Below are 143,277 nucleotides of genomic sequence, written 5' to 3'. Positions count from 1 at the left end.
TACAAAAGTGGTGAAAGGAAACTCGTGTACGCTGTTGGTAGAAACGTAGATTGATAGACTCATTGTAAAAAAATTGCTTAGAGAATTATAGAGAAATTTAAAATAGGATTACTATGTAACCCTTTTGTCCTTTTACACACAAGAGGTAAAATGATCACTTCATCAAGATCATTGCTGCTGGTCTCACTCATTCATAATAACTAGAATATGTCTAGAATATTCTTAGGAGAGGCCAACAATAGTGCAATATATAGGTATATGCCTATGACCATATAAAATGATGCTGATTGATGCTTATTGAAATGAACTCCAGGAAATGGAAACAAGAAGGTTTTTTATTGTACTATTTGCAGTTATTTCTTTTTTTCTTTTGTTTTTTTCCGTTTGGTTTATTCCCTGATGTCACTGCTTTTCATTTCTGTGCCCTTTGTCTTGAATACAAGTTTCTCTGATTGGGGGAAGGGAACGGGAATCACAGAGCCAGTGGGACAAAGGGTGCACCAATGCAACAGTGATGCTCACTAGACACTCTGCTGGAAATGAACTGGTACTTTGGTCAAGACAGAAATGTATGCTAAAGAATGACTCTGTTATGAGTATAGAAGATTGTAGAGATATTCCACAAAGTCAGTACTGTTCTTTTTCACATTGCTATGACCCTCCACATAAATGAGACATATTCTGTCATGCTCACTGAATACATGAGAAAACTTAGTAAGCAGAAAATAAATAAATGTCACGAGCTCCTGTTTCACATGTGAATTATTGCCCATCGTCAGCTCTTCCCAGTTTTGCCAAGAAGTGGTATATTTTGTAAATGGCATAAGTTTTTCCTCTCTCTTCTTTCTTAATGTAGAGGCCAAGTGTGTCCTATTTCTTTCTTTTTGTGTGTGTGTGTGTGTGTCCTATTTCTTTTTTTTTGGTTCAGTTGTGGGGCCCGAACTCTGGGCCTGGGTGCTGTTCCTCAGCTCTTCAGCTCAAGGCTAGCGCTCTACCACTTGAGCCACAGCACTGCTTCTGGCTTTTTTCTTTTTGCTTATGTGGTACTGAGGAATCGAACCCAGGGCCTCATGCATGCAAGGCAAGTGCTCTACCACTGAGCCACTTTCTCAGCCCTGTGTCCTATTTCTTACGTAGGTGTTTTTTTAAGTGTGTTCCTTGGCAGCTCTTTGAACTGTTTAATAACCATGCTAAATATGGCTTATCTAAATAAATATTGCCTACCACAGGATAGTAGTTGGATGTGATCCTTGTGAGTCTTACTTTTAACTAACTCTTTCTGTGTGTACTGAATGTCTCCAAAAAAGTGGCTTGGGGGTACATACAGATTGATTATTGTAAAACAAATGAAAAGACCCATTATCTGACACACTTGCTCGATTATTCTGTTCGTGCAAGAAGATCTGCTGAAATCTCATTCAGCATGGATCTTATGTGCAGTGCAATTCAAATCCAGTGCATCTCTGGATATGTTCATCTAGTTACCCTGTCCTCCCCCATTGTACATGTCAATATGTTATATATCATATATGGGTATACATGCATATAGCTAAATATCCAGATAAATAAAATAATCACTCTTATAGTGCAGAATTTACTTTTATGCCTTTCCATTTTCTTCCGTATATTGCCATACACAATAAGATTACCTAATATACACTAGCTTAAAAATCTATTTTTCAGCATAAACTATATGTGAACCTATTTCTGCACCAATTAACACAAACCTATGTAATCAAGCCTCAGGTCTTTTTTTAAATTTTTGGTGCTGAGGTCTAGTCTCAGGCCTTTGTACTTTGCTAGGCAAGCACTCTTCCCCTAAACTAAATCCAAAAGCCCTGCAGAATATTTATTATATTATATATTATATATACTGTAATACATAATATATAATTTAATTTATTACCTCTTATTTCAGATTACATCAATATCCTTTGATATTTTACTTTAATTCTTCAAGGACCATTTTGCTTGTGTTATTAAAAATATGCCTACAGGGCTGGGAAGGTGGCTCAGTGGTAGAGCGCTTGCCTTGCATGCAGGAGGCCCTGGGTTTGATTCCTCAGCACCACATAACATAGAAAAAGCCAGAAGTGGTGCTGTGGCTCTAGTGGTAGAGCACTAGCCTTGAGCTGAAGAGCTGAGGGACAGTACCCAGGCTCAGAGTTCAGGCCCCACAACCAGCATAAAAAGAAAAGAATTACATATACATATATATATGTATATATATATATATATATATTTATATGCCTACAATAACAAATTCAAGGATCACTTCTGTGTCAAAGCCATCTGACTCCTAAAAAAATGTCCTTTTATCATGTATGTAAATTACTTTCTATAAAAGTTACCTCCTACTGGGCTGGCAAGAGGGCTCAGTAGTAGTAGAGTGCATACATGACGCCCTGGGTTCGATTCCTCAGCACCATAAGTAGAAAAAGCCCCAAGTGGCCCTGTGGCTCAAGTGGTAGAGCGCTAACCTTGAGTTGAAGAGCTGAGGGACAATGTCCAGGCCCAGAGTTCATGACAGACAAAACAAAAACAAAAAAACTTATCTCCTACTTATCTCATAAGGACAGAATGCGCACTACAGAAATCACACAGTACCTGTGTAGTAACTTTATGGAGCACCAGTGCCCCTAAGAGGAACAGTGAGACTCTGAAGATGCGCTCCTCCTAACTGGAAAGGGGCTCTAGTCAGGGGGCTGAGAAGGCGCAGCAGTGTACACCAGGGTGCTCCTCAGAACCCACATACAGTTGGAAACACAGCACCTCAGTTCATGCCTGGATGTCCACAATCAAGGATCAATGAAATCCAACACACATTTTGATGATCACAGACTAAACCTAATGTAAAGACACTGTATCTTCCTTCCTGAAGTGTTTATGTGAAAGACTATGGTAAAACAAGAACTTTGACCTTACTAAATTTATAAGACCTTCACAAATGTTTCATCATCAATGAAAGCTCCATGTATTTGGGGGGAAATGTGATTACTTTATTCGAACATTTGAATTTGGACCAGTGATGTTCATAAGTACTTCAAGAAGGTAAACATGAGTGCAAATCACTCTTCCTTTCTTTGCTTATGGCAGCCATAGAGTATGCATGCAAGAGAAACCAGAATTCACTCTTGAGACAGACTCTCCTTCAGGCTGGACTAGACACATATTTCTCTACCTGAAACTTTCATGAGTCTGAGGTAGATAGGTCTAGCCAAAATATTGACTTTAGGATCTTACTTGTTTTACATGCAAAAATTTTGAAGAAGCACAGTTGTTGAACTTGTGCAATGTGGCCCAGGAAAGAGTGAATTTGTTGAGTTAGAGAAATGCAATTCTGGACTCTGCCTTCTAAACAGCTGAGCTATGATTCTGCAGTCAGATGTATCAGTGACTTGGTATGACACAAAGTGTCTATGCCTTAGTCCACAAACAATGTGTTGGAGTGCCAGCAAAAGTCAGCCCAAGGGAAGAATGTGCTATTCCAGGTCCATCTGACATCAGCATAATAACTAAACACATCAACCTCACATTGCTGCAACAATCCAGAAATATGAGGTCTTAACAACAAATGTAAATTAACAGGGGCTCAGACCTAAAGTTTGGAGGGTACTTTATGGGGAGTGTTATTGCAAAATGGTATAGAATCTTACTTTTACATAGAGATTAAATTTGAATTAAATAGGTAAGTAATTTCTGCTGTTTTGCATGTTGATCTCAAATCCTGCCATCTTGGTCAGCTTACTTGCATTTTAAATATTGGTGTGTAGAATCCTGAGGATTATATACCTTAGACAATTTATGAATAGACTGCTGTATTTCTTTCCAATCACAATATATATATACATATATATATATATTCCTAATACTTCTTTTTATTGATTTTTATATTGGCTAGAACCAGTGTCATGAGGTATAAAGAGAATGAAGGAAGACAGTTCACCTGGCAGTCTATCCTGAAGGAAATGATCAATCTTTTACTATATTAACTGTGCATTTTGCCCACATGCTTTGTTAAGGGTTGACTGTAAGACTCCCTTTTGTGTCCTAGCTTTCTGACAGTTTTGTAATCATGAAGAATATTACATTTTTCCTGCTGCTTTTTCTGTCCTGATCAAGAAATGATCAAATGTTTTTTTTCCTTCATTACTTTGTTGATAGAGTGACTCATACTGTTTGAATTTTGAACGTTGATGCTTCCGTGAATTCTCCAGATAAATACCTGGTAGTTATGATGTGTTATTCTTTTTACATATTACTATATCTGACTTGATACTTTTAAAAATTATTTTTGCATTTGTGTTTGTTAATATGAAGATGGATTCTAGATAGATATAAGTTCGATGATTGAGATATTGTCTCTCTCTATCTCTGTCTCTGTCTCTGTCTGTCTCTGTCTCTGTCTCTCTCTGTCTCTGTCTCTGTCTCTCTCTGTCTCTGTCTCTGTCTCTCTCTGTCTCTCTGTCTCTCTCTCTCTCTCTGTTCTCCCCTTTGGCCCCTCTCCTTTTCTTGTGATATGGGGACTAAAGGTATGTATCACCATGCCAGCTTGTAGTTTTCTCATTAAAGTTATTCCTAGTTTAGTTTTCAGGGTAATCCTGGCTGTATAAAATGGACTTGTCAGTGTTTACTCCTCTGTTCTTTCCTGAAAGTGTTTGTATAGACTTGGATTGTTTCTTTCTTACATGTGCTGAAGAAATTTGCCAATGAAGCCATTTGGATATGGAATTTTCTTTGGTAGAATATTTTCTTTTGTAGTTGTAGGGCAATTTAAGTTGTCTATTTTTCTTCAGATGACCTTTGGTAATTTGTGCATTTCCCAGAATACATTGTGAAATCTATGACTATGGTGTTGATAGGAGTATATCCTTATTGTATCTCTAATATTAATCTGTTGCATATACTGTAATGCCTTCTATTTCATTCTTGATATTGGTATGGGGCATCTTTGTCTTCTCTGTTTCTTCATCAGGGTTGATTACAACCATTATCAACAACCATTATTGAACTCTTTCAAAGAAACAAATGTTGAGTGTATAGTTTCCTTTCCTGTTTCTCTCTATTCAAAATTCCTGGATTTCTTTTAGTCTCCTTGCTAAACTTTACTCATCTTTTCCTAGTTTTAAACAAAGAAACTAAAATTTCTTTCTTTCTTTTCTTTTCTGGACAGTAGCAGGGCTTGAACTGGGGGCCTGAGCCCTTTCCCTGAACTCTTTTGCTCAAGAATATTGCTCTACCGCTTTGAGCCACAGTGCCACTCCGGCTTTTTCTGAATAGCATACTGGAGATCAGCATCTCATGGACTTTATTTCCGGGACTGGGTTTGAACTGCCATCCTCAGGCCTCAGCCTCCTGAGTAGATAGGATTATGGGTGGGAGAAATTGATACCTGGTTAAAATCGCTTATTTAAAATATTTTTCTCTCTCACTTATTTTTGTGCTTGTCTTGGGTCTTAAATTCAGGAACTAGGTGCTATCCCTGCATTTGGTTTTTTGGATTTTGTTTTTTTGGTGTTGTTTAAGGCTTCCACTCACTCTACCCCTTGAGACACAGCTCCTCTTCTGGCATTTTGGTGGTTAATGGGAGAGAAGAGTCTCACAGACTTTGCTACCCAGGCTGGTTTCAAACCATGATCCTCAGATCTCAGCTTCCTGAGTAACTAGGATTACACGCAGGAGCCACCAGTACCCAGCAACCTTTTTTTTCATATATGTAATTAATGCTATCTATTTCTCAATTATCAAATTCATCTCACACACTAAAATATTATAATTTTTTTCACTAAACTGACATATTCTAACATTCTTTGTGACTTTGAAGCATGGCTTATTTAGCTGTGGTTGGAAATATTTGCAAACATTCTAATTAGTTTGGTGAATATTGTATGACTATTTGAATATAAAACATATTCTGCTACTGGTGAGGAGATTATGTTTTAAATATCAATTTGAGTTGGTTCCTATGTTGTTTAAATCTTCCATGTGCTACGTTTTCAACTATGCTATAGGAGTGTTGAAGCTTTTAATAATTCTTGTGGGCTTATCTAATTTCTTCCTTTCAGTTAATTCACCACTAGACTCATGTATTTTGAGCCCCTGTTGTCTTTTGAGAAAATTAACATCTTTAGCTAATAACTATCTAATTATCTATATGTAACTATTTATATGATACAAAGATATTATATTTGACAATATTCTACTTTCCTTACAATATGTTATTATGAAATAAAGTTTCCAAAGATACTACTACTACACTATTCTAAAAGAAATTACCCCAAATTACACATAATCATTGAAGAATCAACAAACATTCCTTACTACTAGGACCAAGGAAGAGTCACGTGGCCAACCTCTTAACCAGACATGTGACTATTTAGGAAAACAAATTAAACATTCGTGTATTCATTTTTGCTAACTTTGCAACTCTGGAAAACTTCCCGTGTTCTACCACATAATTCTTGGAAGAGTACAGGGAGTGGCTTTCAGTCATGATGCAGCAAAGATCCTACTAGATTCAAGGAATCGCTTTGCCATCAAAACAATTTTGCTCAAGCACTACAAACAAGCCCCCATTTCTTCTTCAGTTACACGGGTGCAGCACATCTGCCTTCCACTGGGCTGATGTCAACTAAGCCAGAGTCTACAAAATGAGGGCCCGGCACAGAAGAGCCCTCAGCAGATCTTCTTGCTCATTCACTGCTGTTTTGTGGCCAGCAGATAGATCATCAATCCTTTGTCCTTGAGAATGACCTTACCTTCAAGGACTCAGGGAGGCTCTTCCTTAGGGATTTCTCTAGCATCTGCAGCGCCTGTGGGCCTTGCAAAGGGAACATCTTGGCAAGTATCTCAGCCTAAAGAGAGGGTCAGGAAACATAACAGAGTGAGAAGAGCTGGAGGACATGACAGGCAGATAGGCATTAATGGCTAGAGCTCTATTCCTGTTGTTCCATTCAGTTTCCATTCTCTAATTTCAAGAAATAATAGGCCTAGTGGAATCGAGATGCTACTCTCTGAAATTAGCTTTACTATCATTTAATTTTTTAACATTATAGACATATTTGTTTCTATTCTTATCATACCCAACATTCCAACAAGTCCCCCTAATCTAGTCTCTAAAGAATGCGTGACCTGGGCTGGGAAGGTGGCTCAGTGGTAGAGTGCTTGCCTTGCATGCATGAGGCCCTGGATTCAATTCCTCAGCACCACATAAGCAGAAAAGCTGGAAGTAGCACTGTGGCTCAAGTGGTAGAGCGCTAGCCTTGAGCTGAAGAGCTGAGGGACAGCTCCCAGGCCAGGAGTTCAGCCCCATGACTGAAAAAAAAAATGAATGACTATCCCTTCCGATTAAGTTTCTATGCATGTAAAGCCTGACTCTGATATGTAGACACTGTACAATATTGAGCAAGTTACTGGATTTCTTTATCTATATCAGCATCTTCAAAGAGTATAACTGAAGCTAGATACCAGTAACTCATGCCTGTAATCTTAGCTACTCAGAAGGCTGAGATCTGAAGATCATAGTTTGAAGCCAGCCTGGGAAGGAAAGTCCATGAGACTCTCATCTCCAATTAACCACCAGAAAGCCAGAAGTGGAGCTGTGGCTCAATTGGTAAAGTGCAAGCCTTGAGCAAAATAAAGGCAAAGGACAGAGCACAGAACCTTAGTTCAAGTCACAAGGACTAGCACAAAATAAAAATCATTATTTTTGTTTTTATTTCCAAGTCATTTGTGAATTCTACCTATTCACTTTAATCCCAGTTCTCAATTGTTCTCAAACTTTGTTCCATCCCTAAACATAGAAATGCATTACTAAATCATTTAAACATTTCTACCCACGGTGTCAAATCGGAATTATTACAAGAATAAAATCATAAAGTGCTGAGTAAAATGGCAAATAAAGGGCTGTGCTGGCAAATGATGATGTCAAGTGTTCTGTCTAAGCCTGGTGAGATTTCACAAAAGAGGGCTTTTGCCACTCAGCTTTGAGCTACTAGGATCTTAAAGGACATAGCGCAGGAACCATTGGACAGGTCAGGATGATAGAAAATTGACTCTTCTCTGTTCTTTGATTACCCATGTGTCTTTTTGTTAGGAATGATAAAGAAAGGTCAGCTGGTTAGATTCACGGGTAGTTAGGCTTAAACCTGGATCTTTCAAAGTCCTGTTTGTCAGGGCAAAGTCTCAGTTGTCCAAAGTCATTTATCTTCTACTTTCCTGACAGTCTGTTGACATGATTTATGGTTTGAGGTGTGTGTGTGTGTGTGTGTGTGTGTGTGTGTATGTGTGTGTGTGTGTGTGTGTGTGAGAGAGAGAGAGAGAGAGAGAGAGAGAGAGAGAGAGAGAGAGAGAGAGAGAGAGAGAGAGAGAGAGAGAATGAACATAATTAATCTGTGATAGAAAACATACCAATTGGCTCCATCTCTGCTCACTTTAACTTCCAACTCTGTTCACGGAGTTCAGGGCTCTCTTCCCTTTTGTTTCATCTTTGAGAACACTCATCCATAGAATGTGCAAACACAATCTATACTTGAACAAATAGTGCTGGTCTTACTTTATTTCTGCTGCTTCCAAAGAGCTTGTGCTAGTTTTAGGGGCATGCTGCTTTCATATATGAGGAAATGCTTGGACTTAAGAATTGTCTGCATGTGTCCTGCGTGCCTTGAGTGTTGGTCAATCCTGGGGTTCTTACTTCTCTCAAGCTTTAAAGTTCCAAGCGTGATTGATTCACATGTCAAATTGTGTAAACTTGTGACAGTTAAGTGTGAGATGAAGCCTCTCCCCCTCGTTCTCCTCTGATCCAAGGACAAAGCGCTATAACTTTCCCAAGTTAGCAAAGTAATCCTCACTGAGCAGGAAGTTGGTTCTGAATGTATACAGGGGGTTGTAGGTTGTAGGTAGAATTCACATAGTTTTTGTGAACAATATTTTATGCAGTACTGGATATTTTAATCCAGGGCATTGCACATGCTAAGCAAGTACTCTTCCATTGAGCTACATCTCCAACCCCTTGTCAATAACATTTCAACTGCAAAGGTTGGGCCTAGTCATTTTACTTGTTGTTGGTCTCCACACAAGACCACAGAACACATCCTAAACATAATACCTGCTTTCCTACCTCTGACTTCTCTTCATTTTTTTTACTCTCTATTTCCATACTACCTTTCAAACCTTGGTTTTAATCCTTTGTCAACATCTTACTAAAATGCCATTTTTTAATCTGACTGACTCCTCCCATGGGAACTCCACCCATGCAGAATTAATTGTGAGCTTTTCTGTAATCTCTAGACTTCTATTAGAAACCTGGGACCAAGGGATGAGCATTCCTCTTATAAGCTTACAAATGCCTCTGGTTAGGGCCTTAAATTTTCCTTTCTTTCCCAGTGCTTATCACATTTTCTGGCCCATCGTAAGAACTCCACAAATGCCTTTTTAATGATTACATACATGCAGGATGTAATCATTATATCAAGGATTTGGACTAACGTAAGCAGTTATTTAGTCATGTCATCTGCACAGTACAAAGAGTCATAGATTCATGTGTTCCACAAGGAAACTATGATCTGAATGCCTGTGTCTTCCCTCAGTTCCTGTGCTAAAATCCTAACTCCTGAGAAGGTGATACAATGAGGGAAGTTGAAGAAGTGATATGTGAGGACATAATTTGGAGAGTACAAGAAGACACCACCTATCTATTTCTCACTATCGCCAGACACCTACCCTGCTAGCCCTTTGACCTTTGATTTCCCAGCCCCCAGAACTGTCAGAGATGCATTTCTGTTGTTTACAAACCAGCCCTTTTGTGATGCTGAGTTGTGGCAGCCCCTAAAAAGTATCACTCCAAGTCCATCTATTAAAGGACATGAGAATATTTACTAGAATAAAAGTACCTGACCAGGACAGAGACACCTGTTTCAAACCTCCAAAAGTCTCATGCCAATTGAAGTGTCACATTTCTGAAGTCCCCTAAAAGCATTTCCAAAACAATATTACATTAAAAATAAGAAGGAAAGTAGAGCTCGGGGTAGAATAACAAAGGTATAACAGCGTACATTCAGCACAATCTTATGCTCATGTCCGCACACACTGAAACATAAACATTTTTTGGTCAACTAGTGCTGTTGACCAAAGAACTGTGACAAGCTAAGGAGCCAACACATTTTGGTGGGTTGCCAGCGTCCGACATGAGCAAAATCCTAGAGGAAAAAAAAAACCAACAACAACACTTTAAATCCTAAGAAAGAGCTATTCTAGTGCTTGAAATTTATCCAGAGTCGGAAAATAAAGAAAAAATATCTCTAGAAACAATTACACAAAAATACTTGTTGTGCCCATTTATTGATTTCACATATGTAGAGATTTAAGAAGTACTAGAAAGAAAAACTAAAAATGATAGTCATTATGGATGAGTTTTTTTTAGATTCATACTTCTTTTTGGACATGTCATTTCCTTTGGTCTTTTGACAGAATTTATTTAGTTCTATTGAAACTTTAAAGAGAGCACTTGATTTTCCTAGGTATCAGGAAGTGAAGGAAAAGGTGACTGCTGTAGGATGCTGGCAGAGGATTACTTAAGACAGAACACCTGACATCAAGGGCTGGGAAGGTGGCTCAGGGCCTTGCATGCCTGAGGCCCTGGGTTCCATTCCTCAGCACCACATAAGCAAAAAGAAAAAAAGCCGGAAGTGGTGCTGTGGCTCAAGTGGTAGAGTGCTAGCCTTGAGCTGAAGAGCTGAGGGACAGTGCCCAGGACCAGAGTTCAGGCCCCATGACCTGACCAAAAAAAAAAAAAAAGAACATCTGACATCAAATGAATGTCATTGGAACTAGAATTCCCTGCCTGGGTGTTCTTACATTTTCTGTCACTCAGCTACCAACAGCAAGCTCCCAAATCTCATCATATTTAATTAGTAATTCGAAATAAAACTTTATTTCTCCAGTTCAACAACAAATTTCTCATGGGAACTCATAGCTGCTCTGTGTAGAGTAGCTGCCTGATGCAAGTTTTTCAAAAAGGAAGAACTTCCTCTTCCCCTGGCAAAATTCTTAGCACCAACAAGTTCAGAAATTCTTACCTACATTGAAAAGGAATTATTTTGATTCTTCCTAAGTCCAGAGGATGACAAAGAGATGACAGGTCCAGAGCATCTAGTCTTTATTCTCACCTGAGGAGCCGTCTCCTAATTCAGACTCTGCAGACATCTCTAAAGACAAAAGGCAGAAGAATGTTCCAGAAGATGAGCTACACCCTAGCAGTAGGCCGGTATATAAAGGTACTCTTTGATCTGTGGTGTTCTGGAAACCTGTTACATTCAAGTCTTCAATTATGCATTAAACTGTGCCAAATTCCAACAAGGTCCCCTATGCAATTACAACTTTAACCAGTTCACAGGGCAACGTGGACAACATGCTGAGACTCAATGCTACGCTGCTTTCTGTTATCAAAGACCCCACCGTTGCTCAGCTCTGAAGTGTGAAAGCAGATGACCAAGAGTTAGCTGGGAGGGCGGTGGATCTCTATAACCAACACCCCTTTTCCTCCCTGTCCTCCCTCAAGTAGCTGCAGCAGAAGCAAGAGCTGGTAATGTTTCCTATCTGATGTTCAGCACGGGATTTCTTTCTCCCACCATTTGTAAACTACTGATTTAGAAAGACTAAGATCCTATCATTTTCTTTGACTGAATTTACTGATGTCTAAGCTGAAGGAATAGGAAGCAAATCACACACCTAGACACACCATAAGTAAACTACTGGGAAAAAATATATATAAAGAGAAACGCTTAAAGCAATGTGAGGAAGCATGGTGCATTGCACAGGGGAATCACAGTACAAACTATGGCTGACACCCAGAAGATACATCATATGGTCTAGAAAACAAAAGAAACAGCATCTTGAAATGCTAAAGGGTAAATAAGCCTCAACATTAAAGCGCATACAATTTTTTTAAATTTTTGTCCTGTACTGTTGCTTAAACTCGGAGCTTTATGTTCTCACGTGGACTTTTGGCTCAAGACTGGTGCTTTACCACTTGAACCACACCTCTACTTTTGGCTTCTGGCTGGTTAATTGGAGATAAGAGTCTCTCTGTGCAGGCTGGCTTTGAACTGAGATCCTCACATCTCAGCCTCCTGACCACAAACAAAATTCCTTTTGTCTTCCATTAGTAAATCTTATCCTTCAGCACAATCTCATGAAGTGAACATTAATATTTACAGACACTAGTCTGAGAAACACTAACTCAGGAGCCTGGAGGAGGTGATATTCTCATTAAACCACTGTCTCACCTGAATTCAAGTTAGTTGGATTCTACTAGTTTTTCTAACAGTTTGATCATAGGCATTTCTCTGAACCCAGCTTCATTACCTAGAGAGTGAAGCATTTTTATTCCCTTTTCCACAAGATCATAGACAGTCTGAATAATATTGCATTGTTATCAAAGACCAAGTAGCCAAGTGCTGGTGGTTCACACCTGTAATCCTAGCTATGCAGGAGGCTGAGATTTGAGGATCACAATTCAAAGCCAGACTATGCAGGAAAGCCACTGAGACTCTTATCTCTAGTTAACCACCAGAAAGCCAGACTTGGAGCTATGGCTCAAGTGGTAGGGCACTAGCCTGGAGCAAAGGATAGGGCTAAGGCCCTGAGTTCAAGTTCCAGGACAGTCTCACACACACACGCACATTTACACACACATGAGGTCTTAGTATGCATTGCACAATTGTACACATTGCCATCTTTATTGGCTTAGGTCATACAAAGGAGTGAAGTGATTGACCTGAAATGCTAAACCTAGGCTTATTTTGCCCCAAACACTTTGAGATTTCAAAGTCAACAATTATGCCTCCACAATAAACAGATACTTTATGTATGTTTATAATTGAGATTTTATATATAATATATACAATATATAAACTATATAATTTAAATATATTTATAGACAATTATAATATATAGTAATATATTAAATACATATTAGAGCCCACATATGTGAGCTCATACAACATTTGTGTGCTTGTATATGTGTGTCTGGTTTATTTCACTTAGCACAACAGCTGTAGGGCTACAATATCTAATAATATGTATTACATATATAATATAACATATAATAGATATCATTATAATATATAATTATATATAGCTATGTATATACCTATGAGTAGCTATAATATCTACTATATTATGTATATTATATAAAATAATATATATTAAAATATGTAATTACACATAACTATAATATAATTTTATACATTACATATAATTATTATTTTATAATTAAAGTGAGTAACCACACCTGGGCCAAATACAGTCTTTTTTTTTCTTTGCCAGTCCTGGGGTTTGAACTCAGGGCCCGGGCACTGTCCCTGAGCTTCATTTTGTTTAAGGCTGGCACTCTACCACTCGAGCCACAGGGCCACTTCTGGCTTTTTCTGTTTATTTGGTACTGAGGAATCAAATCCCAGGCTTCATGCATGCTAGGCCAGCACTCTACCACTAAGTCACATTCCCAGCTCCCCAAAACTTCACTCTTGATAATCACTATTCAGAGAATGGAGCATAGCAGCTAAGAACCTCTCTTGAGTCACACAAAATGGAGTGTCATCTATCAATGGAGTGTCATGAATGACACAACACAGTCTGTCTCACCCATGCTGCTAGTCTCTCAGGGACTAAGGTCCTGCAGGCCTAGCTTCAGTTGACCAAACTTTTACTTTCCCCTGTGAATGCATGAAGAAACTAGTTGGAAAAAAAATAAGGTAACTAACTGCTCCAAAGTCTGAAGCTAATGAGAAAATGACATTTAGCTATGAGGGATTCCAATTGGTTAACCAGCAACCTGACAGGGTAATGTAAGGATTGATACACCTTCTGCTCTGTCAGGTGACACAGCACATGACAGGGGCTGGCAGAGCACACGCCCTCTCATCACGAGCACCGTGATGACACAGGGGCAGCCCTCAGGCCCAGCCCGGGCAAGGCATGCTCTTGGCCACTGGAGAAAAGGCTGGCATGGGTTTGTTCAGTGCAGGGAGGCCTCTGCATCTCACGCTTCACTCTTGGTCTGGCGGATCTGTGAACTCTTCAGGGGTGAATGCTGTTGCTATTCATGATATATCCGGAAACCCAATTCTGGACCACAAGGTAAATAACCTCCATACTCAAATGTAGGTTTCTTAGAATGGTCTCCTTACATCCCAGAGAGAGCAACAACTTTTGCAAGACTCTTCTTTAGTTGAGAGCACCATTTGAGTACATTTGTGTCAGAGTCAACTCCAAAGTGTCAGTGGCCTCCCTGTGAATGGAGTCCCACTAGAATGTCTGAGTGAACCAATTCAACAGTGATACCCACTATACACTATGTTGGAAATGAACTTTACAACTTTGAAGGTAGAGGGGTCTGTGGGGGGGGGGGGGGGGGAAAGCAGGAGAAAATGGGGAAAAAAAAGATATCTCTAGACATATTGAAACAACCAAAGTGTCTGTTAACAAATAGATGAAGAAACTATGGCTTGGTATGTGCATGCATTGGAATATTATTCAACTCTATAAAAGAAACAAGATCCTGCCTGACAGGTGTTATGCTAAGTGAAACCACACCACACACACACACACACACACACACACACACACACACACACACACACTTGTATGAGCACACATATGTGGGGTCTAAAATAATTTTGAAACAGTAGACAGCAGGGTTGGGAGGGATGTGTAATCAGGCTGTCAGAGCATCTGACATGGTAGGATGAACAGCGGCATGCAAAAGCACTACTCAGAGAACCAGGCAGACACACAGTCACCTACAGAGAATGGAGTTTTTAATGACAGCAAGGGGCTTACGATACAGAGTAGCAGCCTACCTGGAGAAAGAGGTATCTATTATGGTCAAGAGGCAAAAGGGGAGGATTCTGCTGGAAGCAGGGGGGTGCTCAGCTGGATGCAGAGGTAGCCCATAGCTAGGGCAAGCAGGTCAGGAGCTGTGGTCAGGCCTGGACAAACAGCATTCTACTTATGTAGCTGGAGGCTAGAGATACCTGTGGTTTGGGGAAAGAGGAGGGGGTAGCAATTATGGCCCAATTGTAAGGAAAGGGCAAAGGATTTTAGGTGGAAGCAGTCAAACAAAAATGGGGGAGGACAGGGTAACTAGATGAACATATCCAGAGATGCACTGGATTTGAATTGCACTGCACGTAAGATCCATGCTGAAGGAGATTTCAGCAGATCTTCTTGCACAAACAGAATAATCGAGCAAGTGTGTCAGATAATGGGTCTTTTCATTTGTTTTACAATAATCCATCTGTATGTGCCCCCAAGCCACTTTTTTGGAGACATTCAATACACACAGTAAGAGTTAGTTAAAAGTAAGACTCACAAGGATCACATCCAACTACTATCCTGTGGTAGGCAATATTTATTTAGATAAGCCATATTTAGCATGGTTATTAAACAGTTCAAAGAGCTGCCAAGGAACACACTTAAAAAAACACCTACTTAAGAAATAGGACACAGGGCTGGGAAGGTGGCTCAGTGGTAGAGCACTTGCCTTGCATGCATGAGGCCCTGGGTTCAATTCCTCAGCATCATATAAGCAAAAAGAAAAAAGCCAGAAGCAGTGCTGTGGCTCAAGTGGTAGAGCGCTAGCCTTGAGCTGAAGAGCACCCAGGCCCAGAGTTCAGGCCCCACAACTGGACCAAAAAAAAAAAAAAGAAAAAAGAAAAAGAAATAGGACACACAAAAAAAGAAAAAAAGAAAAAAAAGAAATAGGACACACTTGGCCTCTACATTAAGAAAGAAGAGAGAGGAAAAACTTATGCCATTTACAAAATATACCACGTCTTGGCAAAACTGGGAAGAGCAGACGATGGGCAATAATTCACATGTGAAACAGGAGCTCGTGAAGAAGTGTTCAGGTAGACGCTACAGAATCCAAAGGGACACTGAAAGCCAGGCGTTGGTGGCTCACACCAGCAGCCTAGCGTCTCAGGAGGCTGAGATCTTACGGATGATAGTTTGAAGCTAGCTCAGACAGAAGTCCAGCAGACTCTTATCTCCAAAAACCACTAAAAAGCCAGAAAGGGGAGCTGTGGCTCACAGGGTAGAGTGCCAGTCTTGAGCACAAAAATCCTCATGGACAGCCCCAGGACTGGCACCAAAAAAAACTTTTTTCAATAAATGTAGGAAACTGAACAAGGAAGTGCTAAGTACATAGAGTTCTGGCAATGCCAGGTCTGCTGGATGTGCGGTAATGTGAATCAGGGCCCATGGCTGTCCCGTTAGCCATCTGTTCTACTTCCTTAAAACTCAGCCATGAGTGAGATACTACTCACTACACTTTGGGCTCTCTCTGGGTCCACTTCTCTGCGACACCGGCCACCTCACAGCCCACCTCACTCAGCCTTGAGTGTTCAGAGCCACAGTTCCACTGGTTCCAATCATAGAGGTTCACAGTTCCACTGATTCCAATCACATGGCACGGGGAGATGCTGCAGAGTTTCACACATTTTCTGCACAATTTTGTTGGAACTGGATGTATTGTTATATGCAGGGAAGCCAAGTGTTTCCAGAGCCCACCCCTGTATATAAAGGACATAGGAGCTGAGGCCTTGGGCCCGGTACTTGGGCACAGTGCCACCCATTCGGATCTCTCCAGTCTGGTCCATCAGGGCCCAGGACACAGGAGTGCCCTCAGGTCCAACAACGCAGGTAGAAGGGAAGGTCTGGATACAGCGCTTGATGAATCTCTGGCTCCTCTCATTGCCACCAAAAGCCCAGAATTGATCCACCAAGGCCGCATGGCTAACATCCAGTAATGCAAGTTTAAACAGCTCTTGGTTACTATTGAGAAAAATTGGGGGAAACAGTCCAAAATATTAGGTACACTGTGAAGCATTCCATTTATCCCGCACCCCCCCCCCCGCAAATTCTATTGAGAGGTAAGTAAGTAGGAACAGAAGTCATGGTACAGTACTCTCTACATTCAGGTGAGATTCATAAGTATGTGCTATTGGATGATGTCTCTCTGCTTCCATTTCTTCTCGCATAGGTTGGAATGTATGAATGGTACTTTGGTCAGACAGAAATGAATGTCAAAGAATGACTCTGTTATGAGTACAGAAGATTGTAGAGATATTCCACAAAGTCAGTACTGTTCTTTTTCACATTGCTGTGACCCTCCACATAAATGAGACATGTTCTGTCATGCTCACTGAATACATGAGAAAACTTAGTAAACAGAAAATAAATAAATGTCCCAAAGCGCTCACTAGCAAGCAGTAAATCCAGATTGTAGAATCACGGACTGGGAAGTACTGGTATACAGGATCATTGGATACTTGTGAAGACATGGGAAAGTTGTTATGGTATCAATGGTATGAAGAGCTGATGAGATGTGAAGATCCTTGAAGCATATAAATGGCTGTCAGGAAGGATTCTAAAAAGAGCTCAGGATATAGAACTAGAGAACCTAGACTGAAACCCCAGTTCTATCCTTCAATGACTGCATGGTGTACAAACCACTCCATCTGCAGAATATGTTTTCTCTAAGGAAACAGAAGAAACGTCTCCTACCCTGATTATCCCAAGGTGAATTAAATGGATTGTGAATTCAAAAGAGTCTCAGCAGGAGATGCTCTTGGGCTCCAAGGCACTTCACACTGGGAATATAAAGCTGTTCAGTACACATTAACACAGAGAAGGCCAGGGGACTGAGCCTCTACAGATCAAATTCCAGTAATGTTTCCAGCTCTATTCAGTGTGACACTAAAAATGGATGAAGAGAAATACGCAATTTGCTTAACTGATCTTTTTTGGAAAGTGTTTCTTCTGTGCAATGTGTGTTTCTAAAGAGCCTACTACATGCCAGGCATGCTTCTGGTTATTGGGGACCCCTCAGGAGATAATGGAAAGAGGATCCCTACTATTAAGTACTTCAAAGTTAGCAAGAAGACTCAAAAAAAAAAACCCAAACAGGTAGATGCATACTAAAATAAGCCACTTTGGGTGCAATGAAGAAAATTAAAATTAGGTTTTATAACAAAGAATTCAATTGTGGCTGGTTTTAGCACTCTGCAAAGAACTGTCAAAGGATAGGAAATTGGAGAGTATGAGTGGCAAAACAAAAGGGCAAACAGGTGGAGACCAGAAGAAAGGACATTTTAGGCAAGCATAGAGCAATCTAGTCACAGAAAGGCGCGTGTGCATGTGTGACAACTAGGGAGCAGGAAGGTCAAGCTGTGAGTAGGAGAGAGCAAGAGGCAGAAACAAGCGATCCCAGCTACTCAGGAGGCTGAGATCAGAGGATCACAGTCCAAAGCCAGCCTGAGCAGGAAAGTCCATAAGACTCATTTCCAAGTAGCCACCAGAAATGTGGAAGGAAAACTGTGGTTCAAATGCTACAATGCCAGCCTTGAGCAAGCGAAAAGAAACCCAAGCACGAGTGTGAGGCCTTGATTTCAAGCCCCAATTCATGCTTGTGTGCTTGTGCACGCGTGCATGTGCGTGCACACACACAATCAAGACGAAGCTGCAGAGGTGATGGGTTCTCACCTCATGGGGACCATAAAAGAGTACGGATTTCATCCAAGGTGAGATGAAAAAAACCATGGATGGCTTTTAAGGAGATGAATTACATAATCCACACTACATACTGCAAGGATCAGCCTGGAAAACGATGTGATCCACGTTACATACTAAAAGATGAACACTGGGTAGGGAGGCGAGCATGAGCTCAAGGAGAGAGTCAGAACCACTTCCCGTGGCTTTAGTAGAGAGTTATCTTTAAACTCACATGGCCTTGGGTCTGCCTGAGTTACCACATGAAGTCTTAGTGGTCACCAGGAATGGCAGCAGCCGCTGTGCCGTCTTAGGCATCATGTAGAGTAGGCGTTGTGTTTTCTTCACCTTGGACAAATTAGCAGCTGCAAGACTTTGTATCACTTCCTCCAGGCTGGACTGTGAACCTGGATTAGAGTGGGGAAAGAAGCACATTAGAAAAATATAAGTGGCCAAGTGCACTAGCTCATGCCTATAATCCTAGTTACTCAAGAGGTTGAATATGAGACTTGAGGTTCAAAGCCAAGCCAACCAAGAAAGTCCATGAGGCTCTTACCTCCTATGAACTACCCCCCAAAAGTGGGAAGTGGAATGGTGGCTCAAAAACTTGACTAAAAACTCAGTGGCCCAATGCAAGTATGAATAAATGAACATCAGATCATCCTACCTCTAGTGTTGTCACCAATGGTACAGCTGTGGACAAAGACATGTTCCTCTTATGTAAAATAGAATACTGAAAACCCACCATATACCTGTGAAGCCCAAGGAGAAATGGCATTTAAGTAATGGTTGGCCTTGTGTGTGCACATGATTATATACCCCCACTTCATACTTGCACTAACCCTGTGCTTTATGTGTGTTTTTTCAAATTATCTATCCTTATTGGAAAAACACTGAGCACTAGATAACTTTGAGTGACTTGCCCAAAACTCACAAAGCAAGAAGCTGAGGAAGAATGTCCCCCTCAGGACATGCTGACTGACTACAGTGGGCATGCTCAGAACTATAGCCAGTGTTCAAGGTGACCTACAAGGTGTTTGGGGGCACAGTAAGATGTCATTCTAATTCCAGGAATGGAAGCCCAGAGGACAAACTTTGGTTCCACACCCAGCTATCTCAAGACATTGTGAACTTGTGATCAGACTACACCATGGCTCCTCAGCCAACAAGAAATTACCTTTCCCCACAGTTCCTTTGCAATCTAGTCCACTGAAAAGATGGAAAGAAACCAAAACCACAGTGTAATAAATCAAAGGATAGTAAATATTGATGTACCCACACAAAACAAGATTTAAACCAAATAATAGACCCATGTTAAGGAATGAAATGAAGATCTTCCAGCCCAGGATCAGATGAATTCACAGATGAATCCACAGATAGAATTCACCAGATGAATTAATTGTATAAGGCCTTCAAAGGAGCTCCAATACCCCTCAAACTCCTCAATGAAATTGGAAGCGAAAGTTCACTACCAAACTCATTCTATGAAGCCAGCATAACCAAGAGGAAATGATCATTAGATTAAGATTCTGAAGTTTGCTAGTTTGGTAGAAGGAAGGCCATCATGGAAAATGACCATACAGGTGTAAACAAACCACAGGCAGACTCTACACACCTCCCTCCCCTTACTTTGAATCTGCAAATGTTGTTTCCAGTTGATGACATCTGATGTACCAAGGAACTCATGACAACTCTTGGGCTCCTTGGAGTAGATTTGGTAGGTGTTGGTGAAATTATCAAGGTCATCTCTCATCTCCTGTTGGATGGGTGACATGGAAAACATCAAATTGCTTATACCAAGGATATTCAGTATTTCCTTGCATCTTATCATTCTGCTGTGGTACCAACTTAAATATGCATATTTTTCACATCTTATCTCCACTCTTGAATTGTGTTCATCATGAAGTCAAGTTGACTTGGCTTTGTTATACTCAAATTTTCCTGAACAACCTGCTTGATTCCCTCACCACCAACTCAACAATAATACTATGAAAAATTAGCAGGTTTTTGTTTGTGCTACTGGGACTTGAACTTGGGGGATTGGGTGTTGTCCTTTAGCTTTTTTGCTCAAGGCTGGAGCCCTACTACTTGACTTATACCTCCATTTCTGACTTTTTGGTGTTTAATTGGTTATAAGACTCTCACAAACTTTTCCTGCCCAGATGGCTTTGATCTTGTTATCTGTCTGTCTGTCTATCTATAGATTTCTCTCTATCTACAGATACAAGTTGTTTTATCATCCCAAAAACAAATTGATTTTGGATGAAGCCAGGAAAATATCATATATATATATATATGATACATGTGTATATTGCATATTTATATATATTGCAAATATACATTTTATAATATGTACATTTAAAATATATACTATATACACATATATGGCATGCATGTAATATACATCCATTTGTATATACGTACATGTTTACAGATATAGATAACTATAGATATATAGTTACATAGATAGATAGATAGACAGATAGATACACAGATAGATACTGTTGTTTTCTAGGATTTACCCACCACCATTTTTACCTCTAATGGTTTATATTTCCATATGCATCATAATAATAGTGATTGTCTATTCCCTTGTGCTTTAAAAATGCTGTACATTTACATTTCATTTGCCAATATTTTATACCAAATAATGTTTAGGACTAACCTTTATGTATTTTGAATGTACTTTATATTTTTAATGTGTATGAAACATATTTTTATTTGGGCTGCATTCACTTTGAATGTTATTCAGAAGTCTAATAATAAAGACACACACTCAAGTGTACCTATTGTAATTTTTTCTCTATTTCTCTAACACTCTTCATATTTGCCTATATGCAATTGCAGGCCTTATTTCCTCTCCTTGGAATGTGTCTCTTGCTCTTTGCAGCCTCTCAGACCTACTGAACATCAAAATCAATTTGAGTGACATGTCTACTTGGACAGCTCTCCCATCATCTATCCCATACCCTCTGAGATTCTAATTTTAGTCATCTCTCAGCTAGTGTCCCTTTCTGTATCTTCAAGAATAATCATCAATGTCAATTGCCTTCTTCTTCTTTTTTTGGTGGTTCTGAGATTTGAACTCAGATCCTCATGCTTGCCAAGGAAGCACTCTATCATTTGAGCCATGCACCCAGCCAAGAACAACTTCATAAAACAAAAGCCAATATTTTGCATGCTCTGGCACATGTGCACATCACGTTGGAACCCATCCGCTCACTTTGTTTTCCTGCAGGACAGGTGCATGTCAGCATAGCTGGGCTTCAGCTCTGTTTCCCTGAAGTCTGGCATATGTCCAGGTTCATGGTACACAAACAGCAAATACAAACACAGGGTCAAATTCATTCCACACCTCACCACTGACCTGCTCCTGAGGACGAACAACCACGGTATTATAATCAGGCCACTTGTCCACCAGGGCCTTTAACTTGAATGGGTTTCCCTGGTTCATGAGGAAGATGGTACTATACACCTGTAATGTTGCAACACAGTGGGAGATCAACACACAACACAGGAACAGGAAAGTGCCTGGTTCTTTCTTATTTATTTTTTTTCTTTACCAGAAAGAGGCTTGCTTCTGTGAGAATCAGGATGAGTTACTGATGGGGTATTAGCTCCATTTTCAGGTTGTTTTCTAGTCCTCAGCACAAATAGAGTTATTGATGAAGTCATGAGAATACCATATATATATATGTATATCCATACATATATAATGTATGTGTATATGTATACATGGCATATGTACATACATATTATAAATATACATTTATATAATATACATATATAACATGCATAATATATAATATACACATATATAGTAACATATATACATGTCCATGTATGTGTATATCATATCTGTGTATACATGTATATAGCTAAATATCCAGGTAACTAAAATAATCACTCACTCTTATAGTACAGAATTAACTTTCATGCCTTCTCATTTGCTTCTGTGTATTGACATATACAATAAAGTCACCTAGTAAACACTAGCTTAAAATCTATTTTTCGTTTTTCAACATAACGACTTGTACATCTCATTGTTGCAATGGGTCCACCTGTATCCCTAGTTAAATGATTTGGTTTTTTTTCCCTTCCCCTCCACAAATTATACCAACATCAAATACAGTGAAAGCAGGGGTGATACTGTGGGGGAGGGACATACAAAGCAACATAGAAATCATCTTATAAATATGTTAGAAACAATTGCATGAAAAGAAAACAAAAACAAAAAAAATTGAATACTTAACAACTTTGGTGGGGGGTGGGGGAGGACCGGGTGGGTGGAGGGGAGGAGTATGGGAAGGGATGGGAAGGGGAAACAAAGAGGAGGCAACAATGCTTTATAAGAAATGTTCTCGTTATCTTGCCCATGTAATTGTAACTCTTCTGTACGGTATTCTCACAATAAAAAAAAATCTATTTTTCAAAATAAACTGTATGTAGGCCTATTTCCACATCAACAAATACAAACCTATGTAATCAGGCTTCAGGATTGATATGTGTGTGTGTGTGTGTGTGTGTGTGTGTGTGTGTGTGTGTGTGTGTGTGTGTGTGTGTGTGGCCCTTGTCTTTGCTAGGCAAACAGTCTTCCACTGAACTAAATTCTCAACCCTGAATAATATTTATCATATTCTTTAAAACCTATAATTAATTTCCTTACTTCTCTCTTCAGATTATTTCAATATCCTTAGATACTTTAATTCTTCAAGGAACATTTTTCCTTCCTTTAAAAAAAAAACATGTCTACAATGACAAATTCTAGGATCATTTCTGTGTCAAAGCCACCTGACTCCTAAAATAATTTCCTGTTATCATATATCTAAATTGCTGTCTGTAAAAGTCATTTCCCACCTATCTGATAAGGACAGAAAACACACTACCAAAATCACACAGTAGGCAACCTGTGTAACTTTATCCAGCAGCATCTCTTCAAACTCCAGTGACCCAAGAGAAACAGGAAAAAATGAGCCCCTCCTAGCTGGAAAGGGTCTCTTGGTTATGGGGTGGAATATTCTTTTCTGTTTCTCTCTCTTCAAAATTCCTGGATTTCTTTTATTCTCCTTGCTAAACTTTACTCATCTTCCCCTAGTTTTAAATAAAGAAACTAAAATTTCTTTTCCTTCTTTTTGCCCTCTCGGTGGTGGGGCTTGAACTCAGGGCCTGGCCCTTTCCCTCAGCTCTTTTTTTAATAAGTTTTTTTTTTATTATAAATATACTGTACAGAGGGGTTACAGTTACATGAGCAAGGTAATGAGTACATTTCTTATCAAGCATTGTTGCCTCCTCCTTTGTTTTTCCCCTACCATCCCTTCCCTCCCACATCCATAACTACCCCCCCCACACACACACACACATAGCTGTCCCTCAGCTCTTTTGTTCAAGGCTAGTGCTCTACCACTACGAGCCACAGCACCACCTCTGGCTTTTTCTGAATAGTTTATTGGATCAAAGTCTCACGGACTTTCCTTCCTAGACTGGCTTTGAACTGTGATCCTCAGGTCTCAGTCTCCTGAATAGATAGGATTACAGACATAAGACACTGATATCTGGCTAAAATCGCTTATTAAAATTTTTTTCTCTCTCACTTTTCTTGTGCCTGTCCTGGGGCTTGAACTCAAGACCTACCTGCTATCCCGGTGCTTTTTTTTCCCTTAAGGCTAGCCCTCTAACCTCTTGAGCCACAGCTCCTCTTCTGCTTTTTGGTGGTTAATTGGAGAGAAGAGTCTCACAAACTTTGCTGCCTAGGCTGGCTTCAAACCATGATCCTCAGATCTCAGCCTCCTGAGTAACTAGCATTATAAACAGGAGCTATGAGCACAAAGCAAACTTTTATTCATATAAGCAGTTAATGATATATTCCCCATTTATCCATTTTACTTCACAAATCTAGATATGTTAAATATTCTTTTTCATTAAACTGATCTATTCTAACTTTATGACTTTGAAGCATGGTTTATTTCACTGTAGTTGGTAATGTTTACAAAAATTCAAATTAGTCTATCTTGGTCAAAATGTACAAACATTTGAATATAATATGTATTCTATTATTGGTGAGATGATTATATTTTAAATGTCAATTTGTTTGACATGGCTCCTATATTGTTTAAGTCTTCTGTATGTTACATGTTTTCAACTATTCTATAAGAGTGTTGAAGCTTTTAATAATACTTGTGGGCTTATCTAATTTCTTCCTTTCACTTAATTCATCTCTAGTCTCATGTATTTTAAGCCTTTGTTGTTATGAGGATAAAGTACAGCAGTCTTTAAGTCTTTGGGGTAAATTAATATCTTTATCTAATAAATACTCATCTGTCTACTTAATATGATACAAAGGCATTATATTTGGCAATATTCTACTTTCCTTAGAATATGAAATAAAACTTCCAAAGATAATACTACTAGACTAGAAATTACTTACCCCAAATTACACATAATCATTGAAGAATCAACAAACATTCCTTACTACTAGGACCAAGGAAGAGTCACGCGGCCAACCTCTTAACCAGACATGTGACTATTTAGGAAAACAAACATTCATGTATTCATTTTAGTTAACTTTGCAACTCTGGAAAACTTCCTGTGTTCTACCACATAATTCTAGGAAGAATATAAGGAGTGGCTTTCAGTCATGATGCAGCAAAGATCCTACTAGATTCAAGGATAGCTTTGCCAGTCACCATCAATACAGTTTTGCTCAAGCAATACAAACAAGCCCCCATTTCTTCTTCAGTTACACGGGTGCAGCACATCTGCCTTCCACTGGGCTGATGTCAACTAAACCAGAATCAACAAAATGAGGGCCCGGCACAGAAGAGCCCTCAGCAGATCTTCTTGCTCATTCACTGCTGTTTGGTGGCCAGCAGATAGATCATCAATCCTTTGTCCCTGAGAATGACCTTACCTTCAAGGACTCAGGGAGGCTCTTCCTTAGGGATTTCTCTAGCATCTGCAGCGCCTGTGGGCCTTGCAAAGGGAACATCTTGGCAAGTATCTCAGCCTAAAGAGAGGGTCAGGAAACATAACAGAGTGAGAAGAGCTGGAGGACATAACAGGCAGATAGGCATTAATGGCTAGAGCTCTATTCCTGTTGTTTCACTCAGTTTCCATTCTCTAATTTCAAGAAATGATAGGGCTAGTGGAATGGAGATGCCACTCTCTGAAATTAGCTTTACTATTATTTAATTTTTTAACATTATAGACATATTTGTTTCTATTCTTATCATACCCAACATTCCAACAAGTCCCCCTAATCTAGTCTCTAAAGAATGCGTGACTATCCTTTCTGATTAAGTTTCTACATGTGTGAAGCCTGACTCTGATATGAAGAAGCTGTATAATATTGAGCAAGTTACTTAACTCCACATTGGCTGTATTTCTTCACCTATATCAGCATTTTCAAAGAGTATAACTGAAGCTAGACGCCAGTAGCTCATGCCTGTAATCTTAGCTACTCAGGAGGCTGAGATCTGAAGATCATAGTTTGAAGCCAGCCTGAGAAGGAAAGTCCATGAGACTATCATCTCCAATTAGCCACCAGGAAGCCAGAAGTGGAGCTATGGCTCACTTGGTAATGTGCAAGCCTTGAGCAAAATAAAAGGCAAATGACAGAGCACAGAACCTTAGTTCAAGTCCCAAGGACTAGCGCAAAATAAAATCATTATTCTTGTTTTTATTTCCAAGTCATGTGTGAATTGTACCTATTCACTTTAATCCCAGTTCGCAATTGTTCACAAACTTTGTTTCATCCCTAAACATAGGAGTGCATTACTAAATCATATAAACATCTCTATATTTCTACCCACTGTGTCAAATTGGAATTATTACAAGAATAAAATCATAAAGTGCTGAGTAAAATGGCAAATAAACGGCTGTGTTTGGAAAATGACCACATCGAGTGTTCTGCCTAAACTTGGTGAGATTTCACAGAAGAGGGCTATTGCCCCTAAGCGTTGAGCTACTGGGATCTTAAAGGAGAGAGCACAGGAACCATTGGACAGGATAGGATGATGGAAAATCAACTCTTCTCTAAGCTCTTTGAGTGCCCTGTGTGTCTTTTTGTTAGGAATGATGAAGAAAGGTCAGCTGGTTAGACTCACAAGGTGGTTAGGCTTAAACTTAGAGCTTGCAAAACCCTGTTTGTCAGGGCAAAGTCTCAGTGGTCCAAAGTCATTTGTTTTTCCACTACCTTCTACTTTCCTGCCAGTTTATTGACATGATTTCTGGTTTGGCCTGTGTGTGTGTGTGTGTGTGTGTGTGTGTGTGTGTGTGTGTGTGTGTGTGTGTGTGTGTGTGTGTGTGTGTGTGTGTGTGTGTGTGTGTGTGTGTGTGTGTGTGTGTGTGTGTGTGTGTGTGTGTGTGTGTGTTACGAAACTAACACCATTTGGCTCCATCTCTGCTCACTTTAACTCCCCAAATCTCTGTTCACTGAGCTCAGGGCTTTCTTCCCTTTTGCTTCATTTTTAAAAACACTCATCCTTGGAATGAGCAAAGCAAATCTATATTTGCACAAATAGTGCTGGTATTATTTATTTCTGTTGCCTCCAATTAATTACCAAAGAGCCTGTGCTACTTTTGGGGGTGTGTTGCTTTCACATATGGGGAAATGCTTGGACTTAGGAATTGTCTGCATGTGTTTTCCTTAACTTGAGTGTTCTCATTGGTCAGTAATGGGATTCTTACTACTCCTTGAACTCTCTCATGCTTGAAAGTTCCCAGCATGATTGCTTCACACATCAAGTTGTGTGAACTTCGGACTAATAAGTGTTCAAAGAAGCCCCTCTCCTGGTTCTCTTCTATCTAAGGAGACAGATATGCAACTTTCACAAATTAGCAAACCATCCTCACTGAGAAGGAAGTTGCTTCTTTACTCTATGCAGTGGGCTGTAGGCTAAAGCCTGATAAAATTCACATCGTTTTTGTGAGCAATGTTTTATGCAGTACTGGAGATCTTTACCCAGGACATTGCACATGCTAAACAAGTATTCTATATCTCCAATCCCTTGTCAGAAACATTTCAACTGCAAAGATTGGTCTAGGCATCTCCCTTGTTTGTCTCCACACAAGACCACAGAACACATCTTAAACACAATACCTGTTTTCCCACCTCTGACTTCTCTTCATTTTATTTAATCTCTACTTCCATACTACCTTCCAACCCTTGGTTTTAATCTTTTACAATGTCCTAATTAAATACCACGTGTTGTCTGGTTGACTCGTCCCATGAGAACTCCACTCACATAGAACTAATTGTGCTCTTTTCTGTAGTCTCTAGACTTTTATTAGAAACCTTGGACCAAAGGATGATCATTCCTCTTGTAAGCTTACAAATTCCTCTGGTTAGGACATACACCAAGGATTTGGACTAAATAAGCAGTTATTTAGTCATGTCATCTGCACAGTACAAAGAGTCATAGATTCATGTGTTCCAGGCATTCATGTGGTCTAAATGCCTGTGACTTCCCTCAGTTCCTGTGCTAAAATGCTAACTCCTGAGAAGGTGATACATCAAGGGAGGTTGAAGGAACGGTATGTGAGGACATACCTTGGCGAGTACAAGAAGACACCATCTATCTATTTCTGAGTTAAAAAAAAACTCACTATTGCCAGGGGCCGGTGGCTCACACCTGTAATCCAAGCTACTGAGGAGGCTAAGATCTGAGGATCACCGTTCAAAGCCAACCTGGGCAGAAAAGTCCGTGAGACTTTTATCTCCAATAAACCACTAGAAAACCAGAAGTGGTGCTGGGGCTCAAGTGGTAGAATGCTCACCTTGAGCTGAAGGATGCAGGGATAGCACTCAAGCCCAGAGTTCAAGCCCCACGACCGACAAAAACAACAACAAAAAAACAAAAACAAAAAATTTAAAAAAACCTCACTATTGCCAGACATATATCCTGCTAGCCCTTTGACCTTTGATTTCTCAGCCCCCAGAACTATCATAGATGTATTTCTGTTGTTTACAAACCAGTCCTTTTGTGATGCTGGGTTGTGGCAGCCCCTAAAGAGTAATATCACTCCAAGTCCATCTATTAAAGGACATGAGAATATTTAATAGACTAGAAGCACCTGCCCTGTTTCAACCTCCAAAAGTCTCATGTCAGTTGAAATGTAACATTTCTAAAGAGTATTTTGACATGTCAAAATGCCTTTCCAAAACAACCTACGTTAAAAATAAGAAGCAAGTTAGAGTTTGAGGTCAGAATAATGAAGGTGTAACATTGTCCAGTCCATTCAGCACAAACTTCTGCTTATGTCCACACATCTTGAAATAGAAACAGTTTTTGTCAACTAGTGCTTTTGTTGGTGGTAGTGGTGGTGGTGATGGTGGTTGTGAGTCCTGAACTCTGGGCCTGGGCTCTGTCCCTCAGCTCTTCAGCTCAAGGCTAGCGCTCTACCACTTGAGCCACAGCACCACTTCCAGCTTTTTTTGCTTATGTGGTGCTGAGGAATCAAACCCAGGGCCTCATGCATGCAAGGCAAGCACTCTACCACTGAGCCACCTTCCCAGCCCTCAATTAGTGCTTTTGACTAAAAACTGAGACAAGCTAAGGGATCCAGCATTTTGGCAGGTTGCCAGTGTTCAAAATGAGCAAAGTCTTAGGAAAAAACAGCAGCAAGCATACTTTAAATCCTTTGAAAGAGCTATTCTAGTTCCTGGAATGTATTCAGAGTGGGAAAATAAAGAAAAATATCTCTAGGAACAATTACACAAGGTATAAGTTATTTTGTGCACATTTATAGATATTACTACATAGAAATAAAACAGAATCAGAAAGAAATACTTAAAACGATAGTGTCATTATGGATGAGTATTTTGAAATTCATACTCAGTGGGTTTTTTTTCCATATCCTCAGTACGTGGGTCGTTTGATAGAATTTACTCAGTTCTATTGAAACTTTAAGGAGAGCACTTGAGTCCGTGTGAACTTCCTTCACTTACAACAGTACAGACCCCCAGTGATGGTGGGCGGCTGTATAGTATGTCAGCTAATGTTGGTCAGGAGACATTGGTTTTGAAATGTTTGATTAGCTCAGCTCCCAAACAGTGCTATTTCTGTTTAGCAGTACCAAGGCATGTTGTAAAATCAACAAAGAATAAAGGATAGCTTTGTATTTTTGTCACTGACTAAATTGCACGGGAAATATTTATGAAATAGATCCTTAAAACCGTTTTATAAAGCATACAAAAAATGATTGTGGAGGGTCTTTTTTTCATGATGATAGTAAATCAAATTTCATTGCACATTAATATTTTGTATATCATTTCACAAAAAAAGTTGGTTGCAAATGCTGAAATAAGAATACAGGCTTACCTATTGTAACAATGAGATATACAAGACACTGTTGAAAATGAACTTTACAACTTTGGTGGGGGGAGGGAGGAGTTGGGGAGGTGGGAAGGGATGGTAGGGGAAAAACAAAGGAGGAGATAACAATGCTCCATAGGAAATGGACTCATTACCTTACTCATGTAACTATAACCCCTCTGTACACTATTTTTACAATAAAAATAAATTTTAAAAGTTTGTTGTACATTTTGCAACCTGTCTGTTCACGTAGGAGGAAGATTTTATGTAAAAAAAATTAAATTTTTCTGTAGGAAAATAGGTGCAATAATCAAGGTTTTGATGTTCTGAATTTCTGTCTTAGGGGGTTTATCTTACTATGTTTAAACTTAACATTTCCTGTACTAACATTTGGAGGCGACATACCTTAACTAAAATAAAATTACATATGTGTAAAACAAAACAAAGAGAACACTTGATTGTCCTAGATATCAGGAAGCAAAGGTTAAAAACTGACTGCCGTACGATGCTGGCAGAGGATTCCATAAGACAGAACATCTGACATCAAATAAATGTCACTGGAACTAGAATTCTCTGCCTGGGTGCTCTTACATTTTCTGTCACTCAGCTTCCATGGACAGCAAGCTCCCAAATCCCATCATACTTAGTAATTCAAAATAAAACTTGCTTTCTCCACTACAACAACCAATTTCTCATGGGAACTCATAACTGCTCTGTGTAGAGTAGCTGCCTGATGTAATGCAAAGTTTTCAAAAAGGAAGAACTTCCTTTGCCCTTGGCATAACTCCTAGCACGAACAAATTCAGAAATTCCTAACTACAGCTAAAGGAATCATTTTGATTCTTCCTCAATCCATAAGGAGACAAAGAGATGACAGGTCCCAGAGGCTCTTGTCTTTAGTCTCACCTGAGAAGCCGTCTCCTAATTCAGTCTCTACAGAGGTCTCTAAAGACAAGAAGCAGAAGAATGTTCCAGAAAATGAGCTATCCCCTTGCAGTAGGCTGGTTCTGAAAGGTGAACTTACCTATGTAACTTTGATCTGTGTTGCTCTGGAAACCTGTTGTGTTCAAGTCCTCATCCATGCATCAAACTGTGCCAGTTTCCCACAGAGCCCAGTATTCAAGGAAACCTGTAATGTTGAGCAGTTGGCAGGGACCTGTCAGAGCATTCTGAGGCTCATTGCGTAAGTCCTGGTCTGCTTTCTGATGCCATAGACCCCACCCTTGCTCAACACCTCTGAAGTGTGAAAGCAGATGACCAAGAGTTAGCTGGGAGGGGGGTGGATCTCCATAACCAACACCCCTTTTCCTCCCTCTCCTCCCTCAAGTGGCTGCAGCAGAAGCAAGAGCTGGTGATTTTTCCTATCTGATGTTCAGCACGGGATTTCTTTCTCCCACCATTTGTAAACTACTGATTTAGAAAGACTAAGATCCTATCATTTTCTTCGATTGAATTTTGTGATGTCTAAGCTGAAGGAATAGGAAGCAAATCACACACCTAGACACACCATAAGTAAACTATTGAGAAAAAAAAAGCAAATATAAAGAGAAACGCTTAAAGCAATGTGAGGAAGCACGGCGCATTGCACGGGGGAATCACAGTACAAACAATGGCTGACACCCAGAAGATACATCATATGGTCCAGAAAACAAAGGAAACAGCATCTTGAAATGCTAAAGGGTAAATAGCCACAGATTCAAGAGCATATCAAACCAAATATCTTCTTTTTTATTTTTGTGCCATACTTGTGCTTAAACTCGGGGCCTTATGTTCTCGCGTGGACTTTTGGCTCAAGACTGGTGCTCTACCACTTGAACCATACCTCTACTTTTGGCTTCTGGCTGGTTAACTGGAGATAAGAGTCTCTCTGTACAGGCTAGCTTTGAACTGAGATCCTCACATCTCAGCCTCTTGACCACAAACAAAATTCCTTTTGTCTTCCATTAGTAAATGTTATCCTTCAGCACAATCTCATGAAGTGAACATTAATATTTACAGACACTAGTCTGAGAAACACTAACTCAGCAGCCTGGAGGAGGTGATATGCTCATTAAACCACTGTCTCACCTGAATTCAAGTTAGTTGGATTCTACTAGTCTTACTACCAGTGTGATCATAGGCATTTCTCTGAACCCAGCTTCATTACCTAGAGAGTGAAGCATTTTTATTCCCTTTTCCACAAGATCATAGAAAGTCTGAATAATAATGCATTGTTATCAAAGACCAAGTAGCCAGGTGCTGGTGCCTCACACCTATAATCCTAGCTATGCAGGAGGCTGAGATTTGAGGATCACAATTCAAAGCCAGACTGTGCAGAAAAACCACTGAGACTCTTTTTTTTTTTTTTGGGGGGGGGTCTGGTCGTGGGGCCTGAACTCTGGGCTGGTCACTGTCCCTCAGCTCTTCAGCTCAAGGCTAGTGCTCTACCACTTGAGCCATAGCACCACTTCCAGCTTTTTTCTTTTTGCTTGTGTGATGCTGAGGAATCAAACCCAGGGCCTCATGCATGCAAGGCAAGCACTCTACCACTGAGCCACTTTCCCAGCCCCAAGACTCTTATCTCTAGTTAACCATCAGAAAGCCAAACCTGGAGCTGTGGTTCAAGTGGTAGGGCACTAGCCTGGAGCAAAGGATAGGGCTAAGGCCCTGAGCTCAAGTTCCAGGACCCCTCTCTCTCTCTCTCTCTCTCTCTCTCTCTCTCACACACACACACACACACACACACACACACACACAAAGACACACAAAGATTTAGTATGCAATACATAAATGTACACATTGCTATCTTTACTGGCTTAGGTCATACAAAAAGTAAGGAGAGTGAGCTGAAATGCTAAACCTAGGTTTATTTTGCCCCAAACCCTCTGAGAGTTCAGAATCAACAATTGTACCTCCACAGTAATTGATATTACATAAATATACATATTTCTATGTATATAGATATATGTATATATACATATATGAGATCTTATCATTGAGATTTTATATGTATCATGTATAGATATATAACTGAGATTATACATATCATTGAGATTATATCTAACTCATATATAATATGGATAATTAGGATTTTCTATATGTATATATAATGTGTGTGTGTCTACAAGTTGGCCCAAATCTTTATTTATAATAACTGTATTCACAGAATACAGTTAAGAACCGCTCTTGATTCACAGACAACGTCTATTCACAGATTGCGCTGTGTGCTCTCCCAATGGAGTGTCATGTATGAACAGAACACAGTCTATGTCACCTATGCTGCTAGTTTCCCAGGGACCAAGGTCCTGCAGCCCTAGCTTCAGTTGATCAAATGTTTATTTTCCCCCATAAATGCATGAAGAAACTGTGGTTGGAAAAAAATAAGGTAATTAACTGCTTCAAGTTCTGAAGTTAATAAGAAAATGATGTTTAGCTATGAGGGATTCGATTGGTTAACCAGCAACCTGACGCTGTCAGGTGATGCAGCACATGACAGGGGCTGGGGGAGCACACGCCCTCTCATCACGAGCACCGTGATTACACAGGGGCAGCCCTCAGGCCCAGCCCGGGCAAGGCATGCTCTTGGCCACTGGAGAAAAGGCTGGCATGGGTTTGTTCAGTGCAGGGAGGCCTCTGCATCTCACGCTTCACTCTTGGTCTGGCAGATCTGTGAACTCTTCAGGGGTGAATGCTGTTGCTATTCATGATATATCCGGAAACCCAATTCTGGACCACGAGGTAAATAACCTCCATACTCAAATGTAGGTTTCTTAGAATGGCCTCCTTACAGCCCAGAGAGAGCAACAACTTTTGCAAGACTCTTCTTTTAGTTGAGAGCATCATTTGAGTACGTTTGTGTCAGAGTCAACTCCAAAGTGTCAGTGGCTCTCCGGTGAATGGTTGGATAGAGTCAGACTAGAGTGTTTGAGTGTACCACTTACGTGTGTGTGTGTGTGTGTGTGTGTGTGTGTGTGTGTGTATACCAGTTCCAAGGCTTGAACTCAGGACCTGGGCACTGTCCAGCTTTTGTGCTCCAGGTTAGTGCTCTACCACTTTGAACCACAGTGCCATTTCTGGCTTTTTGATAGTTAGTTGGAGGTGACCCTCTCACAGACTCTTCTGCTCTACCTGGCTTTAAATTGCGATCCTCAGAGCTCAGTCTCCTGAACAACTAGGATTACAAGTGTACACACACACTCAGCATACTTACTTTTTGTTCTCTAAAGCAAATCCAGGCTCCTAGTCCAGGACACTCCCTCAAGCCAACAATTACCCAAAGCAAGAAGATGGAAAATAGAAAGATAAACACTGAGTCATGGCAGAGGCTGTGTGTACTTGAATTTTACCTTTTCTATCTGCGAGGGTGGGCTGTGAACATTACCATTCCCTAACTGAAAGTCAGAAAGAAAAGAAAACATCTAGAATATTTAGCAGCCGAGACATCAAAAAGAGTAACTCTGGCTTTATCACCATGATGCCTTTTCCAAGACTGTTAGGAATAGATAGAAAACATCAGTAATCCTAGACCTGAGACTAAAAGAATGTCCAAACTGCCAACCTAATTAGCAAATAAAGTGATTCTCCAACAGTGTCAAATTCATTTGAGACTAGACATTATAGTGGATGTATGCAGACCATAATAAATTACATGTATATTCAAGGAGAGGGAGACCAGGAAGAGAGTTTTGAAAGGTAAAATGAAGAAGTACAGAAGTTCTTTTGAAACAATTGCCCTTGGCTAGAAGGCTCAATAACAAAGTTGATGTGAGGCCAAAACTAGCCAGGCAGTTGAAGAAAAGTACTTTCTGTGTGAGATGACATCTGGGTGAGATTGTGGCTCTAAAAGAAACATTTGTGAGAGTTCACGTTATCAGGCGTACATGCAAAGAATCCTGTTCCTTCCACGCCTCCCAGATCTACTTATTTGCTTTTGTTCTTAGGGCCTGGCACAAATGAGTCCAATTTGATTCTGACAACTTTCTCAGAAGTAAGAAAGGGGATTTCAGGACGTGTAGGACAAGGTTTTCACCCTCGCTCCTTCCCTTTTGCCTTGTGACCCGGCATTTTCTGTGCCCAGCTTTGCCTTCCTGCCCCTCTTAAAACTTGCATTTCAGAGCAGGGAGACAGAAACTAAGCAATAAAAAAAAAAACCACAGAATCATACTTCCTACACAGTGATGAGTTACAATACACAAAAGTAAAAGAGAATAAAAGGATTTTTTTTAAAGAGAGAGGGAGAATGGAGATACTTTTCTAAGAAGGGGTCAGAGAGGCCGCTCTGTAAACCTGACTTTTGAAAACTGAAGAATGAAGGGAGAGAGCCTAATTCATACTAGAGGGTAGAAAGTTCTAGAATGAGGAAGTATTTCAGGAACTACTTCAGAACAAAGAAAATATTCCATCGTCCATTTGCACTCACTTTTACCTAAATAAATAAATAGAAATTGAGTGTGCCTAACAACCTGTTAACATACTAATTATAGCACACATAAATATAGCCAGATGCTCAGTGTCTTAACACATACGGATGAAGCTAGGATTACATTTCCTGTCATCCTAGCTACTTGGGAGGCTGAGATCTGAGGATCAAGGTTCAAAGTCAGCCTAGGCAGTACAAACCCAAGAGACTCTCCCGTCCCACTCACCAGCAAAAAGCCGGAAGTCAGGCTGTGGCTCAAGTGGGTGATGCCAGAGGGCACTTCCTGTGGCGACTACAGGAAGGCTTTCTCTCACCCTGTTCCTCTCTTCGCGTCTTCTTTCACCCAGCAGTTTCCTAGGGTCCATGCCATGCAATATTTACCTGTTGGTGAAATGAGAAGTACAGGGCAGGTATTGCCCCCAGCTATCCACAAAACTCGCAGGACTCAAGAGTTGCTGGAGAGGCAAATTAGCAGAGACACAGGTGAGTGGGGTCTGAGCTAGCCCAAATGAAGACTAGTTGACAAGACAATTGCACGGGTTTTGCAGTCTGGAGCTAACAGGTGTGCCCTGGGGACGCGCCAGCAAATCTACCCAGCCTCGATGCCTTCATGCAGCGCCAAGCACGCAGAGTCCTGAAAAGGACTTTGCTGCCCTTGCTTAAAGACTGGGTTGCTCCGGGCTTTCCTGGCTGTCAATCTTTACCTGCCTGGCTTTTGCTCCCCAAGCGCGCTACCTTTTTCTAAGGAAGCCCGTGCCTCCGGCGCCATCTGCAGGCAACGCGCGGGACTACACCCATCGCCCCAGGGCGCATCTGCAGCGAGCGTTCCCGGGCAGGAGCCGCGAGCAGGCGGGTCCGCGGAGTCTCACTCTCCCCCGCCTCGCTTCACCGCGTAGCCGCGGAAAGGCAGCAGGTGCAGCGCCTGGAGCCCCAAGGATTTCCCCGCAGCTCGAGTGCAGAATCAGAGCCTGCGGAAAAGCCCGGAAAGCCCCGGATGTCTCCTGCTCCCGGGCCGGGGACCGGGGGACACACCCGCGGGTGGAGACACAAGGGGAAAGTGATTGCTCAAGGTTCATCCAGACAGGGAAGCCGGCTGTGGACAGATACTGCGAGCACTGGGGCCAGGTCGCCAGGTAAATAGGGTGTGGAGTTTGCACTCCCCGCCTTGGGGTCGGGCCTTTGATCTGAGGTGGAGCCCATTTCATCCTAGCTGGTGGCTCTTCTCCTTAACTGGCCCCGCCCCCGCTGCCAAAATTGTCCAATGAGGACCGGAAGCCTGCAGTACGTCTTCGTCCATTGGCCAGACGAGGTGTCCATTCCCAGGAGTTCTTGAGTGAGGGCTTGCATTCTTGTTTTTCTAACTTATTATCTTGAAGTACTTGTGCAAAGGGGTTTCAGTTCCGCGTGTCCGTTTGGTAGCGCAATGCATCTTGATCGACGTCGCCCCTTCTATCATTCTTCCCCATCTCTCCCAACCCCATCCATCCCCTTAAGTTATGGGGCTCCATTCTTCACATGTGTACGTTCACATGTGTACTACTGTCATCTGCCACCCCCTTGTCCTCACCCACCCCTGACCACACAAGTGCCAGCTCCCTGGGATTCATTTTGTTTGTAAGCTAGTTGTTCATTGGAATTCGCCCTCGGCCGCACGCGGCGCAGGTACCATGTTTCACTTAATACATTTCTGCGCGTGCGCGTTGTAACCCTCTGTATACACGTGCAGGCTTGCGTTTGCAGGCAGGAAACACTCCCAGAGGGAGAGCCGTGCGCTCTGCAGGTAGCAGTCACCCACGCCATTGGGGCAACCTTGCAGTTCAGGTCTTTCCGGTTTGGTGATGCACCTGTTGTTTTAAGAGGGCCAGACGATTGGCCAGAGTACCAGGCCTAAATTCCACAACCTGTAGTCAAGGAAATTGGTGACCAGCCAGCTGAGTCGCTGCACATTGTGCCTCGAGCGCTTCAAAGATCCAAGAGCTTTGCACAAAATTGTCCAGGAGACAGTTGCTCCTACCACTGCAAGGACCATTTAAGGGCCGGGAAGGGAGCATCTTAAAAGTTTAGCTTGCAGGCTGAGAGGGATGGTTCATGCCTGCAATCCCAGCTACATAAAAGGAGAATCTCAGTTCAAGGCCAGCCTGGGCAAAGAGGTATTGAGACTCCTGTCCCAACAACAACAAAAAGGTAGATAGGGAGGTGGGTTCCTGCCATTTCTGCTACGGAGGAGGTGTAGGTAACAGACCTGTTTGAGCAAAATAACTAAATCGAAAAGGGCTAGGGGCATGGGCTCAAGTGGTAGAGCACCTTAAGGCTCTAAATTCAACCCCCCAGTACCAAGGGAAGAAGAGGAAGATGGAGAGAGAGAGAGAATTTCTGTGGGTAGCTCTCCGTGTTCTGTAGCCTGAGAGCTCTGCCACCAGGGTGGCAGACCTGTGGTTCCTTCAAGGAAGAATCCTATGAAGCAGAGTTTGCCCTGGCGGCCAGCCATGCATGCTGACCTGGGGGTCTCTTCAAGCAGCTGTTGCCCATCAATGACAGGATGCCTTCATTTCATACACTGGAAATCAGTGTTTCATATATTTGGCCTGTTTGGTTTGGTTTGGTTTGGTTTTCACACTAGGCATTCGCAGTTTTCCTCAGTGCAATTTTTCTTTACCCACTGGCCCTTTTCCTTTCCTTCCTTTTCCCTCTTCCTTTCCTTCTTTCTCTCAAGCTAATTACATTTGTAATGTTGCTTGCTTTTCCCCTTTAATGGGCCTATTAACTTGGCTTGAAATTCCTGAGATGTGTTTAGCACATTTAAGAAGGAAGAGGTTTAAACTGACATTTCATTTCAAATATATTATTAAAAACAACCAATCTGTGCTAACCCTCTGGGGCCTTCGGTTTTGGAAAACCTTGCACTTTACAGTAACCGGGCACCATGAGTAAAGAAACAGGGAAAAGGAAAAAGATTTTCTGCAAAGCAGCTCCACCCTTAATGACTTTGGGCCCCAGACAAATTCTTCTAATTATCTATGTTATGTACTACTTTTGTCTTCAACATGGATTTGTGTTTATTTATCTTGATAAGTTTATAAGTTTATAATAAAAATAATAATAAAAGAACTATATTTTGTTATAATAAATAAACATATATATATATATATATACTCATTTTATGTCTTCAACATAGTGAATAACAAAAAAGTAGTTCAATAGAAAAACGAGCAAGAGGTGTGGACAAGAAGAATATAAAAAAGGATCAGGCTCCACCCATAATTAGGAAAGAACTGTGTGAGTCATCAGAAATACCTCACACATAAGACTGACTAATATTAAAGTTGGCCAATATCAAATTTATGTAGTTATTTATTTTTGTGCTAGTACCAGGGCTTGAATTCAGAGGCTTATGCTTTCATTTGGCTTTGTTGCTCAAGAATGGGGCTCTACTACTGAGTTCATTTTGGGAGGATTTTGTTTATTTGTTGCAGGTTAGCTTGGAAATAGAATATCATAGACTTTTCTACCATGCTGGCTTTGAACCTCGACCCTCAGATCCCATCTTCTTGAGTAGCTAGGATTATAGATGTGAGCCACAAATGCCTGGCTACTATCAATTTTTTTTTTCAAATAAGATCATTGTTGGAAGAGGTGTTACTCCATATTTACACTTCAGAATTCCAAGTGTGATTAGAAAATTAATCACCATTCATTCCCAGGTCTCAGCTGACCAGTGGTGAAGAAGGTATTTGCCTGGATTGGATTAATATCAAGTCTTAATGAAGATCATTTCCCAGTGGTGGAAGTTGTGTAAGATTGTGTACGATACTTTGGCAATAGCTAATAAAACTGAGTGCAAATTCATCCTGAGGTTAAACAATTCTTGAGTAATACTCTAGTGCTTCTTCTTTTTTTTTTTTTTTTTAACTCTAGGACTTCTATATCAAAAGCTCATACAGATAGCAGAACTTTACTACCATCTTTAGTACAACTGAAATGGGCACAATCGGTTCATTTCTTCAGTGGTTTCTGTTCAATCATGAAAGTAAAGGTAAGACCCACTACCATCAACATCAAATAGTTAGGAAGCAAATCATCACAGAACCTTAGCAGGATGAATTTATAGAAAGTTAGAACCAGACAAAATGAAACCACGTGCTACCTGTGCTTTTACTGTATGCGAGGATATCCTTAAAGAAATGTAAGGCACTGAGATTGATGGCTTAAGCCTGTCATCCTTGCTGCTTTCGAAGCAAAGATTTGAGGATGAAGTTCATATATATAAAGATACATTGTTTATATAAAGATATATTGTGTATATAGATATAAGTTTATAATAAAATAATAAAAGAACTATGTTTATTTTATTTTAATAAATATAAAAGGGGGAAGAACAATCCTCATTTAATAATACCTGATGAGAATGAAAAATCAAGCCATAAACTTGAGAATATACAAATGATTTGCATCTAGACTATATATATAATATATACTAATTTTTGTGTCTTCAAAATGATCAATAAGAAAAACATGGTTCAATAGAAAAATGAGCAAGAGATATGAACAAGAAGACTACATAAATATATATATATATACACATACACACACACACACACATACACACACACACACACACACACACACACACACACACACACACACACACACACACACACACACACACACATATATTTGAGAGACTTCATCTCCAATGGCTGGATGTAGTAAGCAGCACTCATACAAGCTCAAGGAGGGTCCAGTGACTGGGCACAATGTACACACCTACCATTCCAGAGACCAGGGGAAACACAAGAAGGAGGATCCAAACAAGTCTAGCCTGGCCATCAATCAAGAGCTTTCCTTGAAAATCAGCAATTCAGAGGAGTGGCTCAAGTAGTAGAAGAGCTGCCTAGCAAATGAAAGACTCTGAGTTCAAACCCCAGTACCACCCTTTTCTCACTTCCCTACCTCCCCCCCCCCCCCGCCCCGCAAAGAAATAGAAAACAAGAAAAGAAACCTGAGATAATAGTAATTTTAAAGCAAGTAGCGATTGTCCATGTGCATGAGGAAGGGCCCTAAGATGGGTATATATATACAGGAGGTGTCTAATGATTACAGTATGCTCGCTCTTAAGCTGGGAAGAAGATAAATATTTTATTATTATATAAAATATAGGATATGATTTACCCAAAGAAGTTTCTCATCCAGAGGTTTGGACATATATAAACACATATACACACTCACATACATACACACACTTACACACACACACCTACACATACACACACGCACGCTTAGAATACATGATATTCTAATTATCTTCATGCTCTCCATTGTTCAGGCTTCTGACAAATGGGCTGCTATTTCCTTCATAAATGTGGAGATGACATTTGTGTCCTTATGGAACTTGTGATCTGAACCAGAAAACGTCATTAAGTGAAGACAAAAATGAGAGATTTTTGTGATTGAAAAGTAATAAACAACAAATCAGTATTTCATGGAAATGGTGGCCCTAATCAAAGTCCATTTGTGCATATATATGTATATATGTACATTAATTTGAAATAAAACTGATAAAGTAATATATGCTTATAAATAAAAGATTGGTTTTGAAAAAAGAAGTCATTGCTTCAAAAACATTGGATTGAGCCGGGCGCTGGTGGCTCACGCCTGTAATCCTAGCTACTCAGGAGGCTGAGATCTGAGGATCGCGGTTCAAAGCCATCCCGGGCAGGAGAGACCGTGAGACTCCTATCTCCAATAAACCACCAGAAAACCGGAAGTGGTGCTGTAGCTCAAGTGGTAGAGCGCTCGCCTTGAGCTGAAGAGCTGAAGGACAGCGCCCAGGCCCAGAGTTCAAGCCCCACGACCGACAAAAAAAAAACATTGGATTGAATCCGTATTCTATTAGAAAAAAAGAAATTGTACAAAAATGTGCCAAAAATTTTGGAGGCTGCTTTTTTAAAGTATAGTATAAAATTTTTTTTCTCTTAGGAGAGAAACACAAAGGCACAATGCCTATGTGCCTCTTTATATAAAATTATATATATACATATAGCTATCAAAATGAACTCCACATTAAAAGAGATCTCTCTTTTAATTTTTATTTCTTGATGATTCTGTCTTTTCTTTATGAATGGTATATTCATGTATATATCTTGGGGAGAAAGGCACAGAACTCAAGGGAAAAACTGCAGCAGTGGAGCGCACTGGGCACTCATGAAAGTGAAGTGTACAACTCGTAGGTGGAGACAGGAGGGAGGGACTGGGAAAAAGCAAAGGAACAGAAGATACTGTATGCAAGGAAATGGATTGATTACATGATTCATGTTATTGTAATCCCCCTGTACATCATTTTTGTAGTAACAATAAAGTAAACTAATTAAAAAATATATCTGATGGGCTTGGAAGGTGGCTCAGTGGTAAAATGCTTGCCTTGCATGTATGAAGCCCTGGGTTCAATTCCTCAGCACCCCAGAAAAAAGTGGTGCTGTGGCTCAAGTGGTAGAGCTCTAGCCTTAAGCTGAAGAGCTGAGGGACAGCACCTAGGCCCAGAGTTCAGGCCGCACAACTGACCAAAAAAAATTAATTAATTTTTATTCCAATTTCTTTTTGTTGTTCTTGTTGGTTATGGGGCTTGAACTCTGGGCCTGGGCACTGTCCCTCAGCACTTCAGCTCAAGGTGAGCGCTCTACCACTTGAGCCACAGCGCCACTAAAAAAATTCGTTAATTTTTAAAAATATATCTGAAACCATCTGAAGTCTCATTTAAAATGTTCAGGTCACTTAACACAGGTTTCAAAGCCCTCACCATTCTGAATGCCTAGGTGTGTGTATTCGCAATTGGCATAATGATTCTTGTAGCTTCAATTGAAATCCTTTGATAATCTTAATCTGTTTCCTTCCAAGCCTCTATTGCCAACAGTAGCAGAAAATTGTAGTTTTTCCTGCCTTTCCTCTAGAAGTCACTAGCCCTTCGCTGGCAAGTATGAAGAATGACTCAACCAGCCTCTACTCTTTCTTCTGTTCAGTCTTGATGGTGCAAAAACTAAGTGTCTCAGAGCTGGGAAGGTGACTCAGTGGTAGAGTGCTTGCCTCACATGCATAAGGCCCTGGGGTTGATTCCTCAGCACCACATAAACAGAAGAAAGAAAAAAAAAAGCTGGAAGTGGCCCTGTGGCTCATAGGGTGCTAACCTTGAGCTGAAGAGCTGAGGGACAGCGCCCAGGCTCAGAGTTTAGCCCCACAACCGACAAAAAAAAAAAAACCTAAGTATCTCAAACTCATCAGCAACTTATTTCTAGACATACACCAAATTATTCCAAGTAGATGTGTTTGAGAGGCATTTGTGATAGCCACTGTTGCTGAAGCAGCTTCCTGATTCCTTGAATAGTAGCTGAGAAGAATCAAGTTCATGATGTCTGTGACTTCCTGACGTGTTGTCTTCTGAACGCACTGCTCTTAGCATTCTCAGTCTTTGTACATGAACCCCAGCTTGAGTAGACTCTCCTTCACCATTAGCAATTAGCTGGACTGTCCAAATATGTGATAGTATTTCAGTTACATAAATGTAACTCATATATTTGTTTTTGAAACTCCAGATCTTTATGTTTATTTCAACCATACAGGAACACTGCTGAATTTCAATAGAAAGAAAAGAAAGAAAGAAAGAAGGAAGAAAAGAGGGAAGGGAGGAAGGAAGAAATAAAAAAGGGAAGGAAGGAAGGAAGAAATAAAAGAAAAGAGAAAGTATTTTTCCTACATAAGAGAACAAACATACAATCTCTTATCCTAGAAATTCCCTGGCCGCCTTCTCTATCTCCTCTCCCTCCTCCTCCTCCTCCTCCTTCCTTTCTTCCTTCCTTCCTCCTCCTCCTCCTCCTTCTTCTCCTTCTCCTTCTTCCTCCTCCTCTTCCTCCTCCTCCCCTTCTCCTCTTTCTTCTCCTTCTCTTCCTCCTCCTCTTCCTCCTCCTCCTCCTCTTTCCCTTCCTGTTTTTTCATTTGAAACTGCAGTTTGTCTAACTCAAATCCAAAATGATGGCATTCCAACATGCAGATTTTCTATGCTTCAAGTTTTTGTTTTTTTGTCCCCCATCCCCGTGAACCCTTTCAGCCTATCTCAATTCGGACGAACAAAACTCAAATACTCAGTCTCTTTACAATAAAAAATGTACATTTAAAAAAAAGTTATCCTGTGGAACGGACGGGGAGCCGTTTTGGTTTTTTTTTGTTGTTGTTGTGTTTTGTTTTTTTGAGATCCATTTCTGCAGTTCACACTTTCTTCTTTTTTTAACCAGGATTCCCCCCTCCCCACCCCGCAACCTCGGCACACCCCCAGGCCCATTTGTAAAATCCGATTTCTGCCCGGGAGCAGGAAAGGAGGACTTAGAGGCGAGCTTCCTGCGCGCCTGGCGAGACGCGGCCCGGAGACTCCCGCGTCTTAAGCTCTTCCCGCCGTCTTTCAAGCCCCGCCCAGCCCAGCCCCACCCGCCCTGCTGTTTCTGGGAAACCGAGACTCAAGACTCAGGGCATTCGCCGCGAGAGCAGCCGGGTGTGAAGCAGCAGCGGTCCCGGGTTTCACGCTGGGTCACCATTTGGGGGGGGGGGACAGGTGGGAGCCGGTCCCCGCTTCAGATCTGGCCTTCAACCCCCTCCTCTTTCTTCCAGCCCCAGCAAGTTGTATTCTGCAGAGACAAGAGGACCCCAGGATCTCCAGGGTCCCCAGAAGCAGGAGATTCCTGGAGGGACTCTCCCCGCTTCCCTCCCCCCACACCTTCTAGCAGCAGGTGCTACCACAGCAGGATCTGGGGGAGACACCCCTCCTTAGGTGAGTTTCCTCTTGGATTCCCGCAGGGAAGGTTCTGGGCCCACAGCACCCCTTTCTCCCCCTGGGGGGGGGGGACCCTGGGTTTCTTCGGATCAGTTCAAGGAGGGGAGGGAGGATGCGCAGACGTCCCAGTCTGACAAGCCCAACCTTAGAACTTTATGGAAAATGTTTGCTCACTTGGACTTCCCTGTGTGTAAGTTGCTCCTGCGTGCAAGTGGTCTGGAACAGCTTTTCCCGAGTGTGCTTCTCCCCCGCGTAAGATAAACTCACATGAGGAACATGGCTGCTGGCTCTGGTTTTCAGAGAAACCCGTCCACCCGCCCACCACTGCCGGCTCCTGGCTTCTTCCTCTGCCAGCCTGCCTGCCCGCTGGCTCCGTCCAACACAAGTTATTCCACGAATCTCTTCTAGGGACTACGAAGTCGCAAACAAAAATTGTTAGTATAAAGCAATTCTACAAAGCGACTTCATTGAGAAATTTGCAACATGCTTAAAATGTACATTGATCAAGTTCATTCCTTCTGCTACTTCTTTCTGTCTCTGTCTTTCTCTCTGTGTGTCTGTCTCTCTGTGTGTCTCTGTCTCTCTCTCTCTCTGACTGTCTCTCTGTAAGGCTCTCTACCACCCCAGCAAAATTCGCACTTCTGGCCTTAATATTGGTTAATTACAGATGGGTCTCATAGACTTTCCTGCCCAGGCTGGTTACAAACCGCAATCTTCAGATCTCAGGTTCTTGAGTAGCTAAGATTGCAGTCTCGAGAGAGCCACTGGTGCCTAGCTGTTACAGTCATAAACAGTTTTAATGGATTTCACGGTGCTGTTTTCATACTTATAGATAATGTATTTCTATATATTCACCCCTGCTCACTTTCCCCTCTTCCCCTCTCAAACAGTTCTCTTTTTATATGTCCTATTATTATTTTTGGTGTCAGTCTTGGGTCTTGAACTTAGAGCTTGGGCACTGTCCCCTAATCTTTTTTTGCTCAAGGCTAGTGCTCTACCATATGAGCCACAGCTCCACTTCTGGCTTTTTGATAGTTAGTTGGAAATAGGTAAGTCTCATGAACTTTCCTACCCTGGCTTTCAAACTGCTCTCCCCAGATCTCAGCTTCCTGAATAGCTAGGATTACAGGCATGAGCCACTGGCCCCTGGCTTCATATTGTTATTTTTAGATGTCTATCTTTGTTGTTATGGAGTAACTGCCTCAAAGATCCAACTGCTATTAAAGAGAAAGCATCAAAGAACAGGTTACAACCTAAGACTTTGTGAGCCCTTGCTTCAAAATCCAAATTCTGATTTTGTTGTTGTGTCTGTGTAAAAAGTTCACAGGGAACTTTGTTTCCCAGTCTGTTTCTCGGGATGGAGCTGGGGTCTATGAAATTCAAGTTTTGTTTTATACTAGTAGGGTCATCTGATGATTTTCTCTGTAGCTACCTAAGGCCAGGAACAACCAGTCTTTGCTCTTACCCTGTTGTCTAAAGAAGCAACAAACTGGTGGAGAGAGATGGGTAGGAGTGTTTGGAGAGAGAAGGCAGACCGGTTTGGAAGTGGCTATCTAGTCAGCAATATGAAATTCTTAGTCTCCCTTCCTTCTGGTCTAATCTAACACAAGCGAAGTCATTGGTTACAATCATGGATTGGCTCTTGTTTACCTGCCTGAGATGATTATACAAGTGCTCTCTGATTGGTCAGGCTCTGAAGGCCTCCTCCAATAGGAGCTGACCTGCGCTGGGCACTAGATTTGAATATAGATGCTTGCTAAAACACCAGGAATATAGTGGGGTTGGAGAGAGTACAGGGTGTAGATTGGGGTGCAGTTGCCCTGGAGCCTGATCTGGAGGCCTGAGCCAGAAGTACTACCCTCCTGGAGGACCACAAGCATCCCAGCGTACTTCAGCCTGTGCTTCTTGTCTAACTGTGGCACTAGGGAAAGAGAGGGGGTAGACTGGAGAGAAGCTCAGAGCAGCCATAATCAGCCCAACATTGAAGAGACTGTTTTAGCTAGAGAGAAAGTGAAAATAGCAAGAGCCAGAAAGTGCTAGAAAAAACAAGAGCCAGCTAGCAGGAGACCTAGAGAAAGCAGGAAATGGCAGGATGTCAGGGTAGAGAGGGAAACCTGTTGGTAAAGAAGGCCACAGAGGCTAGAGACCTAGAAGTAAGAATGGGGTAGAGAGGGGCAAGAGGGTAAGAAGAGAGAGGGTAGATGACGAAAGAGGGGGAGGGAGAGAAATCCCAGGGGTCTGTCTGGTGGGGTGGAGAGGCAACCTAGGTTAGGTTGTATTATTTTCTTCCTTTACTGCAAGAAGTAAAATGAAACCTTGAGTTCAGTAGAACCTTGACTTCTCCAACTTTAAAACGGCTTGGACTTTACAAGGCACCAGTGGCTCACTCCTGTCATCCTAGTTTACTCAGGAGGCTGAGATCTGAGGATCGTAGTTTGAAGCCAGCCCAGGCAGGAAAGTCGGTGGTGGGGTTTGAATCTTGGGCCTGGGCGCCATCCCTGAACTCTTCAGCTCAAGGCTAGTGCTCTGCCACTTTGAGCTACAGTACCACTTCCTGTGAGACTCTTATATCCAGTTAATCACAGAAGAAGCCAGAAGTGGTGCTGTAGCTTAAAGAGTGCTAGTCGTGAGAAAAGGAGCTTAGGGACAACACCCAAGCCCAAAGTTCAAGGGCCAGGATTGGCCAAAAAAGGGGGGGCAGGGAGGTTGGCCTAGGATAGCTAAAAAACACTTCACATATTGATAATATAACTTGGTTCAGTCTGGATTCTGGAAAGAAAAGTGGTGGCTGATAATGGGGTGATTGCTCAGGTACAAGCCAGTGAACTGCAAGGTTTCTGTTTCTTTCTGCAGCTTTATTTGTGTTTTGGTGTGTGTAGGTTCATCACTTTGAGTCCTTTTTCAAACTTCAAAAGTGAGTCCGCAGCAACAGACACAGGAAACCCCTAAATCTTCTTCCTTGTCCAGCAATAGACAGAGATCTTATAGCACAGCCCAGTTCCTCAGTTATCTATTTTGGTTCTTCCAGATTCTCTGCTGTCTAAAAAAGTCTTCCCATGGTTAACAGTACATAATGCTAATGTAAGAGTAGCAGTATTTCCCAAGGTACCTATGTCACACGAGTATTTACATGTTTTCATCCCTGCTACCTTCTGAGAATAAAGAAGAGGGGGAAAAGTACTTAATCAGAAATTACAAGATCATACAGCTAGCAGGTGCTTCATAGTTGAACACATGGTATACACATGGCCTTATCAATACTAGTGTTAGCTAGGCACAAGTGGCTCACCGCTGTAATGCTAGCTACTCAGAAGGTTGAGATCTGAGGGTCATGGTTTTCAGTTAACCAAGTCAGGAAGGTCTGTGAGACTCCAGTTAACAACCAAAAAGCTGGAAGTGATCCTTAAATTGTAGAGTGCCAGCCTTGAGGGGAAAAGACAGAGTCTAGGCCCTGTAGCCAGTGAAGAAAGGAAGAAGGAAGGAAGGAAGGAAGGAAGGAAGGAAGGAAGGAAGGAAGGAAGGAAGGAAGGAAGGAAGGGAGGGAGGGAGGGAGGGAGGGAGGGAGGGAGGAAGGAAGGAAAGGAAACCACTGACAGTGCATCTTCAACCATTGACAGTGCATCTTCAAGCTTGCTTTCTCATTTAAAACCATCGCCTCTTTTCACAAACAGGAAACTGAGATTCCAAGAGAACACACAGCTCTCCTTAGTAGTGTACTGCCAATGAGAAGGGCAGCGTTGTGAGCATAAGCATAGTCCAGATGACGTCCACCTGACCAGAAGTACAGGGAATAGTTGATCAACAGAGAGAAGAATCAACCTTTGAGATCAAAAACTTTTGATCTGAGCAAACCAAAACATTTTCCAGAACATAAAAGGGCCTTAAAAGGTATAATTATCAGAAGGCTGAGATCTAAGAATCAAGATTCAAGCTAATCCAGATAAGAAAGTCTATGAGACTCTTGATCTTCAGTTAACCAGCAAAAAGCTGGAAGTGGAGCTGTGGCTCTAGTGATAGAGCACCTGCTCTGAGTGGGAAAGCTAAGCAAGAGCCAGAGGCCCTGAGTTCAAACTCCACTGGACCTAAAAATCACTTGTGAGATGTAACCAACTTTCTAAAGGGGTGATGGGAATTAGCAGTTAAGATTTTTATTTTGGTAAAGTCTTAGCATGATACCTGAAAATAGTGTTCTGTAATTCTGTTGTGAAGGTGATGGTACTTGGATAAACTCTCTGTCTAGGAAGAGAAGTGTAGAGCTAAAGAGAAAAAGTAGGGTATGGGGAGCTTAAATAAATGTATCATCTTTTTCTCTGTATGATTAATGACAGTTGTGACAATGTTGCTGTAACTTGGACTTTTTTGACATTAACCTTTCAGTTGAACCATCTGTTTCCTCTTGGAGTCGTCATGAGCAGTAAGAAACGCAAGTCACAGAAAATGACATTTGATGCAAGGAATAATATGAAGATCAAACATTACTTTCCTCAGGTATGTCAGTAATACCAGAGCAGACTTTACCATCCTTCTGTCCTGATTGCACAGTTCTTCCTGCCAAGGAAGTTGTCTCGTGGTGTATTAGGAAGCATCCATAAATTAAATTTATTCTCATCTATTTTATTTTGTTTTGGTGAATACAAGTGGGGAAGGGAATTTTAATACAAAATTTGCTCATATCAAAGCAGCCTTTAACACAAAAGTAATCTGAAAATTTCCATCACCATCCTCAGCAACTTTTAATAGCATTCACTTCAAGAAATGTCCTTACTGGACTATTGAATCAAGAAATGTTTTGAAGAATGTCCTATATAGTAGTTAATGATATTAGAGATTAATCATTGATAATGAAAATTATGCCACCACCGGTTTTACTACTAGATTAGCTAGTTAAGTTATTCACAATCTGTTGTGCTAGTATACTAAATAAAATATGTATGAACTTTTCCAGTGATGTGAAATATCAGATATTTTACTATGTGTTTTATCCACTTTGAGTCTTGTAAGATGGGCATTATTGGAACCAAAGAATACAGAATAAAATGAAATTCTCAACCAAAAAAGCAGCCTTTAATAATAGGGGGAAAAAAAACGTTTGCAATGCTTTCTAAACCACAGTATAAATATCAAGTGCAATAATCTTACGTTTGTCAGAAAAATGCACCAATGTATAGTATGAAAAACTAACTTGACTGAGGTGAAGAGCGCTTATCTTATAATTTGGGAATCTCACATTAAACATGGGTCTAAGACTCTTAACAGGTTTTTAAATATTGGTTCTGCATTTCCCATAGAAATTCTGCAAACAGCACAGTAAAGGTGCCTTACGCCTATAACCCTAACTACTCAGAAGGCTGAGATTGAGGATCACAGTGTGAAGCCAGCCCAGGCAGGAAAGTCCATGAGACGCTTATCTTCAATAAACAACTACTCAGAAAAAGCTAGAAGTGGTGCTGTGGCTCAAGTGCTAGAGCACTAGTCTTGAGTAAAAGAAGTTGAGCACCAGGTGATGAGTTCAAGCCCCAAGACTGGCACCAAAAAAAAAGGGGGGGAAACAAAACACTAGGGTTGTATTCCAGAGTTTAAAAAACCATCAACTATTTCTTTTTAGATACTCAAAGAGGAACAGAATAGTCCCAGTACTTCTCAACTGAAAGTAGAATCTAGAAAAAGACCAAGTGATATAACTAACACCATTGAGCAAACATCCCATCTGCCTATGAGCAAGCCACAAGACCTGACCGCCACCCCAAAAAAGAAAATTGAAATTACCTTGGATGTAAACATCAGGAAAAACAAAAACATGAAATATACACTTATCCACGATGAGAAGGAGAGCTTATACAAGGGACTTGTCACTCTTGACGCAGTCAAAACAGAGATAGATGCTCGGCCAGGCCAGGAAATGCTGGTCCATGGTACAAAAGGAATCGAAGGGTACCTAAACCTTGGAATGCCCCTCCACTGTTTTCCTGAAAAGAACCACGTAGAAATTACATTTTTTAAAAGTAGTAATGAACAGAAAGAATATAAACAGATGTCTGGCCGGCATGACCACGCCTCTACTGAGTGTGTGAAATTTTACATTCATGCAATTGGGAAGAGGGTAAAAGAGATTGTTCGGTGTAGAAAGCTTCACAAAGAAGGAAACAAACTCTGTGTCTTTGGTTTCAAAGGAGAAACTATCAAAGACACTCTGTGCAAAGATGGCAGATTTTGTGCCCTTATAGAGAAGGAGAGCTGGAGACTCATTGGTAACCTGGATTCCATCATCGAAAGCACCCAGCCCGTGGATGAGCTGGAGGGCCAGCTCTTTCAGGTTGAGGTTGAGAGACAGGCAAAGCGGAAAGCGACAGCACCTGCTCCGAATCTGGAGCCAGAGGAGAAGGTGCTGAAAGAGTACATTGTGGACAAGTACCCCAGTCTGAGAAGAGAAAGTAAAAAAATCAGAGACTACATCAAGGAAAAAGCAGAACAAAGAAAGAAGGGAAAGAAGACATCACTGTTTACACTGCATAGGAGAAACTTTGGAAAACTGACCAAAAACTCGACTCTGGTGAAAGTCCACAAATTTCTTTCCCAGCTAGGTGACTCTGTTGGGTTCCTACTGTGGGATAATAATGGAAATGGGGGTTGCGCCACCTGCTTTGTGTTTTCGGGACCGTTCATCCTCACTTGTCGGCATGTCATAAATGACATCGTGGGGAAAGGGATAGAGCCAAGTCAGTGGGCAGACATAATCGGTCAGTGTGTCAAGGTGATCTTTAGTTATGAAGAGGTCCCAGTAAAAGAAGAGAACTGCTTTTTCCTTGAACCTTGGTTTCAGATATCAGATGAAACTCTTGACTATGCTGTGCTGAAACTGAAGGCAGATGGCCAGCCAGTGCCCCTGGGGCTACGAGATAAAATTGCCCCTTTACCACTCAATGGGTTGATGTACATCCTTGGCCATCCACAGGGAGAGAGCAAGAGGACCGATGGTTGCGCAGTGATCCCTCAGAGTGAACGAGAACAAAAATACAAGGAAAATATTCAGGCAGGAGAAGCAGTAGGCTGCAACTTTCCCCCACACTTTGTTCACATGTACACGCAAAACAGTTTCCAGAAGATAGCTCACAACCCTGATGTGTTGACTTATGACACTACTTTTTATTGGGGATCTTCTGGCTCCCCCGTGTTTGATTCCCAAGGTTCCCTGGTGGCCATGCACACAGCTGGCATCACCTGTGAGTACCAGCATGGGACTCTCAATATCATTGAGTTTGGCTCTTCCATGGAATCCATCCTCTCTGATATGAAGCAGAAATATGAGGCATGGTACAATGAAGTGTGCGTCCAGCCACAGGATGTGGAAATGTTAAGTCAAGACTATTGACTGCTGAGATGTCATTTAGCTTGCAGGGAATTGTCCGTGGGGATGTTAATACATAGGCTGTGAGGATGGTTTTCTAGCTTCCAAACTGGCCATAACCCATAGCATTGATGTTATAGAACAAGCATATTGGGTATCAGGCATTTTTTTTCTAAGTCCATGAAGGAACTGATCTAAAGAACTTTAGGTGGTAGACTATTATACATGTATTCAATCATTTATAACTAGCAGTATGGGCTCCTGGATATACTTACACTTTGGTGACAATTCACTATTGCTTTGTTTTACTGCTCAGATTGTTCTCATTTTGGCCAGGGTGATTGCTTTTTTTTTTTTTTGGCTGGTTCTGGGCTTAAACTCAGGGCCTAGGTGCTGTCCCTGAACTCTCTCAGCTCAAGGCACACTCCTCTACCACTTGAGCCACATTTCCACCTTTTTTTTCTTTTTTTTTGGTGGCTAATTGGAGATAAGACTCTCACAGATTTTCCTTCCAGGCTGGTTTTGAACCATAATCTTCTAATCTCAGCCTCTTGAGTAACTAGGCTTATAGCACGTGGCTACATTTTTTTTTTTTTTGGTTCGGTCATGGGGCTTGAACTCGACCTGGGCACTGTCCCTGAACTCTTCAGCTCAAGGCTAGCATTATACCACTTGAGCCACAGCACCACTTCCAGCTTTTTTCTGTTTATATGGTGCTGAGGAATCAAACCCAGGGCCTCATACATGGGAGGCAAGCGCTCTACCACTGAGCCACCTTCCCAGCCCCACCCCTTTTTAAAATACTAGTGATTACTTTTAGTGCAATATATTCTGACAATATGCTTTCTTTATTTTTTTATAAGGTGCTTTAAGCTTTTATTGTATGTTTCCTAGTCCTACAATCAACTCTCCCTTCAGGATCTCTAAGAAACTAAGATCTGGACACTCGATGTGTTTGTTGCTGTTAGGATATTATCTCCTTCAGTCTTTGCAGCTGATAGAGGACACAATGTCTCAAAGAATTATATGGCCTTTGCATCCATTGCGCAGACAAGTTCAGTTTCTCTTAGCAGGGACAAGACTCAGTCATCCTAGATAGTTACCACATGTGTACTTTTTTCCAGTTCCTCAAAGCAGTCTACGCAGATAGCTGCCTCGTATAACGTCTCTCTGGTGGCTATCTCTCTGTGGACAACTAGATCCCAGTATCCAACTCCAGTCATGGTGCAATCTCTCAGAAGTCTGTCTCTTTACTTTAAACTTAACCAATGAGAATGCTCCAGGAAATGTCTGGATAGCTCTGTGGGCATTAATAAAACTATTAATCCAGAGCACACGTTTCCCTTTTCCTCTCTATGCTTGACCTCTGTGTGGGCCTGGCCTCCAGATACATCTGTATCTCCACCTCCAAGCTGGTTATGGAGTTAGGGGTCTTGCAGGCTAAAGTGTGCATTCTACCACTGAGCTTCAATCTCTAGCCCTTAAGATTTTTAAACAGTAGGTAATCTGTGTGTCTCCTACTCAATGGAGGGGTGCTCCAAAAGAAAAATAGAGCAAAGAATTACATGCACATTAGAGGAAATTTTTCCTTTTTTTTTTCTTTTTCTTTTCTTTCCTTTTTTTTTTTTTTTCATTTCTTTTGTGCCAGTCCTGGGGCTGGAACTCAGGACCTGGGTGCTATCCCTGACCCTCTTTGTGCTCAAGGATCTACCCTGTGGGCCACAGTGACACTTCTGGCTTTTTCTGAATAGATTTTCCTGCCTGGGCTGGCTTTGAACAGCAATCCTCAGATCTCAGCCTCCTGAGTAGCTAGGATGACAGGCGTGAGCCACTGGTGCCCAGCACGTCAGAGGAATTTTAACCTGCGCCTGGATGGGAATCAACTTTTCATCAGCTACAATACAGTGCTTGTGTGCAGTTTATTTTAGCAAATCCATCCTTACCATGTATTCACCATTACAATATCATACGAAGTAGTTTTGCTGCCCTCACAAATTCCCAGTGCCTCGCCTGCTTGCTCTCTTGAACACTCATCCATCACGGCTTGTTTCATCACTTTTATAATTTTACCTTTCCCAAACCATACAATCAAAGTCATGTAGTATGTAGTCACATCATATAGAGACTGATGAATAATTAAAGTTTCTGTGGCTTGTAGCTCATTTGGGGTTTGCTTGGTTAAAATCATAATCTCGCATAGTATGGATATCTGTCTTCCAATTTGCTTCTTCACTCAAGTTTGAAATATCTCTAGTTGCTTGATTTGGGTAACCTATGAATAAAAAATAATTTTAAACACATGTGTACTGTTTTCTGTATAATCTTCAGGTCTGAACTGCATCTGGTGGATACCTAGAAGCATGCTTGTTGTTTCCTATGGTGAGACAATGTCTCCCTTCATACGAATCTTCTAAGCTGACTTCCAGGGTCTCTGTACCCTCTTTCCTTCCACCCACCAAGAATTGCAATTGTTAGGGGTTTGGGGGGAGGAGTCTCTAATATTAGGGATATTAATATTGTTGGAATGCCTATCATTCTTCAAGGGACTACAAGATTTATGAATGAAATTGGGACTCTCTAGAACAATCTAGGATAAGTACACAGAGTTACCAGCCTGAATTCGGTCAGAAAAACAGAGCTACTATACATATAACAAGAACTAGGAACACGAGGACAATGAGACAGGCAGAAAAAAAGACCTATAAGTGTAACCAGACAACGTCAACCAAAAGCTCTGGAAGGAAGAAGGTTTGATCTACGTGAACATGTCTGAGGAGATCTCCTGTCTTACTGCCATGGGGTTTCTGGGTAAATTTATGGAGAGATTATAAAATGGCCACATCAGACTCAACATACAAGTGAGAGCTTGGGGAAACACTGCAAAGTTCTCTCTGACCGCCTCCGTCTTCCAAGAAATTACAGTTTCACTCAGGCCACTGGATTTCTACCTTCAAGTTTCTTGTGCATTTTCCTTTTTCTTTTTTCTTTCTTTCTTTGTTTTTGTTTTTGTTTTGTTAGTTGGTCATGGGGCTTGAACTCAGAGCCTGGGCACTGTCCCTGAGCTTTTTCACTCAAGGCTAGCACTCTACCACTTTGAGCGACAGCTCCACTTCTGGGTTTTGAGTGGCTAACTGGAGCTAAGAGTCCCACAGGGACTTTTTTTTTTTTTTGCCATCTTATGAATTTTTTCTCACTGGCAAATGCTAACACAGAATATTCAGGAATTCTAGAAAAATAGTTCTCAGTATTGGTGCTACTTCACAACATACAACTAGCCTGCACATACATATAATACACATATAACACATATCACACACATATATGTGTATGTATGTATATACTCATAAAACAAGATTAGGTATCATCTGATAAAAATTAAACCCTACTATGAATAATGAGATTTCACTATATAGTAATCACAGAGACTTAAATACATATATGACGTTACTTTTGCAAAATAATTTCTTTTTTGGTTTTAGGTACTATGACTTGAATTCAGGTCCTTGTGTTCTCAGTTTGCTTGTTCACACCTGGTGCTCTACCACTTAAGCCATATCTGCAATCCCTTAGTTTTCTAGTTAATTGGAGATGGAGTATCGTGGACCTTTCTGTTCAAGCTAGCTTCAAACCATGATCCTCCATGTCTCAGCTACTTGCGTATCTGGGATTACAGACTATATGTGTGTGTGTGTGTGTGTGTGTGTGTGTGTGTGTGTGTGTGTGTGTGTGTGTGTGTGTGTGTGTGTACATATATATGTCTATGTCTGTATATATATATATGTATATATATATATGTATATATATATATGTCCTCTTGCTGGTCCTGGGGCTTGAACTCTGGGCCTGGGTGCTGTCCCTGAGCTTTTTAGGCTCAAGGCTACTGCTCTACCACAGAGCCACTTTGCCACTTCCAGCTTTTTCTTAGTAGTTTATTGGAGATAAGAGTCTCAGGGACTTCCTTGCCAGGGCTGGCTTCAACCTAGGATCCTCAGATCTTAGGCTCCTAAGTACCTAGGATTACAGGCATGAGCCACTGGCACCAGGCTACTACATATTTTTGACATACTATCTCAACACCTACTAGGTAGACAAGACAGATGTCCTTGTGCCAGTTTTCTGGGCAAGAAGGAAAAATAACTGAGTTATTGCCCAAATTTCTAGCACCTGGGGCTTAAATCGTGAATTATAGTTTGCTGTTTTTTCTACTAATGAAGCTGGTTCATCAAACAAGACACTGCTGTATCCACTGTCCCACCCCTGGCTCTCTTAAGAAGTGTTGCTATTACTTCAGAATATAGCAAATACCTTGTTAGGATTGTCTTTTGTCCTAGCTACTGAAGATAGGTTACTTAAAAATCCAGTATTTATCATCATTTAATCCTCTTCATTTGCAAGTTATAGCTATATTCCTAATCCACAATTACATGCTTCTCCAGATTCCTATTTGAAATGGAAAAATAGGATGAAAGAAGATCAATTATACTGAATGGCATATATACTGCGCAGATAAGTCCTGGATTTGAATGTATAGAAACAACCGCATTTGAAGGAGGCCATTACCTAGTGCAACATCGCCACCTATGGGCCACAGTCACCAAGCACATGCCCTCTAAACAAAGGTAGCTATCAACCTTGAGCTTTTTTGCCTGACCCTAAGGAAGCGTTTTCCCATCTGGGATTCTCTCCTTTCTGACTTAACAGAAAGGTCTGAAAGACATTAGTAGTAAAAATCTCAAATGATATGGTTAAGATGTCATCCAGTAGAGTCTTGAAGTTTACAAGAAAAATAGCCGTTGCCTTTCTGGAGGAAATTTTTGTTCCTTCTTTTATCATCTGAATTTTGTTAATGGAACACACCAGAAGCCCTGTATGACCCTGGCCCATACATGTCAGATGATGAGAGATAAGCTTTATGGGTCCTCAAGAATCCTCTAAACCAGAACGACCCTCTCCAACGTAAAAGGTAGATTGTTACACCTTGCCTACCCCAGTAGGAAGAAGGAAGCACACCTCTTGGTTCTGAAGTGAGCATATTCCAGCATATTCCAGGGCGGGCACATGGCTGCACCATTTTGCAGGTGCACACACTGACTGCCAGCTTTGAATGGGACCTAAATTTAGGAAAGGGTTTTGTTTTGGTTGGGTTTTGGTTTGGTTTCTTCTTGTTGTTAGTCAGGAGGCTTGAACTTGGGGCCTGGGCACTGTCCCTGAGCTTTTTTTACTCAAGGCTAGTGCTCTACCACTTTAAGCCACAGCACCACTTCCGGTTTTCTGGTGATTAATTGGAGATAAGAGTGTCACCGACTTCCTGCCCAGGCAGGTTTGGAATGGCCAACCTTACATCTCAGCCTCCTGAGTGGCTAGGATAACAGGCATAGGCCACCAGAGTCCTGTGATACTATCTTTGGGATTCTACCTCCTGGTGTGCTGCTTGGTCTTGGTAGGGGTCTTCTAACAATGATCACCTAACTATGGCACACACACAACTGGCAACTATGGGGTAAGATTCACTCTGACACGGAAGAATCTCTGGAACATTAGATAACATAGAAAAGAGGACAAAGGTTGCAAACAAAATGAATACTGCCAAATAGCTGACCTATGGTAGAAAGACTATCTTGGATCAGTGGGCTAGTCCCCGTCTTTAAAATTGAGCCCAGTGCCAGTGGCTCACACCCTGTAATCCTCGCTACTCAGGAAGTTCAGATCACAGTTTGAAGCCAGGCCAGGCAGGAAAGTCTGTGAGACATCTCCAATAAACTATTAAAAAAAAATCCAGAAGTGGTGCTGTGGCTCAAAGTGATACAGAGCTAGTCTTGATCCAAAAAAAAAAAAAAAAAGCTCAAGGACAGCACCCAGGCCCTGAGTTCAAGCCCCAGGACTAGCACAAGAGACAGACAGACAGACAGAGGAGAAAGTCAGATTCAGAGGGAGATGTGACTAAGGAAGAAAAACACAGAGATGAATATTGCTGCCTTTGAAGACAAGAGGAAGAGGCTATAAGTCAGAGAATGCAGGTGGCCTCTCAAAGCTGCAAATGAGAAACACACTTTTCTTCTGGAGTCTCCAGCCATCATCTCTTTTGATTTTTAGCCCAGTCAGACTCACATTCAGAGTTTAAGCTGATGGTGTATACCCCCAAACTCTCACCATCATATTAAATAAACAGGAGTTTAGACCAGAGAATAGTATAAAAGAGATGCCATGATTTAAAAAAAGGACAGGCAATCAAGAGGACAGAGAGATTTCTAAATGTGCAAGCACAAACAGCAAAGAAATAAACTGAAATTAAACCTGAAATAACTAAACTAATCATAATAAAAGCCAAATTGACAATTATAGTTGGAGAATTCAACATCTCTTTTTTAGTCACTTGGAGGATGGTTTTACAGAAAATAAGCCTGAGTATAAAGAACCAAACAATATCATAAATTGACAGGATCTGAGAGCATTTTTACTTGACAATATAATATACTTTCCTGTCAAGCACCTGGAGAAAGAAAGGTCATATTCAGGGTCATAAGACAAATCCCAGTAAGTTTTTAGAAGTTTGAAGTGTTGGCTCAGTAGACTCAATAAATCAAATTAGAAATTCATGACAAAGATAACAGGACAATCTCTAAACATTTGGCAACTAAGCAATACTTTTCTAAATAATGCATGGGCCCAAGGATGCTTCAAAGGAAATGTTAAAAATACATCAAATGGGATAAAAGGTATAAATAAAATGTGCCAAAGTGTGAGGGGAAAACCTAGGTCAGGGTCAAAGGGGAAATGGATTATTTTAAGTGCTTAAAATAGAAATGCTTCTCCAATCCATAACCTAAGCTGCCACCTCAAAAGCCTAAATAGAAGAGCAAACCAGGTAGGTGAAGGAAGGAAATCGTAAAGCAAGAGGTGTAAAAGAAAAGGGGGAGGAAAGAGAGAGAGGGAGACAGAGAGAAAGAGAGAGACTTGGAGATAGAGATGACAAGTTACCAATACTGATATGATGAATAAAATGATCATATGACTTTAGACACTGAAGACATCCAAGGTGTAATAACAGAATTCTTGAACAACTCTACACACCTAAACTCAACAGCTAATAGATCACTTTCTATGCTAAATAGATCAATTTCTTAAAAATGAAAACTACCACAACTCAATCAGTGTGCAATCATTACTTGAGTAGTGCCATTACTATTAAAGGAAATTTAATTTGGAACTTAAAAGCCTCTGGGGAGAAATCTCATGCCTAGATGGCTTTACTGGAACTTTATTGAATTTTTTAAAAAGGAATTAATACCAGTTCTAGAGAACATGCTGGAATATTTCAAATTCATAACGTGAAACTAGTATTACCTGGATATCAAAATTATACACTCACAGAATGGGGAGGGGGAAAGAACGCTATATCACTGAGATTTTTTGTTCATTGGTGTTCACTGGAAATAAAGAGTCTCATGGACTCTTCTCGTGCTGTCTTTAAACCACCATCCTCAATTCTCAGCCTCCCCAGTAGCTAAGATTACAAGCATTAACCACCAGTGTCCATCCAGTCCATATTTTCTTTTAAAGATTTTGTATTAGCATACATTAGTTGTGGAAGGCAAGGTTTCATTGTGACATGTTTCAGTACATGGAGACAATGTATCCCTGATATCAGACATTTTAATGCTGCCGCAATACTCTGGCTTGTTTAGCACAGCAAATAGAAGAGAAGACCAGTTGCAGAATCCGGCTGGACACAGATAGATAAAAGTCTCTTTCTGCCTCCCATTCATCTTAACAGCTGTCACTTCAACATCTGTTAAGCATTCTCTTATCTGGTCGTGGCTTGCAGCACCTGGACATTCCTGTGTTATCTAGTCTGGTTTTTCTTCCTGTCTTCCAAAACATAAAAACATCATATGATATTATGGAAAAAAATAATTGTGTCAAAAAGATTTGTAATCTCACTCTCCAGCACATAATTTATTTTCATTTTCCATATCCTGTCTTAAATCTTGACAAAATGGATTCATTGTTTCATGTGATTTCAGACTCAGAGGAACAAAGTGTGTGCTCTGACAAGATTAATGTAATTCTTTTGTTTTGCTCAGGCTGGCCTCAAACACACAATTCACCTGCCCTCGGCCTCTCAACACGGGGATTTCAGGTATGTTCTACCATACCAGTCACGAACATACAATTCCAACTTGGATCTTCCTTTCAGTCAGAACCCATTGAGATTATTTTCCACCTTGACTACTGGTGATCAGAATAGCCAAGTCTGTCTTCTGTGTGTCCTAGTGTCTCACCTACCCCTTAAAAAAAATACTACAGAATTGATCGAGTTAGCCCCTGTCCTGTGGACTCTTAAAACAGGCCAGAAAACCCGCAACGGCTCTCTACGTGGACCCCATCATAGCCCCATCATTGGCCACGTTGCCGCATCCTGCTGCTGGGTGCCCTTCGCAGAGGTGGTTCAGTGGGTACCCAGGCAGCGGCCAGTGGTGCGCACGCCACGCCTAGGACCAGCAGGGGGCGGAGGAGTTCCGGGGCCTCGCCAGCCGGCGCCAAGGGGCGTGGCTTCTGCATCCTGACGGACAGCTAAGGATGCGGCCGGCCGAGGATGAGGTAATCCCAGGCCGAGCGAGGGGGGCGTGAGGGCGCGCGCGTGTGCGCGCACGCGCGTGCCTGTGTGTGCACGCGTGCCTATGCGACCTGGGCTGCGGCGTCTGCGTGGCGTCTTCTTTTTAAAAGAAGAAGGAATCCGATTTTTAAATATATTTGTATTTGGAACGAGGCTGCCCCGTGGCTGCGGTCCGAGCACGGGGGAAGCCTGGGGAGGGGGTGCGGGGTGGGGGGCGCGCGCGGGTTTGCCTGGCGCCCGTCCGGGCAGCGGCGGCTCCGGGCGGGGACTGCGCGGCGTCCCCACCGGGAGGGGGCGCTCTCCCCGCGGCGGGGCGGGCGGGGCGGGGCGGGAGCCGGGGCGGGGCGCCCGGAGCGGCGCGTGCCATTCGCCGCGCGCCTCGCGCAGCGCGCTGCCTCTCGCCCGGCCGCTGGTTTGCAAAGCCCGAGGCGCAACTGGTGCGCGGGTTCGGTCCTCGCCCGGCGGCGGCGGCGGAGGCGGCGGCGGCGGCCGGCCGGGAGGCTTTGCCGGGCGGGGCCCTGTTTGCACGGAGCCGGGCATTTGCATGAAGCGACTCGAACCCCCGGAGCAGCGGCAGCAGCGGCGGCGGAGCCCGGCGGCGGCGGCGGCGGCGGCGGCGGCGGCGCGCGGTCCGAGCCCGGCAGCCCGGGTCTTCGGGCCGCGGTGGATGCGCGGCTGGGGCGGAGCCCATGGGCCGCGGCTGAGGCTGCCGGGGGCGTCGGGGCTCGGGGCGGGGGGCGCGGTCGAGGCCCCGAGGCGGCGGCGCCGGAGGAAGCGGAGGAGATCGGGGGCTCGGGGCCCGGGCGGCGCAGCCCCGGGCTCGCCATGCTCCTGGCCTCGGCCGTGGTGGTCTGGGAATGGCTGAACGAGCACGGCCGCTGGCGGCCCTACAGCCCCGCCGTGAGCCACCACATCGAGGCGGTGGTCCGCGCCGGGCCCCGCGCGGGGGGCAGCGTGGTGCTGGGCCAGGTGGACGGCCGCCTGGCGCCCTACATCATCGACCTGCAGTCCATGAACCAGTTCCGGCAAGACACGGGTGAGTCGCCCGCCGCCCGCGTCCTGCGCCCCGGCGCGCCCGGCGGCCGCTCCGTGCGCTTCGATCACGGGATGGGGCGGGGGGGGGGGGGCTGGCGCTGATGGATCGCCCTGAGACACACACACACCACACGCACACCCCCGCCGAACCAGCACCTGCTAGCGGTGATCGGGGCCCGGAAGGGGGCTCCCTTCCCCTTCACGCCCCCTTTCCAGCCCTGGCTGGCTGGAGTCTTCCCTGGCTCTCCACCCTCGGCTGTTCCCACCTGCTTGGCCTCGGGCATCCCAGGGCCTCCACCCACCGGGGCCTCCTCCTCGGCCTCCTTCGTGCCTCTGGCCCCCTGTGATGGTGCGCGCGAGGAAAGCCTCGGTGTGTGAAGAACGGGGGGGGGGGGCTGGCAGCAGCTGAAGGAATCCCGCACCCCCCCTCCCCCGAGTGTAGCCAGGATCAGGCCCCCCACGGGGTACGTCATGGAAGGAGAGAATGGAGTCCGGGGATTCCGAAGAGACAGAACATCCTGGAGGCTATGACATTTCTCCAGTGCCTCGGCCCGGCCTCCTCCAAGCCGAGAAGCAACAGGCCAGGACCGGGGGAGGGGGAGGAACGGGGCTGTGGAATGCCTGGCAAGGAAGCCATTCCCTTTGTCCCCGGAGAAAGGGGGGTGGCGGGGGAGGCTCGTAAGGAGTAACTATCCCCTAGCCATCCTCCGGACTCCCATAGCACTAAACTCCCTTTCTTTCCCAGAGAATTAATGAGCTGCCAGCCATGAAGGCCACCCCCCACACACACACACCCCACTCTCCTCCACCCCAACCCTCCACTCCCCAGCCGGCCTTCTCCCCCAGATCAGGTGCAGGAAGGGTGGAGGAGGGCCACAGGCCGGCACCAAGGCGACCTCTTCATGATTTGGTCCAGTCTATCCTGGTATAATTGAGATGATAGGGACAAGTCTCCTGTCTTCCAGTCATTTCGTCAGTGGCGGCGAGGTGGAGGGTGTTTCTGGGATTCTGGCAGTGCTTTTCTAAGTGTGTAAACCACCACCACCCCATCCTGGAGAGACAGGTGTGGCAGGGAGGGAGGGGAGCCCATGACCAGGGGAGGGGGAGGACCTTGTGGCTCCAGGAACAGCTGCCTGAGCTGGACTTCTCAGCCCTCACATCCTGTGTGCTAATTAGGATTGTCATGGGAAAGAGGCATCTCCTCCCTCTTGTCCCTGCCTTTAGTCAGAACTCCCAAACAATCTTCGTGCCAGGGACACTAGTGGATTGAGAAAGAAAGAAGGGAGGGAAGCTTTATGGGGGGGAGAGATTCCAGAAGTTTTAGCATCTGGCAAGCTTCTACACTGGTGGAGAAGGAAGGGAGGTGGAGCAGGGGAAAGACTAGGAGGAGAGAATATGGAGGAATGTGGGGTGGTTGAGAAAGAGGATTGATTATGTGGTGTGGCTGAGAGGGAGGAGAAGCTGCATTGTGTAACTTGGGTAGAGGTTGTAGAAGTGAGGGGTGAGGGTGTCAGGGTCAGAGGCAGCTGTGGGGTCTGGGAGTAGGGCCAGGGAGACCACCTGATAGGAAATTCCAGTCCTGATCAAAATTTAAAAAAAAAAAAAAACAGCAAATGTTATCCTTTCTATGTCCGTGGCAAGGTGGAGGGCTGTTTCTGGAATTCTGGCTGTATCTAGATCTCTGTAGCATGTGGTAGAAGCTCCAACCCCAGTGATACACAGGTCCCGGGCCCACTCCCCCAAGCTCACTGCTTGAAAGAGCAGAGATGTAATGTGTGTTTGAGTGAAATCTGCTGGGCCAGGAACTGGGAGGTGTCACGATCTAGAGGAAACTTCCATACAGGTGAAAGTTATTGAGAAACCTGTTACAAAGGACCCAAACAATTTCCCTCAGACTTCTATCCCTCTTCCCTAAAGGCAGATTGACTACTGCCTAGTGATTAACAGAAGCCGGGACTCCTTGAATTTAGATATATGGGGGAGAATTAGCCCTGCATGGGGTTTTTTGGGGGGGAGAGGGGAGGTATTAGTGAATGATTGAAATCTAAGGCCTCACACAAGTTGGACAAGCCCGTTCTGTGATTAGATTATTGAAGCACTTCCCCAGCCCTGCTTCACCTCCCACATGCAATTTGATTTCTGAGACAAGGTCTTGCTATAGAGCCTAGTCCTCCTGCCTCAGCCTCCAACATGCTGAGATTACAGACATGCACCACTCTGTCCAACCAAGAACCTTTTAAAGATAGGCCCATAGTGTGTGTTTCCTAGCCACACTGCTGTGGTGTCGTTCTTTCATTTCTACAGCATATACAGAAGGCTAACAATCTTCCTGTCTCCTCTCTACCAGGCTGTGTGTTGGATGCTGTAGCCACTGGGCTGAATTCCCAGGAATGCTGGGTCTGTCTAGGAGCTTGTCAAAGTAGCTTCAAAATCTATGGGTATCTGGGGTCTTGAGCGCCCTCCCCTCTCCTTTCCCCACCAATACACACAGTTCCTCTCACTATAGCTCATTGATCAGACGGTGACAGGGTAGGAACTTTAAGCCACCAGCTCCCAGGCAACCTCAGTCAGGCCGTGGTAATGTTTAATTAAATTACCCACCGTCCCCAAGCCACACTTTAAAGCTGGGAACCCGAAACATCCCCATGAACAAAGAGCTGGAAGTTCCCTGCCTAGAGGCAAGTCCTCTCTCTTTGACATGGCTTTGTCCTTTTAGAAGTTGCCCAGGTCTCCCTGCTCTGTGAGTCTTCAGTCTCTCCCATCTCTGGGCTCTTGACTTCTTCAAGCCTGTTACCAGGGAGACAGTTGAAAGGTTGCAGACACCCATCTGCCTGCCTCTGTTTGCCCTGGGTACTTGTCCTCCTCCAGATCTGGTGAAAGAAGGGGGGGGTGCGTTTCTGAGTTCATTTGCATTGGATACTGGTCCAGAAGAAAAGAAGAGATGAGTGAGTTCCTCTCCACTGGAAGTCATTTATCCGAACCAGACTGCCTTTATCTCTTGTTTGGCAGTGACTAGAGAACTTTACTTCTTTGCTTTAGCATCATCATGTCCTCTGTATGTTTGAATAGCCCTGATCAGAGACATCTCTCCATGGGCCCAGGGGCAGGAGGAGGAAGACGCAGGCTGGGAGGCAGGACTCAGTGTTTACCATGCGATCATGAGCCTGTCCCCTGCCTGCCCACATCTTCCCTCTCTCTGTAGATTGTCCTCCTTTCCTTTTTCCTTTCCCTCCCACATGCAAGATCAGCAGGTGGAATGAGTCTGGCTTCTGCACCAGTGATGACGCTAAAGGGAACTGGCATGGTGCAAGGGCGGATTCTTTCCAGCTCAAGAGTTTTTCAGTGTGAGCTTTGTGCCTTTCCGTCTTTAATGTAGCGAGAGGTCAAATGTATGGAGTGGGTTTGGTGACCGAATTCAATAGAAGCTGATTGTATGGGGCTTTCATGATAGGCCTTTCTTCACCAGAGCACAGGAGAGACAGACATTACGATGACCCCAAGGTAGCTACAGTGTGGCTGGTGGTCTGTGGGCCTGCATTGTGCCAAGCATATTGCTCCCACTGTCTTGTTCAGTCCTCACAGCAACTCTGTAAAGACTTGAGATTCCCATTCTATGGGGAAAAGTGGGAACTTGCCCAAGGGCTTCACTTGCTCTGTCCATGGCATAGCTAGGATTCTGAACTGAGCGTCCTTTTACTATACTCCGTCCTCCTGTGATCAGTATTGGCCATCTGCCTTATAAAGCTCTTGACCCCTGGGACATAGCAATGCTAGAATATCCAAGCCCTTGCCCTCATAGGGACATGGGAGTGAGAGTCAGGTGGTGACTGGTGAGAGAGGCTGTGGATTTTTGGTACGCCGTGTATGCTCGCCCAGCAGCGAATCTCTTGTGCAGGTGGAAGTGGAGGTGATATGTCTTAGTGACCTCAGGTCGTGGCCTGGCAGGCAATGATTGACTTCTGCTTCCTCAAAGCCAAAACATCTCGGGTGTTTGGGGATGTTGGCATCTGGGTGGCTGGGGAAAATGGATTTTCTTTCTCTTTTCTTTCTCCTTAGTTTGGGATCACTCTTGATTCCTATCCTATGAGAAGCCTTCTCCCTGGATCGCCACACTGTATGACAAGATGGAATGTCTTCAGACTAGCTAGTTTAATAGGGCACTCAGATTCCAAATAGGGAAGTAGCCATTGAGTGAAATCCTACCATCCCTCTTGTCCAAGTCTTTGTTTCTGAGGTTTGCTGTTTTGTGTTTTTTTTTTCCTGACTCTAATTACATTCTAGGGCTGAACCAAGCACAGCAGTGTTCCCTTACCCAAAGCAGCTTTTCTTGTTAATGGCAATGCCAATTTCCCCATGTTTCCTGGTCCTTGGGATTCTTTGGCTTATTCTATCATTCAGAACCTCATTGAGCGACTAACATGTAAAAGACACATTGTGGTCTGATGCTTGAAATGAGAAAAAAATCATATTCCCACCACAGGCCACAGGAGACACTGAGCCCTAGCTCTGAAGGGCATTGCTGGGCTGGACTTCTGGGAATTAGGAAAGTGTGGTTCTGGAAAAGCATGTGGAAAGCATTTGACTATCCAAGGTCAGGTCCCCTGTGCAGGGTCTCTCCAGTCCTTCACCTCTTTCTCATCCCCCTCTCCCCATCAGTCCCTCTCCTACCCCCTCCTCACGTGAAACTAATGAACACAACAGCTTTGGTCTTGTCAGTTCCATTTACAAATCTTCACTGATTCCTCATCCCCTCAGAATTAAATCCATCACAGCTTAACATCCCAGACCCTCTATACCCTGCCTGTCACGTGCCTTCTTGGGTCTATCTTCTGTGCTTTATGTATTCCCAGATCTCTTTGACACCCTCTCCATCCCCATCTCCATGACCTCTCTTCTGCTGGAATGCCATCCTCTTCCACGTTTGCCTGTTGAAGTTCTCTTTATCATTCAGGCCTTGTGTTCTTTGTCACCCACTTCTTCAAATATTCAACAAATCATCATTACTTCCTCTATTCAGTCAGGTCTGTGTGTCTGTGTGTCTGTGTAATATAGCGTAGTGTAGTATACTGAGGCTTAAATTCAGTGCCTGGGTACTGTCCCATCACTTCCATGCTTCTACTTCTAGCTGTTTTATTGGTTAATTGGAGATAAGAATCTCAGGGACTTTCCTGCCTGGGCTGGCTTTGAACCGTGATCCTCAGATCTTATCCTCCTGAGTAGATAGGTTGACAGGTGTGAGCCACCAGCACCCAGTATCAATAAATACATAATGAACTCCTTAGACATACCAAGCATATGGGACAAAGTGGGGAACAGCATTTGGGGGCCCATTCTCATGGAGTTGGGGATCTAGGAGGGAGACAAGTATCCATCCAGCTTGTAGCACAAATAAAGGTATAATTGCATGGAGAGATAATGCCATGCAAAAACTAGGAGCAAGAATTTGACCTGATTCAGACATCCCAGAGAGATACCATATTAATCAAAAGGATGGGGTTGTGAGGTGGGGATAATGAATTGGCCTTGTGAAGAGTCCCAGAATCAGAGAAGCAAGGAAATGGCCAGTGTGAAGAAAATGTGGGCAGTATATGTATGTTACAATATGAGGGAGGGGTGAAATGCAGAAATTGTAGCAGGAGATTTGGGTCCTGACCTAAGAAGAAATTATGGAAGGAGTTAAGCAGGGAAGGGATGTGGTTCCCGCCACCATGTATTTCATTTCACTGACATCTGCCCATGGCATATTTTGCATCATAAATAGTTACACACACACACATACACATGTCTTCCAACACCATTTGAGATCATATATTATTCGAGGAATGCTTGACTCTTGGCATTCTGCACAGCAACTAATGGGTGCTCAGCAAGATGTGGTCAGTGAATACATAGCATAGGCATTGGAGTCTTGAGCACAGCACAGTTGCTGGAGTTCTGGAATGCAAAGCGCTCCACAGCTGTACCCTTGCCCTACTCACACTACCCATGGAAGGGGCTCAGAAGCCTGGAATCAGCAGGCAGTGGTTCCAGATCTGCACCTCCAACTTCCCAAAGGTGGAGCCTGCGCTAGAGGACACTTCCAAGAAATGCACAGCAGCAAATGACGTAGGATCTGAAGGATAGGTTAAAAATGGCAAAAGGTTGCACTTGGGAAACGGGAAAGTAGTGGAGGAGGGTGTCAGGGAACCATGAGAGAAGGCCTGAGCACGAAAAGGACCTCTGACAGGAGAAGAGGAAAACAGAGATCTAGAGGAAGATATACTGGAAAGGAATGTCAAAGAACCAGGGGATCATTGCCAAAGGTTCAGGGCAATTCTCAGAAATGTCCAAGATTGAGAACACTGTTGTCAAAAAAAAAAAAAAAAGTGTGTGTGTGTGTGCGTGCGCGCACGCGGGTGCATGCATGTGCATGTGTATATGCATGTGCATGTGCCAGAACTGGAGCTTGAACCCAGATCCTCACAGTTTGGCTTTGCCTTTTTGTTCAAGGCTGGTGCTCTACCACTTGAGCCACACCTCCACTTCCCTTTATGCGCGTTTGTGAGATTTGGCCAAGTATATTTCTCTGTGCTACTCCAGATAAAAGATAAAATGATGCCATGTCAACTCCTCTAAAATTACTTTGTTATCTGTAACAGACTCTCTCAGTAATAAAGCTGGCATAGCTATGAGCTATATGGGAACACTCATTTCCTCTCTCTGGGTCTCTGTCTCTCTGTCCCTCTCTTAAATACTGCATCCTATAAGCTTTTCCTGTCGCATCTTTATCCTGCTTAGACACAGTACAAAAACAAAGCTTCAGTCATAATCACTGCTTCTTGTTCTGTGCGCCTGACAGGTGCTATTTTTGCCATTTAATATTCGCTTCTTTCTTTGGTCTTCAACTTCACCTGTTGAGGCTTCATCCCAGGGCCAGAAGTGATGGACCTCTCGTGGACCCAGCCCATACTCTTTGTTCCCCCAGCAAGGAAGGAAAGGGAGGCTAACTAGGGAATTGCTCCTCCCCTCTCTTCCTCCATACCTCCAGACCCCTCCAACAGAGGCCCTGGTGCTGAATAGGGGATTGTTCTGCTTCTTGCTTGTGCCTCTGAATGTTGATGTTTTGGGTCATTAAGGGGCTTGGAGATGGGGTGGAGGGTGGGTTATGACCCTGGCAAAGGCCTGAATAGCCATTGTTCCTTTTCTTTCCCCCCTTGAATGGGATCCTGTCCCAGTCTTGGTGTCTCCCTCTGGGTTGGGGGAAGGGGGGCGGGTCAGAGGCCAGTGAAGGGAGCCTTTTCCCACCGGCCTGGATAGATGGAGCTTAAGCTGACAGATGCAGGAATGCCTGCATCTCCAGAGCCCTCCCCAGCCCTCTCACTCTGTCCTGAGCCAGACATCCTTTGCCTTGATGTCGATGCCAGCAAATGAGCCCTGGTGGGCAATGTGCTGGCTTCCGATATGGGGGTGGAGAGTGGAGAAATGGGTGATAGTTCCCTTAGGAGCTTCGTTCTCTTCTGATGCTGCTAATTCATCTCTGCTGTACCAATACCCTGTAATAACCCTGGCTCCTCTTCCCAGTCCTACGGGGAAACCATGTTTCTGAGTATTGGAGCTTTGAGGATGAAAGATCTTAGACAGTTAAAAATTATCCTCAAGACCATTGAGAAAGGTGACTGTCATTGACGTAAGATAGAATGGAGGGAATCTCTGAGTCTTCTCCTAAGCTGATTTCCTTTCTTCTCACGGTGATGCACCTGGTTTGGGAATTTCTATTTTTATTGTCTCTCTAAAGAGTCGCTGCCAACCGCAAAGAGCTGCTTGGTGGGCACTGCCTCTGGTCAGCCATCCGGAATGGGAAGCAAAGTTAGACCCCTTTCCTCTGGCTCCTCACAGCCCTGTGTTTCCCCCACAGCCCAGCCCTCTGGCACTGGGTATTCAGAAGGGATATTTATGAACATCTACTATGCATGGGGGGAGGAGGGGTCTTTCTGTGCTATCATGTAAACTCCAGGGCTTGCTCATGAGTCCAGGTAACTGGCATGTACAGATACATGCTTGGAGAATGAATAAGGAGTCACCTGTATTAATTTTTTTCTCAAAAGCCCTAATAGGAAGGACTTATTCTCCGTTTTTCTCACGGGAGACGATTGGAGGGAGGGGTACTGTCATTAGCTAGTAGGGACATCCATTTGGTATGTTCCCAGCTCCAAGGTAAGAGGTGCTTCTCACCCAGCCAACACGGCGGGCTGCTTCCCAGACTTCTTGCCCTGAATAGCTCGATGGGCTCCTTCAAGGCAAGAATGAGTCTCATTGCGAGGCGGAAGCCTCTGTAGGTGGGCAGGAAGATATTCAGCATGGATTGGTCTCTTGGTGCAATACGGTTCCCCGTGGTTCCAGGCTGACCGCTCCTCTGTCCCCCTCTCAGGAACCCTGCGTCCTGTCCGCCGCAACTACTATGACCCATCTTCGGCCCCGGGGAAGGGCGTGGTGTGGGAATGGGAAAACGACAACGGCTCCTGGACCCCCTACGACATGGAAGTGGGCATCACCATCCAGCACGCCTACGAGAGGCAGCACCCCTGGATCGACCTCACCTCCATCGGCTTCAGCTATGTCATCGACTTCAGCACCATGGGCCAGATCAACCGGCAGACCCAGCGCCAGCGCCGGGTGCGGCGCCGGCTCGACCTCATCTACCCGATGGTCACCGGGACCCTGCCCAAGGCGCAGTCCTGGCCGGCCAACCCGGCCTCGGCCGCCTCGCCCCCGGCTCCACCCTGCTCCTGTCCGCAGTGTGTGCTGGTGATGAGTGTCAAGGCGGCCGTGGTCAACGGGGGAGCCCTGCAGCCCCCCCTAAGCCGCAAGAACGGGGCTCCCTCCGCCACGGCCAAGCTGCCTCCGCCCCCCGGCCCGGGAGTCAAGCCACCGGATGCCACGGGCACCCTTCGAGCCCCGCCCAAGGCCCCCGCGTCGCAGGTGACCCGGCGACAGGTGTCCAGCGCAGCACCAGCCGGGGCAGCCGCGGGAGCCGCGGCCGCCGCCCCTGCAGCCAGCAGCAAGACGGGACGGGTAGCCCTGGCCACCTTGAATCGGACCAACCTTCAACGACTGGCCATCGCGCAGTCCCGAGTGCTGATCGCCTCCGGGTAGGTGCTCCGAGTGCTGATCGCCTCCGGGAAGGTGCTCCCCTGGCCGCCTCCAGGCGCTCCCTCTCTCCAGGGACAACCTCGGGCTGACCCTGGGGGTCACAGAGCGCAGAAGGAGCTACTGCCAGGATGTGGGGTCCTGGTCTCCCGGGGCTGAGCTCCTGGCCACGTTGGGGAGCAAACGTGGAGGGTTTCACAGCTCAGCCCCCTTGCCCCCCAGACCCCGGGTTTCATTGAGATTCTTGTGTTTACCATGTGATCAAGGGCAAGATCCATCACCTCCTAGAACCCCGACCTCCCCACTTGTGAAAGCTGGTCATGGCACCCTTGTTAGAATCCCAAGGGAGGGGTCAGGAAATTCCTACCCAGGAAGTCAGGACCAGCAGCTTGAATGCTGTCCCCCACCTCGTGCTGCTTCAAGGGTTTTTGTCATTCCATCTGATCCTTACTGGAGTTGTACAAGGTAGGCATTGTTAGCTCGTTTTTATAGAGGAAGAAAGTTGGGGTGCACTCGCTCAGGGGCGCACAGCTCATCATCCATCGGCAAGACTGGGATGCAGACTTTAGCAAGTGTGACACCAGATTCTGATTCGGCAGTGCTTCTCTACCAAGTGTGGACCAGTGTCCAGATACGGTGAGGAGGTAGTGCAATGAGGTCTAGGTTCTTTGCATTCATGAACTCAAGCTATTCCAGGGCGATGATGAGGCTGGAGATTCGATTAGTGTGTATGAGATACATATACATACATGTGTGTGTACACATATATATACATCTGTGTGCATACATATATGTATATATGGGTGTATGTATAATATATATTTTATAATTATGTGTGTGTATACACACACACACACACACACACACACATATGTAGTCCTAGGGCTTGAACTCAGGGCCTGGGCACTGTCGCTTAGCTTTTATGCTCAAGACTAGCGCTCTACCCTTTGAGCCACCGTTCTCCTTCAGCTCCCTTTGGTGGTCCATTGAAGATAAGAGTCTCAGACATTCCTGCCTAGACTGGCTTCAAACCACAGTCTTCAGATCTCAGACTTCTATAAGAAGCTAGGATTACCTGTGAGTCACCTGGGTCTGGCTAGCTTTCTCTTGTTCTTGATCTTCCTGAAGTGATCTCAACCAAGTCCGTTCTTTGCTGGCAGCAGCAGCTCCTGGCTTCTTCCCTAAAACTCACCCATCTTCCTTAACTCTGAATGGGGCCTGGGTCTGCCTTCTGGCCATGTACTCAAGTAGTTAGGATGGTTTAAGAGTTGAGTTCTCGAGTCTGGGCTTCCCCTGGGCTGCCCTGAGGAGATATCATTGATATTCAGCTGGCACTCTGCAGAGAGGCTGAGCACTGGGGAAGGAAAGAAGGAAGATCCATTGAGGAGTAGGAGGAAGATTAGGGTGGGAGCAGGAGCCTCTGTTCCTGCCTTTCCACTGGGATCAGCCAAGCTCCATTGTTGTTGTGTGTCATATCTGTCTCCTCAGATTTGCCTTCCCCACCCAAGGTATTACTGTGGAAGGAGAGTTCACCCTTGACCATATACCTCTCCTTTGCTCTGAAGCAAGCATCAGGCACAGGCACTTAACTCACAATTGTCCTTCTTTCTATCAAGGGCCACACAGCATGCATGTTACAGAACCAAGGACAGAATCCCGATTTGATTCCCTGGTTCACTGTCTCCGCTGAAGCCTCATGGGATGTGAGAACATTCTTAAATACCAGACTGCTAATCAGATGAGCTGATAGAAGTAGTTGGAGAGAAATGGGCACCCAAACCATGCCACCATGTAGCTTCTTTGAACAACCCTGCAGCAGCATCCTGGGACTCTCAGAGAGTTGCAGGGTGATCACTGGCATGCAGGGGAAGTTCAATCCCTGACTGCCTGAGCTTGAATCCAAGCTCCTTGTGTGCCACTTAAAGCAAGTTTTGCCTTCAGTGCTCTCATTTACAGAAGGAGAGTGTAATAACCTTCCTTCGAGGGTGGTCATGGATTCAATGAGACATTCAGTGCATAGACTTAGCACAATGCACGACACATAATAATAGTTGGGTGTTCGCTGTTGTCATGGTTAGTATGGTGATTAACAGGTATCTATTGAATATACATTCTAGTTATTAAATCAACTCAAAGCTGAGCAGGTCTGACACACCACTTCATTTCTGACACCCTTGACAAATGCGATCATGGAGGGAGACGAGGGAGACACCCCCAGATCACTTTGAATTTCAATGAGGGAGTCCACCACGCTTTATCTGTTCTTTGGCTCCCTCTTCCTGCCAATAGAATGGCTGGAAAACAGAGTGGAGGTCAGGACAGTTGCAATTTCAAAAGAGCAATAGAAAGGCCTTGTTTCTTTCCTCTCTATTTTTCCTGACAGGGGAGCCGCCCCGCCCCCCCCAACCCTCTTATCTTCCAGCACTTTCCTTTTCACCTCTCCCACTTCCCTCACCCCCTTTACCATCCTCTCTTCCAGCCTTTCTTGGCATTTAATTAGCGTGTTTCTTCCTTTGTCTGGCTTTGCCATCGACCTTCTGTCGTTGTTCAACCTCTCCCTCCTCCTCTTTCTGTCCATGACCTCTTCAAGCAAGTTTCCCACGGAAAAATAAGTAAGACCGGGAGGGTGGGATGAAGAGAGGGACTTGGGGGGACTGAGGAGGGGGGGCGGGGACACAAAAGTTTCTGTGAATTATTCAGACCCAGGCAGGAGATTTCTAAAGAGGTGGAGGGCTGTGCACTGGAGTGTGGCCGTCGCCCCCCTGGCCCTCTCCCTGAGTCCAGTTTCTCCATCTCCAGCTAGGCCTTGCTTGCCTTAGAGACAAGACCCTTGTCCTGCCAAGGAGTTCCTGGGTTGGTGCATAACTCAGACAAGTATAGCCTGGCACCATGATATCTGCGGGGATCTTCTCTCGCCCTCTGCCCTGTTTCTTACTACCTTGCCAGCCCATCTCTTTTCACAGTTTTCTGTTTCATCAGTGGAAGTTAACACTAGACCAACCATTCACTGAGAACAGACCAACCAAGCAGGATGAGGAGGAATCTTCTGATTAGCAACAAATGGATAGGCCAGAGGACTTGGGCTGAGTAGAGTTGTCTGGATTCAAGAAACAAGCCCTGTCATTGGGCTGCTGTTTTCTAGGAGGACTCGGCTTGTATAGCTGGGATTCCAATAGGGGATGATGGATCAGTGAGAGGGATGGTACTTCAGGTTTATTTATCCAACCAGGAAACGTGGGGGAGGGATGGTCAGGTGTTATCAACCGGGCACTTCTCAGTTCTGTGCCTAGCACTCAACTCTGCATTTTACACTTGATACTTCTATCCTCAAGACTCTGGAGAAAAACAAACAACAACAGAAAAAAAAATCACCTAGTGTATTAAAGCAGGAAATGGTTGAGTGGAAACCAATGTAGTCCTCTGACACTTGAGAAATAGAAGTATAAACAGTCACTGAAATTTGTGTAGGGTCCAGCTGTTTACAAAATATCTGGCCTAAATCCTCACCAAAGTCCCCTCCAGGGAGCAGACTTTCAGGGTAATCTGTTTACAGCTGGAGTAACTCTGCTCCTGGAAGGCAGAGAGGCTGGGCAACTCTCCCAAAGGCACAAAGCAAGACAGGGCTGAGCTGGGTTCAGATGTTCCCAGAAGTTTACAGCTCCTTCCATTACACTCTTCTGTGTCCCACGGCCTAGTGACATGCAGGGACCAACACCTCTCTTGTCAGATAAGTTGATCCCACAGGTGCTCTGTGTTTCTTGCTTGTCTGAGGTCCCAGGAAGGCCTTCCCTTCCCTCTCTCCAGAATTTTCCCCACACCCCCACAGTTCTTGGGCTGCTCTGGGGACGAGTATTTCCTGGTTGGCCGAATTGGGTGTGGAAACCTGCCAGTCCAGTTTGTGGGAACAAAGGTGGCTTTTGTCACCCAGATCACAGCTATTTATCAGTTGGACTGGAGGCCTTGAGGTGGGAGAGAGAGAAAAAAGGCAGGTGAAGTACCGGTCAATGTATACTGCCCCCTGGTGGGGAGCCAAGAAACTGGCTCCAGAAGGCCAGATCCTCCCTTCCAGCCTCCCCAGATAGAGGTAGAGGAAATTGTGGCTCAGTTAAGTTGGTTGACTGCACCAGGAGCTGTTGGTAGGGTTGAGAATCAAATCTGATTTTCTTTATTATTTGCATGTACTTGACCCAAAGGAGGGCAGGCCTAAGAGTGCAGAATTGAGTCCATTTCCACTTTCTTTTTTTTTTTTTTTTCCTGATGGGTCTTGTTTTAAATGCAACGTCTCTTCCTGCACATCTCAGTTTTGATTTATCCAGGGGACAGTTTCAGGAGGAAAGTAGCCTTTGGTGACCTTTAAAGACCAGAGACAAGGGACGTTGGCAGGCTAAGAATAGCTGAAAAAGTTCCCTACTAATGGGAATGTGGGAGACAGATCCACTGCTCAGCCAGAAAGTCCCATTGCAGCCCTGTCCTTGCGTGGCAGTGGCTTAATTCGTCGTACTCTGAGCTGCTGTAGGAAGGATAGAGTGTTTTCAGAGTGATGTAAACAGTGAGTAGGCGTTGTGACTCTGGAGCCAGATTTTGTGACTTCAGCCTTCAGCTGTGTGACCTTGATCACCTCCTTGACTATAAAATGGGGTTAATAGTAATATTTTAGGTATAGGCCGTTGGGTGGATTACATGGGCTTAAGTGTTTTGAGTTGTGAGGCTTGTTCATGGTTGTGTGTGTTCGTGGTTATAGCCCATCAATGAAGGTATAGGTTTGCCACTGCATCACTCAGATAATGCAGCATAGTGTCCAACACAAAGTCAGCTTCAATAAGTACTTCTGAAATGGGCAAAGAGCTCCTTTCCTCCCTCCCATTTCCCAGCCTCACCCTACCCCTAGAACAGTTCTGGCTTCTCAGGCTAGCTGGCTCCTGGAGACATCTGTGACCAGATCCACTAGCCTCTCCATACCAGCTGTGGGAGCCTGGGTGGCAGATGGGATGGCGCAAGCCCCAGCCCCATGAGTGCCATATTTTCCCAGTTAACGCTGTGGGCGGCCTGGCCTTTCCCAGGCAGCTGTGCGGGCGCCTCTCCAGCCTGGCTAGAGTTCCTGGGGAGAGGACACAGAGAGGAGGAGCCTGGGCCTCTATTTATATGTGTCAGAGGCAAGGAGAAGTGACAGCTGTTCCAGCAGTGGTTTCCAAATGCGGCGGGGGATTTGCAACATCTGCACCCTCTCGAGAGCAGAGTCCTGTGCTCCACTAGTGCAGATTCTGACCTCTATTGTAAAACACCTCTTAGGTTAGGTGCTGTTGGCTCACGCCTGTAATCCTAGCTACTCAGGAGCCTGATAGCTGGGGATTTGGGTTCAAAGCCAATCCAGGCAGAAAGTCCATGAGACTCTTATCTCCAATTAACCAGCAAAACGCCGGAAGTGGAGCTGTGGCTCAAGTGGCAGCATGCCAGTCTTGAGTGAACAAACTAAAGCACAGCTTCTAGGACTTGAGATCAAGCCTCAGTACTCACACACACACACACACACACACACACACACACACACACACACAAACAAGCCTCTTTATTTATGTTTACCTTTTAAAATTGTTATTATAAAGGTGATGTACGGAGGGGTGACAGTTACATAAGTCAGGAAATGAGTACATTTCTTTTTGGACAACGTCACCCCCTTCCCTCGCTCTCTCCCAGTTTTTCCCTCCCGTCCTCACCTGTAAGTTGTATAGTTCCATTTTCAACACAGTGTCTGGTGAGTACCACAGCTGCAGCTGCCTCCTGTGCAAATAAGGATTGAATGCCTGCTGGTTCTAGGCTCTGAACAAAACATTAGTATTTGCCTTTTAGGCTTTGAATTCTAGAGGAGGAGAAAAGCAGCAGCAACTTATTTTAAAAGACCGTAACTTCCGTGAAAAATAATAATGACTGAGCGCCGGATAGCGCGAAGGCTTGGGAATCCAGGGTGAGGTGAAGGGGTGGGTGATAGTGTGAATAAGATGCTGTCAGGGACCTCACTGGTAGATGAGGTCTGAGCCTTATCTCCTCTCAGTTAGAGGGAGCAGCATGGGCAGGAGCTCCGGCAGTTGGGTGCCTGCCATGCAGACACAGTGACAGCCAAGTAAGAGGTGAGTGGCCACAGGGACATGATGGGGCTGTAGGGATAAGGAAATGAGGGTGAGGGATGTTTCACGGATGGCACAGAGCTGTAGAGATCTTGCTAGGACTTTGACCCCAAGTGAACTTGATAGGAAGTGACAGAGTCTGATTTGGCTTTTGAAGAGGTCGCCTCCCACTGCTTTGTGAAGAGCGCACTGTCGGTGCAGGAAGTTCTGACTTCACGTGTCATTAACCATAACGCATCTCCTCTTTCCACAGAGTTCCTACGGTCCCAGTAAAAAACTTAAATGGATCCAGTCCTGTCAACCCTGCCCTGGCAGGTAAGAGCTCTGCTTACAGGAATGAAGCAAGCAGTGGGCAGGTATAAATGGGAGAGAAGATGAATGCGAAGCGAAGAGGCAATTTCAGGATTTGTTACAGGAAGAGTTTTGGGAGGGGAGGGGAGGAGGTTGTTAGAGCTGAGCGTGCTGTTTTAAGATGAGCACGTAGAGAAGCCATGCCTGGGGAGGACTCTGGTGGAAAGGAGGAGAAGCAGTGAGTGGAGAGGGAGGGATCTGCGGAGTGTGGCCAGCTGGTTTTTTCATCCATCCTAAACCAGGCCCCACCCCTTCCAGGAATCACTGGGATCCTCATGAGCGCCGCTGGATTGCCTGTGTGTCTCACCAGACCACCGAAGCTGGTCCTCCACCCGCCCCCTGTCAGCAAGAGCGAAATCAAGTCCATCCCCGGAGTTTCTAACACAAGCCGCAAGACCACCAAGAAGCAAGCCAAGAAAGGTACCCACTTCTTCTTCCTCTGAGGGGAATCAAGCCAAGAGGCAGAGACTTGGGCTTCCAACCCTGGCTCTGCCTCCCACCGTTTAGGCAATAACGTTCTGCATCTGCGCAGTGGGCTTCGCCAGTAGATTGTGACGGTTAGGCCCCGAGTGGAGTGTGTAAGGAGGAGATAGAACCACCTTGGAAAATACAACTATGTAGCACAACAACACAGAGACAAATTAAGGATGGTGCAGAGAAAGAGATGGCATGTTCAAAGAGAAAGATCACATTGACTTCAGCACCAAAACACTGGCTTTATATCCCGACTTTATCCCTTGCTAGTTAGGTGGCTACATAGAACCTGCACATATTCTAGCAGCCATCAGGCTATTACTCGCACCTTCTAGAACCACAGGGTTTTCTCTCGTTAGCTTTATGGTTGCTCTTTTATTTGTTGCTAGAACTGGTTGCAAAATGATGTTCTCATCCCTTCAAACCCTCACTTTGCAGCCTCTTTTTTTTTTTTTTTTTTTGGTGAAGTTTAAGTCAGGTCATGAAAATGTTAAACTTAGCCCAGGACCTGGCTAGTGTAATAGACTTTCAATTAACTGCAGCTTCATTCTTAAAAGAGAAGCAGGACAGTGGGTGGGAAGTGTCCGCATCTCAGCCTTCCGATGGGTCTGTCGCATGAGCCACTTCCTCAAACCCTTGCCCTACTTTTCTAGTCTGTTAAAATTTCACTTCTTAAGTGAGTCCAATTGCCTTGCTCATAGTCCGACAGGAAGTGTCAGGATTTTACACTTTCCCACTCTTCCTGATATTATTAATAGCACACGCCACCCTTATCTGGCAAAGTGCTTTAAGGGCTGTACATTTATGAGCTCATTAGTTGTCAAAGCCCCACCTGGCGTTAGATGCTCTCCATCTTCCTGGTTTTACAGATAAGAAAAAGGAAGCTCAGGGAAGTTAAGAGAGTGAGTCAAGGTGGCACTGATCTCTTTTCCTCTGTGACTCCTGGAGTGCTGGTGTGACCCCATTTTCTGCCTTCAGACAGGCCTCCGTCCTAAGGCTCCAGCCCCTGAAGAATTCCCCAGATCCTTGTAGCCTGTCAGGATGCAGCTGCTGGATTCCACCTGCTGGACAGTGGCAGCATTTTCCAAAAGCCAGAAGCACTGGCCTGAGGTCCTCACTTTCTGACTACCCAGAAAGATAACCTTCCACTACCTGTATTTTCAGTCAAATTCTTAAAGCCAGTTGCTGAATGAATTGTTCCCACTTCTGCTTTGAACTTGGTTCTAACTCTTCTCTAGCATACAGAGGATGAGAAAGCTAGTTGATTCCTTCAAGTCTACTTTGATGACCCAATGATTCTCCTGTGCTGCAGGTAAAACCCCAGAGGAAGTACTGAAGAAGTATCTGCAGAAGGTCCGGCATCCACCAGAGGAGGTGAGTGCAGGAGGGTGAGGCAGGGCGGGCCTTCATCACCCATCAACATGCCCCCATCAGTTTTCTACAATGTAGAGCGGGAGCAACTTCCTGGACAAGCTGAAACCCAGGCTCCAAGACTAGCAGTGAAGAACAGCACTATGTCAAGGCACAGGAACTCACTTTAAAATAGTCAATTCAGACTGGTGTTTATTAGCCCAAATAACTTTTCTCCTTGGCCATGTCTGGAGATACTTGTGGTTATAATAGTTGTTGAGGACTGTGGTTGTGATGGACACTGAGGAGGACTGTGGATGTGATGGACACTGAGGAGGACTGTGGTTGTGATGGATGCTGAGGAGGACTGTGGTTGTGATGGTTGTTGAGGACTGTGGTTGTGATGTACACTGAGGAGAACTGTGGTTGTGATGGACACTGAGGAGGACTGTGGTTGTGATGGATGCTGAGGAGGACTGTGGTTGTGATGGTTGTTGAGGACTGTGGTTGTGATGGACACTGAGGAGGACTGTGGATGTGATGGATGCTGAGGAGGACTGTGGTTGTACTCTGAGGAAGACTGTCATTGTGATGGACACTCAGGAGAACTGTGATTATGATGGATGTTAAGAAGAACATAGCTGGCATCTAATGGACAGAGACCAGGATTACTGCACAGTGCCTAGGACAGCACCTACCACAAAGAATTACCCTATGATGCTGAAATTAGAAAAGCTGTTGTCAGTTTACTCAAATAGCAGTCTGTTCAGTACATTTGGAATATAATTCTTTCATAGACATTAGCCTTAAACAAAACTTGCTAGTGCACCTTATCAACAAGCCATTGAGCTGTAACACCTCTGCACAACTAATAAACTGTTCAACAAAGTGAATACCAGGAAACTGAATCATGTTTGTGGGGGGAGGAGGGGAAGAGGTCAAAAGAGGACAGACAAATGGAAGGGTAGGCATACACGGTGTATATTCAGTGTACATACGTGAGAATGGAACCACATAAACTGAGGGTATGGATGAGGTTGGGAAAGCGGGGATAGAACCATGGAAAGGAAGACTGATCAAGATGCATTATACTCATAAAATGATTTGTTGAATTAAAACCCCTTCGTACAACTACTTAAAGAATAATAACAATAATAAAAAAGAAGTCATTGGAGGGCACCAAAGAAGGACAGACTGGGTGTGGTGGCTCATGCCTGTAATCTCAGCCACCCAGGAGGCAGAGGATTGCAGTTTGAGGCCAGCCCAGGGTGCCCCGCCCCCAACAAAAAAGAACTAGTGAGGCCCCATCTTAACAAATAAACCAGACAGTGTGCCAAGCTACGCTAGCAAGCCATGGATAGGAGGGTCTCAGCCATCCCCCAGCAAAAATGTGAGACCCTATCTAAAACATAATGACTGAGGACATGGTTCAGGTAGAAGCGCCTACCTGAAAAGCACAGCCCTGATTTTAAACCCAATACCACAAGAAAAGAAGGAAAAGAAACAGGGACGATACCTCATCATCACCAAGAAGAGTGTAATGTAGCTGATGGGCCCAAGTCAACACATTCCACAATCAGGAATTATTTCAGGAATTTCCCGATTTTGTAAAGTAAGAAACATTCCTAAAAGCACACACACTCTGAGTTACTGGGCTATCTGGAAACCACTCATCTGACCGCTACAATCCTGAGGGAACCACCATTGGCTGGCCACCCAGGCTGAGCAAAGGCTGACGGCCTCTCTGTTCTCTTTGCTCTGCCCCCAGGACTGCACCATCTGCATGGAGCGCCTCACAGCCCCCTCAGGTTACAAGGGCCCACAGCCAACCATCAAGCCTGACCTGGTGGGCAAGCTGTCCCGATGTGGACATGTCTACCATATCTACTGCCTGGTGGCCATGTACAATAACGGGAACAAGGTTAGTGCCGCGCGGTGAGACCTGCTGGGCCCCAAAGCTGGTCTGTGAAGGATCAAGAGCGTGGAGTCCCTCCTCGTTCCTACCCTGGGGTGATCTGGGGAGTCTCACAGACAACACAGAACGGCACGGCTGAGCAGGGACTGTTATCCCCCAAATCGCAGTGTTAAGGAAACCTGCCTTCTCAGGGTCAGCTTCCCCAATCTGTACATCAGGTGTGCTGGTCTGAGCGGAGGTGGACATCTCATCCATGGGGATTCTGAGGAGAGTACCCCGGTCTTACAGCCTATGGCTGGGTGAAGTGGGTCCCCATCTGTGTTCTCTTATCACAGCACTGGGCCCAGGGTGTGTGTTCACACTGGTGTGAAGGGGTTCACGTGGCCTTTCTGGGCTAGCAATCTAATGGTGTTACATTCTAATTCATTTTCCTCTGGTAGCTTCAAAGTACTTCTTGCTTTGTGCTTGCTTGCTTGCTTGCTTGCTTTTCTTGTCATACTGGAGCTCAAACTCAAACTCTAGGCACTGTCTCTTAACTTTTTTTTTTTTTTTTTTTGCTCAAGGCTGGCATTCTACCGCTTGAGCCACAGCTCCACTTTTGGCCTTTTGCTAATTAATTGGACTTTCCTGCTTTGTGCTGGCTTTGAATCTGAATTCTCAGATCAGAACTTCCTAACTAGTTAGTATACTAGGCGTGAGCCACCAGCACCCAGCCTTAAAACACTACTGATTGGCCTTCCAAAGGCATTAAAGACTTGTGAATGTCTACCTATCTACCTGGTAATCTCTCTCGGCCCTCAGCGCCCCCCTTCCCCTTGGAGGATGGGAGAGCTGTTTGTCTCCATGAGTTGACACTGATCCCCATTCAGCTCTCAGGGAGACTTCCTAAGTGATGATTTTTCTCTTATGATATCTGCCTATTTCTGCATTATTGATTTAGGTTCTTTCCTATGCCTAGCATAACCTTCACTACCATTTCCATGAATTTGAATCCTACTGATTTCTCTAGGCCAAGCTTTTTTCACAATTTTTCTTATATCCCTCTCAACTTTCTACTTATCCAAGAAAATATCTGTCTGGAATTGAAGGGCTGTTCTCAGGGTCTCTTGCTAGTCTGGGGGGGGGGGGGGAAGGGGGGGGGAGGAGTTGGGTAGAAGTAAGAGAGGAAGCAGACTGCACTAGGCTCCTGAGTTAGGAGCTAAATGATGTTGGGCCAGACTATTTGGATCCATCAGAGTACATTTTCCATCTGTGGAGATAAAAAATAATAATACCAGATGATAAAGCTGGTATTATTATTATTATTATTATTCAAAATGGAATCTCTTTGTACTATGGCTGTATTTTCCCCTTTCATCTTTATGAACCCTTTAGGATTGATGTTCCCAAAGGGCCAACCTTGGGATCTTTTTTAAATTATTATTAATTTTCATTTTACAAAGCAGTTTGTGAATATAATCCCCCTTGATCAATATCACCCCATCAACATCCTCACCCATCCCTCCCAACCTACCTTTTCCCTCACTTGTCTTAATTGTATAGGTTATACATTGAATTCTTTTTTTTTTCCCCTGTCAGTCATGGGGCTTGAAGTCCAGGCTTGAACTCTTGTCCCTGAGCTCTTTTGCTCAAGGCTAATGCTCTACCATTTTGAGCCACAACCCCACATCCAGTTTTCTGGTGATTAATTGGAGATAAGAGTCCTCACAGACTCTCCTGCCTAGGGTGGCTTCGAACTTCGGGCTTCAGATCTCAGCCTCCTGAGTAGCTAGGATTACAGGTGTGAGCCACTGGCGCCCGGCTCTCCATGGAATTCTTGGCTGAATTCTGTTCTTCTCTCCATTCATCTACCCTTCTCCCCTTGACCCCCTGCCACTTTTTTCAAGTACCTGTTTCCTGGTATTTATTTCATGGAACTTTGACTTTGCAACATTGGACTCTTTCTCAAGTTCCTAGAGATCAAGGGTAAAAGTCTGGATCCTGTGCTCAGCCCCGGACTGATGGCTTTTGTTGGAACCTCTGGTGTTCAGAGGTTATTTTAGATTTAGAGGAAGTTCCTGAGCTCATTCATTCCATTTTGGATGACTGAGTTCAAGAATGCCTAAGTAACTCGTTGCATTATGTCTGCAACGCTTCAGAAATGTTTCCTAAGGCATTCTCTTTTGTTCTCCTTTGCCCTCAGACTTTGAAGTGCATGTCTTGATGTTATCAAACAGACTCAGAGAGAATGGAGGGACTCCACCAGAGGTCATGAAGAGAGTTAAGGCCACCACAGAGAATGGGATGCTGGTTTCAGAGGGAGAGAGAGTAGTTGCCCTGAATAGGAGCCAATCCTTTAAATGAATGAAAATGTCCTTAAAAATAGCTCCACCGAGGAGCTCTGTCTTCCTGAAGAGAAGGGTATAGATAGCAGAGAGGGCTTGGCTCCTAGCTTTCTACTGAAGTTGCTCTAAGCCTTCTCCGGCTCTGCCCCCACACTGCTTTTTGTTCGTTTGTTTGTTTGTTGTTTCTGTTTTTGTGAGTCTGGGAATCGGATTTGCTGTCCAGATCCTGCCCCCGATTCTCCCCTCTCACCAGGTGACACCAGGTCCTGCTGTGAAAACCATGACTCTTCACATCACTACCTCCAGAATATGTTAGTCACTTTTCATTGCTATGACAAAATACCTGATAAAAATAGCTTAAAAGAGGAAAGATTTATTTTAGCTCACAGTTTCAGAGACTTTGGTCTGTTTTCAAGAAGGAGAGGAAGAGGGAGAGGGAAAGAGAAAGAACAGGAGAGAGAGGAAGAGAGAGAGATAGAAAGAGAGAGAAAGAGAGGGGCTGTGGACAAGATAGACCTTTCCAAGGCACACTGCCAGTAACCTGCCTCCTTCAACAATCGCTGCCTCCTACATCTCCAAAACTTTCCAATAATACCATCAAATTATGACTCTATCCATAGATACGTCCACTGATGAGGTCAGAGCCCTCATCTCCAATCACTTCCCTACAGCCCATCAACTGCCATCCAATCCTTTAACCCACAAGCTCCTGGGTGACATTCCAGACTAAAACCATGGCAACCCCTTGGGCCACTAAAGGGGGGGGGGCAGCGGGCAGAGCAGATCCACTGGAGTTCTAGCTCTGGCCCTTTCATCTTACTGTGCCTGAAGTCTCTTCTCTATAAAACGAGCTTGTAATTCCTTCCTAGCTCCTATCAGAAGATGAGGCCTAAATAAGAGACCATGAAAACTGTAGCACAAGATTTAAAATACTGCAGTTATTCCCTCTAGCTATTTATCATCACCCACACTTGTAAGCCAGTTTATAACTTTTCAAGGATTATTTTTCTAGAATCGTCTTCAGTTATTCCAGTACAGTGCCCAATTTATCTTTCTGAACGAGTAACTTCCAAACCTGTGTAGGCATTTTGTCCTTCCATAGAAATCATCAAATACTGAGAAATGCCGCCGCTGCTAGACACCCATGGATTATCTCATTTAATTCTTCCACAACCCAAGGACACAGATACTATTATTATCCTTGTTCTGCAAGGAAACTGAAAAATAAAAGAGCTAAGGAGTATATCCAAGGTCACGCAGCAGGTTAGAATGACAGAACTGAGAAATCCAGGAAGCTTGACTTTAAATGTTATATTCCAAACTCCGCTCCCATCTGTTTCAGTGGACCTGGTGTGGGGTCAGACATCTTTATTTTTAGAAAACTCCCTAGATAATCACGGCTCCCAGATACTTGCTGTCTGTTCCTCTCATTTTGGGAGTTAAATCGTGATTCCTGAAGCAGGCTCTCTGTCCTGCTTAGCTGATCTCCTCATTGGGAACATCTCTCTTATGTCCCATAGCTTGAATTGTGGGTTATTTGTGCATTTTTTTTTCCTGTTACTTTGGAAAAGGCAGAAACGGCCTAACTGTCTGGACAGGGTTTGGGGTGTATTCTTCAGATGGGTGCATATCGTCCTTCTGCCCTTGATCATTGTGAGCTGGATGAGAGGTGATTGCTAAAGCCCTTCTCCAATCTTTCTGTTTTGGATTTGCCTCCTTAGGATGGTAGTCTGCAGTGTCCAACCTGTAAGACCATTTATGGGGTGAAGACAGGCACCCAGCCTCCCGGGAAGATGGAGTACCACCTCATCCCGCACTCTTTGCCTGGCCACCCAGACTGCAAAACCATCCGGATTATCTACAGCATCCCCCCTGGCATTCAGGTGAGATGGCCACAAGGCTTGGCTTGGATTGTTTGCAGGTAACATGTTATGCCATGAAAAGTCTCCTTCCTACTCTTGTCTCCCTTCTGCGGGGCCCAGCTCCCCAGCTCTCCCAACATACATACATACATACACACTATTGTTCTTATTTTCTTACGCATCCTTCCAGGATTCTTTGTGCACAGGCAGCAGAGACGGCATCCACCCCTCCCATTTTTACACAAAGAGTGGCATTTTTGGTGCATTGTTTTACACCCTGCATTTTTCAATGAACAATGTAGTCTATAGTTTCCCCCATGTCCATATAGAAAGAGCTTCCTCATTCTTTCTTAGGCCTGCGTAATAAACCGTTGTATAAATAACTCAATTCCCTCCCATTTGACATTCATATGTATTTTTCTAATCTTTTGTTATAATAAATAATGCTGTAATGAATAGCCTTGCACCCACACAAGTCTATCGGTAGATCCATTTTTAGAAGTGGAATTTTTTTTTTTTTGGTTGGTTGTAGGGCTTGAACTCTGGGTCTTGGCGCTGTCCCTGAGCTCCTCAGCTCAAGACTAGCGCTCTACCACTTGAGCCACAGCACCACTTCCAGAAGTGGAATTCTTTTTTTATTATATTTTTATTATCTTTAAGTAGTTGTACAAAGAAATTATCATTCAACAAATCTGTTTAAGGATACATCTTGATCGATGTCACCCCTTAGAAGTGGAATTCTTGGCTGAGCAGTTATTTACAGTTTGACTTTGACAGTTACACAAGGCTTTGCTTTTTGGATTTGAAAGACAGTCCTAGGGAACAAATCTGAATAATCTTCCTTCCTACAAGTAAGTAAATGCAACCAGTCCCTCCCTTCACACAGTGAAGCTTTTTCTAAAGTTCTGAATATTCTAGGATGCGGTCTGGATTCATTTCTTCAGCCTCTATCTATTAGTTTGGCCTCTTTTACTCCCTCTTACTTGAATTCTACGAGTTTTGTCTTTTACCTAACAAATACTTGAGGGTGAATTGTGGTGTAGGCATATTCCTGGTACTGAAAATGTACAAACCACGCAGGGCTTGATCTCTGAAAGCTGAATTCTAGGGAAGCTGGGAGGTCATAAAGTCAACAAATAAACAAGGTAGTTCCAAAGAGTGATGTGATGAGGAGATAAAACAGGAAGGTATGATAACCCATAAAACAATTGAGAAACACACGATTGCTCCTTGTGGGGAGCAATCAACTGGGAAGGAGAAAAAGAGAAATAACTTCACCAACTAACCTAGACCAAAAAAAAAAAAAAAAAAAAGGAAGAAAGCAGATGTGCTGCAGATGCCCGGATGAGAGGGAGTGTAAACAAAGGGAAACACAAGGCCTTCCATGTCCAGTGAACCTGAGTTTCCATTCCTGACTGAGTCATCGTTTGCTGGAGACTTGGCCAGCTGCCTGCTCATGCTGAGCTGGGTCTGTTCACATGTACAGCTGGGAACAGAAGGAGTGGGGTGGGGTGGGAGAGACCATCGTTGTATGCATCTTGGAGTGCTGGACACAGTCTGAAGAGACGTGGTACTTGGTTGCCTTCATTGTTTGAGGGCTTAGGTGCACCTGTCTGGAAGGGAAAAAGAGACATGGTGGTGGAGAGCTCTGAAAGAGGTGAAGAAATGGAAAGGATTTTTAGTTGGAAGATTAGAAAGTGGAGATGGGGAAAGGCAACGAGGAAACATTTAAGGCTCGAGGCTTGCTAAGGGGGTAGAGGGGCGGAAGTATGATGGGAATGTAGGTGACTGGCAGTGATTGAAAGGGGCTGTAGTCAGGTCACAGGAGGCCTTGAGCACTGGCAGGCATTGAGGAAACCCTTGAAGAGCAGGTGTATGAGTAGGATTATGAAAGGTCACGTGATCAGGACTAGGCTTTAGGAGAATTGGCCTGACAAAGACCTGAGAAGGGAAAAGACAGATAAGGAGACCAGGGTAGCAGTCTAGGCCTCCAGTCAGTGGGCTGAGGGAGTTTGGTTAAGTGGAACACTCCTGAACAACCAATTGACTGACCTGGTTTCCGTTAGGCTGTGCATTGAAGGAAGCAAAAACATCAGGCTCTGATCTAAGATTCAATCCCCAAGACCTACAACTAGTTAACAGCAATCAAGATGGATGAAAATAGGAAAACTGGCAGAAAGAGAGTGAAAGTAGACTGTATTGATTGACATGCACAAAGGTCAGGGTGGGATATTCATTGAGGAGAGGTAACCTTTCAGGCCTCCAAGGCAAATGATCAGAGATCCTCCCCTGGGGTGCGGAGGGGATGTCTGCCACCTCTGCAGAGCCCTGACTCCTTGAGGAATGCCTGTATTGGGGAGGGGGGGGAAATGTGTGTCTCCATGCAGACTTAACTGCTGAGAAGCAGTAGCTAGAGGCTCAGTTCTGTGTCCCTCAGAACTCTGAGGGTCACGCGAATTTGAGCTTCTGAGAGGCTTTGAGACCTTCGAGCATTGCTTCCCCTGCAGAGAACAAGTCCCTAGAGCAAAAGCTCTGGGCTGCACTGAGACAGAGTCGTGACCGCTCTACCTGGCCACCTGCCCAGAATACACAGCCTGGCTGGCTGGGTCAGTGCCAGGCAGAGTCTTGAGTTGGACACATTACCACAACCACCCCCGACAGGAGAGAAGCAGTTGGAGCCATGGCCCAACTGAGTGCCCTCACGGAGGTGGTTTGACCAGCAGCAGCCCTGTCTATGATGATGCTGGACGATCTGCCGCGATTCCTCAGGATTGGGAAATCATCACTGTCAGAGCCCGCAGCTCCAAGAAGACATCGCTTCTTTCAGCTTATAGGGACCTTTCTGCTCTCTGAGAACCACACCACCGCCCCGCCCCTGCCCCTTGCATTTACCCTCTTCATTCAGCTGGTCAAATTATAAGCGATCTTGAGCTGTAGGATTCAAATCCAAACCATACTTTAAAAAAATTAACTTTGGGCCGTTTTGCACAAGAAAGAATGAAAATACTGTGTACTCGATAAGTTTTGTCATCTACTTGTCCAGCCCCAATGCATTTACTGATCACCTGTGGGACGGTTTGTGTCAGAATTTATGTTTGACATTAGTGACATTGTAGTGGTTGTATCTGCAAGGGTTTTTGAAAATGCATTTCTATCTCTGCAGGGTATGCTCAGAATTGAAAGATAAACATTTGTGCTGGTGAAAAATACATGCGTGGTAGCTGAAAATCTATGGCTTTCATGAGTTGCTAAAGGGGGTCAGTGAAGTCGTGGTGGTCCCTAATTAGGAAATCTGGTATCTTGGTCTGTTATGTGTTGCTATAACAGAATACCTGAGGTTGGGCAATTTATCTTTAAAAGAAAAACTCTTTATTCAATGGGAGGAGGATAAACAAAAGAGAGGGAAGGTGGGCGAATGTGATCATAATCCTCAATATATGTACATGAAAATAAAAAAAGAAAACTTGACTAAGATGGGTATGGGAGAGGGGAAGAATGATGGAGGAGGGGACTTTGATCAAGGTGCATTGTCTACATAAATGGATAGGTGAGGGCTGGGAAGGTGGCTCAGTGGTAGAGCGCTTGCCTTGCATGCTCGAGGCCCTGGGTTCGATTCCTCAGCACCACATAAGCAAAAAGAAAAAAGCCGGAAGTGGCGCTGTGGCTCAAGTGGTAGAGCGCTAGCCTTGAGCTGAAGAGCTGAGGGACAGCGCCCAGGCCCAGAGTTCAGGCCCCATGACCGGACCCAAAAAAAAAAAAAAAAATGGATAGGTGAAAAATGAAACCCCCTTGTACAACGATTTGCAGATAATCTTTTTTAATGTATGAAGGTTTAGGTGGCAATGGCTCTGAAGGCCAGAAAGCTCAAGACCCACAGATATTTCTGGTAGCATTTGGCCAGGACCTCTGGCAGCTTCCACTCATGGCAGAGAACAAAGGAAAGCAGCCTGGCCTTATAGCAAGACACTTTCCCAGTAACCAGTAGTCTAGTCTAGAGCAAGGTGGAAACTCCTGTTAGAAAGGCATCAATCCCTCTGGACAAGCTTGCTAGCCCTTACAGGCCCCATGTATCTAGCTCCAGTGGCAGCTTCATGCCAACAAGAGTTTCAGAAGGGACAAACCATACCCCACACCACAGCACCTGGATCCCAGCTCCGTTCTGCGTCCATTTCTTTCCCAGTCAGTGACTTGAGACTGCTTGTTTAATAGAGTTTTATTAAGTGACGACAGGTGAAATGTTGCTAACAGATTTTTAGTCCTGAATTACACATTCCATGTTGACCACACGCAGACAAATAAAAATCCGTGAGGACAAAGGAGGAGACACACAGGAATGAATTGTTGTAGAATATTCCAGTGGTGCAACTCATAGCTCAGAGACACTTGGTGATTCTGAGTAGTTCAGAGGTGAGAAGCAGAGGATGTGACTTAGGAAATGGAAGCTTCAGTTTCGGCAAAGCTGTGAAGATTGTGGAAGCCATGGGACTTCTCTGGGCTTTAGTTTTTCCTTATTTAGAAAACAGTAAATGATGTTAGTGGCAATGGTGATATTTAAAAAAGAAAAACAACTTTGTTTTCAAGCTTTTCCTGTGCACCTGGGCACCAAAACCACTTAAAATTCATGTCCCGCTGAGGGAGTATGTCAAGTATGTCAAAGAGATGAGAAACAGAAACCCAGCTAATCTAACTAGGTCATGCATTTCTCCTCCAATCCCAACTCTTAAGGATGTATGCATGTGTAGGAAGTAACCAGTTCCCTTACTTTTGGGGTCTCTGTCTAGACTCTTGTCACAGTTTTTATTGTCATCATTATTTGAATTAGCTCCAGTTTCTACTTTCTCTGAGAAGATATCTCAATGGATAGATATATTTTTTTTTGTCAGCCATTGAGTTTGAACTCAGGGCTGAGTGCTGTCCCTTGTTCTTTTTTTTTTTTTTTTTTTTTGCTCAAGGCTAGCACTGTACCACGTTGAGACACAGCTCCACTTTCTGGTGGTTAGGTGGTTAATTGGAGACAAAAGTGTTATGGACTTTCCTTCCCCAGGCTGCCTTTGAACCAAGATTCTCAGATCGCAGCCTCCTGAGTCAAATATATATTCTTAACATACTGTTTGTTTTCTTTCTGCTTTCAGGGTCCAGAACACCCGAATCCTGGAAAGAGTTTCAGTGCCCGTGGTTTCCCAAGACACTGCTACCTTCCAGACAGTGAGAAAGGGAGAAAAGTAAGAACAGATGTTTCAGTATGTAGAAATGGGGGGTTTCATCTTTGGTTGGTATCTGAAGTTTCGCTTCCTGTAATGCACAGTCCAGAGAGTCCCAGGCCTCTTTTAAGTCTAAATACACATGGTAACAAGGTCATATCCAAGTCATATGATCTTAACATGTGAGTCAAGATCATATCTATCCCATAGGTAGGGTGGATATAATGAGAATGTTTTTGCAAGTGGGTGATCTATTTTAGGATCCCTTGTCTAGAGCCTTGCTGCTTAAGGGATCCTACTAGAAACATAGCATAACCCTTAGGAGCTTAATAAAAATTCAGAACTAGAACCTACCCCATCTTAACAAGATCCCTAGCTCATCATGTTTTATACGGAATTGTGAGGAGTAATGCTCTGGGGCGACCAACTTAATTAGTAGGAGATTATTTTATTTTTATGTACTTTCGTACTCTTGGACTCGTTCCAAAAACAGCAGAGGGAGTAATCATCGGGTGTCTGGATTCCTAGTAATTCATAATCAGGCTTCAGTGAACTCTAATTAGAATAGAACTCCTAATTAGGTTCTACGAGCTCTAATTAGAGTAAAAATTTCCATATTTGTCTTTCTGTGGATCAGGACCCAGAAAAAGCAAAAAACAAAAACTACTGGTTTCTCAGCGTCTCTTCTGATCTCAAGAGGGGAAAGAACCAGTGTGGTTTAATCCGTTTTGCTCTCCAAATTTCAGCAGCTGACTACAACCAATGTTTAGTTTCCATGTACTTTGCATGTCAGTGGTGATGTTGTGGCTGTGGATTGTTACAACAAAATACCCCAGGCTGGCTGACTGATAAACAACAGAAATTTATTTCTCACAGTTCTGGAGTCTGAGAAGTTCGAGATCAAGGCAGTGGCTGATTTGGTATCTGGCAAGGGTCCACTTCCTGTTCATAGACAAAGCCTTCTTTTTATGACCTCCCATGGAGCACAGGGTCTCTCCCAGCTGTCTTTTATAAGAGCCCTAATCCCATTCATGAGAGTTATTCCCATGACCTAATCGCTGTGGATAGTTCCCACCTCCTAATATTGTCTGTCATCTTGGGGGAAGAATTTCAACATAGTCCATGTTCTTCCTGTGGAAAGGGGATAGGCGACCAAGACAGAATCCAAGGGGTAGTGTGTCATCCCATTTAGACTTCTAGAAGCTTCTTATATTCCTTCACATTTCATAGGTCCCGTCAAGTCATGGACAGGTTAGGAAGGGCTGAGTAGGTGAAATGTCAACAGGGAGGCATTTAGGTCTCATGACAAGAGGTAGGGGGATGTTCCCTGCTTCTCTGATAGTCTAGAACCACAAGAGAATCACCCACACAGTGAAGATGTGCCAACAAAATGTCCTCAGAGGGGCTGGGAAGGTGGCTCAGTGGTAGAGCGCTAGCCTTGCATGCATGAGGCCCTGGGTTCGATTCCTCAGCACCACATAAGTAGAAAAAAGCCCAAAGTGGCACTGTGGCTCAAGTGGTAGTGTACTAGCCTTGAGCTGAAGAACTGAGAGAGTGCCCAGGCCCAGAGTTCAGTCTCCACGACCGACAAAAAAAAAAAAAAAAAAAAAACAATGTCCTGAGATAAGCAGTCAGGACTAGGCCTTGAGCATCTCTCCTTGAAGAGTCATTTTTCTGTGCCTAAACTGTAGATCAGAATCCCTGCTGTTTACTCCACTCTATAGTTTACTATAATGCTTGAATTGTGTTTTCAAGGCTTCTTCTTCTTCCTTCCTCTTTATTTAATGGATTTATTTATTTATTGCCTATCCTAAAGCTTGAATTCTGGGCCTGCACACTCTCTCTGAGCTCCTCTTGTTCAAGGCTAGCACTCTACCACTTGAGCCATAGCACCATTTCTGGCTTTTTCTGTGATTTAATTGAAGGTAAGAATCTCATGGTCTTTCCTGCCCAGGCTGGCTTAGAACTGTGATCCTCAGATCTCAGCCTCCTGAGTAGCTAGGATTACAGGCATAAGCCACTCGCTCCCAGCTAGCCTTCTTCTTTAGATTAATTATATTTTCCAAATATGAGGGCGCCGAACTAGGCCTTGACATAATCTTATACTGGCAGTCTGACCTGCCGTGTGCATCTGGCTCATTCCTCCATGGATTGCTTTCTAAACAACTTGACTTCTTTTATAATTCTTCCTTCTTACCTACTTAATTCTTCATCATTCCCTTGCTACTAAATCAGTCACCCCAAAGTATGGTTTCTTAATGAGAAATGAAATTAGAAAGTAACACACAACGGAGCTGGGCACCAGTGGCTCACTCCTATAATTTTAGCTACTCAGGAGGCTAAAATCTGAGGACCATGATTTGAAGACAGCCTTGGGCAAGAAAGTCCGGGAGACTTTTATCTCCAAGTAATGCTAAAAAGCCAGAAGTGTAGCAATGATTCAAATGGTAGAGCATTAGTAGCTTTGAATGAAAAGCTAAGGAATAATGCCCAAGCCCTGAGTTCAAGGCCAAGTCCTGGCACACACAGACAAATAAGAAACAATAAACCATGGTTTTGATGATTCGCCCTTTGTTCTTCCCAAAGTACAGTCTTCTCCATTTGACTTAGAATGCCTACCACAGTGTGGATTTGAACTTGCCTCTCTCACTAAGGTTCTCTAGTGAGATTCTCGTCGTCCTTGGCTTGCTGTAGCGGGACCCTAACTTTGGCTTTGCTGCAGACTGAGAGATGCAACCACATGTGGGCTTTGGAGCTGGGTCAGCTTGAGCTCCAGACCTTGTTCTGCCATGTACTGTCTGTTGAAACTGGTAGAAAGTTTCGTGTTTTTAGACTAACCTATACATAGCGGTGAGAATTTCTCTCTGTGTGGACAGAACCACTGTAGGAGCTAAGTGAAAGTAGCATTTGTAAAATGCAGTGTGATGTCAGCTCTTGTAAATACCCATGCCTTGGGTGTATGTTGACATATCCTTTCCTCTTGATTTACTGTAGATCCTCCCCATTCAGAGAGAGACTCAGCGTCTCTCTCTAAATCTATACTGACCTATCTCTGAGCTGTGTAGTCAAGCAGAGCCTGGAGGTCAAACTCTTAACTCCCATCCCACACTCTCCCACCCACCACCTATAAGCTATAAGAGTAGGACATCATTTTTGTTTGTTTGTCTTCTGGGCTTCTATTTTCCATTTTCAGAAAGAGGGGGATCATGAGAGCATGTGTCTCATCAATCTCTGTAACCACCACACCTCATCCAGTCTCCATAACCACCACATCTCATCCAATCTCTGTATCCACCACATGACTAAATGCCTTGCATTTAGTAAGTAACCACTTGGGAAATGTTATCTCATATTTTTAAATTTAGTATTATTATTCTACTACCACTCTGCTTTTACAGTCACCAGTCAATAGCATGTTCACAATAGTTTCATTTTGAACCAAAGGAATTTTTATCAGCTGCCTTCTTCACGCTGGACATTATTCTGACCAAGACTTGGAATAGAGCATTAGAGATAAATGTTTCTCACACAAGATTTGGTAGGATCTAGCAAAATAGAAAATTATGCGATCCTGGTTACCTTCTCTGGGCCTCAATTTCTCCACTTGTGAAATTGGGACAGTAGTAGTAGTACCAGCCATGTACCTTCTCCAAGTGTACGTGTGAGGACCAGTGAGGAAATAAATATAAATTATATATATATATATATATAAAGTAGACCCAGAGTTCAAAGTGCTTGACACTGTCACTAGAGATGTACTGTACGTCAAACTTTAGCCATTAGTAAATGAGTTCTACTTTGAAATAGTGGTGGTGAAGGGTAGAGATTCCGTTCATCAGATCGTAAGCACCTTCAATTCCTGCATACTGCACTTTAAAATGTATCTTTTGCCGAATGCTGGTGACTCATGTTTGTAATCCCAGCTACTCAGGAGACTGAGATATAAGGATCATGGTTCGAAGCCAGCCCAGGCAGGAAATTCCGTGAGACTCTTATGTCCAATTAACCACTCAAAAAACGAAGCAGTGCTGTGGCTCAAAGTAGTAGAACACTAGCCTTGAACCAAAAAGCTCAGGGACAGCATGTAGGCCCTTAGTTCAAGCCCCATGACTGACCAAAATAATAATACTATAATAATAATAATAATAATAATCTCATGTTTGTAGCTTATACTTTGAAGTACTGTAATCCATAAACTGGTATGAAAATGCTTTCCATGTAGTCTTCATAACTTTTGAGGCAGATTATATGATCACTATTTTCTAAATGTGGGAATTAAAGAGACGCTTGAGGGGCTGGGAAAGTGGCTCAGTGGTAGAGTGCTTGCCTTGCATGCATGAGGCCCTGGGTTCGATTCCTCAGCACCACTTAAGCAGAAAAAGCTGAAAGTGGCGCTGTGGCTCAAAGTGGTAGAGCGCTAGCCTTGAGCTGAAAAGCTGAGAGACAGCACCCAGGCCCAGAGTTCAGGCCCTATGACCAGCAAAAAAAAAAAAACCAAACAAACAAAAAAAACAGACAGACAAACAATAAAGAGACTCTTGAATTTCCACAAGCTCCCACCGTTATTCATTCGTAGAGCTGAGACTCACACTTTTACTCCAAGTTCCAATCTTTCTCCCACTGGATTGCTTCCGACATGGGTGATTGAGGAAGGCATAGGGGACCCTTGGGACAGCTCTGCTGTCCCAGAGATAAGTGTCTGACCCACCGTGAACACCTGCCTTTGTTTCCCTATCTTCGTCCCGCTAGGTTCTGAAGCTGCTGCTTGTGGCCTGGGACCGCCGCCTCATCTTTGCTATCGGGACCTCCAGTACCACGGGCGAGTCAGACACCGTCATTTGGAACGAAGTGCACCACAAGACAGAGTTTGGCTCTAACCTCACTGGCCACGGCTACCCAGATGCCAATTACTTGGATAACGTGCTGGCTGAATTGGCTGCCCAGGGCATCTCAGAGGACAGCGCTTCCCAGGACAAGGACTGAGGCTGGAAGGGTTTTGATAACCACCAGGTCCATGGGGGACTGCAGAACAGCGAATAGGGAGAGTTGAGGTAGAAGTTGGTATCATGCCTTCCTGACTCCCTCATCTCCCCTCTTGCCCCGTCTCCATCCTTCATCCCCGCCCCCAGCCTCAGGGGGGTACACCCAGATGGACAAAGGTGATGTCATTCATAAACTTCATCCAACATACAGGGGACGTGGGTTGAAGATCATCCTTAGTCTGGTCCCGTGGAGTGCTCTGGTGCTGGGTAGGCAAGGACTCTCCCCCTCCCTCCTCCAAGTAGGGGGTCATGGCTAGCACATTTCAGGGTATGGACGGTACATGGGCTTTCCATACCTTGACCTTGTGAGGCAGAAGTTCCTTGCCCCAGGAAGCTACTTGCTGTTTCCGCTCTGCTTTGAAAGCGGAATTTCCACCTCTCTCTCTTTCTTGTGAGACAGGGAGGTGCCACCGTGCCAGGCTGGGGGAAGGGCGAGGGGGAAGGCCCCGCTACACGGCTGCCACGTCAGAAGTCAAATGCCTTGGTGTAGAGTGAGAAAGCATTTCCTGCTGAGTGGGTCAGAGAGACAGCCTCTCCTTGAGCTCTTCTCCTAAGTCCTCAGCTTCTCCAGGCCCTTCTGTCCTCCTCCTCCTCCTCCTCACACCCTTGACCTGGTCCAAAGAGGTGTCTGGTTCTCTTGGGTGGATGGAAAGATTCTGGGATGGCATCCCAGAATGCTCTTTCAACCCTTCTCTGATAGAACCAGAACCTGCTGCGGTCTGTTGAGCATCTGCCCTGTCCAAAGGGCGAGGGGCCCAGGCCTCCTTCCCAGCTCATCCCAGACCAGCTCAAAGATGCCATGAGTTTCATGAAGTCACTGTGAGAGTAGCCCACACGAGGCTCTGTACTGTTTGTGCATGTGCATATGTGCGTGCGTGCGTGCGTGTGTGTGTGTGTGTGTGTGTGTGTGTGTGTGTGTGTGTCACAGGGCCACGCTGTCCCTCAACTCTGTTTCACAAGATGCCAAACCCCAGTTCCGATGGGGATCAAGTAGTCAGGGTCCGGTCCCGTGATTTTTCCTTACCCGTGCCTGACTAGCTCATAATGAACTTGCGCCCGGATGGAGTCAGAGCAGTACTTGGAGAGATACGATGAGGTGAGAGCTGGGTTCTTCTCCCCTGCCCTCTCCCCTATTGCTTTTCAAGACTGGATCAGAGCCAGCCTGCATCCAGTGTCTGTTTCTGTGAGGATTTCAGTCTATCTTCATGCAGCTGTCCTAGGTCCAGCCCAGAAATGGTTCTGGATTCCCCGTCCTGCCAACCCCATCGATTACAGATTGACCCAGAGCATGGCAGCAAAGCCTCTTTAACCCATTCCTAAGCAGGGATGGGACCACATATGGTCTTATCCAACCTGCATCTGGGCTGTGTCCCAGATGCCGTCCATCTCCTCAGAACAGCCTCTTACCTTTGGCTCCCAATAAAGAATGGATTGGGAGTCGAGAAGGAAAGAGGGAGAAATGAAGAAGGGAAACCCAGTTCAGGAAATCCAATTCCATCTTGAAAAGTAGGGGTTTGGTTTTGGTTTTTTTGAACTGTTTGGAGGGAAGTTCCTCTGGATACTAATTTGAATTTATATACCTCACGTTTTGGAGGTTTGTCATATAAATATATATATATTCATATATATTTCATAAGATTTGGAAGGTTTTTAATGCTTGGAAAAGTAGAAACAAAGGAACCTTCAACAATGGTACTTAAGACAAAGGCTACGCTTTTGTGAGAACCAGCTCTGTAGCTGCCTGCCATGGGGCCATTTTGCTATTGGTGTGGCCAGTGGATTCAGCTGAATGCCATGTAGCTCCCTGGGACTTGCTGGTGCTGAATTCTCCTTCATGCTCTGAATGGCTACAGGGGCGTTGATTTGTTCCATCAGAAGGAGTTGTGATAGGAGGAATGCTTCCTGTCCTCTTAGCTCCAGCCTCTCCGTTCAGTGAGATGCTGATTTGCCTCACCAGCAGACCAGGAGACTGGTCCTGAGTTCACTGCACCTCCAGCTACGTTCCTGCCACAGCTAGGAAGGAAGCAGCAGAACTGTCCCCTTCCATCCCTTGGACAGCCTCACGATAGGATTAGCGTCATCCCCTCCAGCATCCACACCAAGTACTTGCTAGGCTTATTGGCCACTGGGATAAAGGCCTGTGGGTAGGAACATACAATGGGAAGCGGAGGCAAAAGACATGAAGAAACGCTTTGGTAGCCGGGAATAGACAGTAGAGAGACGCTTCACCGGGCAGAAGAAGGTGTTAAGTGGGAAGGAGACAGGCAAGGACAGGAAGAAGAGGACCCCAGAGGGGGTCTTAAGGAGTCAATGTGCCTGTGGCAATACTCAGCCTTCACACCTACAAGCCTTTCCCCCCTAGGACTGTGATAGGTCCCCGCCCTACTTCTCTTTCTGTCTGGGGATGCTCAGGAGGAGCTACCTCACGCTCCTGCTGCTCTGCTTTGGGCTTGCTTCACAGGAAGGATCTTGGATCTCCTGTCTAACAACTGTGCCAGGTATCACAAGAGGGGCATAGCCTTCCCCTGGTACCAGCCTAGAAAAGGACAGCCTCCATTTCGGGGAGAACCCTGCCCGTAGAATCCCGGGGTACCCACTATGTGGATACAAGGCATTTCCCACTAGAGGCCCTGCTGTGCTCTCCTGGCCTAAGCAGGGGACTCCCGTGCTTTTCCTTTCATGGTCTTAGCACCAGCAGCCTCGTTCTCCCTTCCTGAGTCTCTAGGGTCAACACCTGGGATTGCAGAGACACACTTGGTCAGACACGCATCCCTTAAAAGGTTATAGGATATATACATGTTTGCCTGTGCCTTTGTGTTTTCATTCCCCTCCCCTTTTTTTGTAAAACTTTGGACTTCTCTGTGCTTTCATACTTGGTCAAAAGTACTTGTCCTGGTTACTGCACTGTTTGGTTCATGGGAGAAGGCCCATGGGGCGAAAGTGGGGACCCCTGCCCCTTTTCCTGGTCTGTGGTCTCTGGCGCCTGAGTGGGGGCTTCTGGGAGAGGGCAGTTACATGTCCACCTGTAATGTGTTCTGTTTGTAAACTGCTGTGTTTTGAAGTTGTTTTGGGGTTGTTTTCCTTTTTTTGGTGTTGCTCTGTGAGAGGACATCGCCACCTGGTGCTCATGAGGTGTATGTGCAGAACAATAAATGGCAAATGAACAACCGCAAACTGCTTTTGGTAGATGAGTGACTTACACCTTAGAAGTTTTGTTTGTTTCCCTTTGACTCTGTAAGCAACCACAACCCTTCCACCAGATAAGGGGGGAGTCTTATTTTCTTTCATTCTTTTTTTGTTTCTACACTTTTTTCTATTAATATATATGACCTGATTGGATTCTCCTCCCCAATTCCCCCCACTACCCCACCCCCAAAGAAACTGACCACATGGTACATGTTCACTTCTTAAAGGCCCTGTCCCCCTGAATAAAATATGATGCTTTTTTGGCCAGTTTTAGGGCTAGTATTCAGGGCCTGGGCATTGTCCCTGAGCTTCTTTTGTTCAAGGCTAGCACTCTACCACTTGGGCCCTTTGGGCTTTTTCTGTGTATGTGGTTCTGAGGAACCCAGGGCTTCATGCACACTAGGCAAGCACTCTACCACTGAGCCACATTCCCAGCCCTGGTGTATGTTTTAAGCATTTACAGGTGATTGATTTTCAAATACATGTTCAGTATTAGTCAGAACAAGAAGAACACAAAGAGAGAATGCAAAGGTAGAACCACTTGACACCCATATCTGTAGTCCCGAGAGTGTGGTCTGGTCTTTTCCCAGCCACCAGCCCATGATGATCAGTGGGGAGCCAGAACCTCGCAGGGCCTGTGGGTCTGATTTGGTCAAGCATTTGATGGATATGAACTGAAGACGCCCAAGTTCTGATTTCATACGGATAAGCATTGAGACAGGGTTCGTTGATGGAAGATTTTAATGCATATTTACACATCGTTTTGTTAGTAGACGTGTAGGGTTATACAGAACTCTTTTTGTTTCAATGGGCAGTTAGTTTGCTAAAAGCCTAAGAATCTTTGGCTCTATTTTAACTTTCTGACAGTCACTGTCAAAGAACTCATAGAGCAAAGTCAGTCCGTGTTTGCAGAAATATAGTTAATTCAGAACCCACAAAACACTCAAAGGTTTAGAACATGCTGAAGAGGCAGGGTTAAGGTATAAAGATTACAGAATCAAATCTCAGCTAGACAGTAGGGAGTACCAGGCTCAAATTCAATTTGCTTTTCCATATCTCAGTGGGAAATGAATGAATCCCGCAACTTGAATACTTGAAACTCATTAGATGTGTCTACTGTCAGCACAAGCCCTTGGGTGGGAATATTAACAATGCAAAAACAAATTACCCTACCCAGAAGGTAACACTTAAGGCACTGAATTTGATGGGTAAATACAGTATGTTTTTTTTTTTTGGGGGGGGGGTCCGGCCATGGGGCCCGAACTCTAGGCCTGGGCGCTGTCCCTCAGCACTTCAGCTCAAGGCTAGCGCTCTACCACTTGAGCCACAGCGCCACTTCCAGCTTTTTTCTTTTTGCTTATGTGGAGCTGAGGAATTGAATCCAGGGCCTCATGCATGCAAGGCCAGCGCTCTACCACTGAGCCACCTTCCCAGCCCTACAGTATGTTTTTGAAATGTGATGGAGAGATACTGATAACATGGCAGCACTCACAATGAGATAAGATTGATATTAAAAATTTTGCAAAGCCACAAATATTGCCAGGTGACAGTCCCCAGCGAAGTCAGCCTGGAAACAGAAATGATTGCCTCGAGTGGTCTATGGCTAAAGACACAGATTTTATTACATCAGCCCCCTTTATGAGTTAAAAAAATATATTTCCTGGAGAGGACTTGAGGGACATAGTCAAGAATCTGAAGAGTGGTCTGATCTAAGTAAGTCCTTACGATGGGCCAGCTGGAAAAAGTAGAATTAGTACGTATTTTTTTCCTTTGAGATGCCGTTAAGATAATCCAGGGAGATGACACAACTCATTAATGGGAGCCTTTGAAGCTAAAAAGCAACGGCCAGGCAGGACTTCCTGCCTGTGGAAGCATAAATCCAGGCTGCTTTCAAAAAACAAAATACAGGGATGGCAGTGATTAAAGCAGAACCTCTTTAAAAAATCACAAATTGGAAACCACTAGAGATGCAAGAGTAAATAAAATGCAAGCCAGGCACTGATGGCTCCACACCAGTAATCCTAGCTACTCAGGAGCCTGACAGCCAGCCCAGGCAGTAAAGTCCATGAGACTCTTTATCGCCAATGAACTACTCCGAAAAAGCCAGAAGTGGTGCTCTGGCTCAAGTGGTAGAGTGCTACCCTTGAGCACAAAAAGGCTCATGGGGCAGTGCCTAGGCCCTGAGTTCAAGTCCCAAGACTAGCCAAAAATAAAAAGTAAATGCAGTTTACAAATCCAGAGGTCTGCATTTCTCCCTCTTTACACGCATGCATTCCGGTGGAGACAATTAGGTAATAAACCAGAGAACAGATAACCGCATTTCTGAGTTAGCCCCTAGGATGGCCTTTGGATGAACAAATCACAATTGTTCTCTCCCCGCCCCACCCTTGCCCACAGAACCCTTTTCATGTCTAGCCCCACCCACAACCCCAACTCCCCAGCTAAGGGAGTCACCCAGTGCTTTTTGTTGCCCTTGTCACTCCAATACTTGGGAAGGTAACAGTCGAGAGAGCAGTAATGAAAGTCATGCTTGAAAGACAGACAGGGGTCTGACAAGCCCAGAAAGGGCTTACCCCCCCCCCTCCCCGCATCTGGAGAGATTTAAGCTGGACCTTGCCCTTGCTCTTGGTTGTGGCTATCTCCAGAGGTGGCAAAACCCTGCCTTTCCTCCTCCTCCTCCTCGATCGCCTGGTATCCTTTCTTCTTGTACTTCCGGATGCCGTAGAGGACCAAAGCAATCGCAGCTGCCAGGCCGAAGGTGACTGCTAATGTGACTCCAGCCACTGCCCCTCTAGACAGGCCACTTCCATCGCCGTAGACGACGGTCATTGCTCTCCGCAACTCCAGCGGCTCCCCCAGCCTCCACTGGTGGGTCTGGGAGTCTTTAATCCAGGATTTGGACCCCTCGGTGTTGGTCACTATGACTGTGTTGGTGGCAGCCTGGCTCATAAGAGGAGGCCGAGTGTAAGGCGGGAGCCTGGCAGGGGGCAAAAGGCCACTGGTGAAGACTCCGGCCTTGACGCAGTAGGAGACTTGGCAGCCATCGCTGATGAGGGCCAGGTGCTGGCTGAAACCCCCAGGACATTTCTGCAGCGAGGGTACGCCGAGGTCCCTGGAGATAGCCGAATTCACCAAGGGGTTGCCCACAGCGCAGCTGAAGAAGCCACCAAAGGGAACTGAGAACTTGTATCCCAGCTCGTAGTCCTGAGAGGCACACACCTTGAGACTCTCAAACAGGCTCAGTGGGATGTAGCCAGCCGGGCACGACTGGGCATCCGTCAAGGGGTTCATGCTCTTGCTACTGTAAAGACCCCCAAAGAGAAGTCCAGAGTTTTCAGATACCTGCCCATGCGCCGCGCACCAGAAAGCCCTAAATTCAGCCTTCGCCACTCGGAACACATCCTCACACACCGTCTTACAGAAGATGTAGAGGGTGCATTTCCGTCGACAGTCGAGGTGATTGTAACCCTCCTCGTGGATCTGGGACAGGAGATGGACCGCGTAGTAGCCGGAGGGACAGGAGAAGTTGCCCGTGAGTGGATTCTTCTGCTCCAGGTTCTGACAGAGAGCCACCTCGCTCCCCGAGAGTTGGGTGCATTCCTGATACACCCCACCAAACGAGAAGTTGGTCATCTTCCCCTCGCAGGAGCCATCGTCTGTATTGGCCTGGAAATTGAAGTTGGGAGAATTGACATCGGTACAGCCAGGGTAGGTATTAAAGGCGTAATAGCGTCTCACGGCACTTTCTACCGTCTTGGACAGCTTCTTCACCAAGGGACCAGGCAAGGCAGGCAGCTTGTCCGGCTTGATGAAGAAATACAGAGGCAGGCCAGCGCGGTCCACCGCCACCAAGTGGTTGGTGATGCCCTGCTGCCAGGCTTGGAGGGTGATCCCGGGGTAAAATGGTACCCCTCCGATGCTCTGCACCCTGGAGTGAGTGCGGTTTGCCAGGTAGCCTTTGGTCAAGGCATTCTGGGAAGTGTAGTTGTCCTCCAGTTTGGAGTTCACGATGTTCAGGAAGGTGATTCCCGCAGCCGCCGTTATGGCCGTGTGGCTGCTCTGGCCTTCCTGGAGGAAGGTGGTCCTGAGGTGATCTTCCTGAACAAGAGCAGCTCCGGCGTCCACGCTGGTGATGACGTGGGTGCCGTAGTTGAGGACCAGGAGTTCAGCCAGGTAGGTGGCCATCCTGGTCTGGTTGTTCTCCAGCCGGTCACAGATGTCCATGAGCTCCTTCTTAAACTCCCAGCTGAGCTCTGAGGTGGGGTTGATCTTGGCGGTGTAGACCAGGTTTCTGACTTGCACTCGGGTGGTGATGGCGTGTTCTTTCACTTGAAGGGTCTTCATCCTCTGGAACTCAGCAGAGAACTTGCCGTTGACCTTGGAGAACAGGGAGAGCTCAGTGTTGATGGATGATGCGGTGCTGCTCTGGTAATTCATCCAGGATTCCAGGATTTCGGAATTCATCTCCAAGTCGCTCTGTTTCTGTGGAATGGTGTAGACAGCATCGGGGATAATGTACTGTCCATCCTCTGTGGTCTTGCAGTGGGTGTAGGTCAATTCCAACACCCGTCCCATGTCCACATTCCGCAGATTATCCCAGCCCCCTCCGGGCAGGACCTCCAGGACCGGTAGTTTCAAGGCATTCTTGCAAGTTTGAAATCCGGTCTGATCAGTCTCTCCCAGCGACGGGTCTGATCCCACACAGGTAGCTACAGCCCAGAAAAGGACAGCTTCCCTCCAGCCTCGCATGACTCAGACAAGCCGGCCTCACCCCAGCCCTGAGCAATGGCCAGTGGATGGTGCAACCTGAAAAATGGCAAAGAAAGCTGCTGTTCAAAACAGAAATTTCAACAGTTCTCCCAAAGCCACCAGTTAGTTCCTCTTTAGGCTGGATCTACTTCTCAAATGGGGAAATGAGAGTTGGTAGGAATATTACGGTCTATTGGAACTTTGAATAAAAATTACGCTGTACTAAGATAGGCAAAAACAAAAAACAAAAAAAAAAACCTCTATATCCCTGACAGGTCACTTACCCGTGTTCTGTTCCCCTCTCTCACACACGGACACACACACTGGCTAATCTACAGGCAATCTGCTTTGTTCTCAATATTACTCCCTTGGCTTGGCCTAATGACTATCCTTCCTCCAAGGGATCATTCCAAAATTGTTCAGCCTGGTCCCCTGCCCAGAATCTTAATCTAAATATAAAATTCCACTTCCCCAACCCTAGATTATATAGGCACCTGAATTGCTAGAAGCACAGAAACTGGGGCACAGGACTTAAACAATAGGTTCCCAGACTGCACCACAAACTCACCAAACTCTTTGAACCCTCAGCTACCCATGACGCTACCCCCCACCCTTAGAACTGTATAGCTCCCAGTGACCCTGCCCCCTAATTATTACCCTACTTCCACCCCTCCACCCCTGCCCCCAGCATACCATGCCTCCAGTCTCCTGACTCTCCTCTGGTCACCATGGGGTCCCTCTCCCACTCTCCAGTAAAGTTGCTCCGGTCCATGGAGCTCCTACTCTGCTCTTTCTTTATTCTAATACCCTTGTGATTCCATTTGCTAACAATGAGCACCCAGAAAAAGTATGATCTCCTACCTCACCGCGTTCTTCCCCAGAATTTGGTTGGGCTTTGCATTCAATCTCTAGGACTCAGTGTTTCGAAACTCTCCCCTGCCTGTTCTCTCCTGGAGCTCCACAGTCAGTTTCTTTTTCCCAGAAATGCAAATGCTAGTTGCTACGTCATCCTTTTCTGAGGTGCCCCGCCTCCAACAAATCCAGACTAGCTGTGGGACAAGGCCCAACCCTTAGATTTCCCATTGGCCTTGGGCTGGAGATTGTTCCCACCCAAGAACGGGAGTGAAAACCTTGGATGCACTCCTTGTGAGAGCTCATTGTTTTAGGGCCTGATGGCCCTGACTTTGGATATGGCTTTATCTGGGGGCAGACTTTAAAGGACAGGAAGAGGAGTCTGCTTGCCATCCACAGGAAAACCTTAAGTCTTCCTTGCATAAAGCATTCAGAGTGAACATGAGAGGGCCCCACACTACTGCCATTTCCTTTCAGAAAGAAATGTTCAAACCGCCCCTCCCCCAAAAAGAAAAAGAGCAAGAAATGTTCAACCAAACACAAAAGTCGCATGATAATCTATTTTCTGAATTATACAGATTTCCAAAGTACCCACTGGCCACAGAATACATGTGTGTCTGCACACACACATTTATCTTCTCCATACATGTGGTCAGCAGTAAGTATCTTTGTAGCTATACCTTTCATTTTTCATCTCTTTGTGAAGTGCATGCAATCTGTATAGGTGCATAAAATGAAGTATGATTCTCTATTACTCAGTTATTTTATATGAGTCACGATTCATTTGTTATGTCCTTACGAGAACATAACTTCATAAATTGCCTTTTGTGTGAAAGCTGGTGCCAGGTTTCTTTGACCTTATAAATTAGAATGATATTTCCAGACTCAAGGACCAAGGACCAGGATAAACTAAAACCTAGCCCCATTAATTGTTTGGGATTATTCGAACATAGAACAATTAGCAGTAGCTGATAAGAATCTGCTTTGCAAAGTATTACTCTCATGGCTTGGTCCACCGAATAGCCCAGTCCCCATCCCTGAATCTTAATCTGAATATGAGAGTCCCTTCCTCCCCCACAGGCACCTGAAAGAGGAGCCTGGAACCAGCCCTGTGCCACAAACTAACAAAACTCTTTGAATTTTCTGTTCCCTGTGACCCTGCTCCCTAATTATTACTCTACTTCCACCCGTCCACCACCACCCCCCTACCCCTAGCAGGCCAGGCCTCCCAGGTCTCCTGACTCTCCTAGGTCACCATGGGAGTCCCTCTCCTACTCTCCAGTAAAGTTGCTCTGGTCCATTGAGTTCCTTTTCTGCTCTTTCTTTATTCTAATGCCCTTGTGACTCCGTTTGCTAACAAAGAGCACCCAGAAGAAGTATGATCCCCTACCTCACCGCATTCTGCGTTCTCCACCAGAAGGCTTAGGCATTCAATCTTTAGGACTCGGTGTTTTCAAACTCTGCTCTCTCCTAGAGTTCCAAAGTCAGTTTCTTTTTGCAAATACTAGTTGCAACACCCTCCTTTTTTAAGATGCCCCGCCTCTAACAAATCCAGACTAGCTGTGGGACAAGGCCCAACCCTAAGGTTTCCCATGGGCCTCAGGCTAATGGAAGGAGGCCACAGAATTCAGAACAGTTAAAGATTTCAATTGTACGCTATGGTTCCCAGAATCAAACTTCAAACCAGACATAAGGCTGCAGTGGGGGAAAAAAATGTCATGTTTCTGTTCACAGATTGGTACTATCATCTGTCTGTATCTTGAAAACAAGATTTCAGAAATGAAGTATTTTGTACTGTTACTAATGTTGTGCAAGATTTTCAGAGTAAGTCTGGTTCTGAGCTTCACGGATTGAGTTTCACTACTCTTTTAAAACCCTGGTAGTCTTCTATAAACCCAGAAATGCTACATTATCGGTCTACACAGACCACAGTTATTATGCTTCAAGGAAGTGAGTTCTACCGGTCTTTCATGAGGGATTAATTTATGAATTAATACCCAGTCTATAAACTCTTGTAGAAAATGTTCTGAGTAATCATTTCTTTCTTTCTTTCCTCTTTCTATTGTAATAGTGATGTACAAAGGAGTTATAGTTATGTGAGGAAATTAGTACATTTCTTTTGAGCACTGTAATCCCTCCTCTCATTTTCTCCCTCCCAATCCCTCTCCCCTACAAGTTGTACAGTTCACTTTCAACAGCATAGTGTCTCCCAAGTATCCCTGCTGCGTTAGGTCACCCGTGGTCCCTGTAAGGAAACGCCCACCTCGCAGACCTAATCACCCTCCATGGCAGCACCTGTGCAGTAGATAGGCACCACCCACTTCCGGCCCCCAACGCTATAAAGGGGGCCTCCAAGGAGGCAAACTGAGCCATTTTCTCCCTTCCCTCATGACAACTTGGTTTTTGCCCCTGCTGCTGACCATAACTCTTTTCTACTTCTGTCTGTGTGGTCTTTTAGGTTACTCTCTGCTGGGTTACATTTTTCCTTTCAGTCCCACCATTCTTGGTGCGCTATAATCTTCTTCATTTTATCACAGACAAAATTGAAGACAGCTAAAAGAACCAACAATGAAATGATAAACTATTTTAAAGTCAACAATTATTTCAAATGATTTGGTTAACAAGAAATTCTTGTGAAGCACAGAGGTTATACTTGTAGTATCAGCTACTGAGAGGCAGAGATTGGGAAGATTGAAGATAAAGGCCAAGATAGGCCAAAAAACAAAACAAAACAAAAAGCCCAAGAGACCCCAGCCCAATCAATAAAAACCTGGATGTGGTGGCATGCACCTGTCTTCCCAACTATTTGAGAAACATAAATAGGAGATGGTGACACAGGCCAACCCAAGAATAAATACAAGAGAGAAGGTATTTGAAAAATAAAGCAGAAAGAGCTGGGGTGTAGCTCAGGTGGTAGAGCACCTGCCTGACAAGTACAAAGTCCTGAGCTCAAACTCCAACAGTACCAAGGGAAAAAAAAGTCTTAAGTCATAATGTGAAGGATATTCACTTAGCATTACCTCAACTATGCACAAATAGAGATAAAGATGATATAGATAGATATAGATAGAGAGCGATAAAGAGAGGGAGATATGGGGGGATCTTTGTACTACTCATAGTTTTATCTGTTTGTGGGGGGGGAGGTTGCTTTTTCTTTGTTGGCATGGGGCTTGAACTCTGGACCTGGGCCCTGTCTGTGCCTGAGCTCTTCAGCTCAAGGCTAGCGCTCTATCACTTGAGCCACGGCACCACTTCCACTTTTCCAGCAGTTAAGTGGAGATAAGAGTCTCAAGGACTTTCTTGTCCAGACTGTCTTTGAACCTCGATCCTTGGATCTCAGCCTCCTGAGTAGCTAGGATTACAGGCGTGAGCCACTGGCACCCACTTTCATATGTTTTATTGAATTATTTTTGTTTTCTCCCCTCTTATGTTTCTGTATTTTTTGAGTGAGCAATGAATATGTCCTGCCCATTTGATAAATTTTTACTAAGAACCTACTAATAATTTCAAAGAGCAATGAGTACCACCTTTATACTCAGAATATGTGTATAAAGAAATTAAAGCCATTTCTAGCATTTTCATATGTCTGAAATGTTCAAAGCCTATAGCTTCTGAGAATCCTGTGCTAAAGGAAGTTGTTTTTGTGGTTCATGGGTAATAATGAAAAGAGAAAAGTCCAAAGGATGGGAATCTGGGACTCAAAGTAAATTTGCATGTCAAGGATAGGAAATGATTCTCATAATGGACAGGTGTCAGGAAATGGAGGCAGGTAACTTGTCTAGTGTGTATCACCCACACCTTTCTTGTTTTATTCCTTTTATGGTTTTTGGTTTGGTTTGGTTTGGTTTTGGTTTTGGTTTTTTGCCAGTCCTGGGGATTGAACTCAGGGCCTGAGCACTGTCCCTGAGCTTCTTTTTGCTCTAGGCTAGCATAGCATTCTACCACTTGAGCCACAGTACCACTTCTAGCTTTTTCTGTTTATATGGTACTGAAGAATCAAAGCCAGGGCTTCATGCATGCTAGCCAAGCACTCTACTGCTAAGCCACATTCCCAGCCCATTTTATTCCTTTCACAGACAATTTCTTCTGCCATTTCTTACTGAAATAGATTCACAATTGTGTAAACTCTCCAGATGGCCACGATCTGCGAGTAAAGGCCTGTGGTTTACCAGTGGCTCATGCCTTTAATCCTAGCTACTCAGGAAGCTGAGATCTGAGGCTTGCAGTTTGATGCCAGCCTGGGCAGAAAGGTCTGTGAGACTCTTATCTCCAATAAACTACTCAGAAAAAGCCAGAAGTGGTGCTGTAGCCCAGGCCCTGAGTTTGAAGTGGAGAGGATCTAACTGGCGCCATCTTGGCCATGTGATGGATAGGGAATTGGGTTTAACTGGCCCCATGTTGTCTTCATGGTGGTAAAAGAGGAAGTCTCACCTGCCAGGTGATGGGCATACCTGAATTCCCAGAGGCAGGGACAGGGACTTAATGATAGATTACTGAACCTACAGGCCTGTGCCTTGAACTTGGAAGACTTTGGAGTTTCCTGTGACCCTGCCCCCTGACCTGACCCTATTTTAGGGTCAGACCAGCTGGAATGCCATTAGACCAGGTCTCCTGTTCCTGTGGCTCCTGGCTTCTGGCTCTCCTCTAGTCACCATGGCGTTCCCACTTCAGCTCTCCATTGGGGTGGATCTGGGTTGTTGGTAGTGTTTTTCTGCTGATTCTTTCCTTTCCTGCTCTCATGGCTCAGTTTTCTAACAGCGTTAAGTATATTCACAGGGTTGCAGATCTTTGTGTAGATGCCAGCTTTCTCATAAAGACTCCCAATTCGACCTCTCAAAATGTGCTTCTCTGTATTTTGTTGACTGGATTGATCTGACAACAACTTCAAACCCCAGGACTGGCACAAAAAAAGACAACAACAACAAACAAACAAAAAAACACTGAATTTTGATGTCTAGCACGGTTGTTATGCATGCCTCTGTGGTTCCCAAATGCTACTTCACTTCCTCCATCAAGAAGCAAGAGGGAAGTCCCCAGCAGCTTTCTTTCTCAGTCTGAACATGTGCAGAACTTCTGATACCATCTCACGTGGAACTGAGCGATGATTCAGATCTGAAGTTCACTTCTGTGTGGGCGGCGAGCTGGTACAGATGTTTCCTACTTCTGCAAATTCACCTGCGGTCTGAGACCGCTTCATTTGTCAGGACCATTCATTCCTCTCCTGACTTTCAACAGAAGTCAAGAAAACCAGGCTGACCACTGGTGGGCAAAGCATGGCTACATGGATGGGAGAGCGATGGCTTTTATAGATTCCGGAATCTGCTTTGCTCTGGAAAGGCTAGAAGGTGTCCGTGGAGAAAGCGATGATATTTTCCCTTTTGAACCTTGAATTCCTAACCTGAGGTTTTGAGAGTTGCTTTGTCAGCTCCTTCCCCTCAGAATCAGTTCTTCCCTCCAGGATTGTTTGCCTACTGACCACAAAAATAAGAACACAGCGGTTTCATGATGACCATGAGAAATTCTACATATTACCATTAAATGTCCACAGCTTGGCAGCCAGAACTGTCTGATTGCTATTCTTTGTTTTAACTCTTCCTCCAACTTTCCTCCATCTCATTTCTCCTTATTAATTATTCCTTTTCTCCTTTTCCCCCACTTTTTGTTTTCCATTGACAAACTTAGGTTTGGGAAACAGAAGCTGGTGCTTAAAGGGATACTTCCACCGTATTCAAGGAGACCCTGATATGACTAAAGGCAGTGTCAATGACCGCTCCACTATTGCATGTCAAGACATGCTAACCACCTATTGCTAACCAAGCTATTGTTATCCATCACATCATTGATTCCCACTCAATGCTATGCTGCCTCAACTTCATTCCCACGCAGGACATTTCAATGGAAACTTGTTTCATTGGTCCCTTAAATAAATACTGATTGAGCATCTCTTACTTGTCAAACATCCTTGTAGGTGCCAGTTTTGAAGACACCATTATTGTCCAATTGAATGCTCTTTTAAAAGTCAAGGACACAGTAAGCTCTTACAACAACCTCTCTCTTTTCATCTAACTTCTAAGACTTGAGCATTTAAGGCCAATCTCCTTCGCTGCCTTCCCTCTGCCCCCCAACTCTCTTAAGACTTTTTGATGACATCAGCATAATAGGACAAGTGCTTCTCCTTCAGCTGAAGAACTTAACATGGAGAACTGTTGCACCCAATGGCCTCATTTCTCAGTCTTCACATTGTGACTTCCTCTTTGAGGGATTTGAGCAAAAGAAATGTTTAACCAGCATGTGTGGGTTCACTGTTGACAGATTTCATATGTCTAAACTGGTTTCACTGTTGTGTAATACAACCAAACAAACCCCAAAACCCCACAGTGTCATATAAAGTCTTTCTTCTACCACTGGATCTTCAGATAGACTCTCGGCTGAAGCAAAGTCAGTTATCAATTTTCACTTGGAATTATGATGAATAAGTTAAAATAAAAACCACATGAGCTCTTCCATCTCAAGTCCTCATGGACTTGAGGTCTCTATTTCTTTCATAATCTAAACAATGAGATTAAGATTCTGCATTGATTAAGATGCATTTTGTATTCATAAACCTCTTTTGTAAATGGCAACTCCTTTGTACAATTACTTAAAGATTAAAAAAAAGAAGAATCTGGACTGGGTTGTAGGCCTATTCGGTCCTCAGATTTTGTCCTGATTCTCATAGTCATACAAATTGCTCAGTTGCTAGATTAACAATTATGGATATGAAACAGAGGTTTCAGATTGAAAGCAATGTCCTGGTTCCATATTTAACACTGGAAAAGCTCTCTCTTTCACTTCTCCAACTATGAAATAAACAATAGCGATTTCCTCCACTATAGAAGTAGTTGCCATGTACAGATGAAATTGCTAAGAGGATTGACTGTCAGCATCCTTGGAAAGCTCAATATGGCATAGGCAGATACTCAAGTCTATATCAGCTCTCTGCTTTGCTGAGCTGGCGGTGCAATTCCCAGACTGATGCTGTAGCTCATTCCTTTGAAGATGGGAATAGGAAATGGCCATGTTAGAACATCTCATGAATTTTATGTGGGAAGCCATATTGAATCAGAAGGAAAACTTGTATAGTTTCTATTTACATTCTAAACCAAGGCATGCGTCTCCTGAGAAAAGCCATGTGGTTGTCATGCTGGCTAGGTTCACGACACAGGTCAAATGGGAAGTCATTCTTTCTTTATTGAAGAATTCACTGCTTTAGAATGGAGTGGACAGACTTTTTAAATCTCTCTCTCTCTCTCTCTCTCTCTCTCTCTCTCTCTCTCTCTCTCTCTCTCTCTCTCTCTCTCTCTCTCTCTCTCTCTCTCTCTCTCACACACACACACACACACACACACACACACACACACACAGCCCCAGGAAAGAGGCTGTACTTTCTTGTGGTCTTCATCCACCATCACCCTATTCAAGCCCAACCAGAGTGAAGTCACAAGATCTAACAAACACAGGACAACAAATTCAATTCCAATATCACATAAATTAAAAAGAATACAAACATGTCCCATGCAACATTTAGAGACTACTTATAATAAAAAATTTACTCATCATTTACCAAAACAAATTCAAATGTAGTAAGCATGCTGTATTTTAACCTGGAAATCCTAAACCTGAATGAATGGCCTCCAAGTATGACTCTGGTGTCTCCCACCTGTTCCGTACTCCATAAAGCATCAAGCCACTGCACGTGACATCTCTTTTCCAGTAGCTGGTCAGTAGCTGCACACACCAGAAGTGCAGAAGATCATGGCAGTGAACATGAACAAATTAGAGACAAGATACAAGTGGAATTCATATTTCATCTCTCTCTTGTGCACTGTTCTGAGGCCTCATGGTTTCAGGAACTCTGCTTGCAGATGCATACATGATTAAGCAATTGCCTGCAGTTTTGTGTTGAGCTGTGATGAGCTCAGTAATACTCCTCTTTAGGTTTGCTTTATCCCCTTCCATGTTCTTTTCACTTTTTTATATTCACTGTTCTGGAATTGTCCCTCCAAACAAAATAACAACATAGAGCACTCGATAATAATACAATGGCCCTTTTGTGTGCTCCAGTAGCATTCCTTTCATTTATGGTGCTGTGTGCTAATCCACTTTTTCTTCGACTCATTTCGTTCGTTAAGTATTGCACAATGCTTGGCATATGGCAAATATTCAGCCAATATTGGCCTAGAATAAGTGAGTAAAGAGGTTAAGACACCAGACAAATCTGACAAAATGTCAGACACACTTCCCTGGAAAAGCTGACGGTGATTGGGTAGAAATTCAAGCTCAGACAACATTATTGTACAACTTCCATTTCAATTTACTTTGAGTCTCGTGAGCACATATGCTGAACCTTGCTGGTCCTATTTGTCTTCTTATAGGAGAAGAGTTTGCTTCATCTGGTCTGAAATTACATTCTTGGTGTGCACTGGGAATGGTGCAAACTCAGTGTCTGATGTCATCAATAAATGACAAAAGCACAAGGATATTTCTCCTTTAGCCTTATTGATATCTGGTCTGGTCCTCCAGGCCCTGGCCCTACTGGATTGAACCTACAACCATGTCCACACTCACCTCATTCCTTGTCTTTCATGGCATTGTTAGCTAATGTTGGAGTCCAAGCCTCATCTTTCCCTCACTTCCTAATTCTTTTGAAAGGTTTACAGTCAGTGTAACTTAACAACGGAGATATTAGAAATGCATCATTCGGTCATGTGTGAGCATGAAAAAATAAAATGGGCGGGTTTTTTTCTGCTATTGTAGATGAAGATGATATGGTCTGTTTTTGCTTTCTGGGGTTTTTCTCTTTGGTCTTATTTGTTCATTTATCTGTCTTTGGCACAGTTAAGGGGCACAGAAATGGAAGAACAAAGGGTGAACAGGGGCAGCAGTGGTACTCACTAGACACTATGTTGAAAATGAGCTATACAGCTTGTGGATAGGGATAGGAGGGAAAAACTGGGACAGAGCGAAGGAAGGAGTGACACTTTCCCAAAAAGAAATGTACTCATTACCTGACTTATGAAATGGTAACCACTCTGTACATCAGCTTCATAATAACAAATAAAAATATTTAAGTACTTATACAAACCTAGATGGTATAACGTTATATACCTACAGAGACTTCAATCAATTTTTGTTTTGTTTCCAGGTCAATCATTCAACATGACTTTTTTTTCTATGCTGTTCTGAGACTCAAACTCAGGGTCTGGGCAATGTCCCTGAGCTGTTTTACTTAAGATTAGTGCTCTACCACTTGAGCCACAGTTCTACATCTGGCTTTTGTTGTTGTTGTTGTTGTAGCTGCTGCTGTTACTTTTGATTAATTGGAGATAAGAGTCTCAAAGACTTTCCTGCCCAAACTGGCTTCAATCTACCATACTCAGGTCTCAGTCTCCTGGGTATCTAGGATTACAGGTGTGAGTCACCATTGCCTGGCTTCAGCATGACCTCGTATTGGCAAGGTTATGTATTATATGGGTATGATGAACGAAAACAACATGAGATTAAAATGGATGCAACAGATGACATAATGAAATGACCCAGCCAACACAGGCTGTATGAGACCGTTGCCAGTGAAACATTGCCTCCTGCTCCACAGTAAACTTCTATTTTTAACAAATAAGAATCAGTTCTAAAATAATGACTCAACGTGTAGTTTACAAAATACATATTTAATTTTGTTTTAAAAGCCAAATCAGAACCAGGTTCCTTGCCCCCAATTTTTTTTTCTTGGTCCTGGTTAAGACTTTCTGTTTTGTATTTCTTCTAGTCTCTTGAATCTAGCTTTTGTTTCTACCTTGAAAAAATTAGGGCATTGTGGGGCATGAAAAACACAGAACTAGTTAAGAAACCTGGAGATTTAGTTTCTATTCCTCAGTTGTTACCACTAACCTATTGGCAACTTAGTAAATTGCTTCCTCCTCTCTGAGTTTCCTTTCTAACATCTGCCTGCCTCATGATTCATGATTCTGCAATCCAGTTACACTAATCTGGTTTGGCTAAAAGCTATGGCTATGATATTGTTTTTAAGAGTTTTAGGAATGTTCTGTTGTAGGTCACGGCATGCATATCTCCTGTTACTTGGATCTGCTGATACTTCTCTCTGGTGATGGGTTTTTCCCTTGTGTGGTTTTGGACTGGTAAGTCTTAAGTTCATTTTCCACCAGGGTTATTTGCTGTAGGGCTGCTTTGTTCTGACTTGTGGCATTGTCTCTCCAAAATGGTTTTAGCTTTGCTTCTGCTGAGGTCAGATTCACTAGCCTATGAGTGAATTTCTTGGTTTGAATCAATTTGAACGAAAGACCCACACCAATGTCCAAAGACCCACACCAATGTCCCCATCAATGTAGAGAGATCTGTTAAAAAAAAAAAAAATGCCAGGCACTGGTGGCTCATGCCTGTAATCCTAGCTACTCAGGAGGCTGAGATCTGAGGATTGTGGTTCAAAGCCAGCCTGAGCAGGAAAGTCTGTGAGACTCTTATCTTCAGTTAACCATCAGACAACCGGAAGTGGTGCTGTGGGTCAAGTGGTAGAGCACTAACTGAGCTGAAGAGTTCAGAGGCAGCACCCAGGACCAGAGTTCAAGCCCCACAACCGACCAAAACAAAAACAAAAACAAAAAAGAAGAAAAAAACAGAGGTCTGTTTTTAATTAAATATTTTCTTGTTATTATAAAAGTGATATACAAAGGGATTACCATTTCATAAGTCAGGTAAAGAGTACATTTCTTCACTCCCAGTTTTTTTGTTCCTCCCAATTCCACCCATAAGTTGTAAAGTTTATTTTCAGCATAGTGTCTATTGAATACCATTGCTTCATTTGTTCACCCTGGCAAAAGTCTTTTTCTTATCAGGATATTTTCGAAATCTCCTTGAACACAGGATATAGGACAGTGGCTTACACCCCTTTCCACATCCCTAAATACACAGGTACCCTACCATTAGCTCTACAGCTAGTTCAGAAAGCCCCTGAGCCACAAGCCTCAGGCCCTACTTACTGCCCTGATTTTGAGTTCTCTCTTTATGGCACTCAAACCTTTTCCTTTCTTGTTTGAAACTTGAGTCATTGTGTTTGAACAAATATGTCTGTTCCTGAGGGCATGTTAGAGTTTCCCAGGTTCACTCAATTAGCTCAGTTCTCTTTAATATAATTACTTTGTTATGGCTAACATTTTCATAAATAGAAGAGGCGGGTATACACATGTACTGTAGTATCAGTCCTTTGAGGAATAAACTTTCCTGATACCTCTAAAAGAGAGAGAGAGAGAGAGAGACAGAGAGAGAGTATAAAATTACATGTATACTCAATTCTGAAGGTCTTTCTCCAGCAATCACAACTTTCCCTTCATAGAGAGAGCCTGAGCAGCACATGAAACCTGTCTTTTCTATACGCTATGACCACCAGGAATAAGCTGGTCTGCTATTCTCACCATCTGATCAGCACAGAACTTTTCCTGAGAAAAGAAAGACAGATAGAGACAGCTGGCTAGTGAGAGGAAGAAGGAGAGAGGAGAAAAGGCTGCCAGATCGTCCCACACACGTTTTGCCTTTATGGTGGGTGTGATAATATGAGCGGAATCTCTGGACAGAAACATGCTGGGTTAGGACATGGGAGAGAACACAGCCAGCACTCCGTTTCAATCCTAGCGTTGCCTCCCTTGCAAATTGCTCCCTTTCTCTGGCTTTTAATTTTCTCATACACTAAAATTAGAGGACTGGGTTGTGTTTGTGGGCTACACACATTACTTCAGCGACGGGAGCTTTGCTTTCAAATTCAAGCTTACCCAGAACTCATACCCAAACCTAAAAGAGGGGTTGCTTTTGCTGAACAGCAGGCAGAATCCAAGCCCAGCTTCTATAATTTCCTCCTCACCCCTCAGAATGCTGTGTGTGTGTGTGTGTGTGTGTGTGTGTGTGTGTGTGTGTGTGTGTGTGTGTGTGTGTGTGTGTGTGTGTGTGTGATCTCTAGGACACAGTTTGACAACTGACAGTTCAACAACTGGCAGTTCATATATTCTCTTATTTTTCCCCATTATAATTTTCATGATAAGGAAATTCTCCCTAAGCTGTACTATCCATGGTCAGAGCTGAAGAAGCAGGATTTTCCTGAAAACAGGAAGTTAGAGCTGTCAAACTGGTTTTTGGACCACATGCATTTCTTCCAGAGCCTTTTACCTCCTTTCAAACAAATTGTCAGCAAGCCACAGCCTGCTGGGCTGGGGAATTCTTGCAATAATCAGCGGAGAGACAGCAAATTACTTTACTAGTTAGAACTTTGCTTCTTAATTTGTAAATGGAAGTGGATGGCTAGTCACTAGAAAGTTGCTTATAGCTCTGAAAATGTTATCAGATATGGTCAAATTAACAGCTTACTCCCTCCAAAATTTATTGAATAAATATTCTGTTAGGCATCTCTGGAATTGCCACGGCAATTACAGTCTAAAGGAAGACAGACATTAACAAGAGTCAGTAGGTTAAAGGGACATACCCAGTACCCAAGGGGAACTCAACGTAGCCCAGGTCCTCTAAGACAGAGGGAGAAATAAAGACAGAAAAGGCAGAGGTGGACAGAAAGACAAAGATGGAGATAGAGACAGAGAGACAAAGGTAGAAGTATAGAGACAGGAAAAACAGAGCCCTAGAAATGGGAAAGACAGAGACACAATTGAGAGAAAGAAAGAGACATAGAGATAGAGACAGGCAGAAATGGAGTCTGGGAGATAATGGAGCAGTTGGTGGGGAAGAGATGCAGGATGACTCTAGATTGTTATGTTACCACAGTGCCTGTGGTCTGGAAAGAAGCTAGGGATAGAGGTCTGGGATTAATCAGACCTCATTTCTAACCTATGGCCAGGACTGAGTACTTCCTCCTGAGGACCAGAATACAGAACAGAGTTCAGGGCAATAAAACTGCGTGTACTATTTCTCTTTTTAAAATATTAGGAGACGGGGCTGGGAAGTTGGCTCAGTGGTAGAGTGCTTGCTTTGCATGCCTGAGGCCCTGGGTTCAATTCCTCAGCACCACATAAGCAAAAAGAAAAAAGCCGGAAGTGGCACTGTGGCTCAAGTGGTAGAGCGCTAGCCTTGAGCTGAAGAGCTGAGGGACAGCACCCAGGCCCAGAGTTCAGGCCCCACGACCGGACCCCCCCAAAAGAATAAAATAAAATAAAATATTGGGAGAAAATGAGGGAGGGGGTAACACTTTTCAAAAATAAAGGTACTCATTACCTTACTTACATAACTATCACCCCTTTGTACACCACCTTTACAATAAAATTTAAATTTAAAAAAATAATAAAGAAATTCGGGGGTGGGGGCAGATGGGAAGGGATGGGAAGGAGAAACAAAGAAGGAGGCAGCAATGCTTGGTAAGAAATGTACTCATTGTAACCCCTCTGTATGGTATTTTCACAATAAAATTAAAAATAAAAAATAATAATAAAGAAATGAAATTAAAGATTTTTTCCATGATGCCCCTTGGGAGGGATTGGGGTAGCCTTGTCTCTCTGTATGTTTATTCTTTTTCATTACAGCAACAGATCACCACAAATTCAGTGCCCTCCCCCCAAAGCCCACAGATTTGCTCTCCTAGGGTGCTAGTGGGTAGGTATTGACCATTCTTCCTTCTGGAGGCTTCTGAGGGAGTCTAGTCCCTTACCATTTTTAGCTCTGAGAGAGCAGGAGTGTAGTTTACTGAGGCCCCTTTGGACATTAATCAGTGTCTTGCTCCGTCACCACATCTCTGGCTGCCAGCTCTTTACATCACAGGGGAGCACAGGGTCGGGTCCTGGAGATGGACGTCTTTCAGCCTTCCTCATCATCACTGAAACCTGAGGTTCAAATGTTCCAGGCGTGTGTCCTGCAGTGCTTTCAGAAGGGTGCTGGTGGGATTTCTCGTGATCCCTTCCTTACAGGCAGCAGTGGCCATACTTGACAGTGAGAATAAACGTGAGCCGTTTTCTAAAGGACTTTCTAAGAACTGCCAACTCGGTTCTCATTGCTCATTGCTCATCTGGCATGTTGTTTCGCTATATAAAATTTTATGAGACAATTAAGAAATCTGCAATGAGCAGGTCTATTCTCTGGTGATAGTCGGGGGGAAAAATGGTCTCTGGAGTGAGAGAATCCAGGCATGATGGTGGGGTGAAGTGAACATATACCCCATGAACCAAAGCTCTATGCCCTCTCTCCACCTGCCTCCCAGAGTTGTGATGGGAGAATCATGTCCTTAAAAATATTTTTAAATTATCTTTAAGTGCCAAGTCATTGCCATTCCACAAAGCAATTTATGAATACAATGTGTCTTGATCCATGTTACCCTTTTCAACATTCTCACCCAACCTTCCCAAGCCACCCCTTCCTTCACGTAAAAAAAAAAAAGTGTGTAGGGTATTTACTGAATTTTTCCCTGCATCACGCCTCTTCTCTTCATTTGTTACCTGCTCCAACTCACCTCACCCCTTTTAAATCCCCATTTTCTGGAATTTATTTAGTTGAAATGACTTTGCCTTTCTAAGGAATTACAGTTTGAGATCTCCCCCAAATCCACTGTATTTCAACTAATACATGTATGTACACTTGCATACTACCCAAGTTACTTATATATTTATAAACCAATTCTAGCTTCCACACATGAGAAAAAGTGTACAACCTCTGTCTACCTGGGCTGGACTTACTTCACTTAACAATTTTTTTCCCCAGGAACTTCCATTTCTTAGTAAATGATGTGCTATCTTCTTTTTCTAAAGGATGAATAAAATTCCATTGTGCATATGTACCAAAAAAGAAAAAAGAAAGAAATCTACAGTGAACGTGGGTATGCTAATACAAAAATGGCTTCAAGAAATCACATGGATCGAAACAAAGCAAGGTATAAAATGGAGCGTGCATTGTGAAATCATTGGTGTAAATTATGTGCTGAGCTATGGGAAGCAGTACTATAGATGCTTAGTCAGTACTTAGGTCACTGATAATATAAAACAACAGGCAAATTGTTTATTTAAAAATATGTATTTTTATGAACATGCCATTAGTTAAATATGCTCATGGGTATACATGACAAGAAGTAATACAAAACTCAATTGATGACATTGTAAAGGAAGTTGTAGAATAATTCACTGAATTTTAGGTGATTTGAAAATTATTTAATGATTACTAGAGCTTTTCATACAATTAGCAGATGGTTTGTCCATTCAGATCATGCTATTCAGTTGCGATCATTTTTTAATTGGCATATAGTAATTGTAGATATCTATGGAGCACAGTGTGATAGTCTAATATGTATATGTATTTCATGGGAGACTATTATTCTATTATGTGTGTACACCTTCAACCATTCACCCACCAATGGACCCTTTGGTCGATTCTGTATCTTGGCTATTGTAGACAGGGACGCAACATACATGGGAGTGTGGTGTCTCTTTGACAATCGGGTTTCAATTCCTTTGCATGCATGACCAGTAATGAAGTTGCTCTATCATAAGATAGATCTATGTTTAGATTTTCGGTAATCTCTATACTTTTAATGTCAGCCTGTAACAATCACTATGTCTTATAGAGTGCAGAAAGAGGCTTAAATTGACAGATGTCGTTAAAGGAGACTTCTTAATCTATGGTGTTTGAGTCTTTTTTATGGTACCAGTTCTGGAGCTTGAACTCAGAGCTTAGGTGCTATCTCCTGAGCTTTTTTGCTCAAGACTAGAGCTCTACCACTTGAGCCACGGCTCCACTTTTGGCTTTTTGGTGGTCAATTGGAGATAAGGGTGTGCTGACTTTCCTGCTAAGGCTGACTTCAAACCACAATCCTCAGATCTCAGCCTCCTGAGTGGCTAGGATTACAGGTATGAGCTGCCAGCAGCTGGCTTTGAAATTCAACTTGTTAAAACTGCTCTACACAAAGCCTGGAATATCATAAGCATCAACAAGTGTTCCCTGCCTTCCTCTGACACCAAATGTCCATATTACCTATCAGGTGAACTTGTGCTTTATTCATTCACCGATTAACCAATGCTTATTAAGCTCTGTTCTCTGCTTCAGGTAAAAAAAGAGGAGAGTGGACAAAGACGTTAACTCAGGAAGAAAGTGTGTAAACAAGAAAGCTCAAGTCTTGGATATGCTGCTAGATGCAGTAAAGGGTTCTACAGGAACACATCGCTGCAACACTTCAGCTAGCCTGGATAGAAGAAGGCTTCAGAAAAGCATCGCTTGTCTGCAACACAGACCTGCCCCTGTACATCCTGGCCAGGAACCTCTGTGGTGACTGAAACTCTCAAACAACATGGATTGCAAGATGATTTATGATCGGCTGTCATCATTCTCTACACTTTTATGCACATGTTTATTCAAGCCACAGGACTTCAGACATGTTGGCCCTTTGCTCAAGAAGTATCTTTTAAAATAGAAGCAATGGCAATTTAGCTTCCACATTCAATTCCACTGCAAACTAAATGGCTTCATTATTCTGTCTCCAACTGTATCGCTCTGAGAGAATGGATGGACACGGAGAAGGGAACTCAAAATTATAGGAAAACCTGAGGTCAAAATGCAGGGGAACAATAGGATGTAAGCCCTAAAATCATGAAGTACAAGTCAACTTAGGATGAGAATGACTCAAATAGCCATACAAGGCCAAGAGCGAGAAACTTGACCAAGAGAGGCAAATATGAAATCAGAACTTCCGGGGGCAAGTTTCTCTTCCTTGACCCCATTCCTAAACTAAGTGGTCACATCTTGTCACTAGGCGATTTTCCTCGTGAAAACTATCTTCATTGCTTAAAAGCCTTGGTCTCACTTGCTCTCATTTCTGCTTTTGGCTAGCTGTAACACGCTTTGAACCCCTCTGGGTTCAGCTCTTAATGTCAGATCCCAGTAGAATGGATGATCCCACAGATGTGGCTCTTGAGCCTTTACCAATACAGTTTACAGATACCATGTTGTGCTTCTGCCTCTGAGTAACCATTGCTGAATTCATCTGAGTGGGGACTATAAGGACTCTAATCCAGACCAAGCATTCTTAGTCACTAACAACACTTGGCAATGTAGGAATTCAAGGCAATGGTCACAGAAATGGTGTCCCAGGTAGGAAGTGGACTGGAAAGAGCTGTGCTGAATCCTAAAGGGTTCTTCAATGAGTAAGGTAATTCCGGGACCATGTTTCACATGACCTTAACACATGGTAACTTGGACCCAGCACCAGTGCACTACTACTAAGGAGTACTGTGAATAAGCGTTATTTACTTTCCAATGCAGGGGCTGGGAATGTGGCTCAATGGTAGAGTGCTTGCCCAGGAAGTATGAAGCCCTGGGTTCGATTCATCAGCACCATGTATACAGAAAAAGCCAGAAGTAGTGCTGTGGCTCACATGGTAGAGTGCTAGCCTTGAGCAAAAAGAAGCTCAGGGACAGTGCCCAGCCCCTGAGTTCAAGCCCCAGGACTGGCAAAACAGCAACAAAAGCAAAAACAAAAACAAAAAACAATCAGTTCAGGCCAAGAAAAGCAAAATGAAGAAAGTAAATCCCAAGTAAGCCTAATGAAAATGTGGTCTAGGGAATCCTATTTGAAATAGCTTCTTCAATTTATTACTCATATTATCCAAGCCCCTTATTGTACACATTGAAGAAAATGGTAAGGTTTTGAGTTTTCTTTTTAATTTAAGGGACTATAAGACACAGAGAAGACACCGTTTCTTGTTTTCCTTCAGTTTTTTCAGTGCGTCTTGGATATCCTTGTTTCTCAGACTGTAGATGATGGGGTTCAGCATGGGAATCACAGCTCCGTAGAACAGGGACACGACCTTATCTTTGTCTCTTGAATAGCCAGGACCTGAATGGAGGTAGGAGAAGAGACCAGAGCCGTAGAAGAGAATCACTGTGCTGAGATGAGAGACACACGTGTTGAAAGCCTTCATCCGTCCATGGGTGGAATGTATCTTCATGACAGCCATGATGATGTAGGCGTAGGAAACCAAGACCACAAGAGCTGACGTCCCCCCAACTGCACATACAACAAGGAAGTTTACCACCTGGCTGAGGAAGGGACTGGAACAAGACAAGTCCAGCAAAGATGGCAGGTCACAGAAAAAGTGGTGAAGGATTCGTGGCCTGCAGAAATGGAGCTGGAATATGGAGGTGGTTTGGACCAAGCCGGTGAGGAATCCTCCTGCGTAGGCCGCTGTGGCCAGCTCCAGACAGATGGTGGGAGACATGAGTGTTGGGTAGAGTAATGGGTTAGAGATGGCAGCATAGCGGTCGTAAGCCATGGCTGCCAGGAGACAGCACTCGGTGCCTCCCATCCCAATGAAGAAGAAGCACTGAGCAGCACAGCCCACGAAGGAGATGGCCTTCTGCTTCCGGAAGAAGTCACAGAGCATCTTCGGGGCTATAGAGGAGGTGTAAATGATGTCTACCAAGGACAAGTTACCAAGGAAGAAATACATGGGGGTGTGGAGGTGCGAGTCTATCCTGATGAAGGCCATGAGACTCAGGTTTCCTGCCAGAGTCACCAGGTAGATTCCCAGAAACAACAGGAAGAGGACGACTCGGAGCTGTGGGTAAGCTGAAAATCCCAAAAGGATGAAATTGCTCAACATGCTGATGTTCATGCCCATGGCTGTGTGTCTACTCTCTGTCGTCTTCAGAGCCCAGGATGGAGATTCCTGGAGCAATGAAAATCCAGGAGAAGAAATCATTTTTTCCCCTCTTACCATGGACCTGCCAAACCCCACAATCAGAAGACATAACATGAAACAAATGTCCTCTCTCTGGTGAAGATTTCCCCTATCCAGGGTGAAATGAGTCTTTCCTAGTGGTCATTGTCACCCTAATCTGATGCATTTGTTTGTGCAGCAGTACAGAATCAAAAGACTGTTGGCCTTTTTTTATTGTGAAAATACTGTACAGAGGAGTTACTATTACATGGGCAAGATAATGAGTACATTTCTTATCCAGATTGTCACCTTCATCACCTTCATTATCAATATCTCTATAGTAAAGAAGGAATTTATTAATGCATCTCAGACTAAATATCTCTTTCAATTATTCCAAACATGGCAACTACACTGTTAGCCATTCATATTTAGATTCTATTGTTTATTTCAAAACTCAAAATGCCTGGAAGGGAAATTTGGCATTTATTTGCCTCATAGTTTGTTATAACCAGATTTCATGAGTCAAAGTATTCTCTCTCTCTCTCTCTTTCCCCTTTTCCTTTCTCTTCTCTCTCTCTTTCCTTCTCTCTTTCTCTCGCTCCCTCCTTCCTTCCTTTCTTCCTCTCTTCCTCTGTAGCAATGGAATAAAACACACAATGCTGGGAAAAACTAGAATTCACACCAAGTGTGAAATGTAGGCTATCTTCCTACAGAAATATTAGACATCTTGCACCGTGCATTTGATAGAATAGGATAGTGATGAAAAATTAATAACTTATCTAGTTTCTAACACTCAACATAAGTTTATAGTACCCCAAAGAGTTAACTATTAGCACTGCACAAAAATGCTGTAAGAGAAACGCTTACATATTCCACACTGCCTGGGAGCCTGGCCATAGCAAGTGGTATTTCCAAAAAGGCTGGTTTGAGAAGGATTGCAAAGGTGAGTAAGGATTGATCAGGATGGAAATTCACTGTGTGAGAGGCCTGAGAAGTAGTCAGTTAACAAATCTCGATATAACCCAGGGATAATGCACTTGCAAAACACAGCATATGTTGTTTTTAGTGTACTATGTGAATATTTTTTGTTTCTTTTGTGTGTTCTTCCCCCATGGTATAACCCCTGTTGTCACTATATTTGGTTCTGGTGTCCTGCATCGTGTATATACATTTTTCTAATTTGGGGAGGGAAAGGGAAATAACAAAATGCTGAAATAAGGATACAGGATGACTCATTGTAACAATGAGATTTATAAGACACTATGTTGAAAAAGAACTTTACAACTTTTGGTGGGGGAGGGGGAGAGAGGAGTTGTGGAGGTGGAGAGGGAAGGGATGGTTGGGGAAAAACAAAGGAGGGGGTAATAATGCTCCATAGGGAATGTATTCATTACCTTACTCATGTAACTGTAACCCCTCTGTACAGAATCTTTACAATAAAAAATATATTTAAAAAAAAAACTTGAGTAATAATGGGTCAATCAAAGACTGAGTTCAGTGGGTCTTATAAAAACAATGAAAATAGGGAATAAAAAAACACAGTAGTGTTGAAGGAATATGAAAAAAAAAAATACCAGCCTGATCACAGCACATGGTGAGACCAGGATTAGAAGATACAGAAAATGAGGTTTGGAAATCAGTGAAGGGTAGATAATTTGAGAGATCTTTGGAAGCAAACTGGCAAAGATGATTGTTGGTTACACACACACACACACACACACACACACACACACACACACACACACACACACACATGCATATAACTGCATAAAGTCTATACCACTACATACATACATGTTCATGTTTAATTTCAACCTTCTTTCCACTATTGGACTTATGTCCTTTTCATGCTGCTCTGATTTTTTAATAGTATTTATGATCTTAATAGCATGGCTATTATCAATATATTAGTTGATAATATATTGATCCACTAGATCATAAACCTAACAGAGACTGGTATTTTGATATACTGATATTTTGATATACCTTCTTTCCTTTCCTTCCTTCCTTCTTTCCTTCCCTCCATATCTCCCCTCCATCCCTCCCTTCTCTCACTCCCTTGCTGGTGTTTTTTGTGAGACAGGGACTTACCTGCCACCTCACAATCCGCCTGCCTTACACTTCAAAGTGCTCAGTTTGTAGGCATGTGGCTCTATGCCCAGAGGCCCTTTGTTTGTGTACAATGATCAAAGGTAGAGTGTTAACAAAATCGTCATGATTCTTTTCTATTCCATCACCAAGAGTTCACAATTTCTACTTTATAATATGTTTAGAGTGTAGTAAACAATAACTACTAATTATTTATATAAATTCTACATAAGCAGTCTTCTTAGGTTGACTTAGGTTTCTTCAGATGGAGCAAAAATATAGAAACAGATTGTGTGAGACACTCTTTACCTCATAATAGTAATTACACACACACACACACACACACACGCACGCACGCACTCGCGTGCACACACACGTACGCAGTTTTTTTGAGTTTATATAGTATCTTTACATCCACCCTCTTTTTATGATCATCCAAAGCAAGATTTTGACATTAGACAGAGAGAAATAGGCTGTAGTCCTTAAGTGGTAATTCAGTAGCTATGTGGTCTTTCACAAGCGGATATATGATTCTTAAGTCTCTTTTTGTGATTTCCTTGAACTGTATAATGGAGGCAATGGTAGAATGACTCCAGGGTGCTTTACCAAGATGTGAACCAAGGGCTTATTCTTCCAATCCAGAATATGCTTCCCATTGCAGTGCTACCTAGTCAAGGTGCAGAAGCTTGTACATAATGCAAATGGCCATATCGCCACCTGCCCTTCACATACAGCATTGCCAATCTTCATAGCAACATTTGGCTTATTCTATAGCCGCATGCTTGGTATTCATTTTTGTCTGCTTACTTCTTCTCTGACTCTTTCATTGTAAGCTCTGGAAAGGCATTCTGCCCCCAGTACTTTGCACAATGAATGATGGCACATCGCAGACGTTAGACAATATTCAAAATCGCTCCATTTTTTAAAAAATCGCTCTATTTTAAAAAATCGCTCCATTTTACAATCCAAGAGCACCTCTGATAGACAAGCAGCGTACTGAAGTTATGAAAAAAAAAAATTAGGCAGTTCCTAAGTGACTGAGCCAGAGTTTAAACTTCCAATACCTCGATTCAAGAGCCCATTCTCTTCCCTAATGGCTATAAAATAATTTGGCCATGACTCTGGACAATTGATAAAAGACTATATTACAGGCATAACTGCCACATGATCATTCTCCCTTCCCAGTTGACTGGACAAGACTAGCTCCACAGAACTCAAACGCTGAGAGTGATTATACAAAGGTTTCTTGCTTTTGCCTTGGTGGCACTACTTTCACAAGAGTTAAGCTAGACACCATGGCAAAAACTAGTGACGCTCTCATGCAGTGATTCTCAAGCAAGTGGTGCGTTTGTCATGCATATGATTTATAGTTGGGGCCCAGATGATTTTGGAGAGTTTGAAGCAAATATAAAAAGCTGACATAAAGAGCTGGGAAGGAGGCTCAGTGGTAGAGCGCTTGCCTTGCATGCATGAGGCTCTGAGTTTGATTCTGGGCGCTAGCCTTGAGCTGAAGAGCTGAGGGACAGCGCCCAGGCCCAGAGTTCAGTCCCCACAACTGACACACACACACAAAAAAAGCTGACATGTGTTTCCTACAGTGATCCTTTTTTATCCCTATCTATCTGAGTGTCTGGCACATTATAGATAGCCAAATGATTATTGAAAGGTTATTAAGTAATAACCATTGTAAACCTGTGCTAATCCCAAGATGACTGATTTTAATTACTGTGTGAATGTTCAAAAAATTTCTGAGAACATGCATACGATTGTAAAATAATGGAATATTTAGAAACCAGCTATCCCAGACTTTCCTATTAGAGATAATCGAACTAAAAATCCAACGAGCACAAAAAATAAAAATTTAAAAAAAAGAACATTTAAACGAATTGTACTGATGAAAGTAAATGTACTGATGAAATTAGGTTGAGTGGTCACTGTCTTGAACCAGGCTGGAAAGTTTTATGTCAAGGTTTTTTGATTGGGCCAAATAAATGATAATTTTACAGTCAAAAGTAAATAAAATAAATAAAATAAAAATCCAACAAGATGAAAGGAATGTCCATATAGTTCGTCAGAATTAGAAAACAAAACTTCTCTATATATCTTTAGAAGGTTTTCTTTTCACCACACCTTATTCTAAAAGCTAAATAAAGAGGATCCACGGATGTTAGATCATTTTTATTGCAGACTCGCTCTGACTATTAAACATCAATTGCTCACAATAGCATAAAAAGCACTGGCTTGAAAATTTTAAAAAATATTAACTCAGCCGGCACCAGTAGCTCACACCTGTAATCAATCCTAACTAGTCAGGAGGCTGAGATCTGAGGATACTAGTTCAAGCCAGAATAGTATGTGAGACTCTTGTCTCCAAGAAACCACCAGAAAGCCAGAAATGGGGGTATGGCTTAAGTAGTAGAGCACTAGCCTTGAGCAAAAAAGCTCAGGGACAGCACCCAGAGCCTGAGTTCAAGCCCCAGGACCAGCACACACATATACACACACCGAAAAATGTTGACTTGAGTCCTGTTTCTCCTCCATGATCTTTGGAAATATGTTTGCTTCTATGAATCATAATCTTCTCATTCTCTGCAGATACAACAAACTGATTAGCTTAGGTCAGTGCTTTCTACTTCATTTCTCTCCCAAGCCATATCTATTTATAAATCATTTTTTAAAAGTTCAAAGAAACAAGTGTATCTCCAAATTCTAGAATACAAAATAGGTAAAGCCCAGCTCCTCTCCTTAAGGTCTAAGCATTTTGCCTGCTCTCCCTTTCCTATCAACACTTTTTTACTTTCCTATCCAGAGTTTCTAAGGTTCACTAGTACCCAATCGAAGGAAGGGACAAGAGTAGACTCACCTCTAACACCATACACCCAAAGATTCAGGAAAATGGCTAGGATCAGATACTTGAAAAAGTAACAAAGTCAACCTCTGCTAACACCTTGATCGAAGAAAGAAAGCAATGTTTGAACGTGGTTATGTGAAATTCGCCACCAAGGAAATGACTTTGTGGGGGTTTTCAGGGAAAGGCAGATCTCTCCAGGGCAGGATCAGGTCTCCATAGACTGTGGAGTAGGCGAGCACCAGTGGGCAGCTTAGCTGGCTGTTTGGGCTCAGGAGTAAAGATGATGCCAGCTCTGATTGCGTATTGTCCTTATCATTGGCCCTGCTTCCATTATACTCCTTCCTTATCACCCAGTTCTGGTTCCAAATATGATATCCATGGAGTCATTAAAACCCAAGGTTCATTTTTGGCTCTGAAACATAGAATGATTTCAGACAACAGCAGTTACTTTTGTAAAGCAATATCTTACAAAGTCCTTCTGAGTAACCCCAAGGATTAGAACTAGGATGATATTAGAAGAGAGGTTAAGGAAACAATACTACTCTTATACTTTCTGGATATTAGTCCCTGGAATTGTTCTTTGTAGGTATCATTCAAAGCACTAAAATAAGAAGAGATGTAGATGTATTTCATCGTATTATAGAGACTGAATTGTTGAACCAATTTTATTTACTGCTAGTGTTAAGAACAACTTTTTTTTTTAAGTTTTGATGTTTCCCTTCTTTCTCAGTCTTCAGTCAACTAAACTAGATTGCATTCAGCTAAGAAAAAGAAAAAAGAACAATAGTACCACCCAAAAATTAGACTGGATCCTACAGAGAGTCATAATGGTACATATGTAAATAGACAATATTCTTGAGAGGGGCGAGGTTTTATTAGAGTTAAAAGAGAATCTGAATTAGTTGACCTTAGGCACTCCTTAAAATCTTGAGATTCTGAATCTGTGAAATGAAGAAAAACAAAGGCAAACATGGGTGGTGATGTGCTTTTTTTGGTCTTGTTTTCATGCTTGCTAGGAAGACACTTTTCATAGAGAGAAATGTGTTGCCCGCATAAATATGTATGAGTTATATACCTCACCCTTTTTGCTTTAGTTATTTGGAGGGTAAGTTCTTGCATTTTACCCTGGCTAGTGTGGACTGTGATCCTCCTATACATGCCTCCTAAATCACTGGAATGACAAGCATGTAACACCACACCCAGCTATTATTGGATAAAAAGAGACTCCCTAACTTTGTGCCTGGGATGGCTATGGACCTCCCTACCTCTGCTCAGAAAGGTGATGGACCTCCACATGCAGTCAGATGTGAAGGTTTTTGACTGTGTGGATTTGAAGCAGGATAGACTAAGGACAAATGAGATATGGTAAGCTTACCAAATACAGGAGATATTCATTAGTCTACTCCCCTTGAGATTAAGGGATCAAAGTCATTCAGGGGAAAATGAGGCAGGGTAAATTGAGGAAACTGAGGCCTGGTGAAGGAAACTCAGAAACATGGTATTCAGAAATATAGAAATGCTATCTTTGCTTCCAAGAGAGACAACAAGATGCATTCTTGAGTGTAATTGTGGGGGTGGGAGGGAAGGGATGGTAGGGGAAAAACAAAGGAGGAGGCAACAATGCTTGATAGGAAATGTATTCCTTACCTTGCTCTTGTAACTGTAACCCCTCTGTATAGTATTTTCACAATAAAAATGTATAAAAAATGATGCATTCCTTCCTGAGAGATGCATTTCCCACCAGACAAATTAACATTTGTCTGGCAGGATTTATGTCCCCCTGAGAGAAATGCTCCCCCAAAATTTAAGCAACCTCTTACCCAGAATGCAGACCACAGGATACCTTCCTTATCTCAAGGATAAGGATCTGGAAAGAATGCACAAAACATCCAGAAACTCAGAGAGTTACACCAGGAGTGGTTAGACTAAGATAAAACATCTATCTTTGCATACCTTTGACGTCAGACCCCCTGCCTTCACCATATAAATACCCCTAAAGGCCAAAGAGCTGTGTCTCTCTGTCTCTCCTCCAGAACCCCATACTCTGTTAGAGTGTGCCCTTTTCTTTCTGCTGGTCTCTTTGTCGGCTTTTGTTCTGCTTGTCTGCTTGCTTGCTTACTTGCTCACTTAGTAAGGCTCTGCCAAGTTGTCTTGCAATTGAAGTCAAGGACACTAAGTGAAGAGTCTCTACCGTGTAAGGGAAGCTTCACTAACCTTCGCCTGTACTCTGTGTCCTCACAGAGTATTCCCCTAAGGAATGCATAACTAAATGCATTTTTGGATGAAAGAGCTAGAATTTTGTGGAGTTGTTTACCAAAGGCTCACCTAGAGATCTGGGATCAAAGCTGGAGTTTGAACTAAATCTCCCCAGCATCAAAAGCCTACATTCCATCTGTACTCTCTTGTACTCATAAAGACAGGACAAATGGATGGCGTTGGGAGTCAGGAACAGTTATTAATCCTCACCACATGTTTCAAAAGATCCATGCACACAAATTTTTAAAGGAAAAATCATCTTTTAGTGTTTGACTAGGTTCAGATTTCCCTAATGTATGTCTTTAGCTTACCAAACATCCAATTTGAACAGATTGGAAGTGTGTTTGTTTGAGGCTTTTTTTTTTTTTTTTTTTTTTTTTTGGTCTGACCTGGGGGCTTGAACTCAGGGCCTGGGTACTGTCCCTGTTCAAAGCTAGTGCTCTACCACTTGAGCCACAGCGCCACCTCCTGGAAGTGCATTTGTATGGCTTGGGAGGGACATTTGAGGATAAAGAGGACACTGTGTCCTTTAACCACAGGACAACGTGGTTTCTTTCAAAGATTTCTGAGAGATGAAGTTCCCCCACCCTGTTTATGTTGGCTGCTCTTCAGCTCTCATGGAGAAGGGAAAAATCTGCTGCAATTTCCCTTCACCCACAACCCCACTCACTTCTCCACCGCCAGGCCAGAAATCTCCTACCATGAAGCCAAACAAAGCATATACCCCCTCCTCAATTTGACAGCTCTTGGCTTTAGGCCGACATTCTAGGGAAGCTTTTCTAAGACTTGATGTTAGAGATAAAGATCATCTACGATCAATGCAGTAGTTTGTAGGCAATTAAATCTTTTTTTTTTCCAGAAAATAAACTCACCAAACCCAAACCAAACAGGTGGCTTCTTTCTCCTTATTACAGAATGAAATGTACATATAAACATGGGATTCTATGAGACTGTGGTGTTTTACAATCCCTGGCTCATTCAGAAAGGCTTCTCTTTGCTTGGCGTTTGAAACATTGTCCATAGAATACATGGAGCCCCTTCTCACGCCGTCTCCAATCCCAATCTTCTGTAGGGATAGGCAATTTAAACCTGATTGTTCATGGTACGCCATGATTGCTTCACTGATCTTTCTGCCTTTGGATCCTCTCCAACTCCTTCATTCCTCCTCAGCCTGCAAATGGCTCTCCCTAAAACCTAGATCTCACTTCCTTCTTTATTCAAGAACGTTTATTATAGTTTGTTGTTTGTTGGTGGCAATGTAACACCGAAATTCCTAATCTTGATCTTCAAAGCCCGTCTCACCCAGTGATGCTGGAGGAAGTAAAAGAAGAAAAATATTAACAAAAGATCACGGGAGGTGGCACAAAGGAAGGAGGATGTGGTCTTCAGTAGAATGGTAAAAATGGATCTCAAGTAGGAGTATCCAAGATGGGCTAGGCACTGAAGAAAGGATTGGACAGTCTAGTAGTAAAAGAAAAGAACGAAAGCTGGGTGCTGGTGGCTCATGCCAATAATCCTAGCTACTCAGGAGGATGAGATCTGAGGATCGCAGTTCGAAGCCAACCCAGACTGAAAAGTCCATGAAATTCTTATCTCCAATTAACCACCAGAAAACGGGAAGTGGAGCAATGGCTTAAAGTGGAGCTGTGTCTTAAAATGGTAGAGTACTAGCCTTAGCAGAAGAGCTCAGGGACAGCACCCAAGCCCTGAGTACAAGGCCCACAATGGGGGGAAAAATGAATGAAATGGAAAAGTAAGTATAGCAGCTGGCAATGCCATGGGAAAGAATCCTTGAGGTTGGGGGAACTGGAACAAATGTGAAGACTAAAGCAGAGGACAGGGACACTTAGAAGGAGAGTTCTCAGCCATGGGGTTAGAGCCAAACATTGTGAAGGCCAGAATTCAGCTAGTCCATCCAGTTATAGGAACAGAAGATGGCCTAAGAACAGAGGCCAGATCTAGTGGGAAGAACAGGAGAGAGGCTCAGAATGAGACTCAGCTTAACGAAGGGAGACTGCTGCAGAGAAACCACATCCTAGAGTATTCAAAGCTGGTGATCTAAGCTGGCCTTGTCTGTTTTCACTCACTAAAAAAAAATAATAATAATGTAAACGTTTATTCATTTATTTTGCTAGATCCAGTAAGTGAGAGAAAGTATTCCCTGAAATCTTTCTCCCAGTCTCAAAATAAAACCAGCATACGAAAGCCAAGAAAATGGATGCTCCACCACCACATCTGTCTGACATCTGTGGCACTGAACACATCGTGCCAATTGTCTGTTCTTTGAAGAGATTTCTGATCCTTTGATCCTACCCTAAGCAATGGGAGGAACTGAGCCTTTTCTGGGAAGCCCCAACGATGTAGGATTCCCTTGTTTGAGAGCCCACCCAGGCCTTCCTTTCAAAAACATATTTTCTTTAATAAGGCTTTCTGAAATTCAAAACACCAAACAAGTGGGGATCCACTGGGACTCATACATCCAGTTGACTCTCAGCCATGGCAATACCGAATAGTCCCTTTAAATGGATCTGAATTGATGTGTCTTGAAACAAAATGCCACCACCCTGAACTTGTTGATTTTTTTTTCAAAAAGTAGCATTGTGCCAAGGCTCAATTTCAAGAGAAGATGCAGCCATGGTTGGAGACAAGAATGTCACTGAAGTGAGCTACCCAGCTGGAATCCAGATGCTGGGAACACCATTTAAAGAAAAAAATCCAGACAAATGGAAGTCATGTCAGTCCACATGGAGGCTGGTGACTTAGGGTAAGAGGGGAATAGAGGGAAAGACCGCTATCGGTTATCAAGAACCTGTTTCTTGGATTGAGTTGGTAGTACTGAAAGTTCAGAATCACTCTTGAAATTCTCTCTTCCACGTGGAGCAGAGAGAAAGATGAGCAAGGGGACATACCCAGCAACCTTTTCTCCTCCCTTGTGCATTGCCTACATCGTATCTTTGGTTGAATCTCAGGACATCACTTTTTCTCTAGTTAATCACCAATGAGTTTGAGGAGGGAGCTGTTTAGAAGCAGCCACACCTTGCCATGTCTGGCCTGGGATGGAGTTCTGGCTCATGCCTTGATACTTTTCTCTTTTGAAGACCCAATTAACACATACTTAGGAAATACTCCCGCTTCCCTGTTTAAGGGTACTGTGCCAGCTAAGGTAGCAAGCGAAAGACAAACCAGATGGTTTGAGGCTTCTCTACATTTCTTCACTGTGTGCCATCGGGACCCTCTTCCTCTCTCAACTTACATCTCTGCACCATCCAGTCACAGGTTTTGGCCATACTGCTCATTCTCAGACTTCATCATAGTGGGAAACCATTTTATTCTAACGTCTCAGACTCTGTGAAGTTTTTCTCTGCCAAAACTTCCTGTTTTCCCATTTTGCAGTTCTCTCTCCGATTCTATTTTTGGGTTTCATGACTTCTTGTTATTCTGACCCTCCTAGAGCCTAGACACATCCTTCCAGCCTGAAGTGATTTCTGCCACTCATCAGTTTTGTAAGAATGCTACTGTGTTCACTGTTTAAGTGGGGCTCCTACCCCACAAGGACATTTTTTGCTCCAGAAATCTCTCTTGAGCCTTTGGTGGATTCTTTGTTCCCATTTATCCCAAAGTGACTTTTCTTAAAACCTTTAACTACACAGGATTTCTCCCTTCTGAACTCTCATATATTGTCTTTATTCTCTTGGGGATCTTTTCACCTTCTGGCTTAGCAAATAGTTGTATTTACTTATGTCTCTTCGAGCCCTCCCAGATTCACCATTTACTTATTCATCACTGTATTTCTGTGCCTAGCACAGTGCCGGGAATAAAAAAAATATTGACTATTTACTGAATTAAACAGGGACACTTTTGCACCAAAGGACTTAATAAAAAACCAATAGCTTCCACAAAATATCACCTACAAAGTTTGGTGGAAATATTTTACAGAGAAGCATGATTGTAAAAAAAATAAATAAATGTGCCATGATAGTTGCTTGTTTCTGTTGCTGTATAAGGAATGAACAGGAAGCCAACAGCTTAAACAATAGATACATCGAATCTCAGGGCCACCGATCATTAACCCAGATGATGAACACATGCCCTCAATTGAAACCCAGGATACATGCCTTGGCATTCTTCCTGATTATATTAAAGCAGAATATATCCAGGTTGTGTATTGCCAGCCTCAAGTAGAAAAGTAAGCCCCTTTTTGTCATGTGTGAGATAGAGAGAGGTTATTTTAATGTCACTTTGAAAATGTGAAGTTGCTGATTGAGAAGAACCTCTTGCTTAGATGGAGGAGGAACTTATTTTTTATAGTTGGAATATTTTATCTGCCCAAAGTTAAAAGATACTAAGAGACTGTGAATCTCCAGGGTGCAGAGAAGTTCTGGGGACAGAACATAGGAGGATTCCTGCATCCACTCCCCAGGGATGCTGTCTGAAGGATGAGTCCAGCTGAAATGGAAACTACTTGCAAAACAGCATATCTTGTTTATAGGTATAGATGAGGGTTTCTTCAATATTCTGGGATATTTTGGGGGGTGGGAGGAGATGAGATTGGTAATAACCATCAGTGTCATCCTTTTCTGCTGGATCAAACCATCATCAAGCACGAGCTGAGTCTCTGCTCCCTCACCCATAAAGCCAGAGGCTTATAGACAAGCTATCATGAAGACCAAATGGACATGGATATAAATGGGAAAGGGTCACACACATGGAAGTCAGAGAAGTATTAACACCACCACTCATCAACCACTCACTGGCTTGTGTTTTCTGTTACCACATAATCTTGGGCTGAGACGCCCTCTTCTGGTTAAAGATTGCCTGAGAGGATCTCGTGTTTTAGCATCTTATTAATGACGGTTATTACAGACCTACACAAGAGTTCGCTCCATTTGACATGCGGCTACATACTCACTGGCTAATTTGTTCTTCTTTATAGTCGGGTAATATATTTCTCAAAGTCCTTACGTAACTCAAATTGTCTCGAGTCATGCTATATTTGAAATTCATAGAGTGCAATGACTCAAGGAAATTTATAGTGGATTTCTTCATTTTTCTACTTTGAGCCACAATAGCTGCCCCTCTCTTCTCCTTTCATCCTCATTTGGCACAGTTCCTTGCCTGGTGCATCTTGCTGGTAAATGGTGCATCTGGCCCTTTGCCACAGCACAGCAGGTGGGGAAATTACTGAAACCTTGACATTCCCTATGACCAAAGTTTGAGGTCTCAGACCACAAGGCCTGCATGCTCATACACCATTCCATTCTACCACTTCTGTTTTTCAGCCTAAGTGTATCCTCCCTTTGTGGTTAAAAATAAAAAGGTAGTTTCTTTTGCTGTGATGATTTACCAAGAAATAGAGAAGGACTGGAATCTTTTTCTTTGACTTTAAAGTTTTTTCTTAGAATTCTCTGTTTCTATTGCTTACCTTTTCACCCTACCGTTCCACCACGAAGGAATTCAGGAATACGCGCTTCAGAAATGGTACCTTCTAACAATTTCATTTAGTCCTATTCATGTTCAGTTCTCTCTTTCTCTCTCTCTCTCTCTCTCTCTCTCTCTCTCTCTCTCTCTCTCTCTCTCTCTCTCTGTCTATCTTTCTATTTCTCTGTCTGTCTCTGTCTCTGTCTGTCTCTGTCTCTGTGTGTGTCTCTCTTAGTGTCTTTCTCTTTCTCTCTCTGTCTCTGTCTGTCTGTCTGTCTGTCTGTCTGTCTGTCTGTCTCTCTCTCTCTCTCTCTCTCTCTCTCTCTCACACACACACACACACACAAGAATCTTAATGGGGGGATTTGCATTGTTTCCTGTTGTGCATGTATCTGTGAGCACTTACAACCGAGGACTACTTTAAAAGAAGCAATTACAGATTCGGTAGGCTGCCCAGGTCATGTGAATTCAGACCATAAGCCTCCTTTAGGTTATATGGTTACAGATCCTCAATTTACATTGCTGCAAACCCAGCCCCAAGCTTGAATTCAGATTTCTTTTCTTATGGGATTTCCCCCTTGATTCACTCTTGGAGTCCACTGGACTCTTACAGGAATGATTAGATGTCTTATCAGATTCTCAAGCTACTCCAGGATTTCCCCCCTTTTCCTCTGAGTTCTGGGTATCAGAAAATCAGCCCGTATGGCCAGAGCTAAGCAAATTCCTCCAGTGTAGAAGATATCTCAGAGCTGCTTTTCCTCTGGATTCCTGATTTTGACTTTACACCCATTTGAATGCTGGGTATTTTTTTCTGACCTGTTCAAAAATGAATTTAAGATATTTTTTAAAAACACAAAAGAGAAAAATCCATCCAACATCATTTGCTATTTCACAGCAGTGGATATATGCACACTACATTCTCTGTAGAGGGTAACAAAAATAAGACTTTTTTACTATATAGTCTGAGTGATCACTTCTTTCTCTCCAAGGGCTACAGTGCATAATACATAAGACTCTCCTATTTATTGATGTTTAGTCCTAAAAATAAAATCCTAGAAAACAAATACTACCCCCAGACTTCCTACTACATATCTACTTGGCAGAGAAGTTGGGTCAAAGGCTAAAATTACACTCTTGTCTTCACTCCTACTTCAGTCTATAGAAACTTTGTCTGGGACAATGTGTTCATTATATTGCTTACTTGTGTTGTGGTGCTAGAGAGACAATTGGCCTTGTGTTCAGTCCCATTCTCTGGCTTGCAGTCTGAAAATCTGAAAGAATATGTAAGGGTCAAAACTTGAAGAACAGAAGGCTAGCCACAGCAGTCATAGAATTGATGAACTGTTCTGTGAGGTTATCCTTGGTGGAGGAGAATAGAGTCAACTTACAAGATGAGAGCAGACACAGGATTTGCATGGAATTAAACCAGTCATGGAATTCAATGGGTTGACTCGCTCACATTCCTGACAGAGAATCAACACCGCTGAATCATGTTAAAAGCACTTCCCTTGAACAGTCTAGAAGCTAATTTATCAGACTTTAATCAACCATGACAATGGGGAAGTAGTGTCTTCTTAATATCTCTTGAGGCTTTTATTTCCTTGTTTCCTCAAACTGTAAATCAAAGGATTCAGATGAGATCCACCCCTGTTTAGAACATGAATGCCAATGCCTAGGGAATTGTCCTGACTGAAATGCATATGGAGAGTAATGACCCAAAAGGGAGGGTAACTGCGGTCAGATAAGAATTGCGGAACACTGTGTTCCTGCCTTCTACTGAGATGATCTTCCAGATGAAGCGGTGATATAGTCACAGGAGATCATAATGGCCAAGATGGATGCCACATTGAAGATCATCGCTACCACGAACTTCATAATACTGAGGTAAAATGTTTCAGGGTAGGATAGAACTAAAAATTGAGGCAGGTCACCAAAGAAGTGGAGAAAATATTTGGCCCACAGAAATTGAACTGAAGCAAAGCACACAATGGAACCCACAAACCTGAGGTACCAGTTATGTAGGCTCCGATCACCATCTGCAAACAGGAAGAAAATGCCTAAGTAACTGTACAAAGGCGTTGCCATCCAACAAAGCAGTTTATAGATACAATATAACTTGATCAATGTCACCCCTTTCAACATTCTCACCCAGCTCACTCCTTCCTTACTCACTCCTTCCCTCTCTCTTCTTAATTTTGTAGGCTACACATTCGATGCTTGACTATATTGTCTACTTCCTTCCCCTTGACACCACTCTGTTTCGAGTACTCACTTCCTGTACACTGTATACTACCCAGTGTATTTACTTGTTTTAAGTAAGTTTATAAGTTAAATCTAGCTTCTACATATAGGAAAGCACACATTTTTTGTCTCCCTGGGCCTGAATACTGCACTTCACATAATTTTTCCAGGTCTTTCCATTTCTTTACAAATGGTACAATATCATTCTTTCTAATGGATGAGTAAAATTCTATTATGTAGGTATATTTTCTTGATCCATTCATCTATTGAGGGGTATCTTGGCTGAATCTATACCATGGTGAATAGTGCTGCAATGAACATGGTTGTGATGGTGACTTTATTGTATCCTGGTTTGTAATCTTTTGGGTAAATGCCCAGGAGTGGAATTGCTGGATCATAGGGTATTTTAATGTTCAATTTTTTGAGGAACTCCCTCATTGCTTTCCAGAGTGGTTGAGTGGGACTGAAGCAAACTAAAAAGTTTCTACAGGGCAAAGGACATAGCCAACACGCTAAAAAGACAGCCTACAGAATGGGAGATTTTTGCCAGCTACACACCAGACAATGGCCTAATATCCAGAATACCGAGAGAACTTAAAAAAAATTAAGCCCTCAAAAAAATCAGCAACCCAGGGGATGGGAAGATGGCTCAGTGGTAGAGTGCTTGCCTTGCATGCCTGAGGCCCTGGGTTCGATTCCTCAGCACCACATAAGCAAAAGAAAAAAGCCGGAAGTGGCGCTGTGGCTCAAGTGGTAGAGTGCTAGCATTGAGCTGAAGAGCTGAGGGACAGCGCCTAGGCCCAGAGTTCAGGCCCCACGACCGGACCCAAAAGAAAAATCAGCAACCCAATTAAAAAAGGAGCTAATGAGCTAAAGAGAGTCCTCTCAGAAGAAGCATAAATGACCAAAAGACACATGAAAAACCTGCTCAACATCCCTAGCTGTAAAGGAAATGCAAATCAAAACAACACTGAGATCCCACCTCACCCCAGTTAGAATGTTCATGATCAAGAAAGCAAACAATAACAGATACTAAGGAGGAAGAGGCCAAAAGAGAGCCCTAATATACTGACTGTTGGTGGGAATGTGAAAAAACTTACTAATGAAAGAAAAACTAGGAAAAAGCAAAATGTGCATTATAATATACTTTTCTAATTCACTGTCAAACAAGAGATGATTACATGTAAATATTTAGTGATGATGATGACAATGATGATAACATTATAGTAGACAAAGTTTATATGAATAGAAAAATATAAAAACTATCTCATATACTTTCCTCCAATTATCTTGACTTAATTCACTTGTGTTTGTTTTCACTTCCTACTGTCCACTGAAGGCTAAATCTACAACTTGGAATTGCAGGATAAACACAGCTCCTCTTTTTCCTTCAAATCTGTGAAGTAGATTGGCTAGCCAAGCACCACTTCTGCAATTCACTCACCTGTGATGTCAGAGAGAGGTCATCAGCAGCAGTATCCAGAACACATTATGGCTCAAACATGTTAACATCCTAAAGGTTTTCACTATGGACATTCTCTCAAAACACAATGCTTCCAGAGTCTCATAAAAATAAAATTTATATAAAACTAATCTTGGGAATTTGAACACAAAAGTATACCACTACCTGTACTACATAGCAATAGTTTTTATATAAGCAATAGTTTTATATACTTTTGGAGACTTGAAAAACAGCAATAACAAATTATTCATATATTTACACCCTCCCCCGGGAACAGGTTGAGAATAATTTATGAAGAGCAATTTAATATTTAAGCAATAGAGAATCATCCTCCTATTTTTGTTTTCTGTCTTTCTCTCTTAATATAATAAAATGTCCTATTTCCTAAATAAAATTGTATATACTAGGAGCTAAAGAGTTTACAGTCATTTCTTCATAATAAGAAAGCCCAAATTAAATCTTTATGTATGAGTCGCCAAAGAAAAGGTCTCTCTGTCGCTCAGCAAATATTGTGATATTTGTTTAGTATCTAACAGCTCCAAGGCACCAAGGAATACTATCATTTGAGAAGCAGTAGAAAGGAAGATTAAGTACCTCAAATGGCTCTTGGGAAAATTCATTATATTGCTCTTCATTTGTTTTCAGAAAGGAAGGGTAAAGATGAAGAGATTTAATACGAACAAGGAAATCCACAGTGTACACAGTAAAGCAGTTTTCTCTCCTCTCTGTCATAAGAGTGGAGTTCCTTCTTCTCTCACTGTACCTGTGAGTTTTTCTCATATAATAAAACTCTCATTGGTTATATTTTATTTTTATACACTTTCCCACTAAACATGAAGCTGTAACCTGAGATGAGGATCATTTTTAAATGTTTCTCCAGCACCTAATATATCAGTTATATATTGCTGTGTAAACATCCAGTTCCATCTTTTTTTCTTTTTATTGCAAAGGTGATGTCCAGAGGGGTCACAATCACATAAGTCAGGTATTAAGTACATTTCTTTTTGAATGGTGTCACCTCTTCCCTCACTTTCTCCCAGTGTTTTTCTTCCTGGCCCTTCTCCCCCACAAGTTGTATAGTTCATTTTCAACAGTGTGAGTAACACTGATAAATTAGTTCACCTTTGTCCCAAAGGCTCCAAACATCAACATCTCATGAGTCTCAAGCCCATAACCTGGTCTTCCTTAGACCCGTCTGTGATCAGAATCTACTTATAGGACTACAGACGTGAGTTTATGCATACAAAATGTTCCTGGCACAGAGACCAAGGCTGTTCTGTAATGGTTACTAATATTACTGTTAGCATGGTTACTAACATTTCTATGAAATTACTTGGGATAGAACATTTCCATAGGGCTGGGAAGGTGGCTCAGTGGTAGAGCACTTGCCTTGCATGCCTGAGGTCCTGAGTTTGATTCCTCAGCACCATATAAGCAAAAACAAAAAAGCCGGAAGTGGTGCTGTGGCTCAAGTGGTAGAGCGCAGCCTTGAGCTGAAGAGCTGAGGGACAGCGCCCAGGCCCAGAGTTTAGGCCCCATGACCGGACACCAAAAAAAATTTTCCATAAAGAAGCTGTTATTGCTATATGTTTCCTCATCATGACTCCCTTTATACCAAAGTTCCCAGGAATGTTTATCTTACATGTTTCTTAGGACAAATAGATAACCAACAGCAATTTCCCAATGTAGGGAATATATGAAACCACAAAGCTCGCTCCCTCCCAATCATGAAAACAAGCCCTGGGACGAGTGCCCACATAAAAATCAATGTGGTTGAACAACTCTATTATTTATGACAAAATAATTACATGCCTGTTAAACTCAAAGAATAGCAGGATTGTTTCTTACCATTTGACTGGTGGTATAGCTCAGTAGCCAAATATTCACCCACCTTCTACCATTCATAGAAAGGAAAAGAACAACCTGAAAACAGTTCCTAGTGTGCAGGTTGTGAGTGTGTGTGTGTGTGTGTGTGTGTGTGTGTGTGTGTGTGTGTGTGTGTGTGTGTGTGTGTGTGTGTGTGTGTGTGTACACAGGTTGAGGGTGAATCTGTTGTCCACATCTGAACTACTTTCACTTTAGAAGCTCCCCTTCTTCATCTCCTGGGAGACATTGCTGTCCTCAAGGATCTTGTCAGTATGGGCCAGACATGTTTCCTCTTAAGGCATGAACTCTATGTTTTGTGCCCTGAATGGCAACAAAAGTTGAAGCCTATCAATGTCTTCCGAATGCCTTGGACAGTGGCGGGGCGGGAGGAAGGGACAACAGAGCACTGAATTCTGCTCTGAATATAATAGAGAACTGGAAGATTCAGTTGCTCAGCTTGCTAACCTCAGTGTTTGCAGATTCTGCCAAAAAAAAAAAAAAAGTTTCCTACCCAATAGACAGGACAACACTGGGGTGGGGGTGGGGGCGGGTATCACACGATCCGGAGTCCTGAGCTCAGGTCTCTCAGCCTCTCCTTGCAGCAAACCCACAGAGCTGGTTGGCATTTCCTGGAGGCTTGTCTCAGTGGTCTGCAACCCTGACCAGCAACCCCTTCCCCCATACACAGGATGGAAATGGGAGAGATTGTGAGATTCCCAAAACTAGACTTAGACCTCTCAGTTCTGCCTGAGTACAAAACCCTGCAGCCAAAATGCAGCCCCTGGAGGCTAAAAAGCTCTCTGCCTGTTCTGTTTCTTCAGTGATCCTCACACAATGATGTTTTCTTTCACCATGGACAGCAAAAACACCCACCATCCTACGCTTTACCACCCAAGCTCCATGCTGCTTAAATTCTCCAGCAGATCTAGGTCAGAACCCCCATCTCTCCCTCACCATCTTCTCAGACACTGTGAAAGAATGCCTCAAGACTCCAGAGAGCTGTCATTGTTCTTCATTTTAATAGCTCTATAACATTCCAGTCTCAAAGTGTAGGCCTTTGAGACGATCCTTGCCGGTAGCTTTCTGAGATACTGGCAAGCCAAAAATGTGTCTTTCTTATCTGACACTGGTCCATCACATAGAGAAAGTCGCCATCCTAACATATACCTGCAACTGCAAGTCTGTGTAAGACTTGCAGGAGGTGTCACCTGTCCCGCAGGTAGGTCTGCTAGTTGGTCTCCAACACCACTCAGAAAACTTTGTGCGGATGCCTTGGATTTTTCTCTCCCCACCCCCTGCCTCACCAGGGAGCCATATATGAAGCTGAAGACTGTCTCCCCGCTTCTGTCACCTTTCTGCTTCTCTGAGCTTTAGAGCTGTCCTGTCCCTCCATCATCATTCCTCTTTTCATTTCTTTTTTTAGAATGTACTCATTCCTTTCTTTCATGTTTCTTAAACAATGATTATTCTTCTCATCCATGGGATCAAATGGAGAAATCTCCACCATCTTCCCCTCCTTGTGTTTGAAAGTTCTCATAATTGCAGATGACACTCCTTGCCTGTCTGGCTCTCAGGTTCCTGAAACATTTTGCATACACTACAAAATCAGGAGGGGAAACTTTTAGCAGGAGGAAAAAGTGACATGAAGATGTAAAAGAAGAACCGGAATTCAGTCTTTCTACCAGGCAGCCTACTATCACTGCCCTTCTTCCAACTACCAGAGTCAATAGGCTTCTTTGAGGGTCTTCCCGGTCTGGTTTTCCTCATACTGGGGAAGCAGAGCTGAGGACCTTCATCTTGGTTTGGGCTCTGACACAGCAGACTGCAAATGAAATCCTAAAGCAAAGGAGCACCACGCCAGCCTGGCACGGGACGTAAGTTTCATGGAGATGGTCACCGAGGATGCTGTCATGATGGATATAGGAGTGGACATAGGAGCTTCCCAGGTTATACAAGACAGGAAGCCGCAAGAGCAAAGACCTAGAGTCATATAGTGCAAGATCAACTTGCACACCTGGAAATAAGTACTCGGGCAGTGATTGCTCTACCTTCAGAGACATAAGGGGCCTTAGAAGCTCAGCTTCTAATTGCTTGCTTAGATTCGGGGGGGGGGGGGAGGAGGGCACTGTATCTGTTTGGACTAGATGGAAGCTAGCACATTTTAGCTCAGGCTCTTTTCCCCTGAGGAATGTGTCACTGGTGTCACCTCAATTCCCTTGGGATGTGGCTATACCTGGTTCTTGATCCCCGGAGGCGGGATACGGGGAGTATTGGGATCCTGTGACTGTCTTGGGCCACAGGTGGGGAATCATTGGAGAGGTGAGCTGGTAGAGCTCAAATTCAGCAGGAAAAACTCCATAACAACAGTGACACGGGAGACTAAGCATCTGCCACCGGATTGGCTCTTTGTCTTTCACTTGGACTCTCAGGAGTACATTTAAGATCACCTCTAGTGTGGTCACCCCTTCTACTGGGAGTGAACAAGCAAGTTCACCAACCACACAAATCTCAGAGTGGCTCTACTTGGAAACTTCTGGAAAAGCAAAAGAACTTTCAATCTTTAACAAGGACTCTGCCTTCATATAGAATCTGTGTAAAGGTCAGATTGAAAGATTTATACTAGTGGAATCTGTGCTTTGTCCAGATCTATGTGATTTTTTGGGGGGGTTCCGGTCGTGGGGCCTGAACTCTGGGCCTGGGCACTGTCCCTCAGATCTTCAGCTCAAGGCTAGCGCTCTACCACTTGAGCCACAGCGCCATTTCCGGCTTTTTTTCTTTTTGCTTATGTGG

The 143,277-nt window shown here is 43.6% G+C and overlaps 5 protein-coding genes and 1 long non-coding RNA gene across 15 annotated transcripts; 3 read left to right on the top strand and 3 right to left on the bottom strand.

Annotated features, from left to right (window-relative positions):
* The first annotated feature begins 13,982 nt into the window (after positions 1–13,982).
* Positions 13,983–40,771, top strand: LOC138833868 (uncharacterized). Of its 3 annotated transcripts, none has more exons than XR_011373969.1 (3): positions 13,983–14,139; positions 39,178–39,295; positions 40,586–40,771. It is a non-coding gene; the product is annotated as an uncharacterized lncRNA (long non-coding RNA). The 3 variants fall into 3 exon arrangements; XR_011373967.1 differs by lacking the exon at positions 13,983–14,139 and adding an exon at positions 35,519–35,745; XR_011373968.1 differs by lacking the exon at positions 13,983–14,139 and adding an exon at positions 36,132–36,395.
* Positions 15,390–36,155, bottom strand: LOC138833867 (glycine N-acyltransferase-like protein). Of its 3 annotated transcripts, XM_070032260.1 has the most exons (8): positions 35,998–36,155; positions 35,489–35,643; positions 30,889–30,993; positions 25,460–25,555; positions 21,920–22,027; positions 20,182–20,308; positions 18,788–18,959; positions 15,390–16,836 (listed from the first exon to the last, which is right to left on the bottom strand). In XM_070032260.1, the coding sequence occupies exons 4-8, from the start codon at positions 25,535–25,537 to the stop codon at positions 16,434–16,436; spliced, it is 888 nt and encodes a 295-aa protein (XP_069888361.1). In that variant the 5' UTR covers positions 25,538–25,555; positions 30,889–30,993; positions 35,489–35,643; positions 35,998–36,155; the 3' UTR covers positions 15,390–16,433. The 3 variants fall into 3 exon arrangements, with proteins under 3 accessions (XP_069888361.1, XP_069888363.1, XP_069888362.1); XM_070032262.1 differs by lacking the exons at positions 21,920–22,027; positions 35,998–36,155 and having other exon boundaries at positions 35,489–35,904; XM_070032261.1 differs by lacking the exons at positions 30,889–30,993; positions 35,998–36,155 and having other exon boundaries at positions 35,489–35,903.
* Positions 40,772–43,737: 2,966 nt separating the features above from the next.
* Fam111a (FAM111 trypsin like peptidase A) lies at positions 43,738–53,715 on the top strand. Of its 5 annotated transcripts, none has more exons than XM_070032257.1 (4): positions 43,738–43,795; positions 43,912–44,071; positions 48,452–48,562; positions 49,680–53,715. In XM_070032257.1, the coding sequence occupies exons 3-4, from the start codon at positions 48,482–48,484 to the stop codon at positions 51,441–51,443; spliced, it is 1,845 nt and encodes a 614-aa protein (XP_069888358.1). In that variant the 5' UTR covers positions 43,738–43,795; positions 43,912–44,071; positions 48,452–48,481; the 3' UTR covers positions 51,444–53,715. The 5 variants fall into 5 exon arrangements, with proteins under 5 accessions (XP_069888358.1, XP_069888357.1, XP_069888356.1 ...); XM_070032256.1 differs by having other exon boundaries at positions 43,756–43,818; XM_070032255.1 differs by having other exon boundaries at positions 43,760–44,071.
* Positions 53,716–60,658: 6,943 nt separating this feature from the next.
* On the top strand, positions 60,659–98,012 carry Dtx4 (deltex E3 ubiquitin ligase 4). The gene is made up of 9 exons (XM_070032254.1): positions 60,659–61,072; positions 69,479–70,199; positions 76,573–76,634; positions 76,929–77,090; positions 78,457–78,518; positions 80,263–80,415; positions 84,455–84,616; positions 89,728–89,817; positions 94,546–98,012. Exons 1-9 carry the CDS (start codon positions 60,862–60,864, stop codon positions 94,777–94,779), a joined length of 1,857 nt encoding a protein of 618 aa, XP_069888355.1. The 5' UTR covers positions 60,659–60,861; the 3' UTR covers positions 94,780–98,012.
* Positions 98,013–98,747: 735 nt separating this feature from the next.
* Mpeg1 (macrophage expressed 1) lies at positions 98,748–105,119 on the bottom strand. Of its 2 annotated transcripts, none has more exons than XM_070032253.1 (2): positions 105,016–105,119; positions 98,748–102,830 (listed from the first exon to the last, which is right to left on the bottom strand). In XM_070032253.1, the coding sequence occupies exon 2, from the start codon at positions 102,771–102,773 to the stop codon at positions 100,626–100,628; it is 2,148 nt and encodes a 715-aa protein (XP_069888354.1). In that variant the 5' UTR covers positions 102,774–102,830; positions 105,016–105,119; the 3' UTR covers positions 98,748–100,625. The 2 variants fall into 2 exon arrangements, with proteins under 2 accessions (XP_069888354.1, XP_069888353.1); XM_070032252.1 differs by lacking the exon at positions 105,016–105,119 and adding an exon at positions 103,635–103,739.
* Positions 105,120–121,318: 16,199 nt separating this feature from the next.
* On the bottom strand, positions 121,319–122,288 carry LOC138834114 (olfactory receptor 5A1-like). Its single transcript, XM_070032882.1, has one exon. The coding sequence runs from the start codon at positions 122,264–122,266 to the stop codon at positions 121,319–121,321; it is 948 nt and encodes a 315-aa protein (XP_069888983.1). The 5' UTR covers positions 122,267–122,288.
* Positions 122,289–143,277: the final 20,989 nt, after the last annotated feature.

The sequence above is a fragment of the Dipodomys merriami genome, unplaced genomic scaffold (assembly GCF_024711535.1).
Source record: "Dipodomys merriami isolate MVZ:Mamm:240054 unplaced genomic scaffold, mDipMer1.0.p SCAF_21, whole genome shotgun sequence".
Lineage (NCBI taxonomy): Eukaryota > Metazoa > Chordata > Mammalia > Rodentia > Heteromyidae > Dipodomys > Dipodomys merriami.
This window is presented reverse-complemented; position numbering and strand designations above follow the sequence as displayed.

Bases quoted from the DNA above. Each gene is read 5' to 3' on its own strand.
- Fam111a (XM_070032257.1), top strand. From the start codon at position 48,482: ATGAGCAGTAAGAAACGCAAGTCACAGAAAATGACATTTGATGCAAGG. The intron at 48,563-49,679 runs GTATGTCAGTAA...ATTTCTTTTTAG, and splicing joins TCAAACATTACTTTCCTCAG to ATACTCAAAGAGGAACAGAA.
- LOC138834114 (XM_070032882.1), bottom strand. From the start codon at position 122,266: ATGGGCATGAACATCAGCATGTTGAGCAATTTCATCCTTTTGGGATTT.
- LOC138833867 (XM_070032260.1), bottom strand. From the start codon at position 25,537: ATGTTCCCTTTGCAAGGCCCACAGGCGCTGCAGATGCTAGAGAAATCC. The intron at 20,309-21,919 runs GTCAGTGGTGAG...CCCATCCAACAG, and splicing joins TTGTTCGTCCTCAGGAGCAG to GAGATGAGAGATGACCTTGA. The intron at 18,960-20,181 runs GTAAGGGGAGGG...ACTCTAATCCAG, and splicing joins ACAACATTTGCAGATTCAAA to GTTCACAGTCCAGCCTGGAG.
- Dtx4 (XM_070032254.1), top strand. From the start codon at position 60,862: ATGCTCCTGGCCTCGGCCGTGGTGGTCTGGGAATGGCTGAACGAGCAC. The intron at 70,200-76,572 runs GTAGGTGCTCCG...CTCTTTCCACAG, and splicing joins CGAGTGCTGATCGCCTCCGG to AGTTCCTACGGTCCCAGTAA. The intron at 77,091-78,456 runs GTACCCACTTCT...CCTGTGCTGCAG, and splicing joins CAAGAAGCAAGCCAAGAAAG to GTAAAACCCCAGAGGAAGTA.
- Mpeg1 (XM_070032253.1), bottom strand. From the start codon at position 102,773: ATGCGAGGCTGGAGGGAAGCTGTCCTTTTCTGGGCTGTAGCTACCTGT.